Below are 110,678 nucleotides of genomic sequence, written 5' to 3' on the forward strand. Positions count from 1 at the left end.
GCCTTAAAATATGACTTGGGCAATTATGCTATGAGGCTAACAATATTCAACTTTTTCTAGTTATTAGTAGCACAAACAGAGCAACAGGTACCAGGCATTAAAATATATATAATTTATAACTTTCAGCTCATAATACACAAACATTCAGCTGGATGCCTGACTTAAGAAAATGAAGCTGTACTTACTAAACTAAATATTTATTTTATTCAAAACAACTGCTATTGGCTAAGTGACTGTAAATCATTGGGAGAAAAATGTTTTTGCTGTTATCATTACTGAACCCCAAGATCCATCCACATTCATAGCTATAGTAGAGCCCACAGGAAGGTGCTTTTTAAACATATATGTTTTTCATTTAGCCTAAACCCAAATGACAACAAATCAAAGTATGGTAAGTAGGACAATTTGTCTTTGTTAATTACTTGCTGTTAAAAAAAAAAACATCTTAAATAATGAAAAGGGGCTCTCCTTTTCACTGTAAGTCTTTTTTCTAATACAGCATTTATCAGTGATAGATGTACTGATTATTGGAAATACATGCACGAGTAAGAAGTGGGATAACCAGCCCCAGTCCCCCCTACTATTTAGCCTATTTTTGAATATTTATTTAGTGTTATATCAAATAAACAAAGTTAATGAAAGTGTACTTTGCTGATGAACATCTCAGCCTCTTACATGTGATGTAGATCTTCTACAGGACAGCTCAGTTGGACTTTAAAAAATGAACCGTGTAGAATTATTCAATTTTGAATAACCTTTATTGTAACTTTTATTTTGTGTTGATTTGGCGCCACCTGTAGACAAAAGCAGTCCACTCGGCTGCTGTTAAATTCTTTACTACCTTATCCTCCCACAAGGGGATCCCCCCGATGACCCCCAACCCCCACCCCGCTCCGCCCCGGGAGCCCAGGCCGGGGTCCCCAACGGAGAGACGCAGGAGCCGAGGACTCCCCACGCTAACAGCCCAGACCTGTATCTCCCCGGGACCTCCGCAGGAGGTGGACCGAGGGGGACACGGGACCCGAGCACAACACAAGTGTACACCTGATACAAGGGCTCTGAAACACGGTGAGTGGGGTCTAGCTGTGTTTTTAGCAAACAAGAGGAACTTTATGAACGATTCGCGCCTTGTACAGTTGAAAACACTTTACTTTAAAGAGTCACGAGGTAGAAAAGTTCAGTTTTTTTAAACTTTCTGTTCCAAAGAGAGCAGGAAGACTTTGACATGTGTCTGTAGAGTGATACTAAACTGCTAAAAACTGTCCCTCTTCATATCAGACTTTATTGTCCGCCACCGGTTGCAGCAGCCTCACGGTGGATGAGCGCTCAGAGATGGAGGCGTAACTGCTAACGCTCGTCTGCAGTGAGTAGACTGTTCAAAGCCAATCCATGTTTGCTGCTTTTTATTAAATCCTCTGATGTTACTCAGTGAGCAGGGATAAAAGATAAAGACTGTCTGCAGGGCTCTAAGCTGCCTTTGATAAATCACTGGAAAAATATGGAGCTCACGGGTTCATGTTAAGGCTGTGGAGGATGAGTCTGAGTCAAAGCTTGTACTGAGTTTAAGATAAATGCTTATTAGAGCATTTTATTTTCTTTTTAATGGTTTCACTTATTTATTGGCATCTCAATCAGAGAGAAAAAAGTGATCACAGTCCTTGGGTCTGTTAAAATGACAATTTTCTAGTTAAAAAGACATTGTTTTTAAGGTAACTAACCTCTGTCTTCTCAGTGAACTTGCAAATCTCTCATTTTATTTAGCAAAATTTCATTTTGTTTGTGCTCACTTTCAGTTGTCCTTATTTAGGTCAATTTCATTTCATTCAGCAAAGTCCACAACATGTAGTTTTTTTGCAGCTGTGTCGCTCTTACAGTACTATCTGTTTTCACTATATGATGTGTGTGCATTTAGTAGCTATAATATGGTAGTAAAGTTTTTAGCCTGCAGTGATGAGACAGATTCACAGTGCCTAAGTTGCTCAGCCCTTCTCTGCCCACCATCTGTTGTCCTTACTGCAGTGTCCTCAGGAAAACCAGCACTCCACACTCAATACAACCTGTTCTCTTTACATTTAGTTACAGTGCATTAAAAAAGTATTTGCCCCCTTTAAGATTCCTGATGATTTTGCATATTTATCACATTTAAATTTTTCGGACCATCAAACCAATTTTCGTGTTTCATGGACAACCCAAGTAAATAGAAAATGCAGTGTTTGAATGATTATTTAATTATTTAAGGGGGAAAAATCCAAACCTATCTGGCCCTGTGTAAAAAAGTAATTTCCCCCTTGTCAGATCATGAGTTAACTTTGATTAACCACAATTTTGGAAAGCTGAGTTCAGTTTCACTGGCCACACCCAGGCCTGATTACCAGATTTGTTGAATGAAGAAATCACTTAAATAGAAGCTGTCAGACAAAGTGAAGTAGGCTTCAAGATCTCAGAAAGAAATGCATCATGCCACGATCCAAAGAAATTCAAGAACAAATGAGAAACAAAGTGATTGAAATCTATCAGTCTGGAAAAGGTTACAGAGCCATTTCCAAGGGTTTGGAACTCCAGCAAACCACAGTCAGAGCCATTATCCACAAATGGAGAAAACTGGGAACAGTGGTGAACCTTCCCAGGAGTGGTTGGTGACCAAAATGACTCCAAGAGTGCAACAATGACTCATCCAGGAGGTCACAAGAGAACCCAGAATGACATCCGAAGACCTGCAGGCCTCACTGGTCTCAGCTAAGGTCAGAGTTCATGATTTAACCATAAGAAAGACACTGGGCAAAAATGACATCCATGGGAGAGTTCCAAGGCCAAAACCACTGCTGACAAAAACAACGTAAAGGGTCGTCAAACATTTGCCAAAAAACATCTTGATAATTCCCAAGACTTTTGGAGAAATATTCTCTGGATTGACCAGACAAAAGTTGGACTTTTTAGAAAGGTGTGCGGCCCGTTACATCTGGAGTAAAAAATAACAGCATTTGATAAAAAGAACATCATGCCAACAGTCAAACATGGTGGTGGCAGTGTCATGGTCTGTGGCTGCTTTGCTACTTCAGGACCTGGACCACTTGCTGTGATTGATGGAACATTGATTTCTGCTTTCTACCTGAAAATCCTGAAGGCGAACGTCCGCCCATCAATTCCTGCCCTCAAGCTCAAGCGCTCTTGGGTTGTGCAGCAAGAAAACGACCCGAAACATACCAGCAAGTCCACCTCTGAATGGCTCAAAAAGAACAAAATCAAGGTTTTGGAGAGGCCCAGTCAGGGTCCAGACTTAAATGCAATTTAGATGCTGTGGTGGGACCTTAAACAGGCAGTTCATGCTGGAAACCCCTCTAATATGGCTGAGTTAAAACAATTCTGAGAAGAAGAGAGGGACAAAATTCCTCCACAGCAATGCAAAAGAGTCATCACCAGTTATCGCAAACGCTTGATTTCACTTATTGCTGCCAAGGGTGGCACAATTAGCTATAAGGTTCAGGGGGCAATTACTTTTTCACATAGGGCCAGATAGGTTTCGATTTTTTCCCCCCTTAAAGAAATTAAATAATCATCCAGACACTGCATTTTCTATTTACTTGGGTTGTCTTTGTGAAATATAAAAAATTGTCTTGATGATCCGAAACATTTAAGTGTGATAAATATGCAAAAACGATATGAGTCATAAAGGTGGCAAATACTTTTTCACGGCACTATATGTCCTAATGATGGGAAAAGCTGTTAAAAACTGGCACTAGCCCCCACTGTTGTGAAGCAACATGAAGTCCAAGCAGTGGCTCCACTCTTGCTTGTAAAATAGCTCACATATCATATTTTTTGATTAATCTGTCACTATCTTGTACAGTTCACAGAACAGTGTCGCTGTTGTCCAGGGTTTGGAGGGAGACAGTTCAATGAGTGTGAGCACTGGGGTGACCCAGTGTCAAGGTAAAAAAAAAAAAAAAGTAAATAAAAAATGCATCTGAAAAATGCCCCTGGAATGGTGAACTGGTTTTATTGCTGTTTACATTTTTAAAAACAGTTATGAGTTAGATGCTTTAATATTTGCAGAGTTATAATCCAGTTGTTCTATGTAAGGATCCAAAAACACCATACACACTACAAATTCCTTTCAATTGAAAAGTAGAATGACACAATGAAAATATCCTACATCGTTAATTACAAAATATTTAAACCTGACATATGTGACTGAACACAGTCACTTTTTACAGGACACGTGCAGCTTATCAGCAGTTACTTTAGTGTTAGTGTGACTGTATCTGCAAGCTGTGCTCAGTTTTGTACTTGGAGAAAAACGCATTGCACAGCTGGAGAAGAAGCTGAAGCAGGTGAAGCACCTGACCAGTACTGAGGAGAGGGACAGGATCTACCAGCTGATCGGACAGAGCATTGATGACCTCAGGTGATGATGCCACACAATGTTTTTGATGACAAGTTTGCTCAACTAGTATAATTTCTAGATCGTAGTTCATAACATACATTAATCCACGTGTTTCAGAGCTGAGCTTGCCCCGACTGATGGGCATCTTTTGAGTGTTCGAGACCTGAACACAACATCAGCAGAAGAAGAGGCACTAAGATGCACATTGACTAATTCAGAGAGACAACTGAGAGACATCAACACAACTGTGGCTGAAAAACAGCACCTGGTGGAAGACTACCTCACCTCTGGATTCTCAGGTGAGACACTTGTTGCGATCAGCTTGTTAGGGGAAAGGGAAGTAACATCAAAACCAGATGTTAAGAGGTTAAAGTAAAGTTATTTATTAACAAAAGTAAGATTTTTAACAGTAACAAAGGTGAGGCAACTAAGGACTAAATGAGTGCTGTGCAAAAGGTGGAAAAGGACAACAAAAGGAGATTCTATCCTAGAGTTTTAAAACTCCTGAGTTTTTAGCAAAAGAAAAGAAACAAAAACCTGACTACTCTAACGGAAAGGAAATACAGTAACAGCACCCAAAACTGATGTGTCTAACAGATATAAAAAGTAAGTGGGCGTGCAATGTGCTCCTAAAAGTAACTAGGCCACCTGGTTCACAAATTCTGGTGCCTCAGCAGGGTTACAGAAATACAGAAGTTAACAACAATGTCAAGGAGGCATGCAAGCATGGCTGGCTACAGCTTGCTGGTGAAGTCTGGTCTGCCGGCTCCTTAAGTCCTTCTGATTGGTGGATTAGGCTGGTGAACCTCCGCGCCAGTCAGCCTTCCCTGGCGCAGGTGGACGGAATCACTGAATCAACTCCTACAGCAGTGGCAACCTGAGAGCTGCAGGGGCAGACACTCACACCAGAACACGTAGACACACACATCAGAACACTTACACACACTCAAAGGGAGGGAGGTAAAGTTCCCAGAATATGGCGGCCGTAACAACACTTAAAACTTGGATTTTCTTAAGAATAGCAAAAGCAAACACTTGAAATGTGCATTACGTACTGTAAATGTTTCAGTTTCTATGATTTGATTTACTAATCCCCTACATTAAACAACTTTTGAACTTCAATCAAAATTTAACTTCCATATAATTTTAATAGATAATTTAACTTTCCCTTTTTTTTACTCAGGCTAACAAAATAAAAAAAAAACACTTCCAACATAAATTAAGGAATTGAAGTAAAACATTACAGGAAATGAAAGATGTGACACAATTTTCTGAAGTTTTTTTTTTCAATAAAGGAATCAACAGATGTCAGTGTTTTATTATGGACATGAAATGTACATTCATTCACTGTGTCAGATGGCATCTGGATTGTTATACGTGTCGTTTCCTTGAACCGCTCTTAGTCCGGACTCTCCCCGGGGCCAGTTTGCCTTAAGAGACCCTACCAGGGGGTAGTGTTCCCAACAACATAGTTCCCAGGTTCACAGGGACACGCAAACCCCTCCACCAAGATAAGGTAGTGATTCTTGGAGAGGAAAAAATTGTGCCAGCTTGAATCTTTGCAAGTCTTTGGTCAAAGCTGGACTTTAGTGACTCCCCCCCCCCCCTCCTTTTTTTTTTTGGAAGTTTTCTGAGATTTTCACATCCCCAGAAAATTGTTGCCACAATTGAAAGGTGCAAGGGGCTTTGCAGTCTTTTGTCAGTGTGTGAGGTTAGAGTTTCTGATCGGGGCATGCAGGCAAACTGCTGCTGTTGGAGTCAGAGGCTGTACATCCATTGCAGGAATAGCCTAACCTCCACAGCTGAATGGCCATAAGCTCTTGGTGCTGGCACAGGTTGAAGATAGCTGCAAGGGGCTGATGCTGTTTGTGGCTTGAGGACTTCATCCAGGTCCATCCCTTCGTCACATCCTCCTGCTGCCAGTCTTACCCTTTCTCATTGGCACAAGGCTCCATAGAGAAATTTGGACTAAATCATCTGCCAAAAGTCTGCATCCCCCTGCCCTTGCAGGTTGTGTTGCACATTTTTATCCTACCTTTTCTGCAGAATCCTTGTCCTGAATGGGGCATGTTGTCACTGGAGACTGCAGGACATGTTTGCTTACACTCCTTGGGTTTTTTTTTTGATGTTGGAGTTTTTTTACATCCCCAGAAAATTGTTGCTACCATTGAGATGTCCAAGGGCTTTTTTCAGTCTCTTGTCAGTCTGGGGTTAGACTTTTTGGTTGGTTACTGAAGTCACAAGCTGAAGGTGGAGGAGGCTGTAGTGTGTAAATAAACACTTAAACCTGGAGGCTGCTTTCCTTGTTATGAAACAGGCAGAGGCTTATTATTATTTTTTTTTTGGAGGCTGTGAAGGCTAGGGAGATGTTATGCCCATATGCAGCTATGTGGTGGTACAGCTGCTGTCAGGTGGAGATCGAAGATGTTTTTTTTCTTGTTCAGGATAGAGGCTGTTTGGTGGCTTGCTGATTGTTTTTTCTTGCGGTAGAAGATTTGAGCAAGGTTGTTTGGAAGACCATAGTTTTGTCCTGGCAGTTGGTGGAGAAAGACAGTCCCTTGTACTTTAACCCAAAATGTGATGTGCTATGATGAATAAAACTTAATCCTATAAATCTTAACCTTAAACTACTACATTTACAATATTCAAATAAAACTATTTACAAATACTATTGTAGAGACTGTAAAGACTTTCGTTTCAGTTCTTTACTCTCTTTTTGGAGGGTTCTCTTTGCTGCGGCTCCCTAGAAAAATCTACATCATATAGGGATGTCTAAACACTAACCCCATATGACACATTCACATGAATGAGTCCTGTCTCATTGGTGGTCTTTGTGAATGCCGGTTGACCCATTCTCTCCCACAGCTTTAACTTCATTTGAAGCCCCAGATCCTGGCTGTAGGGATCCTTTCAGCCATTCTGGTAGCTGTGAAGTCGTCTACCACAGTGTGATATTCAACTTATACTCCTCCACTGAGTAACCATGGATCTTCAGTGGACTAGAGTATTGGAGAGGTGGAGGTCTTGGGATTGGGGAGCACAGAGACCTGAAGTTGGTCCCCTGGTGGATCGGCATCAGTAAAAGGGTTCTGCGTGGCAGAGGAGGAGGCCGGATGAACGACAAAGTTCCACTTTGCCTTCTTTGGCTGTACAGCTCCCGGAGTTTAGTGGTGGGGCTGGGAGTTGTCCTTTCCACTCTTCTTTGGGGGTTCTTTGGGCTGTGGCTCCCCGGAAACATTCGAGTCATAAAGGGGTGGATAAACACCAACCCCATACGCCACATCCACACGCACGAGTCCTGTCTCGTCAGCGGTCTCAGTGAATGTCGGTCGACCCATCTTCTCCCAAAGCCTCTGCTTAATTCAAAGCCCCAGTTCTCGGCTGTAGGGGCGCTTTCGACTGTTTGGGTAGCTGCTCATTTCATCTACCATGGAGTGATAGAGCAGCTTGTACTCCTCGGATGTACAGCCGTGGATCTCCAGTGGGCTGTCATCCTGCTTTTGAGAGGTGGAGGGCTGGAGACCTGGGAGGGCAGAGACGTGGGGTAGGTCCTCTGGTGGTGTTAGGGTCTCCAGTCTTAGGGCCACAGCTGGAAGTTCAGCAACATTGGGATGCTGTTGACAGGCAGAAGAGGTGGTTGGACGGACAGCAGGGGTCCGCTTCCTCTTCTTTTTTGCCGTTCAGCTTTTGGAGCTGAGTGGTGATGAGAGGAGTCCTGATCACTCCTGCAGCACGGATGTCGAGTGGGAGCACGATGCTGTCTTTCTGCCAAGCATGCTGATACTCTAGCCATCCGGCAGTGGTCGTGGTCCCTGAGGTGAATTGGTTCTGAGACTATTGCCATCTGGCAGTAGTTGTGGTCTCTGAGGTGAACTGCTACTACACACTGCAAAACAAAACAGGCACAAAGAATGTTTCAGAAACACTGTAAACACAAAGATGTCAAATTAGCATTAGCAAGGGTTTAAACATGCCCCCAAAAATAATGATTTTAAAGGATTTTAACATTTTATATCATCCGTTCTTATGGCTTTGTTTATCTTTGTAGGAGTCCATATTAACCTACTACACAATCATATTCATGGTATATAGGATTATTTAATGTTTGATTTGTGTAAGATTCATCTGAAAGTACCCCATACAACGCATGTGGGAAGGACAGGACTTTTCAAGAAAATTCTCAGAGGTGATTGGATAAACCAACAATATTTTTAAAGTAATACTTTAGACGAGTAACTTTTCTTTCTAAGAATTATTTAAGTTATACATGTAGTTTTAGCTGTCTCTCATTTGTTATTCAAATCTATTTGAACATTTGTGGTCTTTTAGTGGAAAACTAACAAAACTCGTAGATGAACTGCAAGTAGTCAATCAATTGTTGGTAGTACTGTCTACTGATAACGTTGAGTAATGATCCATTTTTTCATCATAATCTGAGGTATTTATGGAGATGATTTGGTTTTTATTGACACTTCTGTTAAATTTCCCAGTGGAAAAACCCTCATTAATTTCATTTCAAACCTTTATTTATTCATGAAGGAACATTATAGTTTGCCTTGTTTCCAATGCCCTTGAGATAAGGAGCACATTGAAAGAAGCCAGACAAAACAGCAAACAAGTACAATCAGACATATTCTGTTTATTTGCGACATCAATCAGGTGTTTTATTTTTTACTGATAATTTAAAATGACCAGAGTATGAATTTTTATTTGCAAAACTATTTTGACAGACACATTGAATTGTTGTGTTTTTCAGTTGAGCCTTTTTAGAAACTAGTTTAAGTAGAAAATCTTAAAGACCATAACAAATATTTTATTTAATATGATCCCTAAATACATTAAGAAGATAGACTGGATGTGCAAACTCCCATGCTTCCTCAAGAAGCTCTGCAAGAGTAAAGCGCTGGTCCACTGTCCCATGGCCAGAACGGAATCCGGGTTGAGAGAGAGAGGCCAGAGTGTTGAGGTTTACCAGGTCATTCCAGCAGCTTCCCTGGCCATCTGATCCATCTCACCACCAGGTGGTAATTAGTTGACAGCTCCACTCATCTTTTCACCTGAGCGTCTAGAACATACGGCCGCAGATCTGATGAAACAACAACAAAGTTGATCATTGACCTTTGTCCCGGGGTGCTCTGGTACCATTTACACTTATGAGCATCCTTATGTTCGCATAGACTAGCATAGAAGTCCAATAACATCGCACCACTTGGTTTCAGACCCAGCAGGCCGTTCCTCCCAATCACCCACCCCCCCTCTAGGAGTCTCCATCGTTCCCAACATGGGTGTTAAAAGTCCCCCAGTTTGACAACGGAGTCTACAGGTGGCACCCCTTCCAGGAAACCCCCCAAAGACTCCAAGAAGGCAGGGTACACAGAACTGCTGTTCAGTGCATATGCACTGATAACAGTCAGAGCCAACTCTGATGTTGTAATTATGTTATGTGTTGGTGTTAAAATGCTTTCAAGGTTTCCTTTTGTAAAGTAAAATTTTAATCAATTAGCTAATGTCCGTTTATCAGCACAGATAAGAATAGAAGTAAAATGAGCCTTCTCGCTGTTTGATTTCTTATTGTGCAGGAAGAACGCAGAGGGAGTGAAGGATGCAGCCAGAAACACCTAGAAGGCGTTGGATGTGTCTGAGAAGGCCATCAAGAAAGCAAGAGCAGCCCTGAAGGAGGCTCAAAACAACCTCGACAGTAGCAGAAATGCCCCAACCAAGGTACAGAAACCTGGAAATGCTGCTTTGTGATTTTATTTGTTGTGAACTATAATTGGTGTAGATGGAGATTCCCCTTACTTCCACTGTTGAATCAAAGGAAAGGACAGCTGTCTTCAGAGTGCTTTTAAAAACTGATTATTGCTTCTTTCCAACATCAGAGCTTTGCACTCTCCCAGATCTCTTTGTTTGCCCCCTAATTCTTACTTTTTTGTCATCTCCTAGGTGGATGAGAGGCTGAAGCAGCTGGAGGAGAAGCAGATGGACGTTGTGATGCGTTTAACCAACCTCTCCATGGGGGTGGAAGCTCTGAGGAACAAGACGGAGATGAACAGACAAATGGCAAAGGACGCCAAAGCTCAGGCTGATAACGCCACACGTGCAGCAACCTCACTGCAGCAGGTGAGTCTGTGGGCAACAAGTTGTGTTTATACATTTGCACTGAAAAAACTGACACTACTTTGGTGAATTTTTGTCTTTATTGAACGTAAACAGAATCGTTTCTAACAACACTGTGTGGTCCTTTAGAGCCTGAACGACACAGAGAAGAGGTATCAGGAGCTGCAGATGAAGATGGACTCTCTTGGCGGAGAGTCTGGAGGTCTGATCAGTATCAACCAGAGAGCCAAGGATATCAAGAAGGAGGCAGTGGACCTTCTAAACAAAGCCATCAAGGGGATAGAGCAACTCAAGAGTGAGTACATGAGGCTGCTCTCAGTGTTTACATTCATCATGTACTGTCTGTTGGGTCATTCCTCCTGTAGAAGAAATCTGTGGGGCAAACTTAATAAAATAGTAAACTAAACCTCTGGACAAAATTAGTGCAACACAGCATGTGGGAAAGTAACTGTTCAGACTCTTGCTTTCATGATTGTGGGAGTCTGAAATTGTAATTGAAATGTTATTCATCACCCTGCACTTATTATGCAAATCAAGCTGATGGATATAGGTACAAAATAATATGAGCACTTTATGTCAACATAAGCTGTTGTATATAAAACTAGGGAATGCAGTCTGTGAAGAAAATGAGCTGTTAACGCCGCATGCAAAATAAACAGACACTGTTGATGCTTGTGTCTAAATCAGTTTAAAAATGTTGTCCATGAAAGATGGTGAATGCTAAACAGCTAATGCTTGTTGCATTACTATTCGGAAAATTCAGTGTCATTAAAATTAATGTAAAATACCTTAAAGGACTAATATTTTTGATCAGCTTTTAAAGGTCACTGTAAAAATAAAATATGAATATGAAAATTTTGAGTCATACTGAAAAGGCAGGCGATTGTGATGGAAATATTTCAAAGGTTTAGTGGAATTTCCAAGTGGATGCTTGAATGAAGTTGAAAAGTAGAGATTCTGAAATGTATTCATTAATTTCAGTGGTTAAAAATTCAGCCGGTAGATCATATATCTCTGAAACTATTAACGGCATGAACAGGAAAAGTCATGGAAATTTTGTCCTAAATGATCAGACATAATTTTGACAAAAATGAACCTTGTGCTTCATAATCATTGTTGTTATGCTGGGCACTGTTAGGAATGAGGATCAATGCATGTTTCCACATTGTTTCCATATGAAACAGGCTTCACTACACATTCAGCTAAGATTTTAAAGGAGTTTATTTCTATACGCTTCTATATACATTAACATTTACAATGCACAGTATGCAAGAGGTACAATCCATAATAAGAATATAGAGATGTCACATAAAACACATGTAGAAAAGCAGAACAGTACATGATGAACAAATGTGTGCTTTTGAAATAATGCAGTGAGACGGGTTAAAAGATCACATAAAGTTCAGCTGCATTCTGAAAGTAATGCCTTGAGGTTATTGAAAAGGAAAGGAGTGATTATGTAGAGACTGCAGTGAAGAGAAAGAGTCCAGTGTCATAACTACTGCTGAAGACATGAGCGGCTCAGATGAATCTGACATGGACAGGCTGTAGGTGGACAGTATGAAGAGTTAAAGTTTAAGAATCAACATTTCTATCAGGGTATATACAGCATGAGAGAAGGGGAGAGTAACAGGGGCACTAACATATATTCTTATTTTACTGTACTGTGACTGAGCTGCTGAAAATACTACATGGACTCGGTATTCAAGAGTAGACAAAAAGCAAATGTAGTCAAGGTCTGTGGAGGAGACTCAACAGTAGTACAGTACTTTGATAACAAAAAGATATTCAATGTCATCTCAGGCACATTCATCAATAGCAAATTGCACTGCATTCAACTGGAAGAAATCAACTGGCACTTTAGAAGAGTATGAAACATTTTTCAAAAACTACAGATTCAAAGCATCTTTGAAAGATTAAAGAAACTGTGTGGAATCGTCGTCATGCTGAGGGTCATTCAGTAGGCTCATTACATGTAGAAATCTCATAAAGTCATAAAATGTACAAACACTATGGTGGGCTAAATGACCTGTTACTCAGAACATCATGTCACATGATTTCTATACAAACAAGTCAGTAATATCTGCAGTTTATAATTCACTATATATATTTCAAAAGGCAAATATTTCCTCTTTTATAACTGTGAATACTATCATAGCATAGTTTGTTCTGATCATTTTAAAGAATATTATTCCATCACAGAAAAAAGGCTGGGTCAAGGTCTCATGTATAAAAATGCAGGAACAAATGAGTGGTAAAATAATCCAGTGATAAAAGACAACAACGTACAAAAAAAAGGAAATCAAGAAATTGTGTAGAAGAGAAACCTTCAGTGAGTTCGTCTTTAAAAAAAAATAAAACATGAGAAACAAAATGTCCTTTAATGAGAGCGTTTGACTAATCTGAGCTGCCTTTAAAGGTTAAGGCTTCTGCTTTCTGCTGGATCAGCAAACTGGGATCAGAAGAGTGTTTATCTTATAGACCAGACTCCATAGAGAAGATTCCACTTCTGTTGACATGGTAGTGTTCCTCTGACTACCACTGGGTGGCAGCCTTGTCCAGGTCCATTCTGCTGATGAAATAGACCCATTGTCACAATATTCCCCAGCAGGTCAGCTGTGATGAATCCTTACTGATAGAGTTCAGATGCAGCAGGTAGCTATGTTGTGTACTAGCAGTCACAGACAGCAGGGTGTGAGCAGCTGCTATAAAACAGTAGCCTCCTCCATGGCATTGACCCATCTGAAACAAAAGAGAAAGGAACAGTTTTACACAGGGGTTTAAAGTCCACGTTCAACTCTCAGAGACTAGTGTTAGATGCATATTGTGCAAAAAGTTGCATAATGTACACTGTTCAGCACAAGCCTGAGGACTGAGGGGAAGGACTTTCAAGGGAAGGTTTAGAAAAAAGAACTTCTGGTTTCATTATGAAAAATGAAGCACGAATGTTTTTGGAGCATGAGCATAAAGACTGTAAGTCATAATAACTTGACCTCTGTAATGGCCACTGCTAGAAAGTGTTAAAAAACAAAAACAACCTTTGCTAGGCACATTACCACATACAGAATTAGATTTTATAAATTAAAAAAAGCCTTAAAAGACTTTCTTACATCCATTGCTTTTGTCTTGGTTTTACTCATTTTTATTACTTAGTTTTAAAATAATTTTGTGTAATTTCATTCTTATATGAAAAGTAAGTTTCTCAAAATTTAGAGTTTATTGAAATTTTCCACAGTAGTAACTGTTCTAATTCATCTTTGCACAAGCAGGGATTGTTTTAAATCTTTACAGCCTGTTGTATCATGTGTGATGATACACAGTTCATGGGACCTCTAGCAGCGTTCATTTTGACAGCTATCTTAATTTTAGTCTCGGCTGTAGTCTTTAGATTACATTTATTTTAGTTTTAATAACATTTTTGTCCTTCCTACCCTTTATGGTTTCAGTCGAGGAAAACTCAAGACATATTTTAGTCTAGGCCCATAAATAGTCCTCACATTTTAGTCTTTGCTTTCAGTCAAAGCATTTATTGCCTAAATCTGGTACCAAATCATGTTAGTGTGTTCTACAGACCCTGCAAAACCTGAGGTCCCTGCTTTCTACAGCTGAAAGTCAGAAGAGACACAAATGCATTGTATTTTGACAAATTTACCCACAGAAGAGATTTATAATGGATTTTGAATGTTCGACAAAAACAAAATTCAATTTTAGTCTAGTTTTAGTCAAAGCAACAGCTGGAGGTAATCTGGCACGCAATGGTCAACCAGATGGATGTGTGAAACACATCCATCTGGTTGACCATCCATAGACGGGTTTGAGAAAGGGCAGAGCCTTTGAAAAAAAAAAACTTGGAGGGCGATTGCATGAATGTTCTGTCTATTACATCCTTACGGGCCAATCAGAGCAACAAAACATGTGACATAGCCGTAAGCAAGGTGTGCCAGAGCTGCATAACAACCATGGCGACTACAGACATGTCAGTACACGACTTTTGTCGTTTTTGAAAAGAAAACAACTCATTGCTGTTCTTTGTTCTTCTTTTAATAAAGAACAGCAATGAGTTGTTTTCTTTCTTAATGAAGAAATGTTGTCAAGTTCTGATAAAACTGATGCTTTAGCAGCATCCACGCCACTCTCTTTCGCCATACTTGCACCAGCCTCTTTTCGCTACTCACTTATGTCACGACTCTGCCGCCCCCGAAGTACTGCCCCTTTGACACTGATTAGTCCTGTCACTTTCTAACCGGGCCCAAATGGTTCAGACAGGAGCTTTGCAAAATGGATTCGCCAGTGAGAAACAAGGAAACGGGCATAGCCATCTGCTTTGCAAAGTTAGGCTGGACGAGAACTTAATTTTGTTTGTTTTCAAAGATGTGGTCGTTCATGTGGAAAAAAGGCTGTCAACAAACATTTTTAGTGACAGTTTTAGTCAAAAAAATTAACACTGACCTCTATCTAATCAACATGATCAATAATTTCCTTAAAACCTTTAGTATACAATCTGATAAATGATCAAAACGCCTTCCATTTGTTGTTAAGCTACTCAATAATAGGAAACTGAGGCTACAATTTGCAGGGGATGATAGAAGATTGGAAAACTGTTGCCTGGTCTAATAAGTCTGGCTTTCAGCTGTGACATTCAAGGTTAGAATTCAGGGTTAGAATTTGGCGTAAACAACATTAAAGGATGTATCCTGACTTGTATCAATGATTTAGGCTGGTGTGGGGGATACTTCCATGGCACTCTTTGAGCCCCTTAGTGCCAATTGAGCATCGTTTTAACGCCACAGCCTGCCTGAGTATTGTTGTTGAACATGTCCATCCCTTTAAGACCACAGTGTACAAATCTCCTGATGGCTACTTCCAGCAGGATAATGCACCATGTCACAAAGCTCAAATCATCTCAAACTGGTTTCTTTAACATGAGTTCACTGTACTCTGATGGCCCCCACAGTCACCAGATCTCAAGCCAATAGGGCACCTTTGGGATGTGGTGGAACGGGAGACTGGATTTGAAGCGGACAAATCTGTAGCAACTGCGTGATGCTATCATGTCAATATGGACCAAAAACTCAGAGGAATGTTTCCACCACCTTGTTTAAACTATGTCACGAAGAATTAAGGCAGTTCTGAAGGCAAAAGGGGGTCCTACCCATTACTAGCAAGATGTACTTAATAAAGTGGCCGGTGAGTGTAGGCCCTTTTAGACAGTGGGGTATAGAGACACAATGCTAGGCATAATGGGTATCTTATCCTCCCTGCCTGTTCTCATGGATTGCACACATGCCAAACAGCAATAGCACAGTCCCTGGTGGTCTAGTGGTTAGGATTCGGCGCTCTCACCGCCGCGGCCCGGGTTCGATTCCCGGTCAGGGAACATTTTTCATAAACACTCACAGATGTATCATCATGGTATAAAAAGTGCCTGTGCCTACCTGCGTGCTGTGTGTTGATCGTCAGCTCTAAAGGTGTAGTACAGGGTCTTCTTGTGATAAAGATGAAACATGTTGGTGCTCTCCCCGCCCTCTGGTCTCTCAGTCAACTTGACTGTAAAGCCCTGCAGTGGTAGACTCTCTGAAGCCACTTTGTCCTGAAGAAAGCAGAGAGAAGCTTTCAAACACAGGTACAAAACTAAAACATCAACCTTTATGGCAGCATTTATAAGCACACATCAAGAATTTAACACTTCAAGAAGAAGAAGAAGATCTCTAAAAAGAAGAGGGCACAGAGAATCCCTTTGTTAGTCACAGAGAGTTCTTTTACAGGAATACAGACTGAACAGCAGGAATGTAGATGTTTAACAGATCTGAACGACAACATTTAAAGAAAGAGAAAGGACAGAATAAAGGTGTAAGGAAATGCTTCTAGACTGATCACAAGAGTGTGTGTTTTGGGGCTGGTGTGGGAGACTCTGTGCCCCCTCACCTCACGGGCTGTGAAGGTGTAGAGCACCTTGTCTTTGAGGAGGAACCACAGCCGCTTCCATTTCCTCTTGCTCTTTTTCCGGCGCTGCAGGCTGCCGCTCATGGTGGAGCCTTCTACTGCCAGCGCCACCTGAAGAACACATGACAAAGATAAATGATGCCAATAAATGTGGCTGTAAATGCAGGAAGAGGACTGCCCAGTTCTTCCATTGCAGTTTGTCCTTCTCTTAAAAAATAAGAGACAGTGACCTCTACTGACAGCTGTTTTCACTGCACCCTGACATGAACAGCTGATCAGATGTCACACATACAACACATTCCTGTAGACAAGTTTGAGACATGTCAAAACAAGTCCCTGGTGGTCTAGTGGTTAGGATTCGGCGCTCTCACCGCCGCGGCCCGGGTTCGATTCCCGGTCAGGGAACACCTTTATTGTAAGGCTTTGAACTGACAATGAACACTGATGTACATGCATTTATGGTGAGTTCTGACACTTCATACATTACTATAACTGTGACCAATCAAGGTTGATAAGAGGGTTTGCTGTAGACTCTTGTGCCTAATCCCACTTTCATATAAAAAGATGGCATGGTCATCTCTTTTGAGTAAAAAAGAGGACTACTCACCTTTGTGAGAGTTTAAGGAAACAATGAGGCTCAGGGAACAGTAGAATAAAAGCTTATTCTTAGGGTTCTTTTGATATTTCTGAGGAAGGATACGGGCTGGTGCATAAAAACATGGATGAGTATATTTCTGTCTTGAGCAGGTAGATACTTCAAGACATCTGTACCAGATTTGGGCTGGATTACCCTCTTCAGGCAAAGGTCAGCTAAAGTCCAATTATTACGTGGGTATAAAGTTTACCTTATCAAATTATCTTGTGTTTTGAGGTGTGTTTAGAGAGATTTTACCCTTCCTGATCTACTTGGAAGATGGTCTGGGCTGCTTCGATTGGAAATTGTAAATATTAAACATGGTAAATATTATGTTCAGAAATCCTGGAACAGAATGATAGTGGATCAGGAGAGAGGGGTCTGGCTGCACTGTTCATTTCTGCCAGCCACCCTTATACACCATTAATCTGAGACACTGTATATTTCTGAAAGGAAATGTTGTAACCCGTACCATAACCCTAAATAAAAGTATATGCAGCACCACATTTAGCTTGCTACTCTAAAATGAAATGAAGGATGTTAGTTCTGTCAATAATCTCAAGGGCAACGATTCACACCTGACATGCATCTTAATCAAATCACGTAATTCACAACCTCCTAAATTAGTGGGCTGTTGAAGCTGCAAGATTTCTGGTCTCTTCCTCTGCTACAATCACCTGCTGCCTGGAAAGCAGTGTGCTCTCACCTTCAATCCACCTCCACCCCAGCATCCACCTGTTGGCTCCAACTGGGGGTTTAAGCTGTTATCTTATCACTCCTCAAATTCTGTATGTAAAATCTGTGAGGAGTGATTACGTTGGAGCCTGATGCCAAACATGTTGCATAATCAATGCTTAAACAAACTACATCACATTATTGGCTGAAATAGCATTTGAGTGCTTAGATTTGGAGTTTTGAGATTGGAGACTCTGGTTGTTGGTTAATTAATTTGTTTGTGTCTAGTGTGCCATGTTTGTCATCTTGTTGCACACTATAAACAACAAGTCCAAAACTGGCAAATTTGTCATTTTTTGTCCTCATGTGTGGGGTCTCTCTCTCAAAATCATTTAAGACATTAAAAATCTTTTATGAAAGTATAAATGTAATTACTGGAAACTAATGTTCATTGCAGTATTATCTAAATTCAGCCTTAAAAGCCAGGCTTTTAAATGTTTGGTCTAGAATGAGAAAAGGGAATAGGAAGTGTAGCCCACCTGGTTCAGAGAAGAGGTGCTCTTCCTGTTTTTCCACAAACTTGGTGGCTGCAGGCTCTGGAAGACGGCAGAAAGCGGCCGACTGGCTCTGTGAGTTCGAGGACTGGAGTTACCACAGGCCCCTGACATGCTGCCTCCTATGAACACATGTAAGACCAAATTAAAGACGAAAAACACAAGACTACTTCTATTATCACTGTAATCCTCTAACAGAAAACTGAGATTCACCTCTTTTCCTGAGCTCGGCATAGCAGTGGTCACATACTTTGGCTACCCTGTCTTTGAGGTACTTTAGTGGGTATCTGTTCCTAGAACAAGCACGGCACACAACCTGTACAGATGAACAGAACACAAATATGATTAATGATAAAAATTCTGTTAGTAACAACATTAAACATTTTCACAGAATGTGCATCAAAAATTAAAGCATCTTAGTAGTTTAAAGACCAACTTTATAACTCTTTTATGAATAATTCTAGTGATAAATATAGGTCTCCGTAATAAAGCTTTAACTCTGGCTGTACAAGATGAATACTGACTGAATTGTAAAGTTCTCTAAAAGCATAGTGAAAATGATCACAAAAAAGCAGTAAAAGTTTTTCCAGATCCTATGGACCATATGTGATCTATGTGTGGCCATACTACATGCACTTCATTCTCTCTTTCTGCATTCCTCTCTCTTTTTTCTGTATTTCTCTCTATCCCTATTCAACATGAGCGTGGTTGTACTCATGGTTACTGCCCATCAAAAAGAAGCTTTTTTGCCCCTGTGACTTTGCTGAATGATGCTTAGTGCTGGGCTAATGGTGGATGGATGTTGGATCTTTATAAACAGTGTTTATAGTGTTTACCAGAGTAACGTGGTATAATGTTACGCGTTACCGAGGCAAGGAGTAAACAATTTAAGTGTCCCTTTAATGCATGCTCATGCAACAATCACAGGTGACTGACATATTAGCTCGAGTACATGAAGGAGGAAGAGGGAAATGGCAGAGCGGCTCAAATAAGCACATCTCTTGATGCATGGAGATATGAACACTGCTTTGGATCTGTTTTCAAAGGGCCAAGAATGTGACAGTGACGTGTAAACTATGCCCAGACCTGAAACAATGCTCCACTGTCCTGAACTTTGTATCAAAACATCTGAAAAGGCAGCATAATAACATAAGAAGCTCCCAAGAGCTCGAGTAAGGCCCAAGACAACCACATGATGCCGACACCTACCTTTTAGCATTCAAGAAAGGAGAGATTGTATGTCCTTATTAGAAGGGTTTGTGGTAATTGTAGTGTGATCTATCAGGAGGCAGTGACTATCTCTTGTTGACTTTATTAACACTCCTGGACTTAATGACAGACATACTGTTGATGAACTTCTTACATGAGTACTTCTTAAAACTTAAACTTAAAACTAAACTCAAATCTTCTTAAAACTTCTTAAAACTTAGAACTTCTTAAATGAGTACATAAACACTAAGTCCATCTTGTAACATCACTTCTTTTGCTGACATCACTCATGTATCCTTATGCCTTTTACTTCATGAAATAGTGCCATTAAACTATATTACACAATTGTAGGGATAGGTGAGGGTAGCACTGTATTTTTAATTTGCAGTTAAGTTATAGAAGATCCCAGGTGACAATAACCATACAAAGTGGCAGGACCAATCAGCGACGAGGGGCAGTACTTTCAGGCGCGGCGGAGTTGTGACATAAGCAAGCAGCAACAAGCAACTTTTTTAGAAAGTAACAAATAATAGTAATGTATTACTTTTTTGAGTAACTACCTCAACACTGTTAATAAATAACATAGAGTATGGTCTAGACCTGCCCAACTTGTAAAGTGTCTTTAGATAACGTTGGTTATGAATTGATGTTATACCAATAAAAATTTGCCTGATTGACTGACCTTGCCACATGCGTTGCAGTGGTGTCGTCTCAGCGTGAGGCTAAAGTCAGAGGTACAGTTCATGCACATCATCACATGAGAAACTGGCACCAGCACTGGAGCGGCTTCACCCAAAGCCATCCACAGCTTCTCACGGGCCTGTGGAAATGAACAGGAAGGATGCTCAGCTTTTTAAACAAATGTCAATTATGTTTGCATGGGCATGACCAGAGCATCTGGGGACAATCAAACAGAACTGTTTTCAGGAGAAATGCTCCAAAAAGTCCCATCTTAACTGTTCTTACTTCACTGCAGGGTCCACCGAATGTACAGAGACCTGCAGCGTGGTCTGCTATGGCTCGACTCAGAGTGTGGAACCAGTCCTCCCTTTCTCCAACCGAGCTGCAGAGAAGAAGAGTAAAGCATCACACCTGTTAGACCTAAAAGAGTTAAGGACCTTTTTCTGGAGAAAAAGGTGTCAGGTTACACTTCTGGAGGCTCACCTGGCTGAGAGTGTGATTGTGATGTCAGACACTTCAATCCTTAGACAGTTCAGCACATTGTCAAGGAGAGGTTTGCTCACCTGTTTGAGGGATAAAACATCACAGATCAATAACATATATATGGGATTGCACTGGGGATTAAGTGAGACTGTAGGGAAGGAAAAGGATAAGTTTACCTTCATTCCAGACAGAGACAGCGTGTTCTTGAGCCTGTATTTACCGTCCTGCTGGGGGTATGTATATAGCATTATATCGTTCATCTATTCAAAACATGGGAAAAAGAGAAAAACAGAAAAATAAATGTAGTTTTTACTTGTTTTGTCATGATCTACAAAAGAATTAAATAATACATAAGTCATATCACAAATCCATTTGTTGCTTTCTAGAATTAATTTGCCCTTGTGGCCACAAGGTGGTGGTATTTCCTTTAGAAACTAAATTTGCAGAAAACCCCTCCTTGCTCATTCTTTCTTTCTTTCTTGAGAGCAACTTCCTGGCCAAAATACATATATTTCATTTCCTTCCCCAGCGTTCACACATGACTGTACAGGCTGTAAACACTAAATTCCCATGTATGCACACAACAAAAAGAAGGCATTAAAAGTGTTTATTTGCCTGTCAGACCAGAAGTATTGTGGTCCTGTGAACAAACTGAGAGTCCATTGTGTTGCAAAAGGTATTTCATATTTTCCCAGACAAAAGAGGTGACATCATTGGTCACACCAAATGTGTGCTCTAAACATCCGCTGGGGCCGTAAAGGCAGCATCCAGGAATTCTCCACCCTGCCCCGTTCTCCGAGCCTCCCATCTGCACTCACAGCACTTCACAGCACTGAGAACCACGGCAGGGTGGAACCGCCACCTTCACCACAACAACAACATAAACACAAACAGTCACAGTAACAAGCTCACTGGCTGGAGACAAAACAGAGCATGTTAGCCAAGGCTGCGACCTCTGGGTTAGAGCCACTACAGTCCGTCTACTCCACCCTGCGCTTCTCATTTACAGGAAGATTCCTTCCAAGTTTCAAGCAGAACATTTCACAAATGACTTTCCCAGATGACATCCATCTTAACTCCTTTGCATCTTTGACATCAACACTTCAATAGCCTTCCTCTTTTTCTCATCCTTCTTCTAATCCCTCTCTCACTCATTCCCCTCTCTTTCTTCTCTGAGGCTTTTGGCACAGTTGCAGCTTCTCTCTGTCACTGAGGTGAGTGATGGCTTTCATCTTCACTGTTGTTTGGATTCTCCATCCTTAAAAGCCCATAAATAACACCTGACCCACTAAAGCCAATGACTTCAAGGGAGCGGACGGCCACAGAGCCCTAATAGCCTACAAATATCAACCAGCAGCCCCTTTCAGCAATCGCTCAACTCTAATCTTGTTTGGTAGGCCAGGGCGATCAATGGAACAGAGAAAAATAAAGATAAATAAATTGAAGTCTTTCTATTTGGATCAAACAGTATAAGCCAGAATCATAAAAACACCTCCTGTGGATATGTAGCTGTAGCATAATTCATAACATGAGACAGCACAGCCTGCACATGGAACAATAGAGTGTGCTTCTCTATTTCACATCATGTGTTTGTGTAGCACCGCCACCTCCTCCTCCTCCTCCCTGCATTCTACAGGGTGTCTGGCCTTCACTTTGCTGTCAGTCCCCTCCCAATACACAGGAAGCCAGCATCCAGTGACCCACACCAAACATCCTGTAAGGAAGTGAGGCCCTGGAAAACAAGCGCTGAGAGCGGAGAGGAGGAGAGGAGAAGAACAGCAAGGGAGGCCCTCTCTGGATGGGTGTGGTGCAGAGTGGAGGTCTAACAGCCTTGGCCTCGTGCCCCAACCCCTCCAAACCTCACCTACCTCACAGACTGACTGACCTCCGCCCAACATTCCCAAATATTTATGCAGACAATGCTAACGGTGTTTTTGCAGTATTTTCAATCATATGGCAGGTGTTTTCTGATGAATTATTGCATGTCATGTAGTAATGATAAACTGGTATACAGTGCCTATAAATGTATTTCCCCTTGAATGTTCTACCCTTTAATTGATTAAAAAAAAAATAATTAAGGTCAATATAAAAATTGGTATTTTTTTTTTTTTAAATGACAAAAAACAATGTCAAAGTGAAAACAGATTTCTACAATGTAATGCCAATTACTATGTAGACTGAATAAGAACGTCCTCCAGGATTTTTTTTGCCACATTTATTTTATCCTCTGCCTTTACAAGCCTTCCAAGGCTGACTGCTGAGAAGCATCCCCACAGCATGATGCTTCCACCACTGTGTTTCACAGTGGGGATGGTGTGTTTGTGGTAGTGTCCACCAAACATAGTGTCTTGCCTGATGGCCAAAAAGCACCATTTTGGTCTCATCAGACAGAAGAACTTTCTTCCACATGACCATGGAGTCTCCCACGTGCCATTTCTCTAGTCCAGATTTAATCTGATTTTTCTTCAACAGTGACTCTCTTTGCCACCCTCCCATAAAGCTTTAACTGGTGAAGAACTCAGGCAACAGTTGTTGTATGCAGAGTCTCTCCCATCTCAGCTAGTGAAGCTTGTTCCTCTAGAGTAGTCATAGGTGTCATGGTGGTCTCTCTCACTAGTCTACTCCTTGCACGGTCGCTCAGTTTGTGAGGGCGGCCTGATCTAGGCAGATTTACATGTGCCATACTCCTTCCATTTCTTTAATATAGATTTTACTGAACTCAAGGTGATTTTAACTACCTTGGAAATGTTTTTGCACCCATCTCCTGACTTATACTTTTCAATAACCTTTCCTCTGGGTTTCTTGCAGTGTTCTATTGTCTCTAATGGTGTAATGGTAGCCAGGAATACTGATTCATCATCCGAAACCACAAAACCTTTAATTCAAGTGTGACTAACTTTAGCTGAATTTAATGTAATTGGGCTTAAAAGGATGCAAACATTTTATTTTTTCAGTTTCACACTCAGAAGCCCATTTCTTTAAATATTTACTTAAAATAAACCATGCAGAGGTTCAATATAGAGTTGGACTGAGCTGTGTTTAACCTATAAAAGTTAAAATTTTTGTTTTGACACACAGTTCAATGCTTTGTTGTTTGGAGTGAGATGAGAAAATAAAAACCACTCTCATATCTCCATGGATTTCAGAGTCGGAGCAGAGCCAGCAGGCGGTTTGCATGCTTAAAAGGCTGGGAAGAGAGAAAAACAACTACTATTGCTTTGTGTCTAGTTAAGCTTGGCAGAAAATTACAGACTCCAGGAAGTCAGCCCTCCAGGCCAAGAAACAGGCTGGCACTCTACCACTGATAACACCACACATTGTCATTTTACCATAAATTAATTAAAAAGGTGTTAATAAGTAAAATTCAGAGGTGCTAGTTGACTTTTTTTTTTTTTTTTTAATTTCAGAGAAGAGCCGGGCCTAACTACTGTAGACAATCATGCAGAACAAAAGACAGACTTGGGTCAGACAAAATGTACCTGCTTTAATAACAGTTTTTTTTTGTGCTCAGCTTATTAAATGTTTTAGGCATTTCAAAAAATATATTCAGAGTACCATCTGGCCATTCTAGTTTGGGTTTCAGCCACACCAATATGTCTTATATGACAAAGTTGGCTGGTCTTCCTTATACAACAGAGGGGTACAAAATTTATCTTTCTTTATAAGGCCATACTCAAGGGCGGTTTTAGTAATTTAAAGACCCCAGGCAAAAAACAATATGAGGCACTTCCCCATTTAGTTAAAAGCAATCATGGAAAGTTAGCAAAATAGTTTAAAGGATCTCTTTTCAGGTCACAAAGCCAAAGAACAACAGTACGTTCCCAAATCTGGAAAAGCCTCACTGTTGTAATGGATGCAGAATGTGGTTTAGTATTGTCTTGCTGAAATATGTAGGGCCTTCCCTGAAGGAGATATTTCTGGAAGGAAGCATGTTGCTCTAAATCCTGTCTATACATTTCAGCATTGATAGTGCCTTGTCAGAAGTGTAAGCTGCTGATGCCATAGGCACTAATGCAACCCCATACCATCAGAGGTGCAGGCTTTAGAACTGTGCACTGGTAACAAGGTGGTTATTGGTTATTCTTTTTTTTCCTGATACCAGTACAAATTCAATACTTTTTAAACAATTCCAGTGCCTAAACACGCCTGAATAAATACTTTTGAGGGAAGGAAAGGATTAAAAGTCAATGAGTAATGTTAATAAAAGTTGTCTCAGTATTGTAAATATTTCAGAGAAATATCTTTAAAAAATGCAAATAGAGAAGTGGTTCCCAACCATTTTTCCTTTGAGCCCCCCCTACTTGTATCTAAGAAAACCCAAGCCCCCCCCCCCATTGGCTGACAAAAAAAAAAAGTTAAATTTTGTGGCCAAATTTAAAATAAATTTTAATTATTTTTTTGTGTAAATCTAAACAAAGTAGCCCTAAACACAAATTCATCTGCCCAACAACCATCATATGAATCATTTATAAGTGTTATATGATGATTTTTGTTCAAATCTCATTTTAACAACCTCCAGCCACCAGATCTCTGGTGCCCCCTATGGGAGTCCCGGACCCAAGGTTGGGAACCAAGGCAATAGAGCATAGGGTGAGGTAAGGAAATGGGTGTCATCTTTTTATGTAAGAGGCTTAAGCAAAACATGTGAAGCGAACTGGCACTGCGCATGAGATAAACGTTGTATTCAAGTCCCATCAGATGTGTTGGTACCAGTACCAACATGGTACTGCATTCTGATACTCAACTCTACAGGACACAGCAGAAACACACCCATCCATTTCTGGATCATGTTTGCATATGGCTTCTTCTTTGTATGAAACAGTTTTAACTTGCATTTGTGGATGGTACGACCAGCTGTGTTGATGGACAATGTTTTCTGGAGACATTCCCAGGCCCATGTAGGGATTTCCAGTACAGAATCATGCTAGGTTTTTATGCAGTGCTGCCTGAGGGTCTGACCATCACAAGCATCTAATATTGCCCTCAGCCTCTTCAGTTGCTAACAGAGATTTCCCCAGATTCTCTGAATCTTTAATATTATGTACTTTAGATGGTGGGATATTCAACGTCTTCAGACTTTACACTGAGGGACATTTTTTGAAATTGCTCTACAATGTACATATTGGTGAGCCTCTGCCCATCTTCACTTCTGAGAGACTCAGCCTCTCTAAAGTGCTCCTTTTATACCCAGTCATGTTCCTGAACTGTTGTCAATTTATCTAATTAGCTGCAAAAAGCTCATCTAGCTAAGTTTTCATATTGTACTTATATATTGGTTATGCTCTATTATGAATAAAATATAAGTTTATTAGATTTGCAAACTACTGCATTATGTTTCTATTTACATTTTACACAGCAACCCAACTTTCTTGGAATTGGGGTTGTAATATTGAATCTGCAAGTTAGAATACAGGGGGGAAAGGAAATAGAAACCTTACCAGAAACAGGTGTCTGGGCTGCCTGCTTTTCCTGGAGACCTTCATTAGTGTTCCCTCTTTGACAAACATCTGTCAAAAGAAACCCACACAAAGAAAAGTATAAGAAATGCATGTTAAGCGATCACACTGCTAAAATAAAGCACTGTCTGAGCTCATGAAGGCCTTAAAATCAGTGTTTTGATTGTGAAACAGTAAAACTGTCCATATGTTGCTCACCCTTCCGGGCTTCAGGAGGTCCCTCTTGCCCTTCACGCTGTACTCTATGTGGACCAGACGCAGCAGGTTCTCCTGAGGGATAGAGGGAGAGACATTATCCAGTGATGGACGGAAGAGCAGACAGGACGATGAAACTGTCTGTTTGTTTGTGAATGAAAAGGATGGAGGCGGAAAGGGATAAGATACTGAAAAGTGAATGGGGGGGCAGAGATAGAGGGATCCTGTGTTTCCACTGTCTGTCAGCCTGTGTGTGTGGGTCAGAGCATGTACACAGAGGAGAGAAAACGGGAGTGTGATAAACAGGAGCAAAGCCAGGATGCTGACAGTGAGAGGGGAGAAAGCAGTGGGGGAGGTGCATGAATTATCTCCATGAACAGCCCATGTTTGAGGGGGAGTGTTAGTCTTGTCCACCCTTACACTGCTCCCTTTGTAATCATACACCTGGGACTCACTGATGACATCATCTTTCCTCGCCTCTTGCGTTAATCAACAAGCTGCTAAGGCCAGCGCCAAAGAGGGATAGACCTCTCCTTCAGCGAGGCACGTCATTTAGAAGAGGGATTCATGCACAGAAAACCTCGGCTGTCTAACATCTTCACGCCTGATCTCCTTCTGAAAATTGCTCTTTCATTGCCAAGTTGAATATAAAGATGTTTCTCAATAACGACATGCTGGGCAAAGTGAATGTGTCAAACAAAACAGGGGCTAAACAGTCTGGACGATCTAAACACGCGGAGCGTATCCAGAGTAAACTCACCCCTTGTTTCAGATTGTCGTTGGCCTCGTCTGCAACCTCGGACACAATCACCAAGGCAGCTGCAACACAAACAGAGGGAAAGAGCGAGATTTATGCACAACCAAATCCAGTAAAGACACTCAGTAACTGTGACTCAACAGCTAAGGCCTCAAACATAACCAGCAGCTGCAGGGTGTCAGCGTCAGTGCAAGTTAGGCCACTGGAAAAACATCCCCTAAAGGCCTGAATATCACAGCGTTTATTCAGCACGTTTACCTTGTGTGTCCTCATATTCTTTAGAGTCAGGAGAGAGGTTGTTCAGGTAATCTGGAGGAAAGGAGCACAAACAAAAAGATGTTAAGACATAATGATGTAGTAGTCCAAGTAACCATTTAAATTCAAGTGAAACTTATGAATTACTCCTTTAGACCTAAAATGATCAAAGATCCAAATGTTGCTAATTTTTAAAAACTTCCTCCACGGGTTTTTGAATTTTGGATATCATTAAATGTTTTAAGTGACTCATAGAAAATAAACCCTTTACATGCCAATTTTTCTTGAATCCATAAAACAAATAAACAAACGAAAAAGGAAAAATAGTGAAATATTTCAACATACTAACAGGTATGAGATTACTCGATTAGTAGACCTATAACTTTAATTTTGGCACAGTGTCAGCTTCTGAATTGACACAATATTTGATTTTTTGACTGGTTAACTGAAACTGATTTACTTTTTTACAGCGCTAGTTATTGTGATTATTATCATGATTTCTTTGTTTTTTATTTTCTTTACAACCCGTGAGGAGCCTGTAGGATGTGGTCTATTGCAGTATATTCAACCATCTCCTTTTCCCTTCTCTGCTTTTATATTAATTACCCAGTACTATCTAACTTATTAATATGTAATCCAAACTTTCCCTGAATTTTAGGAAAAGAAGTTTGAGGAAGGTCAATCTGCAAAATTTGGTTATGGTGGGGTCAAGTGTGTCTTTTTTCCCACAGTGTAGAAAGTTGTGTGTAAACTAATCATAAATCCAAATTTCAATGAAGACTATCCATCTCTGATAAAAGCTGTGAAGTGATCACAGCCAAAAAGACTGCAAAAAACAAACAAACAAACAAACAAAAAACATTCAAATGACCAGAAGCTGGTCAAAGAGACTACAGGCTTTAAAGTTTCCAGTGAGAATGTACACATTTTCAAAATCAGAGAAACTAGTTTGAAGCGCAAACCTAAGCTGCTAATCTGGCCTTTATGTGGGGTGACCAGACATCCCCAACTTTCCCCGTTTTAAGAGACCTGCATGTATCCTGACATGCCAGATGGATTTGTGTCACACATCCATCTGGAAAACCTTCGATATACAGAGTTTGGGAAAGAGCAGAGCCTTTGAAAAAAAAACTTGGAGGGTGATTGGATGAACGTTCTGTCACATCTTTACAGGCCAATCAGAGCAACAAAACACGTGACGTCGTTGTCGTTTTTGAAAAGAAAACAACTCACTGCTGTTCTTTCTTCTTGTAACGAAGAAATGTCGTCAAGTTCTGATAAAACTGGCTCTTTAGCAGCATCCATGCTAATGTCTTCCGCCATATCGGCACCGGCCTCTTGTTGCTACGTGCTTATGTCACGACTCTGCCGCGCCCGAAAGTACTGCCCCTCGTCGCTGATTGGTCCTGTCACTTTCTAACTGGGCCCAAATGGTTCAGACAGGAGCTTTGCAAAATGGATTCGCCAGTGAGAAACAAGGAAACGGGCAGAGCCATCTGCTTTGCAAGGTTACCCGGCATGTGCTGTCCCTAGAAATATCCCCAATATTTGCTATAAATTTGAAAGAAGAGCTTCTTTTTGTTACACTACAGACTGATTGAAACTGTCCCCTGACATATTTCAGACTGTTTTGTTGTCAGAAAAATCATGAAATCTTTACTTTTTTGTCCACAGTCTGGACACTTTTTGATGAGCTAATACTAAACATGGACATTTCCTGTAAGTACTCAAATGTTCCTTCAAAATAAAAGTCAACTTGTGTTTTGCCAGTTAAATGTTTTAGTGGGAAGGTGCAATAGCAGGAAATGTTTGGTTTTCAGCATTAACTTGATGCAGCTCTATGTCAGCTCTTTGAAGGGAAAAATTGTAATAAAAATAAAGTAAAATAAAAACATTTGGGATCCAGAATTTTTTGGTAAAAAAATACAGAAATTTAATGAACTGATATAAGAGAAGGAAGAGTAGAAGAGTTATCGTTGAACAGTGACAGTTGTAATTTATTTGATTATTGGCTCTTTAGTTTCACTATTAGTCTATTCCAGAAAAAGCTGCAAGGCTGTGTAAGATGCCTCCTGCAAATCTTTTGTCAATATACAGTACATGAAACTTTAGGTGTCCCCATTTGGTATATCATCATGACAATATTTAGTGTTTTTTTGTCAGCTGAACTGGAAACATCCCCAGTTTTCACTTCAGAAATCTGGTCACCTTCTGCGAACATCCTGCTTGTTATCATTCGTTATCAGCATGTTAGTAAGATTTAGAGGAGCATTCAAAAGACAAATTCTTACTCTGACAAGGGAAAACTTAAAAGAAAACTCACAGGTGACTTAAGCTAACAACGGTTACCTAAGCCAAGGCTAGCCAACCTCACATTTCTACTGCTGTCATACACGTGCTGACACTAGTTTTATGAAGTGTTGCATATCTAACATTGCTAAAACTTTCCACAATGGACTATCTAGCAAAGAGTGAAATGTCCCTGCTGTAAAAAGTGTCTTAAGCAGGTGTGTGAGTGTTACCTGTGAGCAGCATTCGATACTGAAGCACTCTCACTATAACCTGCAGCAGCTGGTGCTTCAGTGGGACCTCAGCTTCTTCTGGGCTTTTTATCTGCAAATACAAGAAATAAACACACATGATAATGTAAAACAAATATAAAGTGAGTATTTTTGCTGGATATTTAAAGCATTTTTGGTGACTCTTGTATTCACTAAAGTTTAGGCCTACCCTGCTATTTCAGTTTATTGAACGAGTGCAAAAGCATGAAATACTGCAAATATCACTTCATATGCTCCATTTAGTTCCAAGTATTGTTACTTTTACAAAATCTATCAGATCTCGAGCTTAATCTACTTTTTAATCTACAGAGAAAAGTTAAAGAATAAGACCTTCATGTGCGTCCCCAGAACTAAAACAAGCAAGGAGATTTTGTCCATTTATTTTAGTGCTTGCTGAATTGTCTCGGTTACAGATAATTTCCCATTAGGCCTGATCTTTTCTAATTTATAAAACACACAATTTCAATCTGTTTTAATACACTTTAATCCATAATTTTAGTGCTTCCCTAAGAGATGCATCAATTGTAAAAGTCAGGACTGATGTCTGATATACCAATATCTAAAATAACATTTCAACTGATTCCCAGTATGGATGCTGATGTTTTTTCATTGCATCTTTTGATGTGACCCTTCCACAATGCTAACATTTTGCTGAAAACAGTCCAGTTTGTCCAAAAGCTCACATTACACCTGCAGCTGATATCCATTTGTGCCCACATTATTTGCCGTTGGCCCCTGGTTGTTAAAAAGGTGAATACTGGCCGATTAGGATGTTAGACCTATGCATCAGTGCATCCCTAGGCTACCGCTCTTTTAGCACACAGCAGACCCACCACTGTGTCTTCTAAAAGAATGTCACCTTTCTATATGCTGCTTTAAGTCAAGGTCAAAAGTGATCAGGAGAACACGGTTGCCCTTGATAACCTTCATACATCTGTCCTCCAAACAAAAAAACTGAACAAGTCCCATTCTTCTTCTCAGAGCAGTCATTTGCAGGTGAAAGGGGACAGAAATAGGCACAATCAAAGAGAGCTTTGGAAAATCAATCACGATCTAATTGTCACCGACAGGTATTTATGCCCTGAGCGATAAAGGAGCAGCAGGGGATTACGTGCACACACATACACACAACCACACCTACATAGTCACGATCTTTTCTAATCCAATGAAGTCTTACCCTACATTAGAGAGGCACAGATAGCACCCTGCGGGAAACAACATCTTTATCTAATTCACACACAGGAGCCTGCACAACCACACTGAAATACACTCACACGTTCACAAACTGGAACAATATATTATTGATAGACTCCTCCACACATAAGCAGACATGCAGACCAGGGCTGCTGAGGAGATAACAGTGATTGGCTTATAAAGGAGGGATGCAAGTTGAACACACCGCTCTTTGTCTTCATTATCACAATATGGAGCGGAGGAGTCAAAGAGAAGAGCAAAGATGCCTCTTTAAACACTAGAAAGACCATGGCAGCCATTTCGCCTGTTTTCACATTTGTATAACAAATTACTCTGCTGAATAAAAAATTACACCACTGTTGATCCCTGACTAGTCCTAAAACTGTATGTATTTCAACTTAAAATGTTATTTTTATTAATTGTACAAAAGACTAAGAAAAGATGATTATTTCTATCTTGATAATACCACATGCAATCTCATGGATTAATGTGCCACTCTGTGGTGCTGATCAAGGGCTGGTTTAAATGACATTTTCAGGGGGACCTTACTAAAAGACATCACCTTTATGTTATAGAGAGAAAAACATCAGAAAACACTGTTTTGACTGTCACTAGCATTTTATCCTGGTTTCATTCACCAAATTTACCTCTTAATTTACAAATTAAAACTTTTTAGTTTGTTGAAAAAGACGTCAAACATTCATTAAAAAAACAACTAATTGGTATAATATAAATACAACAGTAATAAAAACATGAAAAAATATTTTATTAATATTAAAAAATAATATTAACAATAAAAAAATGAAAACACGCTTTGATGTAGCAAGTTTCTTTTTCCATGTTGCTTTAGCTCAGCTTGTAATGTTTCTATGATGTGGTCAAACTTTTTTTTCTTTCTGGGTTAACTAATAGCAGAAGCATCTTGTTCACAAAAAAATGAGCAAAAAGCTCTGTGCTGTTTAGAGTGAAAATACTGGTAAAGCTGATGAAAGCACTGCAGAACTCCACTGATTGGGACATAATGCCGCCCCTAAATTATAATTTATATAAGTAGTTTGTTTATGATACTTGGATATTATTCATCTAACTATAAAAGGGGATCAAATTCAATGTTTCACAATCAAACCAGAAACAATCAGTTGTTATTTTCTTGTTCTGAGAGTGTTGATAGAAATTGAATTTCTTTTGCAAATGTATGGGCTTCAGTTCTTTTGCAGACTGAATGAGATTGTCCTCTAGGATTTCCCTATATTTCAGCAAATCCATTTTACCTTCCTACCTTTAAAAGCCTTCCAGGGCTGGCTGCTGAGAAGCATCCCCACAGCATAATGCTGCCACCACCATGCTTCACAGTGGGGATGATGTGTTGTAATGTGCATTGTTTGATGACTGCCAAAAAAAGTGTCTTGGCTGATGGCCAGAAAGCACCAGTTTGGTCTCTAAGTTGCTTGGCGTGTTCTTTTGTCTTCATGGTATAATAGTAGCCAGGAATACTGATCAACCAGTGACTGGACCTTCCAGACCTTTCACTAATTGGCATCAACTGACTGAACCTCTGTTGAATAAGTCAGTCATTTTATAGGGGGTGAATATTTATGCAATCACTTATTTTACATTACATATTTTTTGAATTACATTACTTTATAGAAATCTGTTTTCACTTTGACATTAGAGAGGTTTTTTTTTTGTAATTTTAACAATCATATTTTTATTGTCATTCATAAAATCAATAAAAGGGTAAAACATTCTAGCGGTCAAAATAAACTCTCATGGCCTTTCTAGTGTTAACAAGGGTGTCTTACTAACTTTACTATTTCCTTTTGTTTTCTGTCAAATCAGGTCTTTCTTCTTACATTTCACTCTCAGAAACACCCTTTTTCTCAGTTTTTCTCATTTTTCTCCAAACCCTTTCCCTCTCTCTCCTGATCAATATACTGACAACAATAAACCATCTTTCTATTATTAAACCGGCTCCTTCTCCCAGCATCCTCTCTTCTCAAGTATAGCTTGTAATTGTCATCCAATTGACACTTGTTCAGTAGAAGTGGCTTTCCAGAGATGGTAATTAGTCCATGGTTTGTTTGGGTGCTTGAGCCAAATGGAGGAGGAGGAGGAGGAGGAGGAGGCATGTGATGGCTCGTGCTGGGAGATACACACACTGACACTCACATTCAGGGAGAAACAAACACACCTTTCAGACTGTGTCACGGCCAGCGGATTTGCCGCACACGCACGCATACACACACTGATCTAATTGGGGGGTTGTAAAGGCGGCTGCTGCTCTAATTAGCTTCTGTCTGCCTCATTGCCCAGCTGCCTTTACAAGGAATTCACTCCATCGCTCTCTCCTTCTATCGCTCTCCGTCCACCTGCTGCTCAGCCTCCTCCTTTCCTCTTGGGCTTCGTGCTTGCACAAGAGGAAAAACACAAACACAGGCCATGACAGGAATATAAATCCAAGCTGGAGTGCTTTTTTTTTCTTGAACAACTTTCATAAGATCTGCACATTTTTCTGTACAGACATGCTCCTGCAAAACAACATGTACACAGAGAAACAGACGCTCTCTCTAACAAAGCAGCGACACAAACATGTGCACACATGCTGCAATGTGTTGTCCAATGTTTATAGATGGAGCAGTAAACATAGAAGTGGCTGTGGAGAGGAGGCTTTAATCCTGTAAGGGTCTAGCTCTGATCCGATCAGAGTCTGCAGCTACTTCATCACTGTCTTCACCACATCCACAATGAAATTACTACCACTTAAACTGCTGGACTTTGGCTTTTAGCGATAAACCTCCACAGCAGGAGAGGAAAAGGTGTTTGGAAGATGCGAGGAAGAAAAAAACAGCTGGAATCAGTATTTCCATACCTTTCAAGTATAATGATCTGTGTACTGTCACAAAGCCGGTAAATAAATGACCGATGCCCCACAGTAGTACCTATAGTGCATCCTCTGACCCGCACCATCCCCTCTGCTCTCCCTCGACTCTCCTTCTCCCTCATTATTGCTGGGTCACACACACCTTGCAATTCCCAAGATGGTGCTCTGATTCCACACAGCATCCATCACACAAATACCTCACATACAACGCCCTGGTGTGGGAGGTTGGGGAGGATAGACCCCAGATATCAGACTAATGTGCAATATGGGCCGATAAATGTAACATGTAGTGTGCAGGTGAAGTGGCAGGTGTGGTGAATCTGCCATGGAAGTAAGAAAAAGGTTATTGAAGATACCTTTGGGTGTTCATTTTAAGGTGTAAGATGAGTCATAGTCTTCATATGGCACAGGACACAGGGCAAAAACAATACACTATTTCTTCTGGATTGATCTTTCTCCTGAATAAATAATCCAACATAAAGTAGTAATGGTAAAACAATTGCTCTAAAAAGACACTGGTCTACTCATTTCTCAAAGAAAAGGTGAGGCTATAGAATGGGACCTTGTCCCAACTTTTCTGAAACATGTTGCTGGCATCAAATTCAAGATGTGAATAATATTTTACAAAAACAACTAAATGTATCTGTTTCAATATCTGACATTCTGTTTTGTGATAATTTAAGTTAAATTTGATGCAGGTATGTTTTGTGATTAATCACTTTCTGTTTTTATACGGTGTCCCAACTTCTTTTTGGAAAAGAGTTGCACTTATTTTCTGTATTTTGTATTCAACCAATACCACACAAGGACTGTGACAGCTGTGTTAAACAGCCAACAATTTTTGCACTAGCAGGTAGGGATAGGAATCGAGAACAGGTTCCAGTTGAGTACTGGTTCCAGTTGGTTCAATCCAGCAACATCATTTAGATTTAACGACTCCCTTATCAGTGCCTTCTACTTGCCTTGAAAAGGTTTTATCTCTTTAAGAAAATGAGCAGTAGTATTGTATTCTCATTCAAGTTTAGAGATGAAGATCCAGAGAAAAGTTAGTTTTAACTGAGACATTTTCAATAAAAAAGAGATTTTTTTGTAGTTGTCGCATGTTCTCCCCCCAAACACTTGATGTTTAACAGCTTTAGTTTGTTCTGTTTATTATATCCAAGTTTGTTTGTCATTGACTTTCAATGAAGGTGGCATACATCTGGTTCAGTGTTCAGAGAGAACGGGACTCAATGAAATTTTAGTTTTCAACAGTGAAAACACATGTAGTCTACTTTTTCAAAAAGAAAATTCACAGGAATAGTGGATAAAGGAAACGGTAAAGAACTGAATCGACCAGCAGCCTAAGCTTTAACAGCTAGGGATGCATGTAATTTAAGACATTTAAAGTTAGATTCCTTTGTAGTTGGCATGAGAATTACGAGTTGGTTCAACTATTTATTGTCAGTTTTTTAAATTACACCTACAATCCCAGTCAATATAAGTTAGTCTTAATGACTACTGCTTTGCTGCCACAATTGTCTGTACTTATGAACAACTGCTAACTGTTAGCACTGATGCTTCTTGTAGGAACAGCACAGTTTAGCACCATTTTAATCTATAGAATAGGAATAAAGTTGTCCACAAGATCATGCTCATATTTAACAAAGCACTGAATTATGATATTCAGCACAGGAATGTGAACATAAACCTGCAGAGAGGGTCAAAGGCTAGCGGTGCTAGCATTGCTAACATTGACCACATTCTGTAAACCAACTTTGCACTGAAGTGTTGTGTAGCTATTTTACCACTGTAGTAAGAAGTTGGTTTACGGGAACATTTAATGACTTGACTTTAGACTAGTCAGCTAAATAAAATGATAACTAGAAAAGCACTAAGAGAGCACAGACCTCCATCATTAGCCCTATCTCCCAATAGTGAAGAATCCTTTAAAAACATTCCTGGATCCAGACGGTGATCTGGATCACTCCCTAAATCTAATTTGCCGATTACTCCCTCCCTGGTGGGGTGGAGACACAGTGAGGCAAAGCATTTGCTTTGCTACGTGGGGAAGTGAATATTCCTCTGTTCCTCCCAGCATTGTGAGTATTCTCGCTATAATTTGCTGTCTTTCTCTCTGTTACGCTCTGACTCGTCTCCTCGACCGGGCTTGCGTCTTTCAAACTCTATAACCTCCAAAACGTTGAATAAGTTACTCATGTCCGCCATCTCCTGGTGTAAAGTGGTAACAGTAGAGACCACCGCCATTAGCCCTATCTCCCAATAGTACAGAATCCTTTAAAAAAATCCTGGATCCAGACTGTGATCCGGATCAGTCCCAAAATCTAATCAGTTCTTCCTTATACCATTTCTGACATTTCCTGAAAATTTCATAAAAATCCGTCCATGACTTTTTGAGTTATATTGCTAACAAACCAGCAAACCAACAAACCAACAAACAAACCCACCCGTTCACATAACCTTCTTGGCAAAAGTAATTATTTGTGTTCAACAGGGGGGGAAATTATTCACCTCTGCATCACTTGTTAAATGTCACTACACTCATTTGAAAACAGATCAGATTTTGGATTAATGCCTTGCTTGTCAATGTCATGTCTCTATAGTTGACCAGTCAAAATCAAGTAGGGGAGGACTGTTGATATCATCTTTGTCCACTGCAGTGCATAAAAAAACACACAGAGAAATGTTTATAAAAATAATGGTCTCATGCCTGTAATCATTATGGGGAAAAATCATGACATTCTAAATCTTAAGTGCTTTATCTAAACAGGTATCAGATGTCAGTAAATGCACCTCCAAACATGAGCTCTTCTGTTTATTAACACTGGTTGTTCTCTCATCTCTCTGTCATGTATGAGCGCACAAAATCAACACTCTCTGCTTGTTAAAGCTTTAAAACCACAATGCATGATAGTAAACATTGCTGGGTTATTCACTGGTTTTCACAAGACAATGTGGAATACAATGTCTGCACTATATGAGGTATAACAATGCTCTATGAGAATCTGAACTCCTATATATTTAGTGCACTATAGTGAATCATTTCTGATTTCAAACACAGCTATTGTGAAAAGTGACACTGCACTCTGTCAGAGTTGCAGTAACCTGTTTAAAAAAGTATCGTCATGTAAAAGCATAAACAGCTTTCAGGATAGCAATTGATAGTTAATGATGCATGAAAAGGGTCTGTAGGCTATAGTCAGTTAGTGCTGAATATTTGACTTCAGTAGGTTGACACAACAGCACATTCGGTGAGACACTAAAGGTCATCGTTTACTGTAGAAAGTGATTGTTTACAGTTTTCCTTTCCCACCTTCACTTTTTTCAGTTGACATTAAAATCGCTAAAATTTGCCAGACCCAAATTCTTTTGGCATAGGGCAGCTGTGGTTGAATATTCATGAGGGCGGACAGTTGGTGCCTTGTCCGTTTGCTTTTCTTATCAAACTAGAAATGCCTCGAACCATCATGTCAGCCGCTCACAGAGAGTAATACAGCATGAAGCAGCTCAGTGTGCATCCAGGGAGAAAGGTGCTCAGGAGAAAAGGTAACTTTATGAAATCCAACATTAAACCAAAGGCTGTTGATTTAGGCTTTGTGTTGAAGCTCTACAACGGCCCTTATACAATGTCTTATCACTTAAAAAGACATTATGAGAAAATAATTGCCTTTGTCTTTATTCAGGGAGATGCTAAAAGGCTCTTTTAATTCTATAATTTATGGCTCGGTGCTATAGATCAGAACACAGCCACATAGAAATGAGAAATTTATGGCTCTATCTCTGTGGTCTTATCTTTATAGGCTCTCTTAATATCCTGTCCTTTATTTAAAGTAGTCACTTTCATTGTTACTGGCTGGGAATACACCCACTCTTATTGAATATGAGGATAAAGTTTGATAAAGTGGGCCATGAAGGCACACACTCTGCACAATGGTATTAGAATAAGCTGAATTATGATCCCGTCACCTGAATCCCACTTCACTGCTCTCCATGGGGGATAAAAGATGAAGAGATCCATGCCGGGGAAAAAATGGATATTTTGTGTTGAGTGGGAATAAAATATGCGAGCATGACAGTGGAAAGGTCAGTTTCGTGAAGAGTGATGGCATAAAAGGCTTTAAAAAGACCTTATCTCTGTGTAGAAGCTGGGTGAAAAAAGCTGTGTGGCTGTATGTGAGGGGAAAAACAAGATTTAAGCTCTGAACCCGTGAAGCACCCGTAAGGTGCCACTCCACCACCACAACCATGAAAATCTGAGATTCACATATGTGAAGCTAGTGAGAGGGACAAAATTAAGAGCAGCATTTATGTGTTCAGGGTTTTACCTCATATTTCTTGACGATACTAGCGAAGGCCGGGTTTTTCCTGCAGCTCTCCTCCAGTAAAGACATGCTGCGATCATACTCTGAGATGTAGGTGTCAAACACACGGAAATCCTCCTGACGAGACAGGATGACATCCACCACCCTCTGGCTCTCCTCCCTGTGCAGACAGTAAAATCAGACACTATAAAAACATTTCAAGTAAAGTAAATGAAATGTTTTTTTAAGAACAAACCTCAATGTAAAAATCCACTTTCTATCAAATACAATGCAACTATTAACTTTAACCAGCCATCTTCATCCGGAGTATTTGGCATCCTGAACTTTTGATATAAATGGTTGAGAGCCATCAGCATACCAAGACATTTTTGACAATGCTATGCTTCCAACTTTGTGGCTAATTTTGGGAAGGCCCTTTAATATTCCAATATGACCGTGTCCCAGTACACAAAGCAGGGACTATAAAAACTTGGTTTGATGAATTTGGTGTGGAGGAACCTGACTGGCTCGCACAGAGTCCTGACCTCATCGAGCACCTTCGGGATGAAAAAATTTGGCTATGCCGATAGTAAAAAGTACAAATAGGTAATATCAGCCTCTGTGCCATCTTCAGAGGTGGTAATAGAGGTGTTACAAAAGCAGAAACAGGATCAGCAGAGCCAGTGAACGCAGCGCTGTGTGTGTCGGCATATCTGACTTTGCAGGAGTTGAACCTGGGCCACTTGTGGGCCCAGTTACTGCAAGTTTTAACACTTCCGTTTGTAGTTATCCTGGCTATTTCTGCAGAACACAAGTGCACAATCCCTGGAGGTCAGAGTTTGGGGGATAAGAGGGATATTTCTTTCCTGCAAATGCATTTTTCTTTTTTTATTTACTTACATATACATATACATACACATATACATATACATATACGCTGGCTTTACATGGACTTTAGGTTAAGACTTTTTTACTTCAGTAAGCTAGCTTTTTGTTCTGTTTCCAAATCTCATGCTAAGCAAAGCCAGCTAACTGCCTTATATGGATTTTATAGACATAAGTGTCACAGTTTCCCTCTTAGTCCCTGCAAAAAGTTCAAAAAACCTTATGTGTATTCCTCAGAATATAAATATATCCTGTGAAGAATCAGCACTCCATCATGAATATGAAAAGAACAGGAGGTTAGCATGAATATTAAAGGGCACAGAGGTCTTTTAATAAGCTCTTCAGTGTAATGATGACAGCAGCTATACCGGGCTTTTTTTATTTGATCAATTAAAGCCATACCCAGAGTATCTTGACTACTGGATTATACTGGATTGGTCTTTCTGAGTTCTATATGTCTTTGCACATTTTGCCATAGCACACTGACACCTGTAAATCCTTTGGTGTGTCTTACCACTGACTGACACGCTCCTCCAGCTCTGACAGGATGCTGCTGTGAAGGTTGTAGACCTGGGGGAGCACGCCCAGTATCTCTCCTAACCTCTGCTCCTCCAGGACAGGCTCCCCATCTTCACCCTCTGCCTCCATCGCTGCTGACCTGAAGTCCTACAATGGAGAGGGAAAAACAGGATAAGTGAGGAGAGACTTAAGTGCCAAAGTGTGACAAACAAAAAGATTGTTAGAGGAGGAAGGGAGGGAGGGCAGGAGACATGAAAAAGCATGGAGGAATGAGGAAAGACGAGGGGGAGAAAAATGGAAGGAAGGAAGGTCAGATCCTCCTAAACATCCTTCCTGCCCCCCTCCCTTCAAATCACCTCAGTGCCTCATCCCCACTTTGGGCTCTGTTCAGGCATTCAGGAAAGGCGGCACTGCTTGTTACACACCAGGTGTTATTGCATAATGACCTTGGTTTTCTATGACACAATGCTGTTTAGTGCATAGCCCCCATTTTTTCATGTTTCTGTTGGCAAAAAACCTGAAAGTTCACTGATATACAGAGAGTTCTGGCCTTTGGAAGTCCATTCAGCACAAATGAAATATCAGAACAGCATAAATAGCTGCAGTGTCAGAGACTAAGTAGACCAACATCAGGAATTATGGGAGTAAAGAGGCAGAAAGAAGGTTATTTCTCTACTCAGCAAAGGAAGACAAAAATTGCTGAAAGCAGGTGAATCATAGGAGGTGTCAACCTGTTTTCTCTGACAAAGTAATGTCATATATAAAGCTTCAGTTTGCTTCTGTTAAAGATAAATGTTTGGAGTGAGTAAAGCACAGACATAAAACAAATAGAGTCATCCCAATTGGCGGAGAGATAACGTGGTGACACTCTGTGCTCCAGAACATATCGTTCATCATGCACAATCGATCGCTTATGAATTAACATTCATCACGTCTGCTGGGGAGCAGAACAGCTACTTTAACAACTCGGGTTGTAACTGTCTCTGAGGTTACACACAAACTCACACATGTACGCACACGCTCAGATCTGTGAATGGAGACAGCTTTACTCTCAATTTCACCCTTACACTCCACTTTATCCCGATTTTCCTCACGAAAGGCAGGTCAAGAAGCAATGTTAAGCAGTCGGTTGAGCAGCCAGTCATGCTTGGTCATAACTCAGCTCAGAGAATCTGTTCACATATCAAAGGTTATGAATGAGAAAAAATAATAAGTCTGAGGCTCACATGTAGCTGTTAAAGGGAAAGGCCTTCAGAAGAGGAGCACGGCCTCCCTTCCTATGTGGACACAGGGTCTGGAAATTCTTTGTATTCTTGTTATTCCTTATCAAACAATGGAACAATAGCTCATGTGTACCTCTCACTTAACACTCCTGCTGCTGTTATTTCTTCCCTAAACTACGTGTGTTTGCACAGTGCCTATAAGAACTAACACCCCCTTGGATATTTTACCCTTTATTGATTTAATAAATCACTCGTGGCCAATATAAATTTGCTTTTTTAACAACTTTTTTTTTTTTTTTTTTTTACAAAAAAACCCTCTTTATTTCAGTGTGGAAACAAATGTCTACAAAGTAATGTCAATGAAATAAAAAATATGTAATGTAAAATAAGTGGCTGCATAAATATTCACCCCCTTTAAAGTGACTGACCTAATTCAACAGAGGTCCAATCAATTGGTGCTAATCTCACAATCAGTGAAATGAGGATCACCTGAGTGCAGTGAATGTGTCTCAAGTGATTGTAGTATAAACATACCAGTGTCTGGAGGATCCAGTCACTGATTAGTCAGTATCCCTGGCTACCATTACACCATGATGACAAAAGAACACTCCAAGAAACTCAGAGAAAAGGTTTTTGAAAAGTATAAGCCAGGGGATGCATACAAAAATATCTAAGGCACCATTATCAAGAAATGGAATTGATACAACACATATTTGAATCTGACTGTGAAAGAAGGAGACTAGTGAGAGAGGCCACCAAGACACCTACGACTACTCTGAAGGAGTTACAAACTTCAGCAGCTGAGATGGGAGAGACTCTGCATACAACAACTGTTGCTGGGGTTCTTCACCAGACAAAAAGTTATGGGTGAGTTGCAAAGAGAAAGCCACTGTTGAAGAAAAATCAAATTAAATCTGGACAAGAGTTCACCAAGAGGCATGTGGGAGACTCCATGGTCATGTGGAAGAAAGTTTTTTGGTTTGATGAGACCAAGATGGTGCTTTTTGGCCATCAGACAAGACACTATGTCTGGAACAGAGGCCAAATTCTACACATCACCACAAACACATAATCCCCACTGTGAAGCACGTTGGCAGCAGCATTATGATGTGGGGATGCTTCTCAGCAGTTGGTAGCCAGCCCTAGAAGGGTTGTAAAGGCAGAGGGTAAAATGACTGTGGCAAAATATTGGAAAATCCTGGGGGACAATCTTATTCAGTCTGCGAGAGAACTACTGCTTGGAGGCTTATTTTCCAGCAAGACAATGACCTTAAACATACAGCGAAAGCTGCACAGAAATAGTTTAAAGATAACAAGTCCCCATGCAACCTGACAGAGCTTGAGCAGTTTTGCCTAAAGATGTTGAGTAAAATTGAACAACTTGCTGTCATTAATGGAACCATGAATTCTTTTCTCTACAAGAAAATCCTGAAGTTGAAAGTCCAGCCATCAGTTCGTGACCTCAAGCTCAAGTACACTTGGGTTATGCAGCAGGACAATGATCCAAAAAAACACCAGCAAGTCCACCTCTAAATGGCTTCTAAAATAAAACACAAAATAAAGCTTTTGGAATGGCCTATTCAGAGTCTTAAATCTGGTTGAGATACTGTGGCATGACCTTAAACAGGCCGTTAATGCTCAAAAACCCTATAATGTGGCCAAATTAAAACAGAGTGGGCCAAAATTCCAACCTTTGCAAGCAAGCAATCAGTTGCTAATTATTAGGTTTAGGGGGCCTAACTTCTTCAAACAGGGCCAGGTAGGTTTGGATGTTTTTTCACCAAATAAAGCAAATCTTTATTTAATACTACATTTTGTTTATACTCAGGTTATTCAGAGGCTGTTATGATGTTATTTGTTTGAACTGATACCTTGCCTAAAAATGTTTAAAATGTCTAAGAGCAGAGTTAGGCTTGTAATGATACTGACTGGAGTTAATACCGATGGCTCATTATATCCAAACAGGATCATTAGCAATGAAATGGACTACTTCTAGATATCGATTTCTTTATACCTGTAAGTGTTACTGTGGACCAAGTGTTTAGTGAAGAAACAGCCCATTTAAACATTTTCCAGAAAAAGTATTTGTAATAATTTGTTCATATGTCTTTGAAAAGAAGGGTGAGATAAGAGGTACTGCTTTTTTCCACAGGAGGTGATACATTCACTGCAGGAGCTTTAAATAATTCAGTCTACACTTGAACTTTATCGTCTAATGCCCATATTAACTTGCAACATATGTCTCTGTCTGTGCTCTGGCATGCAGCAGCTAATTAGTATAATTGAGCATCATGATGAGGTCGCAGATTTATGATTATTAGAGCAGTCCATTGTATAATATTTGCATTAGTTGCTGTTTAATGGCATCAAATTACACATTACACAAATCAGCTGCTTTTATACAGCCGGCAGGCATCCATAAATCATGCTGAGGGAGGGACACGAGAAATTCAGGTTATGACCTTGTTGAAGGTTAGAAGGTACAGGCTGACTGATGGGTTTGTCCAGCTTCAATGCCTCTTCCTGTCAGATTTGTGCTGGAAAATATCAACTTCATAGCAGCATGTTCAGACCATTCTTTGACACGTGCTGCCGGTTTGACCTCTTCTGTATGACCTTCCTTTTGGATTAAAATAAACTGCTGTTTTGACTGCTTTTGTGTTATTTGTGTGGAATATTTAGGTGACATTTGATTGATAGGTCAGTAAAACAGTTTTTGTAAATGGTACCAATCAAATTACACTTTATATAAAGCACAGAAAAATACGGTCTCATTTCTCAATATCCTCCAAAGGTTTTTCTTAAATTTGTTCTCAAGATGAATCTAAGAAGCCATTCTTAAATTGCCGAATTGTTCACCTCAGGTTTCTACATCACAAACTATATAAAAGGTAGAGCGTTACTGCCTCTAACTGACTTTACCATTCAGAGACCACTCCCATCCTCTCCTGCCTGCACCTGCACTGTCTCGGCTCTGAGAGCTCCGGCTATAGTAACGCTGCTGCTGGAGCTAATGGACCAAACAGGTAGTGCTCAGAACCACCACAGTCCACCACGGCACTATAGCCTGCATCAGAGGGACTCTAGAGGGGGAAAGTCCTCCACTTTAAAAGATCGCTATGAGGCAGCAGTGCTGTGGGACTCTGTCTGTGTCTCTCTCTGATAAAGGGACATCACTGTCACTCCCGCCTCATCTGGAAAGCCCTGTCCTTTTCCCCCTCCCTCCTCTCAGAGCCACACTGTTCACTTTCTGTGCATTTTTTTGAATTACAGAGGCGGGCGGAGTTAGCTCTGAGCCGGGGGTTCACTTACACTTTAAATGAAAAAGGGGAGGGTATTGGTGAAAATAAGAGGGGTATGCCTGCAGACACTACATCTCTTATGACCCTGTCTGTGTCAGAACGAAAATATACGCTAAAACTTTTAACTTCAGAGTTAGGATACCAGAAATTGAAAGTTAAAAATCTGATCTGCAAAATCTGATTATAAAAATTTAATATAGCTGAGTAATGTCTGCTTACAGGAAAAAAAGTGAATCCTTCATTCTAACGCAGCAAACTATGCACCTCTGTTAGCTGCATAAGCTACGTAGATAACGTAGCTTCATAGCTAATGTCGCTAATGCGCATAAAGCTAAGCTCTGACCTATTACTCTATTTTATTAAGGATATGAAATGTTCCTTAGTCTGTAATGTTTACAATATGTTTTTTCATGAATGTATCTCCCAGACTTTTTTATGAATAAATTTGATTAAAAAAAAACAAAAACTGGAAATACATTTTACCAGAAAATTATGGCACTTTCATTCTGACACGGACCAAGTCTCAAATGAATGGTGTGAGAGGGTCAGTCAGAGATGCACGGTCTGTAGCTGGACTGTTGTGGTGAAAATAGAGGAGAGATCATGTCTTATTTTTTCCAGAATAACTATGATAATAGATTATGATCTCACTCATTTAGACAGCATTGCCATTGGAAACAATCTAAACATTTTAACTTTTGTGTTCAGCTCATATTCATAATTCAAACATGTGATTTTGCTCTTGTATTGTGCTCAATTGTGTATAAGAGTTTTCTGGAGCGTTCTTAGATTTTCTTCTTAACTATGATTTGGTAGCTGTGATAGCCGTCTGTGACTGACACGCTCAGAAACCTCCAGCTCAGCCTCTCAGTGCTGCCCGCATGGAAATCAACATGCATTCAGGCATGACCCTGGCACCCAGGATCATTCATACTTCAGGAACCAATGAGCAACATCACTGAGACTATGTCCACATTTCATGTTTTATACAGCCTATGCGAAAAATCCCCTCTTACAAGCAGAAACATCAAACAAAAGAAGACTCACTGAAAGAGTGCCATCAGATTAGATCTGTACCAAGAGCTTCAGATGGCAGGTGCACCTTCAAAAGTGGGCCCCTCATCTTTAAAATCTACATCCTGCATTAACAACACTTGAGCTAAAAATTCTCTATTTTGAGACAAAGAAGCCAAAGGGCACTTTGCATCGAGTACTACCAAAATAAAAGCCCCCTCCACATCCTTTGTGTGACCTTTAGGTGGCAGACTGCCAGAAGAGTGGCAATAGTATCAGAGTATACATATCAGCTTAGATATACGGGCTGCATCAGTGAGAGCGCCTGGTGGACGCACGCTGTCGTCTTACAACCGACCACACCAGAGAATGACACGTCAACTTTGTCAAGACCAGGAAGTAGATCTTGCTGCAACAACATTGATAAACCTGAGCAGAGCCTTACGACAGGCGGGAGGAGGAGAAGACGGAGACAGAGACTAGGGAGCAGACACACAGGATGTGATGTTATCTGGAGGTTTTCAAGAAACTTTAATAGGCTCTCAAAGCAGGAGACATTTAAATCTAATACAGCACTGATGTGAAGGGTTTTCTTACCTCGTGAAGGTGCTTGAGAGCGCTGACATGTCTGGAACACAAGGAAAGAGAGGAAAAAAGGGATTTATAGCCTTCAACTTAAGTGTGTTAATCTTTCTAGAAGACTCATTAAATTATCATGCAGGATGAGAAAACTACATCAAAGACTGGTTAAGTACGAATCAGGGCAAGGACAAGGATGGTGATTTAATAAATTACACAAGACACCTGCGTAATTGTCTGCCACTTTCTCTGCATGCAGCTTAATAAATCAGCAGATGAGCAAAAAAGGTAAATGTGGAGGATACGGTGGTTTTAAGGCTAAAAGCATACATATTGGATTTGTATGCAGCTGTGTCGTATGTGATGACATGTGCACAATGAGGGAAATCCACAAGTGCAGATACTCACAGCCTCTCTGAGTCGACAAGCTCTTTAGCGACGTAGAAAGCCCGGGAATGGCCATCAATCTGTGTGACAGGGAGGAGAACAGTGGGAGATGAATGAACAGCACTAATGTTCAAAGGCTCTCTGTGGGCTCTTATTCCTCTCAAACATTAATGGCAACAGCAGCCAAGGAGAGTGGCGAAAAAACAAATTCACTTTTTTTGTTAGACTCTGCTGTCAAAAGAGACTGATTATTTCATTACTATGCAGCATAGACATGAGGGCTCTCTCAAACACCAGACGTTTAAATTCAGATGCATTATGTATGAGAGGCCGTGTTGACAACAGTGCTGCCCATTGATTTAAAGGCTAATCACTGGGACTCAAAACATCCCAACCAAAACAAAACACGGCAGCCATTTAGGGGTTTACCAGCAGAGCTGTATCAGTGTTATTTTTTCCTCTGTGACGATTCCCAAACACTGAATCAAAGAAAAACCGTTCCTTGTTTCCGCCAAAAGCAACCAAGCACTCATTGAACGATCTGATCCCAGGGCCAAGTGGAGTCTCTCTGGTCATCTTTTCTTTTTCTGTCTTTAATTTACTGTATTTTTTCTTTGAAGAGATGGCAAACAAGGAAATGTGTGTGTCGTAAAGGGAGAAGGATTGTGGTGTTATTGTGGTAGGAGCAGGAAAGGAGGGGTCCAAGTCTCAGCAACTGTAAAATGGCCGACTTTTACTGTACGGAAGTCTAGAGTGATACATTTCAACTTTGGGAGCATGGGATTTTCATTCACATGTTCCAAATTTGTATAGTAGGGATTTAATGTAACACTGATTGAACAATAAGGTAGATATCACGATACTGGTTTAAGAATACACTTTAATCAGCATTTTAATGTCTCTGTGCTGGCAGTAGCCTTGCCTGGAAGCCTTATTTTTCTGTCCATCCATCCATGGTCGGTCTGTGTCTATCCTGCCATTCTTATAAATGCAATATCTCAATAGCACTTTGTCAGATTTCCTTCAAACTTTCAATGTAAATGCACAAATGTTTTACTTAACTGATGAATGACTTATTTGATTTTGGATGACAAAGCAGTGGTTCTTAACTGATGGGTCTGGACCCATAAGTGGGTCACAAAGCTCTTTCCAGTGGGGTGCATACATGTGCCTGGTAAAAACAAAACAAAACATTGTGGCAAAAAAGTCTATGATGTGCAGAAGCTCTAAGTGAACACTTTTTTATTTAACTTGTTTTTCCAGGAATAAGAAGTACGATAGTCATACTAAGCTAATGTAGCTACATTAGTTTTAGCAAACGAAGCATATGCTAACATAACTTACATGGAACTCTGTTAGCTTTTGCTTTAGATACATTGGCTACATAGCTACATTGTCTATGTAGCTTATGTAGCTAATGTAGGGTTGTTAGCTTTCACTTTAGCTACATATCTACACTATCTACATTGCATTAATGCTAACTTAGATTTGTTTGCTTTTGCTTTAGTTACATTAGCTACATAGCTAGGTAGCTAATGTAGCTAATGTAGCTTTGTTACCTTTCACATTAGCTACATAACAACATTGTCAACGTAGCTATGAAGCTAATGTAGCTTTACTAGCTTTTGCTTTAGCTACATTGCCTACATAGATAGGTAACTAATGTAGCTTTACTAACTTTCCCTTTAGCGACATTGGCTATGTAGCTACACTGTTTAGGTAGATTATATAGCTTTGTTAGCTTAAGCCTTAGCTATGTTAGTTGTGTTTAAATGTTTTATGGAGGACAAGCTTTTTTTTCATGTAAGACTGTTTAATCTGCTTTATCTTTTGTTATGCGATTAGGTTTTGCAGGTCAGGTATTTGAATTTTAACTTTTGGTATACAAACCCTGACCTTAAACCTAACCATATAAAATTATGATGAAGCACCTACGACCTGTCCTATGATGATTTATCGTCCTTATTAAATGTACATTATTTCTTCATGAATTAAAAAATTGTGTTTTGTAGTTGTATGGTTGCCTATAAAATGATGTATAAATTCCTTTATACAAATTACACCAATAATATATTGCCAAACTATTTTACAAAAAGAGTACTTTTTCAAATCTTAAAAACTATAAAAAAGCCAGATCTATATTCAGCAACAATTAGCTAAAACATCTTTAAATAAACAATGCTTCTGCCTGGGTTTGTGGTTGTATTGAAAGTCTCATTACATCCTTATAAATTGTAAAACGTTCCAGCCAAAGGCCCGTTGATACATCACAGTTAGCCTTCAGTAGGACTTCTGCAGCATTCTTTATTATTTATCGTCTTGATTTCTCTGCATGAATTTGCTGCTTCAAGCATTGAACTGGCCACTCTCTGTTCTGTCTTAATTAGGGCCCGAGCACCAACCAAGGGTCGGGTGAGATCCCTATTGTATTTGCTTTGCTTGATTTTTTCACCTCTTTGAGGTCTGATTGGGGGCCTTAACATATTGACTCAAGATTTTTTTGCTTAAACTAGACAACCTTGAGACCAAGGGGACTTATCTGCTTCACACTAGACTTGTTTTTCCTCAAACTACACAAGTTGAAGATAAAAGCTTGTGCTGGGCAGACGTTTTCACGCCTGTAATGAGGTCCCAACCTTAATACAAGACTTGATAGCCCCTTTTTTCACCAATTTTCTCAAAAAACATGGTATAAAAAACAATTATTGTTCATAACTCTTTAGTGCTTATACCAATAACCACTAAGCTTCCCACAGACGATCACACATGGAGCCTCTATCAAATCATGCACCAACATAATAAGTTCATGACAGCCAGTTCTGTCAAAACAAAATTTAATTTCTCACTTTTTCCTCTTTCATTATTAAAAAAATTCAGCCCCCAAACAGCATTGAACTTAGGCAGATGATCTTCAGTCTGCACATGCACCATGACACACCTACAAAAAAGCCTCTTCGACCCATCCCAAAATCCCAACAGGAAAACTACCTGCTTCACTGGAATTTCAAAATAATGCCTCTTTTTGGACAATTATTCACTGAAAACTGATGTAACTTTTAACTTCAGAGTTTTATGGCAGCACATCAGTATCACACTGAACACATCCACATGGAAACAGCTCATCATAGCGCCCTCCTCTGCCAACAGGAAGTGATGCAAATAGGTCATTTCTGTATTCCTCTTAGTGTGTTGAACCTGTCATGCTCTGATTTTTACCTGAAGTCCTCAATATTTGTCCCAACGTTGACATGTTTCATTAACAGATATTCCAGTGGCCATGGTGGCCATTTTGATCCTTCGCCATCAGACAGGAAGTGGATGCAACTCTCATCTGACACATCCCATTGCCTTCATATTTTACATGCATCATCAGGGTCTGCCTCACTACAGATTTCAATGTTAATTTCATACATATCAGCATCCACTTGCATCACTATGCCATTTACTGTTGAGGGGCAGTACTACCTAAAGTGCACTGTGCTTGTTTTTTTACATGACAAAACTCAAAGGAGGATCTACATGGTCTCTGCTGTGCTGCAGCACAATGCATGGGTTTGCTAACACCCGACTATTACCACACACTGGTGGTTGTGGCACACCCCTACATGCGCTGGGACCATAGCTTGCATTTGTATCCTGAGTCTCACCTGCCGGTCGTAGCATTGCTCTGCAGCCCCCTCCTCCTCCTCTGAGGTCCGTCCGTGGTCCTCGTCTGCTGACAGCCCAGCAGAAACAGGGTTCATTGGGAAAGGCTCAGTGTAGGCACTGCAAAGAGAAGAAACAAAAGTATAAAAACAGCCAAAACATATATATGAATATTTAATTTAATAGCAGCATCTTCATCATATCATGTGCCCAGCAGTGATACTTCACCCATAAAGACCAACAATGAGTGTTTTCAGTTGGGGATGCTAAGATACATCAGGGAGATACAAACAGCCCATTTTCAGTGAAAAGCAGCCGTATGCTATCTTTGCAGCAGCATATTCTCAAAACACTGAGCAAAACCCCAACCCTCCGTAGATGAACGGTTTAGCTTTTCCTGTGTGAGTCTCTGAACGTTTGCAGTCTTCATACAGAGTCCTCCAGTGGCACGCTGTAATCCCTTTCATGATTGATTCTCAACCACAGATGGCACAGTTGTGTTCTTAAGCTGTAATCCTTTTTGCGGGCTGCTGTACCTGAGGGGGCACGCTTCGGTCATTTCACATTTAATCCCTTTAAAGACTACCTGTGGTAATTATAAATGTCCTGTGACCCATTAGATCTACTCTGTGTGTTGATCTGATTCACCTGGAAGATAATGATAGGATGTTAACTGGGTATAATGTCTATTCAGATAAACAACATCTGTAGGCCAGCTTGGCCTTTAAATGTCACTCCGCTGTCATGTAGCTGTTTATTCCTTAGATAAGATTGTTGGCAAATCTCACAACCAATCAAAACATTTCAGCATAAATGTCCTGCAAAATATCACAGGTTACAGTAAGTTAAGACATAAAAGTTGATTTTAGGGATGCACGATATTATCGGCATCGGCGGATAATAGCTTAAAAAGTTAACTATTGGTATCGGCCGATAATAAAATGTACGCTGATCTGTACGACCGATAATGTGACGTCATAATTAAGCAAACGCGATGACGCCGGACGTGCGCCAACAACAAACTCAACATGGCTGTGTGTGTTAAGTTTGAGGTGCGGGAATAAGACAGCAAAGCAGCTGTTTGCATTGTATGTAAAGTACATGTGATGCGAGGAGGACTCGACAACACGCCTTTAACACCGACATTTTAATTTTGCATCTAAAAAAGCGTCACCCTGATGACTACAAGGACTTTCTTAAGATAAAGAATGACAAAACTTTGTGCCAGGGAAAACTCGTCAACAGCCTCTACTTAAGTCATTCGACATCTTTAAGCCTGTCTCACATCACATGGAAGACAGAGGAAAGATCTTAATGTGATTAATTTGCCTTTATTTTTTGATTATTTAACCAAAATTAATGCTGCCCTTTAACAGTAGGGATGCAAACACCAGTATCTGTAGATTTTGTCTACAAAGTAAATTTTTGGAATAAGCAGGTATTCTTATTCCAGCTGATATTTACCATCAAAGTATCAACTGTAAATATCGTATGTATGTACGAATAAGTTCATTGAGTTTTAGGCAGGATCAACAGACCTACAATAGCTGAAGTATTTTTTCTTTGTTCATCTTCGTTACTTAAACTTTAAAGTGAGTTTTAAAGACTAAATGTGTGGGTCTGAACAACATTTACAAATAGGTATCTGTATATGTGACAATAAACTAATTTTTTTTTCCTTGTGGGCAACAAAGCCATTAGCTATTAGCAAACATTTTGCCAGAATAAATATATTTGTGAGAAATTGTGTTCAAATGTATTCTTCTGGTGTTTTACAGATAATGATGAACGATGTCCTGAGGTCTTAAACAGCCCTGTGAGGAAAGCAGTATTAAAAGACTAAAGGTTAACAGAGCCACTCTCTGGATTTCATCTCCATTCAGACACACACACACACCACACACACACACCTCACCATTGGGTGGGCTGCACCTATAGGCCATTACTCATGGTTGACCTGAGAGCAGACAGATGAACCTGCTGTGGGTTCCTTGGTGAGGACTGGAGACACTGAGATGAGGCTTAGGCTTTGATTTATTCACAGACAGAGGGGAATTCCTTCATACAATGCCTATAACAAGTATTCACCTCCTTGGATGTTTTACCCTCTACATGATTTTATTACTCAATCATGGTCGATATAATTTGGCTTTTTTGACAAAAAAAACTTTCATGTCAAGGGATGACAGATTCTACAAAGTAATGAATATTAAATAAAAATGTGAGATTTTAAAAAAGTGATTGCATAAATATTTACCAGCTTTAAGTCAGTATTTAGTCAATGCACCTTTGTCTTCAATCACAGCACTGAGTCTGTGAAGACAGGTCTCAGTCAGGCCTGCACATCCGGACACTTCCATTTTACTACATTCTTCTTTGCGAAAGTGCTCAAGCTCTGTCAGGTTGCACAGGGATCAGGTATGTGCAGCCCTTTTTGAAGTCCCTCTCTGTTGGATTGAGGTCAAGGCTTTGTCTCGGCCACTCAAGAACATCCACCTTGTTGTCTTTCAACATTTCTGAGTAGCTTTGGCTGGATGCTCCTGGTCATTGTCTTGCTGGAAAATCAACTTTCTCCCAGGCCGTAGTTCTCTTACAGACTCAATAAGATTGTCCTCCAGTATTTTCCTATTTTCTGCCACATTCATTTTACCATCCACCTGTACAAGTCTTCCAGGGTCGACTGCTAAGAAGCATCCCTACAGCATGATGCTGCCATCACCAGTGGGGATGTTGTGTTTGTGGTAATGTTGCATGATATACTGAAGTTTTTTGTATTTTTCAGTACTTTATTTTGAACAGTATGGCACCAAAATTTTCGGTGTCACTTATTGGTCAAATATAGCTCGCAAGATAGGCAGACATTGTCAACAGCGATATTGACAATGGTCACATAACTCCAGTTAGCCATTCAGTTTAGTATGGTACAAACCGCAACCACAGGAGGAAGCACCTCCGCTACTGACAACAACAAAAGCGGCTCATCCACCGTAATACCTCTGCGTGCACAGGTGAACAGAATGGGCTACCTTACCCAATTAGCAGATGCTGAACACTGGACTTATTGAACCTGCCCTCTGAAAGTGCTACAATCAGTCATACCAGCACACACAAGATCACCAAGCACCTCAGTGACAAACCCACAGCATGTCTGAGGAGTACAAACCACCACAGGTTAGCACAGAAGCTAACTGGCTAGCCCACTAGTGGGAAGATGATGGGCTGACAAATTATGTAATCTAATAAACAGAGTTTAAGCAAATCACATCGCTACCACCCCTACGCTGCAGCGCAGTGCGGTACATCACTAGCCTCCTTCTTGCACAGTCACTAAGTTTTTGAGATCAACCTGATCTAGGCAGATTTACACATGTGCCATATTAATTCTGTTGATGATGGACTTAAATGAACTTTGGGGGATGTTCAGAGCTGTAGATATGTTTTCTTTGTGTCCATCCCCTGAATTATACTTCTTTAATAACCTTTTCTCTGAGTTGGGGTGTTGTTTTGCTTTCATGGTGCAATGGTAGCCAGGAATACTTATTAACCAGTAACTGGACCTTCCAGGCTACAGTGATCCCCATATAACTAGTACCAGTTGTCTGGACATCAAACACTACATATATTTTTTATTTGACATTACTTTGTGGAAATCTGTCTTATCTTTGACATAAAGTTTTTTCTTATCTTTTTTGCCAAAAAAGCCAAGTTACAATGACTATGATTGATGATTTATAAAATCAATAGAAAGTAAAACATCCAACAGGTGAAAACTTTTTATTGGCACTGCATGTCCAACATATAAAACCTGTATTCTCACCTTCACCTTCTCACTATCTATCATCAGTATCACAAACACAGAAGAATCGTCTGTTCTGTAACTTGAGGATTGTGTCCAACTTCTACAAAGATATTCCAGAAAAGCCAAAGGAAAGGGAATTACAATGCATGAATACACTCTGTATTTAAAGTAATTGCTGTTGACTTCTGTGTAGTTTGTTTTAGTCTACCTTCACATGCTTGTATGCCAACCTAATCCATCACCCCATAAGATCCAAAAAATAACTTTTTATTCCCGTCTGTCAGCTTCATAAAATATTTGTATATTCAAAGCTGCTAATGTGTGGTATAGTAAAATGATATGGTAGTGTATGAAGCCTTTTAACTAGACCATTAAGGCAACGCTATTACTCCAGACAAAGCCAATGTCTTTTATAACATGGCAAAGTTAAATCTACTGTGTCCAATTCAGACGAGGATACAATGACTCTCTTTGAAAAGACCTGTATTCTCCTGTGAGTTCATGATGCCTGTAATGTGTAATTCAATAGAGCTAAACATTAGGTATTTAAATATATATTAGAAGCTGTGAGACAGGCCTTTTTCCACTTGTAATGGAGCTATTAAAGGAAATATGAGCAGCTGAAAGGGCTCATTAGACCGCTAACTATAGGAGACTGTGATACTGATGAGGGGATTTAGAGATCTGGAGCAGTTTTATATTGTTTGCTGTTGTTGGTGATGATGACTGACATTTAGCTTGTGGCTGTTGTGACACTGTGAGATGAGGAGATTTGTGAAAGTCTGGTGTTTTGACTGCTGCTGGCTGTGATTCACAGACTCATATGTGGCAATATTATGAGCTCAGAGCTCATGTATTCAGTTCATTTATTTAGTTCTCTTCTTTCTGGGAGCATTCCTGGCAAACCAGTGCACCAATAAAAGCAGACCTGGCATTCCCGACTGCACCACACCTCATCTTGTTGTTCAAGGTCGAGTCTGGGAACCTCCACCCCACAATGGTGACCCCCTTCTCCTCCCTTCAGCCTTTCTGTCCCCTCTCGTCCCCACCTCTCGTCAGAGTCCCACCCTTGTCCTGCATTTCCTGTAAACAGGCTGGTGGGAAGCTCCTTGGCTGGACGTTTCCTCCCCGGGGATGACCTGGCAATGACCTCCGAGCGCCAGGCACCAGGCCCGGCGAGCCAACGACACGCCCTGTCCACCAGCTCGCCACACAGCCTACGGCCACCACCCAGTTCAACAATGTACTTAAGATGGCTCCCTCATCACTACTAAGACTAACATAACAGTGGGTGGAGGGGCTGTTTTAGAGGCCATGGCAGGGCTTTGTCATCACTCTGAAGAGGCTCATGCACAGTTTGATGTGAAAACGATGCCAAGGGGTAAAGTAGAGATGTACAATTCTGCATACATTAGCAGAAAACACCACTATAGCTCTTTTACAGTGTGCACTGGGGCAACAACACATCTGCATTAGTGTTATAAGTCTACGAGGAACTACTTAAAGTTGACACAAACAACACTTAATAGGATCCAAGTTCAGCACCATCACAAATCCTGAGCTTCTTTTGGCTAAAACGCCCTTTTCAACACTCATTTGTTGCTTCATGACTTCTTGGCACAGACAGTCCTGCTGAGACTGCACTCTCAGCTGGAGGCTTTGATAAAATTGCACTGACTTGTAACTTAGCCTGCATGCACACACAAACAAACACTACATTTATGTGTGGGATAAATCATTAGCATGCATTCTTCTCCCATTGTTCACTGCTTGCTAATGAACATGTTTCTTTGCTTACCCCGAATGCATGTGCAGAAACAGGGTCTGAATGGTGCTACACATTAATCACACAACTGGAAACAAGCCAGGCCTGTAGCACAGCAGCTTTGTGAGTTCTCCTTAAAATGCATGTGTGATACTGTGTGCAGAACTCTGGGGCTGTTTAGTCACTTTCCTTACCACAAAAATCCACTTTATGTGGGTCTAAAATCACACTGACTGTTGAATGGATCTCAATAAATCACTGCCACCATCAGCGGGGCAGCCTGGGACAAACGATGGCAATGTCAAGCTTCGAATAGAGTTTAGAGTTGGACGTGCACACAAAGGCAGGGACAAACACCTACGGTGACTACACATGTCTGATATTGAGGGCACACTTGCACACGCATACATTCACACTCCAACAAACATAAACCATCCCTGTACAGACACAGCAAAGAGTAGCCCTGGCAACAGCAGCTTCTCCGGAGGGAATGCTGCGAAGGCGAGGTGACAGGGCAGATAGGTTATTTGCATCATTGTGAGAGGTGTAAGACCTCCAAAACACAATGAAGCACATCGATAACATCAGTGAAGAGAAAAAGAGCCCTCACTGAGGGACCATTGTCTGTGAAGTGGAAGGGTTTCAAACGCTGAGATACTTGGAGGGTTTAAAGCACACTACATATAAACAGTCAGATCATGGCATTATGTCTACAGCTGTACACAATCTCAGATAGAGACAGTATAGCTTTACATGTGTAAAATAATGTCTAAATCATTCTACCTAAAAGCTAAACCCTTCATTTTAGACAATATCTAAATAGATGCTAAAAGAAGCAGCAGTAAGTTACAGATAATGAAAACAGAATATTGCAAAACAAATGACAGATTTAAATAGATATACAGAGGTTTAACTGGATATAAACGTGTGTCACTAGATCCACAAGTGTGTAATTAGACCTACAAATGTGAAAACAAATCTAAAAAGGTGGATATTGATGCAAAAATGTATAAATAGTAGTGATGCACAGATGCATCAGCCCTTTTTACAGACATCTGCAAATGATGTGGACATGAAGAGATGTAAGTTGCTAGTGTTTGCCTGTTGTGTTTTATCAGTTTAATACTGGCATCAGCACACCCAACCCAACACCCTTTAGAGAAGACAGTGCCCTGTTGGACTAACTCTGGTCTGTTTTCATGGTGAAACAAGAGAGAAAATGATGGCATTGTGGTAGTGTTACACAAAAAGAAGAGATTTAAACATCACTGGTATTGGCCATTGGCTAAAATGTTACTTTTACCAATAGTATTGGTATTGGCCCTGATTTAAAAAACATCTTGTATAGAGATTAGATTAATAAATATAGTGACAGATCTATAATTAAATAAATAGATCCACAAATGTGTAAATGGGTGTAAAAATGTGTACTCATCAAATGCAAAAACAATTCTAAAAAAGTGGAAACTTATCCACAAGTATGGAAAAAGATTTTAAATGTATTGAGACCCATGAGTAAATCAGTGGTTTCCAGACTTTTTTTTCTTGGAGCCTGACCTTCTGGTACCTAAGAATAGCTGAGCTAGGTGAAAAATAAAACAATATACTGCAGTCAAAAGTCAACATCGATTTTAACTGTTTCATTGATAAAATCTGGAGAAAATGGCCTACACATGTTTTTCTTACCAAAAAAACCTTGTTTTAGCAAAGGTAATACTAGTTAGTGATAGGTACTTTTCACATTTGAACCAGTACTCAGCAGTACCCATTTTTGGTACTTCTGTGTGTGAATAAGCAATAATAAATTATATTTCATTTATAAAATAACCTTAGAACTTCTGACTTTTAGATATGTATTTCTCAATATCAAATTTAACATAACATCACAAATGTTTCTAAAAATTACTCCAACATGGAAAAACTAAACTACTATAACTACCCAAAGGTTTTTCTTTATAATGTATAAATTAACACCCAGTCCCACTACCTCCTATTCCTCTAATTTCCCCTCTCGTGCGTTGGGGGGGCGAATAAGTTTAAAACAAATGAACAATAGAGGATTGAGTCAAAATAAATAAGTAAAGGTAGAATATTTTACAAATTAAAATATTACAAACTACAAATCGTGCAGTTCGTTTTCAACAAAACAACAAATTCGGTACCCATGCCTAAATATAGTTGACAAAAACTGACTAGATGACTAAACTAAAATGCAAAATCACTTTCCTTAACCGAAACTAAATAAAAACTAAACTTGAAAATGAAGACTAAAGGCTATGACAACTAAGACTAAAAGTCTGTGTTCATAAAACAATAAGATCTGAGTTAAAATCTCCCTAGTTTGAGTCTTTGACATGCACATACTGACTGACATGTAGACCCAAGCCCAGGCAGTGTTAAATGGCCTGATTTGATTGGTCAAGACTTCACACAATGGTAATTTGTGGCCTCAAGGTTAATTCAGATGTCACATTTGAATGTTTTTATTTAAATTGTGTGATGTTTATTTTGTCTGACCGCTGCTGGTCTCAGTTAACCATATTACTGAAAAAAACTCAAACTAATAAAAAATAAACTAAAATAAAGCAAACTGACAAACCATAAGTAAATACTGATAAAAACTGAACTGAAATTTAATACAAAAAGTACAAATGAAATAAAAATAAAAAAACTACTGAAAAATAAAAAACTATTAGTAACTTGGCAGTAATTGAAGTGGTGTTTTACTGTCATTTAAGTGAATATGTACAAATCTAATTTTGGAAATCTCTGCCCCTCGGGGGTCCTGCACCCCAGGTTGGGAACCAATGCAGTGAATAAATAGATCTACAAATGTGGAACAAATCAACAAATGCATAAACTGATCTGTATAGGATTTAATAGTTCCCTAAATCTTGCAGGTCTTAAATCACTCAGGGCATCTTCCCTATTGGTCCTTTGCCCTAAAGCTGCTGCACCAGGTCAAATCTATCCTGTGGCTCCTTTCCTGCATGTCCTTTCCAACTCTCACTATCTCCTTCCAGTTTGCTATCCACTGTCCTTACTGAGGAAAGGCATTAATTTTACATAAACCCCATCTAATCTTTTCTGCCTATAAACATATTTTATACAGTCTCCTGTGTTCAGTGGCACTATGAAAGGAGGGAAGTTTAAAGAGCAAGTCAGAATTGGGACTTTTAAATGATTAAAAACTCAAATCCACCACGCCTGAGCCAGCAGGCAAACCTGGATCTTAAAGGGAACAAGAGTTAAAACTCTGGTAGGTTTGATTCATGTTACACCCAAAACACACCTTTGCATAATCAAGGCACGTAATACAGCTGTTTTTGTGCTCTTGCCTGGGATTTTTGCCAGGGTTGTGCAGCATCTAGACAGCAAAATGAAGGCAGACACGCCTTAAATTGATATGTGCCATGCATGTTTTCTGCCATCTAAAAGGGCCCTTACTTTTCAGCCATTGATTACTGAGCTACATTAGAAATTGCTGTGTGTATCTGTAGGTGTGATATTAATTTCTGGATCCATGAATGCATTTGTGGGTGTTTTTTGCACACCGTGAATTTGTTGTGCAACAATAACAGCTCCATAGGAAGCTACAAGAAACAGAAAGCCTTAAGGTGGATGCTCATCTCCAGCTTTTAAAGCTGCTCTTGGTCTGTCTCCTTTGACTGTACACACAGGTCATCAAACAGGACTATTTTATTAAGACTGGGGAAAGACTGTGGCCCGTAGTGGCTGCAGCCGGGGCACTAGCAAAGGTAATATGGTACAGTCTGACCACAGTGATTCCTCAATCTATCACACTCTGCAGTAAATCCTGCAGCCCCTCCAGGGTCCAATGAAAGAAAAGCACTTGGGAGAGAGCTACTTTAATAAAAGCACTCCTAAACTTAACCATAAGTGTCAGGTACAGGAGAGCAATTACACCACAACTGCTCTTGTTCCCACTTCCCCCTCCTTCATACTTCATCTCTATAGTCTTGTTTTCTTACTCTTCTGCACCTTCCATTAACACATCCTCCTGTCTTACACTCTCACCTTCTCACCCATTTTCTCTGCTTCCTTGTGTGAAAGGAGCTCCCTCTGAATCTCTGCACCTTTAATTGCAGCACATAATGACTTTCTTTAATTTGAATAACATATGATCTGTGAGCGAGCCAATTACCGATTCTTTCTCCTCTGACTTGCTGAGGTAGCAGCGGCACCAGATGTGACCGCTAAATCCACCAAATGAAAAACCACAGTAAGCTCTCCCACAAGTATTGTCCATCTCTCCAAAAGCTAGCGATGCCTGACACAGCAGGCTGCTCATCTCTCAACGAACCCTCACCTACAAGAGGGAGATCTGATTTTACTCAGCCAGGTGCCCCCTGCTCATCTGAGATACAGTGTAAGACTATCTGTCAGGGGTCAAGATTGGCCCTCTGAGCAGATGGGGCCATGGCTAATAACACAGCTGACTATTTTAAGAGTGATTCCAAGAATACTCACTTGCTCAGTATTAAGGGAACCCAAAAGATGAGCTTAGTGTCAAGAGTCAATTACAAAAAGGTTGAGCAAGGCTGCAGAAAAAGACATCTGATACTGGTAGATCAAATCTATATTATTAAAAATGTACAAGGTACATTTAGTACACCTCATCTGTTTTCATGACATTAAAGTATGAAAAAGGTTCTCTATGAATGTGCATAATTATGGGTGTGGAGGATTTCACTGAGAGGTGGGAGCTTTGTAGTTTTTTTTTACCAGTATTTTTGCAAAAACCACATTCAAACCACCTCTTTGTCTGTTGCTAGACTGATTAAATTTTAGGTTAGACTAGGATTTCCTGCATGGCCCTGGGTCAACATCAAAATGTGTGGCGAAGGGCAGTGGATCAAAAATATTATTCCAAAAATATTTTTATCGATTCACAACATTACCCTTGATTCACTTGTTAACCACAGTAGTGGTTTTCAGCTCGTGGGTCAAGAACCAAAAGTGAGTTGTGAAACCTTTTTCAGTGAGTCATGAAATGCATTCAAGGACACAAAAATCTTACCATAAAGTCCATGAAATTCTAAACTAGGAATGCAAGATTTATGAGTCCATTAAACTTATTATTCATCATTTTTTATAAACACAGGCCTAATATCCTGGTCAAATCTCCTCCTCCTGCCACTAGCCACCACAGCTTCAGTGAATGGCCTCTGCCATTCTGTCAGAACTTTCCCCAGCACTTTGCAAGACATTAACACAAGAAGCTTAGAGTTTAGCATGTTATAGGTACAGTGCAGTATGACAGTTTTTTAAACAACAGAATGGAAAACAAGTTGTATGTAGGCTGTCAAGGGTATACAACTACCCAACCAAAGTGAAAAGAGGCCACATATCAAGCACGATATTAATCTGCAAAGAGGAATGAAAGCTAGCAGAGCTAGCTGCTAATGTTAGCCATGCTCTACACAGCATGTCAGACTCACTCGAATCTGTGATGAATTACACTGTTTTCTGGGCAGTGGTTTAGCTCAGAGGGTAGAGCAGATGCCCATAAACAGAGGCTATAGTCCTTGATGCACTGGTTGCAGGATCGTTCCTGGTCTTAGGACTGCATGTGTTCCCCCCACTCTCTCTCCACACGTTCCAGTTCCTCTTTAGTGGTCCTATCTAAATAAAGGAAAAACTGTTTCAAGTGTTTCCTCCTCTTAAGGCTGTTCAGTTAAATGCAATTTAAATGGGTGTTTAGCTGAATAGGGAAATAGATGCCTGGCACCATCTTAAGTCCAAAAGGTACTATATTTATGAAATAATATGATGTTTAAAAAAAAAAACATATTGGAAATGTAGTTCACAATTTTTCATTTAGGAGGTGGTGGTGAGTCCTAAGGCTTGACCAGTTGAGAGCCACTGATTTACATCAGTGGTTCCCAAAGTGGGGGTTGGTAAAAATATATTTAAAATGAGTTCAAGGAAAAAAAACATTGTTAATAGGGGTGTGAATCTCTCCTTCTCAAGACGATTCCAATCTCGATTCACAGACTACGATTCGATTCACTGACGATTCATTAAAATACAGAACAATTCGGTCCAATCCGATTAGATTCGGTTCGGTCCGATTCGAGAATAGAATCAAAGTAACTTTTTGCTTTAACAAAAATTACCAGAAAAAGGGGAAAATAAGAAAATTTCATAATAATCTAAGTTTATTTGATCTTATTTATAAAACAGACTAAATGCCAGGCCTCCTGTGCTAACATTCTGAAATTAAGTTTAAGAAAGTTTTCATCACACCCAGGGACCCAGGTGTCTTACTTTGACATTAAATTGGGAGATAAATATTAACATAACCCACCTTATGCACTTGTAACTTCCTTAGTGTTATTAATCCCAATAACAGTACAAACTCAATATTAAATTTTCCCAAAAAGCACAAATTAAAACAAATTTAAAGTCACAGGGAGATTTGGATGGACAGAGCTCTGTGTGTCTGCTAGTACAGGACCCCAGACCCTGGAACTGTTACTTTGGGGGCTCAGGGACTGAAAGGTTGGGGAACCTCTGATTAAAATTACTGCTGTCTTAAAGTATTGTGCCATACATTGCTAAAAAAAATTCTGATTCCCCAGCCTCAAACCTTGAAACCCTTCAAGATTAAACCAACACCAGCCACAATTTGACCTCCTCGTAGAAACTCTACACTGCTCTACTGATTACAATATTCCAACAAAAAGGGTCCTACTGTATTGGAAAGGGTCACAACAATCCAAAAATACTGAATCCAAATAAGTTACATGCATTAACATCTACTTTAAAAGATTTTTGCTGTAATACCTGTATTCACTTGAAGGACCTAACATGCAAGAATTTCACAATAAAAGCACTAAGGGCATGGTGGTATGCGCTTGCTAAGAAATTTCACAAAAACTCAACCTGGTGCAAGTTAATAGGTTTGACAGTTGTTTTCAAAATAATGTCTACACCATGGAAACATTTTTTTAAAACACAGCTGCACACTAATAATAAATAATTAACCAGTGGTTGAAAAGATCATAATTAGAATAGAATAGGAACCTTATGTAGAACTTTAGAGATACAACTATTACCGAGAGTTTTTAAAATGGATTAACCTTCGGATTATAGTCTGTGTTTTCTTTGATTTTATGTTTAATGCAGAAATATCCACATGGAGAAACTCTCCACTAGTCCATTAAAAGTCTACAAGCAGCTTGTTTTGTCTTGTCAACCCAAATGTGTTGAACAGAAAAAAAAACAACCAAGGAAACCAGTAAAATTTCAAATATAAGGAGTCAGAATCATTGGAAATTTTACATATTTTCAATAAAATGGTTAGAATGATTAATACAGTATTAGCTAGAAATGCAAACTGATGAACACTGTGATTGATGGAGCAGATAAAAGTTGAGTTTTAGATAACTAGCCCTATAGATCAGTTTAATAGATATTCTTTTGAAAATCCTCCTTTGATGCAGCTGGTTTAGAAAACCTACATGTCCGTAGACATGGTTACCACCAAAATACATGATGAAGAGGCCCCTTGGGTTGTTGAGTGCTACAAAAACAACCACCAAAGCTGCCTGCCAAAAAAGCCCAAAAAGTGTTTCAAAGGCCACAAGAGTAAACTCAAGTATACAAACTACGTAGCCTTTCAGGTTTGACTGTCATGATACAAAGCCATTGTAGTTAGCTTTTACTGTACCTTTCAGTGTCGTCTTTTGATATCTGCGGTTTGCTGTCAATCCCTGGGAAACTGTTCATATCCACATAACCGTCATTCTCATTGCAGGGAACTGAACTGCGGTTTGGGTCCTCAAAGAACTCAGTCACAGTGTGTGATCTGATCGGTCGACCTGGTATCTGAATGTTCTCGTAGTCCGAGCTCATGGCTGGGATGTTTTCATAGTCTGAGGTGTCGGCACTGGGGAAGGAGATGGAGCGAGGCTTGGTCAATGGCAATGGCATGACAGAGCGCCGAGAACGCTCCTCGAAGGACTCGACTCTTGAGACACCCCTGCCGTAAGCTTTGGGGTCGCCATTCCTCCTCTGGTTGTAGAGAACAAAGGTGGATGGCAGGTCTGAGGTACGCTGCTGGGGGTTCACCATACGGGACTGAAGCTGAGGAGAGCTGCCGGTGCTTCTGCGATCGAGATCTATGACTCTTGATGGGCCATGATGGCTAGACTCGGAGGAAGATCGTGAAGAGCGGACACTTCCATCACTGAAACCCTTCGAGTCTGTCTTTTTCTTGAACTTAAGAGCAAGGAAGCGCTTGAAAGAGGACTTTTTCTTTTTAGGTATGTCGTTGGGCTCATGGTGGATCAGAAGCGAAGGGGAACTCTTGGTGACCGGTCTCTTGGTGATGTACGCCAACTCAAATGGTGGTGGAATATCCACTAGAGATGTCGGTGTTGAAACGCCACTGGACGACTGATGGCTACGCTGTGAGAAGCTTCCAGAAGAGGTTATGACACATGGTAGTGAAAGGGTATCATCTTTCCTCTTCATCCTTATATCATCCTTCAGAGACTGGCCAAACTCTGTTGGAGTCGTCAAGGATAGTTCTGGACCCTCTGCTGAGCGGGAATACAACAAGAAGCGGCGAGATTTCATGGAGGGGATCAAACAGTTGACCCCAGGCTGCTGTGAACTTTGAAATCCTTCATTGTTCTTATCCAAGGCCACTGTACAGTAATCATGAGTCTGGTACTCTGTCCCTGTCTCCTCTGGTACAGTTTCTGGGACATAACCAGGAACTTTCCCAGAATAAGAGCGTGACCGTGTGACAATCGTCTTACGATCGAGCAACACAAAGTTCTCCCCTTCAGAGTCAAACCCTGCCTCTTCGTAGATATGCTCTTCACTGTCTGAGTCTGTGTCTTCATAGTAAGGCACAATATGGCAGTCCAGCTCTTCAATGTCTTCTTCGAAGGCCTCGGTGGTGTGGGCAAACACCACCCTGTTGGTGAGTTCTGGGGTACGGCCCAGGTCTAGATCTGCTGGTACTGTGATGTTGCACAACCTGAGGCGAGGCTGACAGCTTGACCGATTGCTGAGGAAAGCCTGCTCTCGCTTGGCTGTTCTTTCCTTTGCAGTTTTTCCTTTAATGTGTTTCTTTTCCTTTTCTTCCTCTTCATCCTCATCTCCAATCTCGACGTAATCCTCAGAGGAAACGCACTCCAACTGTTCCAAGTCATCTGTTTTGTTGCAGAGAGACTCGTCAATGTCTGCATACTCATCCGCTGACTCACCATCCTTTGCTCTGTCATTATGCTGATTCGACTCCTCGGGGCTCTTATCAGTCTCCCCCTGATCTGAGAGGACTTGCTTATCCTCAAGCTTGTCCACATCATCTGATGACACATAATAAGGTTCTTGGTTAGATGCACCTGCTGTTTGCAGTTCGTTTGAAGGTGCCTCATCAGATTCATCCTGACACCACTCGGGGTCAGCAGTCGTGGACACGTCAGCAGGAACAGCTTCGATGACCGAATAAGGCCCAAACACATCTTCAGTACTGGATGTGAAACGAAAGCAGCCAGAGGGGTCTTTGGTGGCCCGTTCTTTCTGCCATACCTCTGTGTCGCCAGCGTCAGCTGGGTCACATGACTCACATGTATCACTAGCATCATCTGTTGCGCCGATCACATCATAAGGATACTCCTCAGTTACAGTTGGAAGTAAGCTGAATCCAAATGCGAATTCTTCAGCTTCCAGCTTGGTCTCATGACAGTCCTCACTTTTTGGACCGTCTTCATCAAGTCCTGAATCATTGTCACCATTACTGAGTGACTGAGCAGGGCTTTCTTCCTCGGTATGTCCATCACAGTCCTCTATAGAGCCACTTAGTATAACAGTCTTCGCACTACTCAGCTCCTCTTCCTCTGTTTCCTCCTCCATCTCAGCAGGCTGAACAGAGGCTGTCGATTCAGCCTCATCATCAGTGTCATTGCCACCTTTATTCTGCTTCAAGTCATTGTCAGTGTTTTCCTCATCAGTAGTTTCAAGAGTCGAGCCATCGTCTGCTTTGACAGTGTCGTCAGAGCCAATGCTATCGCCATCATTTTCTAATAGATCTTCTCTCTCCTCCTCGTTTTCTTCTTCTACTGTGCCCTCTTTGCCATTGTTCTCCGTGTCACTGTCATCAACAGCATCCTCTGCCTCACTTTTCTCCCCTTTGTCCTGATTCTCCTCAGCTATTTCACTGATATCCTCCGTCTCCCCATCAGAGTGAGCCAGGTCTCCGTTGCTCAGGCTCTGTGGGGGGCAGGGCTCCTCCTGTGTGTGAAGCTTATAAAAGGGTCTGGGCTTGGGGGCCACAGGGGGCTTTGGACCATGTACAGGGGGACACGGTCTGGACATCAGTTTGGACTGCACTTTGATGTTCAGATGAGTGCGGATCTTTGGTCGAGGGACTCGTGGTGGATTTTGAAAATCTGGGGGAAAAGAAATTAGAAATTAATGGAAGAAAAATGCAAAAGCTTCTTAATGTTTTCAATTCTTACAGTATTTTACCACCAAAGCAAGGCTTTTTAGTGCAAAAACAAGAATCCTGTTTTGTTAAAGAATGCTAATAGGAAGTCAAGTCCTGTACAATAGTCAGTGACATGCAGAATGCTGGGGGGGACATTATCAGCAGGAAAAACAACAGAGCCACAGGGTACTTAGAGGAGGAACAATAACATCTCCCTGTCTGGGAAATGACACATGAAGCTTGGATGTTTACAGCAGAATCAGATTTATGAACAAAAAGTTCAAAACTAAGGAAAATCTGCTTTAACTTCAAAAATCATTCATTAAATGACAACATGAGGGGTGATCATGTGCCTTTGGCTATAATCAGGGCATGAACTTTTTTTGCTCACCAGCCACTGTGGCTAGTAGTTTCCAAAGTAAATAGCCTTCTCTGGATTCTCACAAGCCACACTTTTCTTATTGGAAATTATGTTATATGAGTTATTGCTAATAAATAATGAGCCTGGACTTATGAGGATGAAACCATGTGGTTCACAGTCACACCAAGTGTTATATATCAATGGTTGGGTATTCAAGCAGTAAGAGGCGTCTTTAGGTCACTGCTAGCTGTTGACTGAAGTGCTAAGGCATCGGAAAATGACTAGCTTAAAAGTTAAGCAATGCATTAACTTAAAATTTTTGGTGAAGTTGAACAAAACATTAGCCGAATGTTTTTCATACATTAACTGAGGTTTTTGGAGAACATTACATGTCATGTGCGCATGTGTTTGAATGGCTGAGAGGATGTCAAAGACCACGAACGCTCAGAGACTTCTGTAAACCTTCAATAAATTGAACAAATCGTTTAAAATGATCGGCGTCTCAGTTTAACAATGATAGTAGAAATGGTCTCTGTTGATAAAGAGACAGTTGGGCAAATTTTGCATGGAAATATGAACATGACAAATGTGTGCCAAAGTTGTCCAAAAACGTCTGACTCCTGATCAACAGGAAAAATGCAAGCAACTTTGTGGAGACATTTTAATACAAATTGATGGAAACGCAATGTTTTTAGAAGGAGTAATTACATGCAATGGAAATTTGATCTTCCAGTATGATCCTGAGACAAAACGGCAGTTAATGCATTTTGAAACACCATCATCACCATGAATGAAGAAAGCACAACAAAGCAAGTCCAAATTCTAAGCCATGTTGATTGTTTTCCTTGACATTCAAGGAATCATTTTGGAAGTGTGGGTTCCTGAAGAGCTAAGAGGATCTGGCTGCAGACCTCTATGGAAGGGCAATTGACAGCAGACCTCTACAGTGGGGCATCCTTAACCATGGGGAGGGAAGTGACACATTTTACCCAAGCCAGAACCAGAATGACGTACTGAATGGCATATTTACTATTCGCTGTAAGAGGCTATGGTAAATGGCTATTTTTCACGACAGCAGAATTTATGAATAAAAAATGAAAATTTACTGAGGGGGGTAAATTTAAATTTAATACACCACAAACTAAGGACAACCCAAAGAGGGTTAGGGTTAGGCACCCACACCCTAAATGTTTAGGGTTGCGGTAAGGGGGAGGGGGATAAAACTAAAAACAACTCACCACACGGGTGGGTTATGAGAGTTAGTACATCACACCCTGCCCCTTGGCTGAGGTTGCCCCATTGTAGAGATCTGCAACCGGTTAGCTAAAAACACCCCACCACAGAAATCTGCTGCCATATGCCTCTCCTAGGGTGTCAAAGTGTGTTTTTAAGGTCAATTTGTGACCACGCCATGGAAATCAAGGTATTTTAATGTTTGAAGAAAGTGCCTTGGACTTTTTTCTTGCTTGCAGATCTGCAATCCTTTGAAACTGACTTACAAAGATTGTGGTCTCATTTAAAAAAGGCATAAATCTAGTACGTTACAGCAGTTTGGGGGAAAAAAACTGCCCCCTTTATGTGCAGAACAGTATCATTGCAATACCATCTACTGTGGCAGTGTTCATAAACACCGGTGCTGACAGTTGAGCACAGTTGGAATAAAGCACAGGATGGGTCACCGATATATTTTGCAGGCCAAAGTGGCTAGTAGAAGTCACTGCACTACCTGCCACAGCTGAAATCCACCTGTCATTGACTGCGATCATGACAGTTTAAGTCTTGTTTTAAATTTTGCCACTGGATGTTGTACAGTTCAAAGTGTTAAATCATAAAGAGACCTGCTTACAACATTTAGAGCTGTCATGAAACACACCCATACTTAACAAAGCGTGTACACCCCTTGTCTCTTCCTGTTATTTAGTACCTGCCCTGACGCACATCCTTTTAAACCCTGTGTGCACTCTCCCTATCTCTGACTGGTCTCTCTCTCTCTCACTTTTCAGACTTTAATCCAAAGGATTTTTCAACCTAACTGCCCTTTACTTCCGTAAATATCCCAGCTTGTTCATGTTTTGTCTTTTCACACTCCTTGTTTGTGGGTCTATGAGCTACTCCAGCAGAGGCTCCTTGAAGGTCCTCACGCAGGATGTCCATGGGGGAAAGGACATTAACAGCACAGTCCCCCATCACTCCTCCATGAACCTCCAGCGCACATTTTCACAACACAAATGGACTTCCTTCTTGTGATTATTCCAACATTCTCACGAAATGTTGCACAAAAACATACAAAATCGCACATGCTGGCACACACTTTCTTTTTTTTTTGCTGAAAAGGTCCTTTGAGTGCATCAAAGAACAATAAAAGTGGGAGAGAAAACATGGGTCCCAGCCTGACAAAGCACCCAAGTGCAAACAACAGGATATGAATTATGCAACAAGAATTCTATTACAACAAATGTTTGAAAAACAAAGGAAGAGATAGATACTGGGACCTTGGCTGTGCCAAACTCACAGGATATGATTTCAGACTCTGTCCTCATAATGAAATGTCAGCCGTCAAGTCTTAACAGCCTGTCTAAATCTGGAGAAGGGCAACAGTTTGTCTCATAAATTAAGAATACATCTGAGAAATACTTGAGATATAGTGACCACTTCTTTCACTGCATAAAGGAACCTGCATTTGTTAGACAGGTGAACATCTGTATGAAAACATCAGATTTCCATTGTCTGGCATACACATGGATTATAATCCTAATCTATCCCTATTACTTGTCCTGGAATTGAACATTTTCAGTTGATGCTTCCATGAAAGCAACTTGATCCATGGATTTAAACTTACTCCAATTTTGGTTTGGTGGATTTATTCCAGACATTTTTACTAGGGAAACCCCAGATGCCTATAAATCTTAATACGTTGCTTTATGATGGATTAGGCTTTATATATATATATATATATATATATATATATATATATATATATATAAGTTGTATTGAAGGAGAAAATTCACCAAATTTCACATTCTAAATACTCTTGTATCTTCAACCCTGACGCACCAACACAAAATGTTGTGTTTTTTGTTTGATGAAAACATGTCTGAAGCACTTTTGACACTGCTATTAAAGAAATCATCCACCAACCTGCGTTCATGGTGGGACATCATCATCTGCGAGCACCGTCTGTTATCCTCATTTTCCTCCACACCGAGTGTCCCTCGAAACGACGCGGAAACTTAATCCAAACACCACCACATCGCGTAAAATCAAGTTGCAAACGAAGAGATACGAATCATTTTGTACTGTTTTTGTCAAGTGGGAGTCAACTATAGAGGACGTGTGTGTCCGTGGTGTCTGCTGAGCGTGAAGCTGGCGTACATCTCCAGTGCTGATGCTACAGTAAACTATAGTGCGCTCCTGCGTGGAAACGGGAGGTGCTGCTTGGCGCTTCCTGAGGCTGGACTACAGCCCCGCGCGGATGAGGCGCGCGAACCAAACCCACTCTCTCTCTCTCTCTCTCTCTCTTATTTTTACAATACACACCATTAGCTATCCTATTTTTCAGTTACTGCGGAAGTTTGCGCACAGATAGGATCCCCGGGCTTTTCCACTCACATGTTTGCGTCAGGACGCTCCAGCTCCACAAACGAGTGCAGGGATGCTAGACTCCAGAAGCAGCAGGGAGTCTAGGACTTAATCCACTCAAGAGAAGAGATTTGGAAAACAACAAAAAAGGGAGTATTAACCACAGGTCAACTCCTGAACTTCACTTTACTGACGGAGATTTTAATCTGCTGCAGCGTTTTTGCACAAACAGCAGCTAATTCTACACATATCTTATTTTTAAAATCCCATCTGCACACAGGGGCGGTTTAGGTAATTGTGAGGCCCCAAACAAAGACCAGCTTAGAATCAGGAACCAAAGTGAAGAGAAGAAATATTTTGAGGCATCTCTTTAAAGGTAACAAAGTCAAAGACGTAAAGGACGAACTCAAAACTAGAGCTAGGAGACCAAAGATCATACCTCAATATGTTTTTTAGCTGAGTGGTTGATTCAAAATGTAGTGTCTGTATCTGGATGTCCTTCAATAAAGAAAAGGACAAAATAGTTGTAAACATATCAGAATGATTAAGTTTGACATAATTCTGGTAAAAATCAAACAAAACCTGTTCATAACTATGACATGCATTAACTAATTAATTAATATGAAAACACAACAAAATGTATTTAAGTTTATTTGCATTTATTTAACCAGGAAAACCTCATTAAGTAATTTCATTTAATAGGGTCCTAGACCTTCCAATAGAAGTCCTGGACACTCAATCCTGGAGAGGGGTCTGGCTGCAGACCACAGGTCTCAGAAGATCCTTTCTGCAGCACGTCACTGTGAGACGCCTCTGTCAGAATGGTCGAGATGTAATTTCCCTGTGAAACATTTCCAGTTTAAAATGAAAAAAATCAACTTTATTCGTTCAACAAAGTCTGTCCACTACATTCATGAAATAACCACTTTACAAACGTTACAGACTAAGCAACATTTCTAAAATAAAACAGATAAAAAAGACCAGAAGTCCAGGATTACATTTTGTATAGATCTGTGTTAGAAGTAGTTTGTCCAATGGTGGCCTGCTTTGACTTTTAAAGCTTGAGCTAAAGCAAACAAAACTACGCTAGCTACATGCAACATAGTAGACTAGCTACTAAATGTTACAATGTAAATAAAAATGTGTTTTTAGCAAATGGAGCTAATGCTTATGTAGCTACATAAGCTAAGTGGGTAGTGTAGCCATGTAGCATTAACTGTAGCAATGGAAGCTTTAGCAAATGTAGCTAAAGCTAAAATAGTGAATGTAGGTAATATAGCTACATGGCTAAAGCTAAAATAGCAGCAAAGCTAATGTAGCTAAGATAGGCTAAGTAGCTAGATAAGCTTAAGCAAACATAGCATAAGCTAATGTAGCTTCATTAGCTATTTTGCCTTTATTTTAATAGGGAAACTGAAAAGAAACAGGCAATATGGGTAAAGAGAGTAGAGGTAGACCTAAACCAAACAGGGCAGGGACTTCAGTCTGAAGCTAGTGGGTTGAGGACAGTCTGTGTTTATGGACACCTGCCAGTACCTGCCAAACTAGCTCCATTTTGATGCTTTTAATGTACTCAAAGGAATTATTTGTATTCTAAATATTCATCATAATTATTAAAATCCTTTTTATGTATGCAGTACCTTGCATTTGATGCACACTCATGCCTTGAGCCCTCTTGGAGCATAAAGCTTTGTCTACTGGGAAAACATCCTATAAAACTAACTTTTTTGCACCAGTAATGCCATATTTATGCTTTGAATAAGCATTGAAAGTCTTAAAATGTGCCATATAACTTCAAATGCATGTTACTTTTCTCAGTGTTTTCTCCAGCATGTTTTACTCCTGGGGTTGTTTCCTGAACTAGAGCAGTGCATAGAAAGGTTCCTAAAAACAGTTTCCAAATACAGTTTCTCTCTCAGACACCAAAGCTTGTGCTACTGGCTCGGCTTCCTGGCTCGGCATCTGTTGCATGATTGAATGAATGCACCCCCTTTAAAAAAAACCCTCCTTCATAACAGGAAACTGCTCTCCCTGTTTCCTGCACAACACTTCCTTAGCAACAGATGGGAAAGGTTGGAGATGTTAACCCTTTAGGTAGCCTCTAACAGAGGTGATTGACCAGAGCCTGATAGTTCAAGGTGTAGATGAGTGTGGGAATCATGGTGGTGCTTTCAAGGACAGAAGCACCTTGTGCAACACAGGAGGAGGCTGGGACGGTCGCACACTTGGGGTCTTTGATTTGACAGCTCCTGATGCTGGTTTAACACGCACATATTGAAGGTCAAACAATGTAGGGGACCAGTGGGATTTTTACAAGGGAGTAGAAGAGGACAGTGATGGAGTAGAGACGTAGAATAAAAGAATAAGCAGAGCTATTTCGCTGCAGGGTTCTGGCTCCGACTGCTGCAGAAGCATACAGACCCATACATTAGACACAGCAAAAATCCCCATTCCAGATGGTTTGGTGCAGAAAGGATGGAGCTGTGTTGCAGGTGCAAAGCTTGATCAGACTCACAGAGATGGTTCAAGGGTATTTTGACATATTAAAACCATGTTATCTTTGCAGACACATCTTTAAATCCCATTAAGCAGCACATTGTTATGTGAAATGATAAAGCCTCTAAATTATTAAGCAGGTCACTAAAGAGGGTATTAAATATGAGTGCATTTCCAAAAGAAGATGAGGCCATTGTATTAGCTGCAGTAATTAAACTGTTGTGTAAATAGGATGCTGAGTAATGCATTTTACAATATGCACAACACCAGCAAAACAATTAAAAGGCTGTGACTCAGTTGTTTTGTTTCCCCCTTGTTACAGTGTGATACTGTAAGAGCCATTATGAGGGGCTGAAGCCAAGACTGTTTTAATGTGTCAGTAGTAGCACATTTATAGCTGCCATAAAGAGGCCTTTTGTTTTGGAATTGGACGACTAAAGATAGCTTCACTCTGTTCTTCTGACACTGCCAAATGGCCTCTCTCAGGAGTATTCAACACACAATTGCTACTTATGACGTTTTTTTATTTTGTTTCATTTGAACAAAATATGTTTTGCTTTTGCAGGATGTGCAAACAGAACCTGTCAAGAATACTGTGTCATGTGGCTGCAGAGAGAAGAATGGCTTCGGGAGTAAATATCCCTCCAGATGTGGAACAGACGGTCAAAACATGTTTTTTGGATGGGGGACACAAATTTCCTGGACTGCCTGTGGCAGCGTGCTGCGCTGTGTCACCCCACCTGGAACGCGACTTGACTGGAGGAGAGAAGGGGAATGGAGAAAAACATGTAGTAGTAGCAGGGAACAAACCGACTATCGCCCCCTCACCTCGGCCGCACACACAACGCCAAACAGGAAAGAGATCAGGGAAAGGGGTCAGCAACTCGTTCCCAGTGCTGAGACAATCCATAACACCTGCTCTGCCAGCTAGTGAACCCCTGACTGAATGTTTTTATTTCTCTCTGATAGCACAGAAATGTGACATCATACTGTAATGACTAAGCAAGACTGAAAACAGTCTGTTTTGATGGTTCTCTATTTATGCCACTGTAATTCATTCATGAGAAATGCCACACAAACAAGTAGCAGTATATGAAGTTCAGGAATTGATTTTTTTTCGTAATCGAGTGCAATCAAGCTAAGGTCATTTACTCTTTGAAGTGACCCAAACACCTTTGTAATTAGATGGCAAAGCGTTTGACTGCTGTAAAGGATCGAATCATTATTGACATGTTTTATTGATTCTCAGCTAGTAAGCACTGCGGTGCTGCTCTAAGGCCTGTGTCTGTGTCTGTGCTGAGCTTTAGATTCTGATTAAAGGATCTATAAAGGGGAGACTATGAACCTAACAGGACAACAGACTTTATATAAATTTGCAGAGTCAAGACATCTAGGACAAACTGTGAAATGATGTATGATGTACAATTAAATAGAACAGTGGAACTTTAGTTAAGGGTCCACATATTATCAATCAATCCTCATAAATACAAAAAAATAATAAACTCAAGATAAAACATCAGTCATGCACTTGTATCAACAGTATCTCATCCTGGCTTCATACATGAATCAATGCATTAGCTGAGGTGTTTGAATCATCATGACTCATGATTTATGATGTTGTTTATGATTTCTTGATTCTCCACATACAGGGACAAGACAACTGACTAATCTGCAGACTTTCAAGTATAATGATCATGATTAGTTCAGAATAACTTCTTATTACTTTATCATGTTTGTGGACCCTCAAATAAAGCAAGACACCCATCCAAATAAGGCCTTGTCCACATGGAGACGAAAACATAAGAGTAAGTGATGCTGCAACCGTGCCATGAAATGAAATGCACCAGAAACAGAGAAGAAGACTATGGAGCTCGCGCACCAAAACTTTTCTCTTTCCTGAAACTCTCCTGACTGCTGTTCTGGTTGCACTCTGAAGAGGATCTAATAACATTTGGCGTATGTTTTTCTCCATGATCATTTTGTTGCTCACGGTGGTAGCTGAGGAGCAAAATTCTTGAACACAACCATGATAGAGACATATCCACACAGACTCAGTGCTGTGATTGCAGCCAAAGGTGCATCTACTAAATAGTGACATGAAGGGTTTGAACATTTATGCAGTCACTTATTTTAAATGAACTATTTTCATTTAGTTGACATTACTTTAAAATCCGTTTTCATTTTGACATTAAAGAGTTTCTTTTTTTGCATTTTTTGGTCAAAAAAGCAAAATCATATTGACCATGATTGATTAATAAAATCAATAAGGGTAAACCATCCAAGGGGTTGAATACTTTCATTGGCACTGTACATATGTGGTCCATCCATTATCTATACTGCTTTTCAGAATGGGGGTTGTGGGGGGCTGGAGCATATGCCAGCTGTCATTGGGAGAAAGGTACACCCTGAACTGGTCACCCGTCAGTCACTGGGCCGACATATTCAGACAAACAATCAGTCATGCTCACATTCACACCTATGGACAATGAAATGCCCCAACCCAGGCTTTTCTCCTCATTGGTAAGTAAATCTAACTGAACAACAACTGTCTTTTGTTTAAAAAATAAAACTGGTAAAAACACATTGGTAGTTCTTCAGGTGGGCAACCTCTTTGTAACAAGCTGCAGTATGAAGCAATTCTTTCTCACCAAATGGGTGGTTCCATAAGTATTTGATGCCAGTGAAAGCTATGAATAGTGTAGAAGAAGAAAACCTTGTTGTCAGCAATGTATTCTCCATTCTCCCAACAATATTTAGTTTCAACCCCTTCCTTACAACCCTGAAAGACCAGCTTTGGTCATATACTTATGCACACACGCAGAGCCCTGCAGAAAACAGGTGGACTATTGAAGTCAGCACTTCATCAAAATCAGCAAATCCACATTTAATTCCCCACAGGACCCTCTAAAGAACTCAAGAGTAAATCAATAAAACTAACATGTATCATTGATGTCACTAGAAAAACTGACATATTAAAAAATAATCCATTTATTTTATTGTTTGAGCACTATTGTCTTCACAATGTGGCTATTTCCTACATGAAAGCACTTTTCAGAATGACTCATATTATCCAAATAATGTTTGACTCATGAGTCAGCGGCTTATCAGGTCACATTAATGCAGCCTCTCAGAGTTGCTGTTTGCATTATGACTTGCTATCTTGAAATATCACCTGGTATAATTACAAAAAACAAAGTAGTGTTGCTTTGTAGTAAAGGGCTCCGGCTAGCACACTGGTGTTCACACTGCTGTGAATTAGCCTGAAGCCTAGCGAGCAGGTCAGACTCTGACAACTGATAAACTTGTTATTCTTTTTCTGTTTTGGTGCTGAGACAATCCTGCAAGCTGCACTGCAAAAACAATGATTTATCTGTCCAAAGCAAATACTTAGGAGCAATATAGAAACGAATTGCTTATGTCCCTGTCACACCTGCAAACCTAATGACTGCCCAAAACATAAGAAAAGACAAATCTAATACAGATCAGCAGTTTTTAGCAAAATAACCCCACAAATGTAATGACAGTTGCCCACTGCAAACTTCATTAAAGAAAATCCTTGCAAACATGGTCACTATTACATTTATGAGAAGATAGAAATCTCTGGCTTTAAAAAAAAAAAATCCTTCCAGAAATGTAATATTTACATAAAAACTAAATGTATATGGTCATTGTTTGTTTGTTCTTCAAGTAAGCTTAAAGTCAGTTGCATCAAAAAAAGTAGTCCTCGCAATTTATTGTTTGCCATGAAACAGGAAGTAGTTTCTTAGAGTCTGTTTTATCCAAGCGGCAACCTCCGGTCCTGAAAATTGAAGCCAATGCAGAAGTACAAATAATTGCAATACGTTGAGTGTCCACTTGAGGCTGGCTGCAGGAACACCGGAAGTCCCGTACATAACACATGTTTAAAAAGCCGTTTTTTTAATCAAGAAGTGCTGGTTTATGATTACATTTAGGAAAAACCTCACTGCGCACTGATTGGCGCAACTCATTTGACAGATAGCCTGACAGGCAGAAGCTTCATTTCTGTCAACCAGAATGCTAGCTAGCTAGCTGACAGGAAGTCAAGCTTAGAGGGCGGGCCGTTAGGTTGATCCAAAGTTCGGTTGTGACAGCGATTTCAATATGGAGCCTGCCATGGATTGGCTTCAAAAGCAGTTTGAGTCCGCCTATTGTAAGCAGACAGCTGACGTCACACAGACTTTGTCCAGTTCCTTCTTCAGTCTATGGTTTAGTCACCTTTTAATCCATCCTGCAAAGATCAATCGTTATTAAAATGTTGAAAAACTGAATAAAAACGTCCTGTATCATGGCAAACAAAAAATCACTACATTTCTTGATGTGACTTATGCTAACTTGAACCAACTGGCAGTTGTAAAATGGTTACAACAAACAATGACCACAACTTTTAATTATCATGTTCAAATTACATTTGTGGGGGGTAAAATGATATTTGAGAGATGGTGATTTTTACCCTTCCATAAACATAATAAATCCCTGCAAACGTAATAGTTATGATGTTTTTGCTAGGCAACTGATATAACATTTGTGGGATTATTACAAAAAAAACTGCAAATTTGAATTATTTTTCTGGATAATAACATTTGTGGGCAGTTATTACATTTGCAATGTGTGTTATAGCACCTCAGAATAATTAACAAAAATGTGTATGAAGGCTTTTGACATCAAATGTTATAAAGCACTTAAGAGGATTTTTGTTGTGAGTGGCTGCTGAATTTGTATGGTTTGTATTCCCACAGGTTTTAGTTTCCTCTACGGCAAAACTGTATGAATTTCCAATTTCTGCAGAATGTCTCTATTCATCATTTTAATAGCTTTGAACGATCAGGTCCCATGTTGCAGTATAACATAAGTCCCCCTGCATGGGGTCTGCTCTGAGTGTATTAGCCATGTGTTATCTGTGTCCATGCAGGTGCACGCAACATACGAGTAAAGCAAATGTGTGCAATCCACTGCTGATACATTTGATGATACTCTGCAGTAAATGATTGGAAACAGTAGGATCACAGGGAATGCACTGTTTGTGAGTCTGGAAGGATGTTATGCGGTCTTTGTAGGAATATCATATGCAATGTTTTACAGAAGCCCTAAGAGTCCATACATTTTTACTTTATTGTTTCTTTCTGTGTTAATTTCTGCAGGTTTTCTCGAGATCTCTGTTTATTGACATCCTGAGAAAACAATGGACCATTAATTGTTATCATGGGAAAATGGGGTAAAATTAAATGTATGGATTCATATCCTCCCAGGGCTTCCGTAGAGTTTGACGTATGTTGCAACAAAAGAAAGATTTTCATTTATACCAACACACAAAAAGCTTACATGTGTGTTATTTTACAGTACATTCACCTGTAAAGCTACAAAATGTATTTCCTCCTGATACGTCAGAGTTGCAGAGTGAAATATCATCCTTTGTGGTTTTTCACATGAACAAAAACATTCACACAATATGAGCGAAAACCATTTGTCAAACCTCTGATAAATCAGCTCAATTCATTCTGAGAAACAGCATGTTGGGTGTGCTATAAAAACAATAGCACACATACATGCGGATCACAAGAGGGAAAACAAATCTGGGGGGTTTCCAGCCTCTTCTGACAATGAAAACTTCATCATACAACCCGCGTGCATAGATACGAGTGAGCGATGTGATGCCTGTGTGCGTGTGCCTGGCTCTCTGAGCTCTGGATAGCTGAAGCAGAGTGTGCGGGAAAAACACAAATGGTTGTTATTTTTGCTTCTTCCACTAGACCTGTGTGGCCTTTTACACAAAGATAACAGGGATCCCCCCACCCTAAAAACAGCACAGCCTGGCAGCTCAGACAGAGGGCTTCCTCTCCTCGAGCTGTCTGATAGAACAATATCAACAAGCAGGCTCTACAACCGGCCTTCATGTGCCTTCACCAGGCTTTTTGTTTTGGAATAATTAAGTTCTTTCTAATCAAGACAGGAAATGAGAACTCTGCGTTAAAAACAATACACTGTATGGACAAAAGTATTTGACCCCCTGATCATTACACCAACAGGGACTGTAATGACTTTGTATTCAAGGCCTGGCTCACGATCTCCATTCCAGTTCATCCCAAAGGTACTCTATGAGTTTGAGGTCAGGACTCTGTGCTGGCCAGTAACACCAAACTCATTAAACCAGGTCTTTATAGTCTTTGCTTTGTGCACTGGGCACAGTCACGTTGGAATACAAAAGGACCTTCCACAGACTATTCAAAATGTCTTGGTATGCTGAGGCATTAAGATTGCCCTTCAATAGAGATAAGGAGCCCTGCCCAAACCCTGAAAAACAGATCCATACCATTATCCTTCCTACACCAAGCTTCACAACTGGCACAATGCAGTCAGGCAGGTAACGTTTGTCTGGTATCTGCCAAACCAAGACTTGCCCATCTGATGCCAAGCAGAGAAGTGTGATTCATCACTCCACAGACCCCATTTTAACCGATACACAGTCCAGTGTCAGTGTGCGTCACATGCAACTGCTTGGCCATGGGAACCCATTTAATGAATCTCCTGCTGCACAGTTTTGTGCTTACATTAATGCAGGTGGAAGTTCAGAACTCTTCAGCTATGAAATCAGCAGATCGTTGGTGACTTTTACACTCCATTCGCTTTAGTAGTCAACCTAGCTCCGTGATTTTACATGGTCTTCTACTTTGTGGCTGAGTTGCTGTTGTTCCTAAATGCTTCCACTTTCTAATAATATCATTTACACTTGCCTGTGGAAGATCCAAGAGGGATGAAATTTTACTAACCATACTATTGCAAAGGTGGCATCCATCACAGTACCATGCTTGAAATCACTGAGCTCTTCAAACGACCCATTTTATACACCTGTGGTAACGGGTCTGATTGAAACATCTGAACTCAACAATTAACAGGTACCAAATACTGTTGTCCATATACTGTATATGGTGCTTGTAAGTTTGAGTCCCCCTCTTAATCAGTTTTCAAAAATTTCTGGGTAATGACATAGGCCTTGTCCAAATGTGTTTCTGTGCCTTTTTACCATCTGTACACACACAAGCAAACCATTTAAAAACTCCTTCCAGGGTGAAGAGTTTCATAAACTATTTACTTGGGAAACAACTATCAAAATCTGACAGTATGGTAATTCTTTGGTAACAAGTCCACGGTATAGTATTTATTGTGATACTTAAAAAAAAAAAAAAATATCCAAAACAACAATGAGGACTTGGGGGATAAAAACAATGTCTCAATTTTTTAAACGGCAAATGTACTTAAATATTACAATATGGCAAATAAGTGCTTACGTGTGCATTAGGCTTCAAAATATATACCTATACTTTCACTCCAGCGTGTTTACTAACCTTATAAAACCTTTGTTGTCCACCACTGAAAACCACTGTAGGTCTTTAGTGAAATATTCATTGGTTTACCTTATGATCTTTTGAGCCCTCGCATTGTTGAGGGGAAGTGGGATTGTGAGCATTTCCTTAAGAGTCTTTTGGCCTGGCTTGAAACCGCTTTTCGCATCTTTGTGAATCTTTCAGGGTGATGATTTGCCAAGTGGCTCCTTGTATCACTCGTAATCACGATCAAGTGTGCCACCACAGTGTGGTAATGTCTGCACATTTTTTTTATTTGTTCATCACCTTTTCTCCTTTCTCATTTCTTATCACTAGAAAAGCAAAATGCTTACATATGTCAAATATAAAAGTTGCTCGAGCCTCCACAATCTCAAACACTGCTGTCACTTTGACCCCCCCAAACACTGATTCTCCCTCGCCACCAGTTTTGCGTTGTTAGATCAAACCAGCAAGTGGAGGGCAAAGAATGATGGGTCCACAAGAGCAGATGGGAACTGTAGTTCCTACATTCCTTCGCCCTGCTCGACTAAAAAACTACGTCTTCGCTGAAGACCTACCATTTGAAGCCATCAAATCCACAACGACAACAAGGTGCTTCTGTCACCACGGTATTTACAACACTGTTACATCTTTACCATTTACCGTATTTACAAGTAGAAACATAAATGTTAAAGCTACAAGCTCACGTAACCAAAGCTAACTACTGGCTCATGTAGTAACTTTAATTACATTGCTAGTGTAGCTATGTTAGTTTTAGCTAAAGCTAACAAAGGTAGTGTAAGCCACCCTTCGCGTAACTACCTCTAAAACAGGTCTATAATTTAATACTGGATTTGACCTCTGACCTTTTTCTCAGGGGTTTTTTTTTTCATGAAATGTTGCTTAGTCTGTAATGTTTGCTATGCAGTTATTTCATGAATGTAACTGCCAGACTTTTTTATGAATAAAGTTGAAGTATAACCAAACTGGATATATGTTGTACCGGCAAATTATGGCACTTCCATTATGACCGTGAATGGTCTGTAAGAGGGGCTGCCAGAGATGTATGGTCTGCAGCCAGATTGTCATGACCAAAATGACGGAATTTTGAAACTCTGGAAGCTGTTTCAAAATGTTGTAGATCAAAAGGTGGGTGTCTTGGGATGAAATTGCTATCATGCAAACTTTGCCTCACATGAGATGAAGACATGATGTCTGAATGCCAGCGATGTTTTTTTTTGTGCGGCATTTATTCCCTCATATTTGTTATCTGTGTTTCTGTCTCTCTGATTTGCATTCTTGTTGGTCAGTGTTGGGTCATTTGCACCGTACGAACATCGCTGTCCGTGTCTTTGACTCTTTCTTTCTCTCTGGAGTTTGTAGAGTTTCTGCAGCTGGTTTCTTTCAATGAAAATTATTTTGGCCCCTGCAGCATGTTTACTTTCCAACTTCAACAAATTTTGCAATAACAAAAGCGTAAATGGCATTGGCCCAAAATGAAACAACAAAGTCCATGTTGAAGTTAATGAAGGAAAATGTTACCAGGTGTCTCTGTAATGTGTTTTTAATGTGTGGACAACAATGGGGCTCCCTGTGACAAAGGAAAAAGCTGTACAGATAGCCCTCTTGACATGATTATTACGTCTTTTCATTGGATTTGTTTATCTCTTAACTTTGATGAGTTTTAATCCTATTTAATCTTATTTTAGGTCACTCCTGACAAGTTTGTCCTCTGTATCATATACATCTGCATTATTATGTCCTTCTTGTATGTATGCTCTGCCAACTCCTAGTTACTTTAGGTCATTGTGAAATTGTCTTTGCAAGGACAATCTTTCGCTGGATATGGAAATCAATTTTAAGAGCAGACTATAGGAGGCTGCTGAAACTTACAAGAACGATTTTGACCATTTATACCTACTTTTCTTCTCAGTTATTTCTCTTTTACTTTCATTATCAGTAACATCCTCAGTCGTCTTGTTTTTTCCTTCTTTTGTATCCCTCTTTCACACGGATCACAAAATCCCACTCTAGGGACATGAGCTGGCTATTTGTCCTGTCTCTGGTGGAATATTTTGCTGAGGTGGCTTGGTAGGGTCTTGTGTATTCCTGCAAACAGTGAGCCTCAGGGGATGGAGGGGGGTGGTGGGGAGTGGGCACAGGATGCTTCATATACAAACTGGAGTGTTTTCTTCCAACATCAGCACTAACGGATCGGTCAATTTTTATTTATGGAAGCTGCAAAAAGCTCCAAGGTGTGGAATATGCTTCAGTATGTATATTTGATAGTGCGATTTATCATGAGTACAACACCGGCCACAGCTAGGTGTTATGGTTGAAGTGGTGATAATGAAAAAGATGGTGACCTGTGGAGACCTTTAGCGTGTGCTCTCATCTATCTCTCTGTGGGACTCAGAGAAGAGAGAGGACACTTACAATAAGATTATCTATAAGTGATATCTGCCTGGAGTAATAGGTGTCACTCTCAACACCGTGTCAGCTCATGTCAATAGGCAGCTATCACCCCATAGAGATGCTGTGTATCCATGGCAACCTAGAGGTCAAAAGGGTCAGCTTTTATAAAATGAACCACGACCGATCGTTACTGTCGTCGGCACCTCGGCACAGTGATATTGCCTTAGTTGTCATTATTTGGCACAGTGAAAATCCCTCTCACTCTGTCTCCCGGGATTTAGTCACTCTTCTCACCTCTCATTGACCCGCTGGTCATCGTCTCTAACACACACACTTGGTGCTTTGACCGGGTCTTGGCTCTGCTGCAGCATGTTGGTTTATGAATTCAGAACCATGGCGCCGGTGCAGTAACAGAGATTTAAATGTCAGGTGATGAAGCTGCTTAGAGCTCAAGTAGGTGATGAAGATATATGAGTCTTAAGTGTCTTTTTAAGAGGGGAATGAGGAAAGGCGGATCTGTTGGTGCATTTGTGTGTGTGACGGAGTGAAGTGGATTGTGATTTTTATTTCCCTCTAATGAGATTAAGTGGCACCTAGAGGAGAAGCACCCCCATATGAAATTAATTGGAACATTTATTTTGCCATTTTTCATTCTATTGAGCTCAATCAGCCTGCACTTAATCCAAATTTAATCCATTGTACTATGACGTGGCCAAGAAATGTGACTGTGATTAAGAAATACACTTTGCAATAGAAGCTCTGACTATGCTAATACAAAGTGACTAAATGGATGTCTGTATTCAAATCAGTCCAGCTCACAGTTACTGGTCACAAACAGTTTTAAGGCTACAAAACACAGTGCATGGAGACATGTTTTCTCATTACATTATATACAGCAGGTACATCAAATAACATAAACAAGCAAAAAGATATACAGTATGAAATTAACTAAAATTCATTAAAAAACCCTTTCAAGATATAAAAGGTCCCATGAATGAATGAATGAAACAAATAAAAATTACATTTTATAATAACTACTCACTTTAAACAGCTGTGAGTGATTTGTTTACAGTTCACTCATCATTTCTCAAGCATTAATTATTTTAATGCCATTTAAAAACGTGGCCATGAATGCTTAATAGATTCAATGATAAAGCATTAGTAAAGCCCAAGTCATCATCTACAAAGCAATATTGATTCACTTTGGTCATGAATGAGCAAAACTTTAGAAGCCTTGTTGATGTATTATTAGACCATTGATAACCCTAGCTATATCCCTTTAATAATGCTTTACTAATGTATCAATAAAGCATTTACATTTATGTTTATGAATGACTAATAAATTAGTAAACAATGCTTTATAAATGATCAGTTAACTATTTACTAATGCTTTACTTATACTAAATATCATTTCCAAAATGACTAAAAACACATTTTTCAACTGAACAAGCAAAGAAATGAAAAAACAAATGACATATATAAAAAAATACACCAAAAGGGTGCAGTACAGGTAAATAAATAATGCTTTAGTAATGCATAAATAAAGCATTTGGTTATGAATGATATTTAAACCAATGCTTAACCCTTTAAAGCCTGAAACCTCAATTGATAGCCAGAAAAATTTTAATGTTTTGGAACTGAGATGTTTATTTAACCTTCTACTAAAATCCAAAATAGAGAAAAATTGCCTTAAAATTTCACTTTTTTTCAATTGATAAACCACTGGAAGGCATTTTATCATTTATTGAGTGTACACAAAATTTTTTAAAGGAAACTATTGATCATATTTGATTATTGATTATATTTATAATAAAGTGTTCCTGAACAAACTTAATAACTAATCAACTAAATGAACAAACAAACAAAAAGTTCTGAAATATTTTTGTTACCGTTTTAGCCAGCAGCTATAGAAACATACAATATTGGCTCAAATACAAAAAAAAAACCCTTAAGAGGTCAATAAAGGTAAAAAGATAAATAGATAAATTTAAAAAAGGAAAAAAACACAATAGAAGTTAAAAAGTACTGAGATATACAAATCAAGGGGTCATGTATAGCTAAGTATGGACTTGGGTTGGGAACCATAAAGTTGCTTACCTTACGAAGCAGATGTATCGCTGTGTTTCTCACTTGTGAATCCCTCTTGTAAAGCTCCCATCTGAACTTTTTTTAAAAGGCTCTGCCCTTTCCCAAACGCTGTCTATGGGAGGTCTTCCAGATGGATGTGTTTTACACATCCATCTGATGTGTCAGGTTACCAATCCACAACATTTGTGCTGATCTGAAAACAGTTCTGACCAATCACACTTTGAGCAGAACAAGGCAGTAGCTTCAGACAGGGTTAAGTTGTACTGGGAACAATAAACAACGGCTGTCTACAGTGTAGCGATTACCTGGGATGGAGCTATTATATAGTGGCAGTTTTATCAGAACTGACCCATATTTCTTTATCAAAAACAAGAACAAAGAGCCATACTGAAAACTTCTCTTAGCAGAGAGCATGTTTTTTGCATGACTCCTGAAAGGCGCTAGCCTGTGGTTTAGGTTAGCATTGCACATAGCACTGCTACCTTGTTTTGTTTTGTCTCTCTGATTGGCCTGTCATAAATGTGAAATAGATATATGGAACAGTGTGTCTGATGGGTCAGACTTGAAAGTTGCTTGTTCAGGACCCAATCTGGCTAAGCCTGGAAACCTGTCCAGTAGCTGGAGAGGCGCCAGTTCACTTCCAACTCCAGTTGGTGCTCCTCCATGCATGGCAGCCGCCACTCCAACATCTCTCCATGTGCATGTTCATAGGATCCTGTTTGTGCATGCATGTGTATTTCAACCTATGTGTGAGTAGCATGATCAATATTAGAAGATAAAACCTGAATTTGCCCCTGAGGGATTAATAAGGTATGTCTTCCCCTTCATCACCATCATCCTCTGTTGTGATGATTGTATTTTCTTTCTTGTTCTGCAGAGTATATGATGAAAGAAATAAAATAACATTTACAAGCGTCGTTACTCTTTCCATTGTAGGTGCAGTCGTCCCACGCTGTGACCTGATCTGTACCTTCAAGCAGTATGCACATTTTATGAGCTCCATTACAAACTTTGTGCTAACACACGCATTAACAGGCAATAACACAGGATATACCATCCTTGGGGCAAACCTGGCTATTGGATTCCTGCTCTCATGACGGACATATGCTTTTTGTGCTAAACAAACCCCCGCTCCCTTCAGCAACAGTACCTTTCAGCAGTTTTCCCCTCCTGCCTTTGGGAGGTGTGAGCAGGGGGGTGGTCCACATATGTTCCCAGCTGCAGTTTTCATTATACTCTTAAGGTGAGGTGAAGGTCTGAGGGTCTTACAGTGTAGGTGCACAACTTCTGTCAGTGAAATGAGATGTAATATGTGGCAGAGTGGCATTTATCAAAGTCCTGAGGACAGATAGTGAGCAGGCGGGCAGTGACAGGCAGGGAAATGAAGCTTAAGGTGGCCGCTGTGATGGAACAGTAGATGTCTCAGTCAGATAGTGAGCAGCACGCTCATATGAGCAGAAAAATGGTGCCCAGCAGACACCATTAATGAGGCATAATTAGAAGTCAGTCACTTGGCGCCATGTAGACTATTCTGCTTCTTCAGGTCTAAGCACTGCATCAATTTGCAACATTTTAAATAGAAATATCAATAAGATTAAAGCTTACTGAGCAGTGTTGTTTCGTGCAGCTTTGACCAGTGTCCTCACCTGCAGAGGACAAGCCTGTCACAATCTCATCTCTGATGTGCATCCATTACTATGTGGAATTATAATGGGACGGAGCCGCTACAAGGACAGAGCCAAACACTAACACGATTATGGTAATGACTGCCAACAGCTACTCCTCCAAACACCAGGGACTCGTGCTCCAAAAAGGCAATCCCTCACAATTAATCAAAATACATAAATGGATATAATGTCATTGACTTTCACTTCTGGCAGACAAGTGATTGGGGAATGTGGTTGATACTTCTTAAGCTATTCAATCATTGTGATCTATGGCGAGCGAGGCAGAGGGATTTGGCAGGCGACAATACATCATGCCAACATTTAGTTTACACTTTGTCGGCAAATGTAATTAGCCAGGAGCACAATCTTACATGTGAGAGAGACCTGTAGCAAATATTTCTAGCATTCATCTCTTTAATTGGGGAACAAAAACGGTGAAGTAGCAGTTTAATTTCAGATTTAAACTGTCTCAAGGGAATGGAAATGGATTTAACTATGATTTTCCTCTGACCTGATATGGAAAAACATAGAAAAACACACTTTTAATTAAGTAATGTGTCACAAGTAAACATAATTAAAGAAGCAGTCTGGCTTTGAGCTTAATGGTAGGCTGTTCAATTGAGAACAATGAACACATGAACATGTGTACTCCTGATTTTTTCTTAGGAAATATCATGTAAGCTTATTCCTGGAATCTTCCTGAGTTTCTCTTTCACACACATTCCTCACAGTGGAAGATCTTCACTGTTGAACAGTTGGTCAGGGGTGTGGGGTCTCAGGAGGCAATGCATTTTGTAATGATGCTGTTTATGTCCGAACACTGGAACACTGCGAAGAAAGGAAGTCTTCTCTGAAAGTAATGATGCTGTTTATGTCTTCACTGAAATTACAGAGAAATTCATGTCTGTTTCCAGAGTTTCCGCTAAATTTATTTTTTTATTCTCCAGCCGCAATGACTGGCAGTCATCTAGAATTTCAGCCATTTATTGCAACTACCGGACATTTGCTCTAAACAGCTGTATGAGACCAATAATCTGCATTTAACAGCAATAAAACACGTAGAAATGGAAACCCTGTGATGCAGTTTCATTAACCTGACCTGAGACCAAGACATTAGAACCCAAGCCTGACAGTAGACCTTTGTAATTGTTACCGTTATTACAACCTTGTTTACATGTACAACACATGATCAGACATTGGTAATGACTGGGAAAAGACATTCTTTTATGTCTTTGTGTAGGTTGATTAAACAAGCATAATGAAAGTTATGAGTTTTTCTTTACAGACATGCAGTCAGTTGGCACATAAACAACAACAGCTTAACATTAGCTACATTCGCTCTAAGCTAACCTGTTAGCACATTAGCTACTACCATAACTTTAAACTGCCAAATATCACCCTCCACTGAAAACACCAACAAAACTCTGCATTACAACACAAAATCAAGTCTTACTGTCAATTGTCCCATTCATTCCTCATAAACTGATGATCTCAACTGTAACCTAAAACAGTAAAATCTAATCATCATGGCTTATTTATAGTAGTCCCACAGAAAGACAAAAGCATCCACTGTGGATAGTTCAGTACAGTCCTGCTCTCACTGATGGCTTTTCCCATACTGCTGCTGCTGATTAGCCAGGACGCTCTGAGCATGAATACCCAACTACGGGGAAATGAGATGGCACTTTCGTCATAGCCCCAAACAACCCATGCCTTTCTGCATGACATGATTCTATATTGAATACACTTCCACTTAATCTGAGAATTTGTCATAAGTAGATTGATCCACTCATCAAAGTCCCTTACAACTCTCTGCTCGGTCCAGGCTCGTCTGCATCCTGGCTACTGAGTCTGTGTTTATGTGGCTCAGATATCTGCAGGTCCCTTTGTTTTGGCTTCTTTATGACCTGCAGCAATGACTAACCATTTCCATACAGCTGATTTCCCTTCATAGATTTAAGTACCTCTTAGGTATACAATGACAAATTTAGCCGTTTTATTCTAATAGTGTGTGGTGTGCAACAAGATGACAAACATACATCAAGTCTTATGCAGAGTACACTTTAACATAAACAAGCTAAATGTGGCTAGCTGTAGGCTACATCCAGTCATGCAATTATGGTCCAGCTCCTCTCTTTGTCAGTTGATTATGATATATTTTACAGCAATGTTTTTTACACCAATAATGCCATATAACTTTTTAGGACTTACGTCAATCATCAACAAACTTCACAGAGATGATCACACAATGATCCTGAACACATTCACACATCAATATAGATACTTCATCACAACGCCCCCTTCTGGTAATTGAACATTTCAGCCTTTGATTTTTGGAATTTTCCCTTTAAATATTCAGCCCCTGCACATCAGCCTAGGCTAGGGAGTTTTGGTCTGCATGAGGGTTATCATCAGACCTGCAAAGAAGCTTCTTAAAGCCATGCCCAAATCCCTATGGGAAGTCCACCAGCTTTATCTCAATTTCAAAATAAGGCATTATTGATGGTGCCAAATGACTTTAACCTAGTATTACTTTAGTAAACAATAATAATATTCTTCTGCTCTTTCTTGCAAGTTGACAGTATCACTCTGAACACAACCACATTCAAACATCTCATCAGAGCGCCCCCTACTGGCAACAGGAAGTGGCACAAGTGGGTCTTCATTCCTCTTATTGTGCTTAACATATTGAGCTCTGATTTTGAAAGAAAGGCTTCAATAATTGGCCACAACACATATGTTTTGTTGAAGGATGTCTCACTTGCGATGGCGAGCATTTCCGTATCTAGCCAGTTTGACAGGAAGTATGTGTAACTCCCATCCCAAACATCTGATTGCATTCAAATTTCACATGTAGGATAAAGGTCTGCTCCTTTTAATACTCAAAGGTTAATTTCCTCTTTTTGATGTAGCACTCCTACTGGCAACAGGAAGGGACACAATTGGGCCATTTCTTTATTGGTGCCCAATTTGTTATCTCGTTGTTTCACAGAGTCACTGTAACTTCTACATGAAACTTCTGATTTGCATCATATCTCACATGTATCATCAGGGTCTGCCTCTACATATTTTAATGTGTTTAAATATGAATTTAAATATGTATTACATGTTTTTGCTAATGCACCACCCACTGCGAGAAAGCAGCAGTATCTCTAACATACAATGTGCTGTTTTTTTTTCTCATTTTACATGATAAATAGCAGTACTAGGAGAATAGACATGCTTTCTGTGCTCTGCTGCAGCACACAGCAAGTGTTACAACCAATTAATCCAACACAGCAGCAGTTGCCACTCACCCCAACAGGGTACGAGGGCGTTTCCGTGCTTTTTGCAACCCTTGTTTGGTCATATGTTTTGTTCACCTTAAGTCCAAACTGTGACACTTCTTATAAAATAAATTTGAGTGGTTGAAAAAAAAAACGTAAAATTGTGTCTCAGTTCTCAGGCAATTAGCTGAGAGCCACTGTTTAACAGGACACCTGTAGTCACCTGTCTTTTTTGCTACAAATCAACTAGTTGCATTTCTGAGGGCCATCTTTACCATCATTTCCATGGCTGTGCTTGTTGTGCTTCCTCCGATCATCTTATTTCCTGATTGCCCCATTCCACGTAACAATCTTGCTCATGCCTGCTCAGTTGTCTACAGTGCCCAATCACAACAGGATTTCAGAAAAAAAAAAATTGAACATGCTCAGTATTTATGATCTCAATCAGAGTGGATCTGATCAACTTCTGAGCAGATTGGCCATAAGAAGATCACTCTTAACACACCAAACACAACAGGAAAACCTGTTAAGATAATCTTTAGAACCATCCAATAATCAGGCCTTTGCTCACTTTGGTGTGGGGTTGGGCTAAAATTTCACACGACTGTGTTCCAGGCTTTAGTCACCCAGACAGGGCGTTAATTCTAGCATCTCCTCAGCTGTGAGCCTTTCACACATACATACTACCTCAGCACATGTGTGTCAAACGTGCTTAAACGGAAGACTGTTGTACTACTATGTCCACACAGACAGATGTTTTACTCTCCTTTATTGCCGCCTTCATCAAATATTCAAACGTGTTTTTGACTGACTCACACCTTTCAGTCTTGCTAAATTTGCTGACACCATTCTCTCCTTGTCACACTGTTTCCTTAACTGAGAAAATCTTACAAAAAAGTTGCTGCTTCTTTGTGAGGCTGGAGAAGAGCCATGGCTGTAGGCCTCAAATACAGAAACAGAGCCAATCTAGTGCTCATCCACCTGAGGCTGGATTTAAGACGATGGACTGACTTCCCACCTGAGAGCTTTTTCTACATGTTTTATATAAACTGTCCTGGAAATCATGTTTATGTGCTTGGTTTCAGGCACTGTGAAAATTTCCAGACCACAATGATCCCTTCCACTTTTTACCCCCATTTATGTCTTTACTGCTTTCCCTGTAGTGTGTGGTGGGATTTTTCGAGTATCACCAAGGGAGGAATATAACCAAGAAAAATATACGGCTCTTATCAAACTGTAGCTTAAGGGTGCCTATATTTTCAGCAGGGGCCTGCACTCACCTTACATTATTACATTATTGCATGAGAACAAGTGCATTTATTGAATTTCTAACAATAAAATCAAAGCATGTACTGCATGTTTATCCTTTCATATGGCTGCAGAGGATACATTACATCAACAGTTCAGTGAATGTGGTTTGGACATTATTAAGTCATGAATGGTTTGTGTTTATTAGCAGCAGGGGACAGCTCAGCCATCGTGAAGTTGTATTGATTCTCTATCGACACTCCCACTTAATCCTCAGCTTGACAACTAGAACTGAATGCTTCTCTGATATTTTCCTGAAGGCTATAACAAAAACGCAATTTCCTCCCAAAATCCTACTTGCATGATGCAAAAACACATGCCATGTGTTTGGAGGACTCAAGTTTAGAATTAAAATTTATCTTTTAATCAGGTTCAGCCTCATATAGCGCTGAGGAAACTGCAGCACAGATGTGGAAAAGTCACAGAAAAGACCAGCAGAGCAGGGTTTTGCCAAGGGAAAAGGCTAAATTTTTCAGATGTTTCAATTTTCAACTTCTTCTGCCTTTTATGCCTGCATGTACAAGTATGTATTTATGTATGTACTGTATGTATATATTTAAATCTCATTTAACCAGGAGAACATGACTTACCTACCACTCATTCTCAGACTCCCTCATCCTATATAAAGATCTCTCTGGGGTGGAATACCATATAAACCCATCTGAATGATTAAAATAGAACTTTCAGACACAACTCAGGTTGCAGGAGCAGCGTAGGTGAAACCCATACCCCATTCCCATACACACTTAGGGAACAGATCACAGTTTTAAAAAGGTACGTTTGTAAGACTACATCTTCCAGATTAAAGTATCAAAATATCGCCATAGGTGGATAAACTACAAAATTCCTGCACTCAAGATACACTTCTAAAAGTTGTATGGATGTCACTAGATGTTTCATTTGCAATGGTTCAATAAACAAGTTGTTAACAAAAAAAACTTAGAAAAAAAACTTGAGGGTCACAGAGATGCTGTACATTATGATTCTATTTGTTGAGCCAGGTTCTGAGTCAAATATTTGTCTAAAATAATGTGCTAGTCTTCACAGTCAGTCCAGAAAGTTCACACTGGTATCAGATCAGTGCTCATTATCGGCCAATGCCCAACACCTTGGTATCAGTATCGTATTGGGAAGGAGAAAATGGTATCGGAATATCCCTACTTGTAACAATGAATTATCAAGTGATTCCTTGTAGAATTGGCAATTCTCTAATAATTTGGTGGTATTTCACCCTAACCCTTCCCCTAAACCCCTTATCCTAACCCTAAGAATTACTTGAAAATTAATCAGAAACGGCTCCCTCAAACCTAGTGGGCTAAAATAAAGAAGTTACCTGTGAATTATCAAGCAACTTATACAGAAAGTTATCAGTCTATTCCTTTGAAATTACCTTATCAACAGAGAATTGCCACAATCAGGGACGGACTGGGACTAAAAAACAGCCCTAGACTTTGACTCAGCCTGGCCCACAATAATCGATGTGCGGAAACTCATCAACGCCAGGCACACAGCACTGAAGTTGTTTAAATCAATTAAAGATGATTTCATTCTATGATTCATTCTCATTTCATCCTCCCCCTATTTGATACGTAATGATGGAATGGATTTAATAAAAATAGGTTTTATGTATCCAGTTGATTATAACAGCATATTATATCATCTATTCTATGCAATCTTAAAATTACTTTATTAATAATCCTAATTTATGCAGTAATCAATCTTACTGCACAAATAATAACACCACATTTGAATGAAAATACACCACTGCAAATGTAACTTCTGTATTCAGTCTTCAAAGATTGTATTATCAGAAAACTGGAATGTTACCAAAACTTAAGAAGTAAAAGCACAACAGTCCCTAACAGTTTTGTACTATAATGACTATACATCATTACTTGTTAATATTTCATTAATTTTACAGAGTTATTACATGGTAAAAATGGCAACTTATTACCAGGTAATTACCACCTCATTCTTATTTATTATCTTGCAGTGTTGCAGATGAATATTAGCAAATTCTATCCTAGAGATTTGATGGCTAATCTAAGCATTCACTTTGAACTCTCTGTTTAGGAAATGAAAATATAACTGTTATACTTTAAGTGTCATGTTATGTTTGTCTGATGGGTTTTGGTGGGCAAGTAGATTTTCAGGTTTTAAACTGGATCATGGCATACATCAGTTTTGGAAAGACTGCTGTAATGTTATTGTAATAGAGGCAAAGTGGAACTATCGTGTTCACTATGATGCTCCTGAATGTTAAATGACAGTGTAAAATTATTGAGTTCCTGTAATTGACAGAAAGCTTAGATCTCCTCTTTTGTCAGTTTAATTTGATTTTGAACTCAGTAACAGATGCTATATGAAATGTAGTGACGCAAAATACTTCAGTTAAAGTAAAATGACTGATTTTAAAATTACTCCAAAGTTCAAGAACACAAAAAGCCACTAAATAACCTGAGTAATTAATTTTAAAAATGGTTACTTCCCTGCATTGAAAGCTTAATCCTAATGACAACCATTTGTCTCCCACTGTGATAAAGATTACTCCACTCTGAAAAGAGCAAAGTTGATCGACTGTAAGGAGAAACTGCATAAATGCAAATAGAAGGACCAACAAACCTGCCTGAGGCTGTTTACTAAGTGTTTGCAGTAACATTAAAGCAGTTGTCCGTAAAGAAATTGTAGCAAGTGTGCACATGTTTGTTGTTGTTGAAATGAAGGCGACGCCTGGCAGGAGACTTTTACAGTCTTTGACTCAGGGAGCTCACAGTGTATTTTGTGGTGAAGTGGTGGTACCGTGTACAAAAACAAACTTCAAGCCATAGAGAAACTTTCAGATGTGAAATTATATATTGTGCAGGTTTCATTGTCATCTTGTCTTTTCATAAAAGATGATTATTTTTTCAGGGTTTCTTTTTGTCATCTGCTTTCCAAATATCTATAAAGCCCTCTTTGCACGTCAATAAAAGGTTTCCCAGTCTCCAGTGGTGGAATTACGTACGTAAATTTGTGCCAACAGTTATGATCACTAGCAGAATCATTATCTACTTCTACAGAGAGTTATAAAATTAATGACTCAGCATAATCTCATTTTCTCCTCCATTATTAATCTGTTCCTCGGCAGCTGTTATCAGGAGGGAAAATCCGTTCAAAATGGATGCTTTTTATCATGTTTGTTTCAGTCACTGCAAGCTGTTCAAACTGCCTCACTGGTGAGTACTCAACAGATGGAGGAATGATGACTATCATCACTGTTAAGTTTCCTGTAAAAACCCGTTCTTTGTTTGGTTGTTAGTTTCTTTTTTTATGTTTAAGGAAAGAAATTCCAACTGGAGAAAGAACCGTTTTAAAAATCAGGTGAGTTCAAATGGATGAAAGTAAACCGATATGCATGGGGAAAAACCCTTAAAGCTCCTGTGAAAATTTTTTAGCTGGTTATGAAACTGAAATGAATAGTGATGCCTCTTTATGGTCTGCAGGAGCAACAAAGACCATCAGTGAGATGGCTGATTATTTCTATGTAGTTTTTTAGTTCCTGTAAATGCTGCTAGAATCAAATGAAATGATGATGATAATATCTTGCATAAAAGTCTTTGTTTTTGAATTTTCCATAGCCAAGACTCAAAGAGTCAGTATGTTTATATGCATAAGTGGAGATATGGCTATAGCTCAATTAGGCCTTTTAATTAGCTGACTGTCATTTCCCCAATAATGAACACTTGCAGACATGTACCTATTAAATCAACCACTTCAGTGGACAGTATATGTGCTGGTGTTGACACTAGGATGCTGTGCATTTTAATCAATAATTACATTCAAGGTGTTTTTTCTTTAAATTGACTTTTATATCATACCACTAACCCTAACCCTTGTTTTCCTTTCATCCAGGTAATTTACACTATATGGGTAAAAGTACTGAACTTCCACTGGCATCAATGTAAGGACAAAAACTGTGTGCCAGGAGCTTTATTGAATAGGTTTCCATGGCTGAGTAGCTGCATTCCAGCCTCAGGTCGTTTTTCACGCCTGATGGTTCAGCGAGACTTGACTTGGTTCGGGGCTCAAATTCCAAAACTGTTGCACTCTTATGTGGTTTGGTCCGCTTGCACAGGTCCGCTGTCCAGCATGCTGTTCTTGCATGAGCACAAAAGAAAAGGTGAGCTAAAATTAGAGTGAGAGACTATGACATGTTGCCATGGTTACGAGATACCAAGAGAGGTACTGTCATGTATTTGAGTGTATTAAATCACATAAACATATGAGTGCTGTTAATTGATTAAAAACAATTAATCAAGTTAATCACATCACTATGCTGTGACTAATCATGATTAATCACAGCATTTTTTTAGTTTTAGTAATTTTTAGATTTTTAAACGTTATTATCAAGTGTTTGCATTATTTTAACTTTATGTACAGCACTTTTAAAGCAAAAAAATTTGTTATTATAATTATCATTATAATCTATAAATAAACATTTCAAATACTACCATTTACTTCCATTCCATTTTTGTTTGAGATAAATTAGTTCAAGTATGGTGTTTAAATAAGAAATATTAAGCAAACTAGAGTTTTTAAACTTATTTGTGGTTTGTTAATTTAGAGTGTCTTAATTCACTGAGCAATAATATTTATAAACTGCAAACGAGCCTAGACGACAAACACATCAGGTTCAAAATAACTTCTGCTGTAAAGCGAACGATCAGGTGTGCTGTTACCTCATGGTAGCTGAAGTTGCTGACTGATGTCCAGTGGTCTCTCGTCAGTGTAATAAATGTAGCTCGGGCCAGCTGCTCCACTTTAGTTGCCTTTTTAGCTGTCATACAGTTCACGCTTTCTTGTGACAGTAGTTGTCGTAGGTATTCTGTGGTATGGATGGATGATGTCCTGAAGCCCCTTGTCGTCAACGACGCTGATGGTCTGCAATCTCTGGCGACCCATTAGTGATCGCATTAGTTAGCTTAGATGTTGTCATTTTGGGGACAAATCTGGGTCCGCTGGACTGCATGGCTGTAGTTTGAGGTCATGGCTTGATCCCGTGTTGTTGTTAGCGTCTTTGCTAACATTAGCAACATTAGCTATCATGGCTTGATCCCATGTTGTTGTTAGTTTTGTTAACATTAGCAACATTAGCTATCATGGCTTGGTCCCGTGCTGTCAAGTGTCTTTGCTAACATTAGCAAAGATGCGTTTTGCCCAGAGGTGGTACTTCAGACTCGTTGTGCTTGGGTGTAAAAGGCAGTCCATCACCGCAGTATGTACACACAACTTTTGTTTGATCCAGACTTCCATTAGGCAGCTTTTTAAATCTAAATTTGCCGTGAAGCAGACCTGGGTCTGTCTCCTCACTCATCACTGCTGGCTGCGTTTGACCCGCCTTTAACCTTCTCACCCCAGGGATGTAAACATCCACTCAGGAGGACCATGGGAGGAAGCTATGGTCTTAGTTATATGATTAAACTGCGTTTTTTTTTTTTTTTTACGTGTAAAGCTTTCTGGATTAATCACGAGCGATAATGCGTAAATATTTACAGGCCTAAAAAAAATCATAACGCTTTATACCACTTTCTGCCTTCTGCCCACTCTAGACGAACCAGACTATCCAGTCTATTTTTTTCTAACTGCATGTAAACAGACAATGTGATACATTTGACATCCAGATTAAAGTATGAGTCTTTTTAAAATTCTTCTAACATGCATAGGACAAGAGCTGTAAAAAGATCATGGATAGTGCTTTGCCCATCAGGACTAAAATAAGGAATAGCCTGTAGTTCCTCACAGAGCTTTGAAGATGAAACCCACATGCCCACATTTTCATTAAAACTATGCGATTGCTAGATTATAACTCAGAATTTGTCCTCAAACAGCCTATAACCTCAGTCAGACACAGTGCAGGTTAAGACTACAGTGGTAGTCATGCTGTTCTTTGGAAAAGCTGTAAATCCCCCCTCGATGAGGTATAATGAGTGAGTGCTGGACGGTGATCCATGTGGGCTTAATATAGCTGCCCCCACATCAACCCCGACATCTACACCCAGGATTTACTCTCTTTATTATCCCCACAGAGCATTTAATTTCCCCGGCATTTGTTTGGGTTAGTGAGACAAGCATATGGGTGTCAGGACTGGCAATCACTCAGGGTGATGCTGGGAGACAGTTGACATATGATGGAGTCTTCAATTCAGGTGAGGGGAGGAGAGAGTTAGGGGAGAGAGAGAGCGAGTAATCCTCTGTTTGGTGCGATGAGACCCAATCTGGCCTGGGGTTTGGAGAGCGACTGTGTTTAATATGGATGTGTGGGTGTCTGCGTTTCTGTGTCCTCAGTCATGTGATGCCATTACTTCAATAAGTGGCCCACAGGAGCTGATAAACACCGCTTGGCCTCCACCTTAATAAATAAGTTAGCAACCAAATTGTTTTTCATCAAGATCTCATTTTAGCCGTGCTCTAATGAATTTCTTATGCAGAGTTGGGGAGAACACTGAGCTCCATAGTGGCTGGATATTACTCTCAACCACACAAGGGGGATGCAGTATAATGTCATAAACAGCTAAAACTGTGATAGTCTGGTTCAGACATTACGATGGACTTTTTTATGGTTTGTCCTTTTTAAAAGTCTTTTTGTTTTTTTGCCGTGTAGTGAAATAAGCCAGCTTTAAAAGATATGGTGAAGTTTAATTGTTTAAATCCAGTACAAAATTTTACTTCTCAACTCTAAATTTCATCCTGCTCTTCAACTGTCAAAGCTATCACTATGACCTACAAAGGTAAACTAATGCTGTATAGGCAGTGTACAGTTATGATATTGCCTCATATGACACTGATCCATCTATATATCTAGTTTTATTTAAGGATAATTGATCAGTGACCACTTCAAACGTTAGGGATGTGAATCTTTGAGAGGCTCACAGTTTGACTTGATTTGAGTCTGATTTTGGGGTCGAGATTCAATTCACGATCAATTTAAGTTTCAAATCAATTTCTGATTTATTCCTACTTCTTTTAAGGAGTTAATTATCTGAAGATCTACAGTGTGCTGCTCCAAGAGAGTCTGGCAGTCCATTCATTTCTGACGGCCACTCTCAGGACAGTTTATCTGAGAAGGTGTATAACTTAGAAACACACGTAAAAGTTTCAAAATAAAACTGGATTCAACTTCCATTTAGGGTCAGGGTAAGGCTTACGGTAAGGGTTAAGATACCAAAAGTGAAGTCCAAAACCTGAATACCCAAACCTGGTACCACATTTTCTTATTTTCTTTTTTTTTTTTCTTTTTTTTTTATAAAGATGAATAAACGGTCTTCTTACAGGAAAAAGCTTGTCCACCATAGAAACAGTCCAACGGAGCAAGCGTAGCTTACAGAGCTCTGTTAGCTGCCAAAGCTACGGAGCTAATGGAGCTACATACCTAATGACACTACATAGCTAAAAGAGCTAAAGCTAAGCTCACAAAGCAGCAACATAAGCCATGTATGTAAACAGTGAACCGTGGTGAGTACTTCGGGCCAAGCTTCCTCCTACATGAGGACTGTGGAATAGCTGCTACAATGATATAAAACCCCCAGAGTAGTTCATCTCAGTGCAGTCTGCTGTTAGCTGATGTTACTGCCTTTATTGAAAGTTAACAGTCAGTTAAATGCTGTTTTTTGTACATTGTGAGGTAAATTTGCTAAATCTATCAGCCACAGTGGCCTATGGATCATTTAAAGTGTCATAACAAAGAGATTTGAGCCAGAAAACAGAGTTTGTCTCTGCTGTGGCACAAAGCCAGGCAGCTGCACTTTGATCATAAGGTCAACATAAGGTCAAGGAGCAGGCTAATAGTGTGCTTTCTAGGGCTGGGAACTTAATCACAAATTAAATTAAATCGCAATATATATATGGCATGCTGCAATTTGAAAATTGCAGAAGGTGCAATTTTTCTTTAACCTGAAATTTGTGACAAAATATCAGTTTAAAACCTTTTTTTGCAGCAGAAATGTTATTCATTACATATCATAATCATTCAACTGTCATTTTTTATGAAGTCAACAAAAAACCTACTTTCTTCATTTTTGCAGTTTTTTCTTACTGAATATGATAATTACATAAAAATGATCACTCCCTTCAATACAAGGATTTACATCATATTTGCAATACGAGTCAGAATAATAGATAATAATAGATATTTTCTTAAATTTGTTTAGCCCTTATTTAATCTAATACTGTGTTGGTTATAGTATTGAATGATTTATTGCTCGTTTTTTGGAAAATGCATAAGATAAGGAACTTCATAAATAATTGCATATCAAATTGCAATCGCAATATTGAGGAAAAAAAGCGCAATTAGATTATTTTCCCAAATCAGCCGTTGTACTTTCCATCCAGTCAAGTTGGAGCATTTTTCTTTAAATTTTAGAGGATAATATTTCTCATGAGTGGGCGGGACTTCAGCTCATTCAACAGACACGCCTCATTTTTCATGATTTTGAAGCTTAATTTTCTAAACTTAGAGATGTTTTATTTGACTGAAATCAGACCTGGGGGTTCATAACACAGTGGCCTATCATACAACAAACCTAAATACAGATTTTTTTGAATCAGTTTACAGGGTCTTTAAGCTATAATGCTTCATTCTCTATGAAATGAATGCTTTCTGCTTAAACCTTACAATATGTTTCTCATGCTGTTCAGATGAGAGAGTTGATGCTTTTCTAAAACATGCTGACTGAATGCTTGTTTTTAAGGATTACCTAGGTTTAACTGTGCTGACAAGCACACAGTTAAGATACTATTTGAACAATGCACTCTCTGTTAAGGCCCATACCAGGAATGAAACTGTATGTGTAAAAGTAACAGAAACTAATATTGTCCAATAACAAGTGCAAAGGGACCATCTCAGATTTTTTTGGTAACAGCTCCTAATTTCCCATCATGCCACCCTAAATTCAATACGGCATATAAGCTCATTTAAACTACATTTTTCTTGTCATGTTATTCATTTGAGTGAGAAATAATACAGGCATAAGTGTCTCCTCCACTCATAGATGTTAACAAGCAAACTGTCACAGCATAATGCCATTATGTTTGTTTAATGTGGTGATAAAATGGTGATAAAAATCATGGATTAAATTATGACTCTTCACAATGCAGGCACTGTAAAGTGTAAGAGTCAAGAAGAAAACATAAATGAATAATGCTATGATTCATTAATGTTCATGAGTAATTCTTTATCAGCTAACTGCCTCTGCAGTTATGATAATGCTGTGCCATTTTGTATAAAGAGAGAAGGAAAATGAATACAAATATTACTCTTCTCATTACAGTAATACAGTCAGTCTTAAGAAGCATTATGAGCACCGATAAAAGTGACTTATTTTTCTCCTAACAGAACATCTAAATCTCACAGAGCTGCTGAAAACTACAATATTACAAGGCTAAAACACGCATATCGCTGTAATGAAGTTGTTTTGACACAAGAACATGCTTTTTCTTCTCAGGTGTCACTTTCACAATGCAGATCTCACAGGCAATTTCCCTCTGAGGGCTGTGTTCTGCCAGGTGCAGTGCTGTTTATTACTTTAGACGGGGAGAGTGAAAGATTTCATGATACTTTATCACCTGAGACTGTTTCATCTAAATATTACATGGAAACATCAGAGAGAGCTGACTGAGAGGATGAAGAGTTGGTATCTGTAGTCCTATCAGTGGTTCAGAGCCCTCCAGTCTCTCCTCAGTCGTGCTCTTGGTGTGGAGGAAGGATATACCCCACTTCCTTCGGCTCCACCCTACCCCCTGCTCTGCAGAGGAAAGACGAGGATATAAAACGCAGGGATGAAGAACTCCCCAGAGGTTAAACCTGAGGGTGGGAACACCTCTGACAGCTTCTCTGTCATAAAGTACAGCTCTTTATATGGTGTGCCAGAGTCTGGGACTCCAAGTGCATTGAACTAGTGCGTTTACAAAACTGCTAAAAACTTTCCCAAAATGTTCAGAATTAAGCTGCTGAGGTGTAAATATGCAGATACATTTTCTCCCTGACTCTACCTGGAGTTTTTATTTTTGCCAGCACCCTTGTTATTTCCACGTGAAGTCAGATAGAGCCAATGTAAAAACGTAGTAGGAATTACATAAAATAAAATCACGTAAAGGTGGTTGCAGTATATGACTGATGTGTGACTGGTGCCATCTCTGTAATGAAGCTGCATCTTTCTGTATCCTGTCCAGGTGCAATCTTCTTTCTACATTAGTTTACACTCTTAACATCCACTTAAATGAGAGATTAATAAAAGCAACATGTCTGCACTATTTGTGTTACTTAATGTTCTGCCTCCTCAGACCCCAACCCCTGTACGTCAGGAATGTTGTAGGTGAAACTTGTTCTTAAATTTTCTAGAAATTTGCAGGAGTGTGTGTTTGAAAAAGGCTAAAGTTGAGAGAAAAGAAGTAAGTTTATATGATGGATCCAACTGGTGCAGGATTATTAACCCTTAGAAATCCACTGGCTGTTTTAACCATTTTGTTAATACTTTTTCTTGGAAAATTAAACTGCTCAGAAAATGTCAACCATGCTCAGGTTTTGAATCATTTTTTTTTTTTTACGGCAGAACCTCAGCTTTATGAAAACAAAACTTTCTTTTAACTTTAATTTATTTTTTTAGACAAAGGATCTTCAAAAAATAGAAAAATGGATTTGAAATATTTATTATGTAGCTCTTAGGGGTCCACGATCATGCCAGCGTGATTTTATCATGTACTACTTTTGTCACATGACAGCATGAAAACAAAGCCACATTTTGCATTGCCATCACTCTGTGTGGATAACCTTTAGGCTTTCTTTTTAGTTTTTTTTCAGTCAATAGGCCAAGTAAAAAAAATAATGTTACACATAGTGGACCATGCTGTATAGGACTGGCAATGGCAATATTTCATAGTTTCAGCATGTTGTTTCTTTTTAAAAATGAAAATATGTTTTTTTAAATAACAATTTCAAAAAATCATTTTCCATGTGGTGTTGTGTTTTTGAGGCCCCATATCTAAGACAGTTAAACTTAAAAAAATGTACAGTTCTTATTTTATAAAGTTGAGGTAGAACCGAAAAAGATTATACTGAACATGAGCATGGTATACATATTCTGAGTGGTTTATTTTGTCAAAAGAAAATGAACAGAATGGCGCAATAGCCAGTGGACCTCTAAGAGTTAAAAGACGTAAAATGTAAGACGTTTTGACGATAGCTAGTGAAACACATCCAGCTACCTAGCGAGCAGCTATGGGAACCACATTTGGACATATGCCTATTTAGGGGTGTAAAATGCAGTCTTTGTTAAAGCATAGGGCCATTTAATCTAGCAACCATACTAAGGCTATTTTCTTGAAAAATAATATAATATGTAGGATAATAGTGCTTTAAAGTGTAGCTAGAGGCTGCCACAGGCTTGTAAAAACAATCAGAGTTATCCAGAGATAAATCGGACTAATTTAAAGAAATTTTTAAGAAATAATGATCAATAATGATATATAATTTATATTGCTAAAGGGACCATGCACAATAATGAACAAAAATGTTGCATTGTGATGTACCAGAGATAGCTTAAAGCTAATCTACAGTCCCTAGGTAGGTATTTATTTTCACCATGAGCCTTATTTCTGCTTTAATCTACCAAGACATTCAGTATTTGTGATTTTTCTATGGTTCTCTGATGGAATAATAAGGAACAGTATATTGTATAAATAGTTAAATATACGTGATTTTCATCAGCTTTACAACAGTAAAACAGGTTTGTTATACTTTAATGGCTTAAATACTTTTTAAATTTTTATTGTGAGTGTCATCACTGCTAAAATTCATTTAGTTATAAGATAAAACTTGTGGTACCACTGTACTGCCCTGTTTGTACGTATAGTTACATTGTATTGTATTTCTTTTGTATATTGTAAAACTACAAGATCATAGTAAAAACAAAATGAGTCAGAACAAATCTCAGCATATACAAATAAATTCAGTAACCTATTAAAGTCACAAATAAGGTTCTTCATGAAAATACAGCTATTCAACAGTTAGCTTCTGCAGTTAGCATTAGCTAGCAGAGCACACATAAAACAGAGACACCAAAAATGTCCTTATAAGACATTTCTCCTTGCATCAAACGATTTAAACATAATTTAAACACAAAACTTATGGACAAATGGTCTCCAAGTCCAAAGCTTGGCAGAAAAACTGCAAGCAAAGCCAGACCTCGCTCTCTGTTCCTTTAACTGATTTACATCAACATGACTGAACATTAAACCTCACTGACAGTGTCCACTAGATGGCAGCAGAGAAACGTGAAGTTATGCAACATAATTTGTTTTCAATAGTTTTTAAACTTTGATTTATCATGTTAACTTTTTAACCCTTTTGGCATAACTTTTTTAGTAAAAACTGACTTTAAATACAACACAACCACTATTATTGATACAATATTCTGGACGCTAGTGTATTTTATTTTTTATGTAATATATCAGAGCAGACATCAGAGCACTAGTGGCAACCATTGGGGCATTTGTTCAGAGTGATCACTGATAGGTGAACTTATTTTTGTACCTCTGCTATAAGAAAACTTTAGTCATCAAATGCCTCTGGATAAAACATACAACAATATGTTTTTAGGAAAAGTGGAGAACCCTTTCCATCTGTTCCCTCTGACTGGGCCTGTATCCCGCTCAGATGGAAAATGGAAACCTTGAGGTGTCTTTTGTTTGTCTCTTCAGTTTGTTTCACTCCTGTGAGGAAATTCGTGGTGACTGCTGACAGGCTGGATGTTGTCCTCACAATAGACATTGTCTCCTTTTAACAAGACGATGGTTTTGGTGATGATGGCGGAACAGTAGGAATGGCAGGTCAGGAAGCGTGCTGAAGAGGACAGGAAATAGGAAGCGCGAGCAGGAATAAACCCTGTTGAAATAGCTGGAGGGAAATTTCCGTTTCACTGTCTTAAGATTCTCCTGCAAGAATTTCCTCCTCTGTCCTTGAAAGACACAAAGAGTGAGCCTGGAACAAAGAGTGAGGATCTGAAAGAAGGAATCAAATGTTCTGGTCTAAATGTTTACAGTGCAGTGATAACAGTTAAATGTGGTGTAGCATTTAACCATCCTGGACAATCTACAGGTACATCTCAAAAAATTAGAGTATCACGAAAAAGTTCAATATTTTTTGTCACTCATTTCAGAAAGTGAAACCCATATATTATATAGACTCATTACACATAGAGTGAAATATATTATTAAATAGATATTTCAAGCCTTTATTTCTTGAATTGTTGATGATTATGGCTTACAGAAAATGAAATCCAGAATTCAGTATCTCAGAAAATTAGAATATCATGAAAGAGTTAAATATTGAAAAGTCATGGTGTCACACCCCATCAGGTAATTAACTCAAAACACCTGCAAACCTGTTTACCAGAACTTGATGACATTTCTTCCTTAAAGCAGTGAGTTGTTTTCTTTTTTCAAAAATAACAAAAGTCATGTACTGACATGTCTATAGTTGCCATGGTTTGCGTTATTGCTCGGTAGCTGCACATGCACACCTCAGTCACGGCTAGGCCATGTGTTTTGTTGCTCCGATTGGCCTGTAAAGATGTGACAGACAGAACGTTCATCCAATCACACTCTGAGTTTTTTTCTAAAGCCTCTGCCCTTTCTCAAACGCTTAGTAATGAAAGTTTTCCAGATGGATGTGTGAAAAAAATCCATCTGGCATTTCAGGTTACTTTTTTTTATTGATATTACATAATATTATAATTTTCTGAGACACTGAATTTTGGTAAGCCATAATCATCAACATTTCAAGAAATAAAGGCTTAAAATGTTTCATTCTATAGGTAACTAGTCTATATAATATATGGGTTTCACTTTCTGAATTGAGTTACTTCGATTTTTTTAGATGTACCTGTATTTAAACGAGTCCCACGGGAAACCAGTAAGGCGGCCCTTTATAAGTATCAGATGACAGAATTGGTGTCTGTACTCAGGTTTTTGTTTTACTTAACCAGTTCACCAAGGTGAATGTGTTTACAAAACAAATATGGCAATACTGAAATTTTTACCATTAGATATTGCCTAAGTAACAGTGTGTAAATACATGTTTGCTGATGAAAAAAATAACAGAGCTTAACATACAACATAGACAATGTAGGAATAGAGAAAAAATGTGCAAAGGTTCTGAATAAATAGTAAATTCAGATGTGGCAAGATAAGGTAGGTAAAACATCACTTAAATGTGCAAACAATATTAGCTTTTCTTCAGTTCACATTAAGCAAATATTTAACACATAAAGAGTGTCATTCATGAAATGTACAGCTAAATAATCCTGATATAAGACCAGGTACAGGTGTAAAAGGAGAAAATGTATTCAAAATAGAACTAGAAAAACACTCGGAGAGTGCAGACCTCCGCCATTAGCCCTATCTCCCAATAGTACAGAATCCTTTAAAAAAATCCTGGATCCAGATCACTCCAGATCCAGATCTCTCCCAAAATTTAATCAGTTCTTCCTTATGCCATTCCTGACATCTCCTGAAAAATTCATGAAAATCTGTCCATGGCTTTTTGAGTTATGTTGCAAACAAACAAACTAACAAACAACCAGGTAGAGGTAACAACCAGCGACAGGTGTAATAGAGGAAAATAATCCCAATGTAAAACCAGCTACAGATGTAAAAGGGGTGAAAAATCCCGATATCAGACCAGGTACAGTTGTAAAAGGGGAAAACAATCCAAATATAAGACCAGCTATAGGTGTAAAAGGGGGAAATAATCTCGATATACAACCAGCTATAGGTGTAAAAGGAAAATAATCCCAAAATAAGACTAGCTACAGGTGTAAAAGAGGAAAATAACGAGTGTGACAAATTTTGTGAATGTGGACCATTCACAAAAAGACCCTGAAAAGACCCTGAATTCGGAGTCATGCAGAATATGGAGGGTTTTTTTCCTCAGTCATGACTGAGTTTTTTTTTTTTGTCAGATTCCTGACTTTAAATCAGAGGAGAGCTCTGAGGAGCCTTCTTGGATCTCCATAGCTGGGTGTAGGCTGTGATGACAGACTGCACATGTGTCACACTTTTGAGGGCATTTTTCAGAATTGTGAGCTTTCTTTTGCAGGATCTGGACGAAAAAAACCCCCCACTGAATTCTGAGGTTGAGGAGAAAACTCAACATCTAAATTCAGTATATTCTGAATTTTCTATGCATTTCTAATTTATTTTTTCAATATTGTTTATTCGTTTTTGTCAGGGCTTAAAACTGATTTAAAAAAGATCATAAAAAATACAGTTTGGTGAAAGTTATGTCAACATGAAAGTGAAATAAAATGGTACTTTCAAATTTATAATGGGTAGATCTACCACAGTGTTGTAGGTTAAACTCTAAGACATCAATGAAGTGGCTGCATTTTTATCCTGACCTCTGAGGTTCATCAAAGTCCCCACCTGCTCAACTGTCTTTGGATCCTTAGGGTTTTTTTTTCCCATCTTTGGGACATCTCACAGGTTCCAAACAATGCGGAAAAAAACAAACTATGTTCAGCAAGATTACTGCAGGTCCTCCACCCCTGCAGGCAGGAAGCTCAGAGCACAAATCGTCTGTGGGGCTCTGCCCATCAGAAACAGGAAGAACAAAGTGCAAACCAGCATTGACACCACACCCCACACACAAGGAAGATGGATTGTGTTCCTGAACACCTTTGTGATGTTGCAGCAACCTCATGTAAGATCCATGTATGGCTGCCCAGAAGGGGGTATAAAGGGGAGAGCTTTCTGGGGCCTAGCCAAAAAGCGGGCCCATGGAGGTCAGCAAAATCATGGTACATAAGGAAGTCAAGTTGTGATGAGCACATTTTACCTGCTTTCTTAATGATAAACACAAAGCAACAAAAATGAATTTCATTTATTAATATAGCCTTTTTTTAAGCCGTAAACTCCTTTTCTTTGAAAAGAATTATCTTTTTATCTGTGATGTTAACAATGTAGACAGGCACACAGAACTAAACAGTTAAGAAAGTGGTGTCAGATGTCAGGACGCCAGGAAATAGAGTGGAATTAGTGGAAAAGTAGAATAAAACAGACAAAACTTGTACAGAAAATAATTACATAATCATGAAAAGTGGCAAAAAAGTGCCCAAAAATTTAAAAACTGGCAAATGAGGAGGGCAAATATGACAAAATATGAGTGAAAGCAGAACAATTGGTTGAAAGTGGCAAAAAGAGGGACAATTTGGCAAAAAGTGGTTAAAATGTGTTAAAAGAGCCAAAAATGAGTACCAGGTATGGTCAAAAAGAGGCAAAAATGGGTGTAAATTGGCTAAATGGTGCTATAACAGTGGAAATTAAGAGCAAAAAACAGTACAAATGGGCAAAAAGTGGCAAAAATGAGCAGAAAATGGTTTAATACGCATTAATGGGTAAACAGCAGCAAAAATTGGTTAAAAGTGGCAAAAATGAGCAAAAAGTGCAAAAACGTAATGGCAGGCATAGTCAATATGATTGAAAATGGGTGTAAAACAGTGTCAAAACAGTGCCATAAAAGTGGAAATAAAGGGGGGGACCCAGCATAAATGGGCAGAAAGTGTCAAAATTAGTTTAAGTGGCAAAATGAGTTGAAAAGGGGATCAAAATGGATAAAAAAGTGACAAAATGGGTAAATGGCAAAAAGGTTTGGCAAACATTGGCAGAGCATGATGAGCAAACATGGGTGAAAAGAGGCAAAAATGGGATAAAACTGGGAAAAAAAGAGGCAAAAATGGGAGTAAATTGTCAAAGAATGGTGGCATTAAAGGGGGAAAACCAGCATAAATGGGTGAAAAGTGTCAAACATGGGTTAAAGTGGCAAAAAGAAGTAACAAAAATGGGCAGGAAATGTGTTGAAAAAAGTATTGCACCAATAACATCATTCTAACATCCAAACCCAGAAATAGTTTGACATTTCTCAGGTCCAAAATGAGGACACTAGATCTACTGATTCAACAAACATGCATCGATATAGAACTTCACTCTGGGACATCAAAAGTGGCCATGACAGAAGGAAAACAGCATCTGTTGCAGTGGCCATGTTGTCAGCCCATTTTAAGGTTTTATTTTGACTTAATATTCTAGATTGAAATACCAAAGAGACCACAAATAAATAAAAAGCTGTAGCCTTGAACAACCAAAGATGTCATAGGTGCATTTTCACAGCAAATGAAATCTATTTCTAGAGCTTCAAAATGAATACACACCAGGCAATTTCACTTAAAGGTAAACACATCCATCATTTATTTTGAACAATTCAATAAATACCCTAAATGAAACACATATCTTGCTTATATTTCCTGCTTTAATACAAAAACAGACCAGGGAGGTGCCTCTTTTCCTGGCAATCTCTTCAAACAGGCTTGAGCATCAATTGGATGCACAAGTTGACAGTATAATGTAATCATATGGAGATAACACAACACACACACTGAAACACACTGGGATCATATAGCAAGACAGCACTGTTTTTGTGTATATAAAGAGTCTAATTACATTGTGAGCCATGGCAATAAATCACCAGTCTTAATCAAAGCAATACAACAGAGAGAGTCATCAATCACTTCTTACAGCACAACACAACATGAGCCCGTAGTCTCCTTGTCTTCTGGTTGGCAGCTCTTCTTCTGGCCTAAAACGGGACACATCACTGTGACACATTATCATTAGCACAATCAACACCACTTTGGATGTCCTGACGGGGAGCCATCAAGTGGCAAATGGATATGGAGATGTATGAGGCCATAAAGATGACAAAGCCTGATTCTCATGCTAGTGCAGGAAGAGGATATGTGCAGAGAAAAACAACATTTTCTTCTGTTTTCTGCTGAAGAGGACACTAAATATCAGCTGTGGGTCTGCCACATACCTGCCTGCTATGATCAAGTATTTCAAGCAAGGGGCTTTTCAACTCTTCAATCTTTGCGTAGACACCTTAACTGTGGTTGTCTGTGATGGATGGTGGAGAGCCGGGTCATCTCAAAGGCACCGTGGTGACATTGAGGTAGCTGCTTCAGGTGGAGAAATGACAGATGGCATTTCAATGGAATCTATAAAAATGTGTCAACAGTGGAAGATGTTTTGACTTCTCGTCCTCTGCTGCCCTACTTTTGATCCAGAATGCTTTCAGCAAGACTTTGCTTTAACCCTCAGGCATCACTAGGGACATTTTTGTCCGTTTGGGCAGATTTTTTGTCTTTATTTGCTCACCGTTTGGCTGTGTTAGTCCATATGGTCTAATTTTTTGTAACAAGGCATCTTTCTTGGCAAATTTTCAAATTCAAATTTCAATTGCTCTAATAGGTCAGGGGGACACTGTGAAAGAAATTTACCACCCTTTAAAGCCATTAAGGACAAAAATGTCCACTTCCAAAAAAACTGCTTAACACTATCTTAAAATAGCCTAATAAGCTCAATAACACAAGCACAAAAACTAATGTAATGATAGGCTTTTCATGCATAGGCCTATAATGGGAAATGTCTGCTTTTAGTGATGAACATTAAAAATGACAAATTTTACTGTGTTTCTCAACAATGAAAACATATCATTACAGAATGCATAATTGTATCATACAATGGCAATGAGATCAAAAAATGTGGTTTGAATGGGAGTCAATGGGAGGTTTATGTCTAAAAGTGACTCAAAACATTCATAAATTTTAAATGGGATGCTACACAAAAACTCATAATGCATCAAAGTCATTGTTTTGGCTAATGTTGGATATACCCAGGACTGACTTAAAAAAAAACACCCCCCACCCCCACACATTAGTTTTCTGGAAAATAATTAATGTTATGTGGTAGTGACTTTAATTAATCAAACTGGCATTTAAAGGGTTAAAATCCTCAAAATGATTGAATGTTTGGTAGTTTTGAGTACAGCTGAAGTTGTTTAAGAGATTTATGACAAAAAAAGCAGAAAAATATTATTCTGTTAAGTTTTTATAGCAGTTTTTTTGGAAGTGGACATTTTTAACCTTAATGGCTTTAAAGGGTGGTAAATTAAAGTGATGCCTGAGGGTTAAAGACCTCTAAAATGAAGCAGGAGGTAGCACCAATAGATGAAGGAATGCTTGAAATTATACCTATATAAGTGTCATTGTGCAAAAATCCCATGGCAGTGGTCCTAATTCCAAATATTACCTATTTCTAGATGTCTTGAGGGCTACCACCTTTCATATTTGATGAGATTCAACCCTTTCCACTGCTGTTTAACATGAGAGAGGTGAAATGAAAGACGGCGAGACGGACAGAACAAATAGAAAGAGGGAGAGATAGAGAGAGGGAGGGAGAGCGGAGGGACGGGATGGCAGGCAGTCAGCTATGAAGGACATGGCCGCAGCAATTACTTTAAGTTATCAGTTTTCAGAGGCTGTCATTTGGAACATCTCATTAAAAATCATCTTGATGCTCCATCAAACTATTCAGATCACCGCAACCAAAAAACAGTCCAGCCATGTACCCACTGTCTCCCCCTCATACACCCATATTCAACAAAATAACAATTTCAGGGTGTCACATTATCAGTGAATACTCACTGATGGCAGATCTTTGGTGACCTCTGCAAAAGGTATCTCCACCACATTTCCTTTAATATAAGAGGCGTGTCAGACAGGTGGATTAATTATGTTCATATGCCCATAGGCATGTCTCTTAAAATGCAAAGAAGCCCAGCCTGGGTTTATTAATCATCCTATAATGAGAGATTAAACATCAAGATTCATTAGTACAATGTGGACACAGTAAATCAGATACCTTAGGGAGGCGTCCTAACTAGTAAAGTCGTTAAACTTAATTACATGATCTCAGTTTTATGTCTTATTCATGCTAAGTGCCTCACATAACGGTTCACCATGAAGTAGCTCAAAGTCATAAATCTGTGATGTAATTTTTAAAGGTGTCAGAGCAGTTGTTCTTTGCTGATTTTTATCACAATAGTCATGAAACAGAGAAATGCTGTAAATAATGTTGCAGATAGATTTATTGAACTAGCTACATTTTATCTAGGCTAAAAAAAAAGAGATCAGTTTCTGCTCTTGAAGAGGTTTGTTTCACATAAATAGGCAATTTCCCTCTTCCTGTCTCTCTTTGACTGTTAACTGGTTTTATAGACTATTGCTTAAGTTTTAGGGCTGAACCATACAGAGCAGAGCAATTATCAGGTAATTACTACTGGAGTCTATTTAACTCTCTTTGCTATTGTTAAATATCCTGCTCCAGTGTATCACATTGTTTTGGGGGGATCAAACTAATGCTGCT

At 39.5% G+C, this 110,678-nt stretch overlaps 1 protein-coding gene, 1 long non-coding RNA gene and 2 other non-coding genes across 6 annotated transcripts; 3 read left to right on the forward strand and 1 right to left on the reverse strand.

Annotated features, from left to right (window-relative positions):
- The first annotated feature begins 10,008 nt into the window (after nucleotides 1–10,008).
- LOC121506696 lies at nucleotides 10,009–11,557 on the forward strand. The gene is made up of 3 exons (XR_005991689.1): nucleotides 10,009–10,105; nucleotides 10,328–10,504; nucleotides 10,631–11,557. It is a non-coding gene; the product is annotated as an uncharacterized LOC121506696 (long non-coding RNA).
- Nucleotides 11,558–11,704: 147 nt separating this feature from the next.
- Nucleotides 11,705–69,666, reverse strand: LOC121506549 (FYVE, RhoGEF and PH domain-containing protein 5-like). Of its 3 annotated transcripts, none has more exons than XM_041782388.1 (21): nucleotides 69,366–69,666; nucleotides 63,095–65,828; nucleotides 49,837–49,954; nucleotides 46,211–46,269; nucleotides 45,821–45,851; nucleotides 39,680–39,831; nucleotides 38,305–38,461; nucleotides 29,866–29,956; nucleotides 27,347–27,397; nucleotides 27,092–27,150; nucleotides 26,335–26,406; nucleotides 26,119–26,187; nucleotides 20,857–20,940; nucleotides 20,681–20,760; nucleotides 20,483–20,579; nucleotides 20,199–20,336; nucleotides 18,521–18,623; nucleotides 18,293–18,429; nucleotides 16,427–16,555; nucleotides 15,937–16,091; nucleotides 11,705–13,243 (listed from the first exon to the last, which is right to left on the reverse strand). In XM_041782388.1, the coding sequence occupies exons 1-21, from the start codon at nucleotides 69,373–69,375 to the stop codon at nucleotides 13,207–13,209; spliced, it is 4,563 nt and encodes a 1,520-aa protein (XP_041638322.1). In that variant the 5' UTR covers nucleotides 69,376–69,666; the 3' UTR covers nucleotides 11,705–13,206. The 3 variants fall into 3 exon arrangements, with proteins under 3 accessions (XP_041638322.1, XP_041638323.1, XP_041638321.1); XM_041782389.1 differs by having other exon boundaries at nucleotides 16,454–16,555; nucleotides 20,474–20,579; XM_041782387.1 differs by having other exon boundaries at nucleotides 20,474–20,579.
- Nucleotides 15,807–15,878, forward strand: trnae-cuc. Its single transcript has one exon. It is a non-coding gene; the product is annotated as a tRNA-Glu (tRNA).
- trnae-cuc lies at nucleotides 16,778–16,849 on the forward strand. The gene has a single exon. It is a non-coding gene; the product is annotated as a tRNA-Glu (tRNA).
- Nucleotides 69,667–110,678: the final 41,012 nt, after the last annotated feature.

Source organism: Cheilinus undulatus, linkage group 3 (genome assembly GCF_018320785.1).
Source record: "Cheilinus undulatus linkage group 3, ASM1832078v1, whole genome shotgun sequence".
In the NCBI taxonomy this organism is placed as follows: Eukaryota; Metazoa; Chordata; class Actinopteri; order Labriformes; family Labridae; genus Cheilinus; species Cheilinus undulatus.

What these genes read in the sequence shown, in the direction of transcription:
- LOC121506549 (XM_041782387.1), bottom strand. An exon ending in TGTCTCTGTCTGGAATGAAG is followed by an intron (nt 20,761 to 20,856) that starts GTAAACTTATCC and finishes TCCCTCAAACAG; the next exon opens with GTGAGCAAACCTCTCCTTGA. An exon ending in ACACCTTCACAGCCCGTGAG is followed by an intron (nt 16,092 to 16,426) that starts GTGAGGGGGCAC and finishes TGCTTTCTTCAG; the next exon opens with GACAAAGTGGCTTCAGAGAG.